The 144,179-nt window shown below is 44.3% G+C and overlaps 2 protein-coding genes across 4 annotated transcripts in view; one reads left to right on the forward strand and one right to left on the reverse strand.

Moving 5' to 3' along the window:
- The first annotated feature begins 32,260 nt into the window (after positions 1-32,260).
- On the forward strand, positions 32,261-116,716 carry PKD2 (polycystin 2, transient receptor potential cation channel). Of its 2 annotated transcripts, none has more exons than XM_077476482.1 (15): positions 32,261-33,037; positions 39,636-39,749; positions 50,244-50,377; positions 72,377-72,627; positions 81,305-81,529; positions 83,086-83,314; positions 84,423-84,593; positions 87,058-87,239; positions 94,819-94,939; positions 96,320-96,418; positions 101,053-101,174; positions 102,976-103,093; positions 106,420-106,583; positions 108,673-108,820; positions 116,153-116,716. In XM_077476482.1, exons 1-15 carry the CDS (start codon positions 32,485-32,487, stop codon positions 116,390-116,392), a joined length of 2,871 nt encoding a protein of 956 aa, XP_077332608.1. In that variant the 5' UTR covers positions 32,261-32,484; the 3' UTR covers positions 116,393-116,716. The 2 variants fall into 2 exon arrangements, with proteins under 2 accessions (XP_077332608.1, XP_077332609.1); XM_077476483.1 differs by having other exon boundaries at positions 106,423-106,583.
- Positions 116,717-143,469: 26,753 nt separating this feature from the next.
- Positions 143,470-144,179, reverse strand: part of ABCG2 (ATP binding cassette subfamily G member 2 (JR blood group)) — a 201,048-nt gene continuing 200,338 nt past the window's right edge. For both annotated transcript variants that reach the window (XM_077476485.1, XM_077476484.1), the window contains exon 17: positions 143,470-144,179. This exon is cut by the window's right edge and continues 77 nt beyond it. In XM_077476485.1, the coding sequence (XP_077332611.1) occupies positions 144,109-144,179 (71 nt within the window). In that variant the 3' untranslated portion in view covers positions 143,470-144,108.

Consider the following 144,179-nt stretch of genomic DNA (forward strand, 5'->3'; position numbering starts at 1 on the left):
TTACATAGTAAGGGCGTCTAATGGACAATCTCACAACAACAGAGAACCTTGAACCACATTAGTAGTACTGGGTAGAAGAATACACCTGGAGTACCAAGAGAACACACCCGGGGGGGGGGGGGGCACCAAACTAAGTGCAGCATTAATAGTACAGAGAATATTGTTCTTTCTCATGCTGCTTTTGAGGGGCAGCACCTGTAAAATTGTCATCATGCTGCTTTTAAGTAGCAGCACCTGGAAAAGCTGTTATCACCTTACTATTTTAAAGAAGGGATTCTGTCTAATTGGAGATTAGCAAATTGATTTGCACAAAACAGAACCTGAATGAGAGAATAAATCCAGTTTTCTCCAAGCTAGTATTAGATGGGCAGCATCAATGAGCTAGCAAACCCAATGCACTCCTGTTTAACTTTGCTAGAAAAATTGATTAATGCACATAAACCGTTAAAGTATTTAATTCCTGACAAATCAAATTGTACAATGGGCCCCCAAAGCTGGGTCCCTAATCCCTGGGTAACCTGTTAACTGGTAGGTTCCATTGAAGAGGTCACATTTTAGCAAATTCTGTTAGCCCTAAACTGACCTGAATTGGCTAATAGGCAAGTTATGGCATTGAAAACTGGTTACTGCTCTTGGGAACATGTACCAATAATATTACAAAACAGTACTACAGTGTAATTTGAGAGTGTATATTTGAGTTATGCCCCATACACACGATCCGCAAAATCGGACGACAGGTAAATTCGACTTTTTCCACTTACTAATCGCAAGTAGAAGTTGAATTGAAGGTTAAGTCATGAAAATTCTCATATGACAGAAAATAAAATCGGAAGTGATGTCATGTGTTGTAGTGTATTTGTATTGTATTTTTGGACAACAACTGTAATAACTAAATGAAAATCGTACGATCTGGAATGGTACGAGGAAAAATTTCGTGCTTGTCAAAAGCAGTATTTTTCGTCTGATTTTCAGATTGTGTGTACAGGTCATTATGAATTGATTCTTTTTCTTCAACAATTGGTTTGGTTTATGTATTAGGTCTGCTTTGAACGGCTGATAGCAATTGACCAACAGTTCAATGAAGCCATTCTTTTTCCTGCTGGTGCAAAACTTTCCTGCTGCTGCACAGTTTTTATCAAATACTCTTTAAAAATTAAGTGAATGCAGATGATTCAGCAGTGTAAAAATCTCCAGCACAGGTAGGTGTGAAGAACGCGGTTTCAGACCTTGGCCACATTCACCAATACGTGACCAATGGCTCGTCAAATCACACGGACAATCCGACAGATTTTGCAGCTGAGGTCTGTCGGACTTTCAAACGAACGGACTTGGCCACACACGATCACTCCAAAAGTCAGACGGATTCGAATGTGATGACGTAGAATAAGGAAGTTCATAGCCAGTAGCCAATAGCTGCCCTAGCGTTGGTTTTAGTCCGTCGGACTAGCACACAGACGACCGGATTTTTCAACTGGACTCGAGTCCATCGAAAAGATTTGAAGAAAGTTTTATTTCTAGGTCCGCCGGACTTTTGGGAAGAAAAAGTCCACTGGAGCCCACACACGATCGAATTGTCAGACGGATTCCAGGCCGCCAGACCAAGTCCGTCGAAAAGTCCGGTCATGTGTAGCTAGCATTAGCCTCACCCTGCACAATTTAAATACCAGAAGACTGAGAGCGATCATCACTGGGTTCCATTAACTCTTCAGCAAAATTTTTATACCCCAATTCACTGCCACCAGATAACTATCGACCTAACAACCAATCACAATAACAATTATGGTTTTTAATAAATGTCTGTAGTACACATTGTCACCACAGGCAGGAATATTCCTGAGATTTTCAGTATAGTAGCGTTCTTCTACTAAAGGACAGGGAATCCATTATGTTCTAGATTAGTGCATTAGAGACAATATTAATGATTTTAAAATATTGTTTAATAAAAAACAAGTAAAATGGGGGTGCAAACAAAATACTTACAAAAAAAATGTATTACAAAGAAAAAAAGACAATAATGTAACAGAAAACAAAAAGAGATTACAGCGGAGTTCCACCCAAAAATTGAACTTCCGCTTTAAGCACTCCTCGTCCCCTTACATGCCACATTTGGCATGTCATTTTTTGGGGGGGGGGAGTGGAGGCTTTGTTAGGAGGGGGACTTCCTGTTCCACTTCCTCCTTCCACCCAGGGACCACCAAAGCGACTCCTCCATTTCCCTTAGGTGGCCCCTCCCTCTAGGCGATCTCCTAGGACATGTGACAAGTCCCGGGAGATCGCATGTCCACTCCAGTAGCGCAGCTCGACTTGAACATGCGCTGTGAGTGCAGGGCCCCCTTTGCCTCCAACTTTCTTCCTTCTTCTCCCCCCCCCAAGCTCCCGGCAGAGCCGCTGATAGGGGACCCGGAGAGCAAGGAGTTCAGTGCGGTGGGTGGTAGCCTTGCTGTGTGGCGTGCAGCTTCTCTCCTCTCCCTCCCAGGTATTCACAATGATGGAGGGAGAGGGACATCTGTGTAACAAGGCAGGCAGCCAATAGCGCTGCTCTTCTGAGTGGGAGGGCATGACTGCTAAGTTGCTATGCCTCCCACTAACTCCTTAGCCAATCATATTGTCCAGCCCGCCACATTTGACCAGAAGATGTTGGCCAGAGCAGGGCGGGATGGAGAGGACCCGACATACCTGAGCATGGTGAAGGTATGAAATAAAACCTGTCACAATGCTGGCTGCAGAAACATATCAGTGTTCTCCTCTGGTGCTGTGTGTAGAGTATGCAGTGATCACACTGATTGGGATGACTTCCCCTCCTCTTCTCACACTGCTTCTTATCTGTGTTTTTATTTACACTGAACACAGGACAGGAGAATGCTGATTAGACTTCTGCAAGATCTGCAACTACTGCTGTTTCTATAGTTAAATGTGCCTGAGTCCATCCATGATTTGTTTGACCTTTTATTTATCTTTGAAGGAATTAGGTAGGTCAGGCTGGGAGCGTCTCAGATCTGTTAACCATTTACTGTTCTCCTTTGCTTGAGAAATGACTGTTAGTAAAGTTTTTTTTTGCACATTGTTATATCTTGTAAACTCCTGTTTACACATTGATCAATGTTTTTCCACACTGGTTACTTCTAGCCTAGGAAACACTTGTACTATGTCTGCAGTCTCTGACCATCTCCTGTGCTATGTCTGCAGTCTCTGATCATCTCCTGTACTATTTCTGCAGCCTCTCACCATCTCCTGTGCTATGTCTGCAGTCTCTGACCATCTCCTGTACTATGTCTGCAGTCTCTGACCATCTCCTGTACTATGTCTGCAGTCTCTGACCATCTCCTGTACTATGTCTGCAGTCTCTGACCATCTCCTGTACTATGTCTGCAGTCTCTGACCATCTCCTGTACTATGTCTGCAGTCTCTGACCATCTCCTGTACTATGTCTGCAGTCTCTTACCATCTCCTGTACTATGTCTGCAGTCTCTGACCATCTGCTGTACTATGTCTGCAGTCTATGATCATCTCCTGTACTATGTCTGCAGTCTATGATCATCTCCTGTACTATGTCTGCAGTCTCTGACCATCTCCTGTACTATGTCTGCAGTCTCAGACCCTCTACTGTACTATGTCTGCAGTCTCTGACCCTCTCCTGTACCCTGTCTGCAGTCTTTGACCATCTCCTGTACTATGTCTGCAGTCTATGATCCTCTCCTGTACTATGTCTGCAGTCCCTGACCATCTCCTGTACTATGTCTGTAGACTCTGACCATCTCCTGTACTATGTCTGCAGTCTCTGACCCTCTCCTGTACCCTGTCTGCAGTCTCTGACCCTCTCCTGTATCCTGTCGGCAGTCTGTGACCCTCTCCTGTAGTACGTTTTGCAGTCTGTGACCCTCTCCTGTAGTATTTCTGCAATAAAGGGGGGGGCTACAAGTATGTTGGGTGGTGAGGGAAGAGGGCTGTGGGTGCAGTGTGTGGTAAAGCAAGGGAGGCTGCAGGCACAGTAGATGATGAGGAAAGGGGTCCCGGATGCAGTGGATGGTGATGGAAGGTATGCCTAGGCACAAGTGATGGTTAAAGCGGAAGTCCATCGGGACTCCGCGTTTTTTTTTTTTTTTTTAAAAGCCAGCAGCTACAAATACTGCAGCTGCTGACTTTTAAAATAGTGACACTTACCTGTCCAGCGCGCCCGCGATGTCGGCACCCGAAGCCGATCTCTAGATCGTCTCTCGAGTGCTGCCGCCGCCATCTTGGGTATGGGAATCAGGAAATGGAGCCTTTCGGCTTCATTTCCCGGTTCCCTACTGCGCATGCGCGAGTCGCGCTGTGCAATAAGGACGGTCCCCGCTGCCTCTGGGATCTGTGTGTTTCCCAGCAGGCAGCGGGGCACTTGCGGAAAGGGGCGTAATCTACGCCCCTTTCCGCAGAGAGCTATCCCGGAAGTGGGTGCAGATACCTGTACTGTACAGGTATCTGCACCCCCCCCCCCCTGAAAGGTGCCAATTGTGGCACCGGAGGGGGGGAGGGTTCCGATGAGCGGAAGGTCCACTTTAGGGTGGACCTCCGCTTTAAGGTGGGCCTGTAAAGAAAATGTTAATGTATCATACAGGGCAAGGGGCTTCATAATCCAGAGCCCAGAAAAAATCTTCAGCACCAGGCCCATGATGCTCGTAATCCAGGCTGAACGGTCACACTTGCAATTGGCCCTGGTGTTCACAGTGAAATAATTAAAAAGTGCACTGACAGATTGTCACACAATACACACTGGGATCTGTGATCAAAGAGTGTGTTGTGCTATTATTTAATGACACTTCACAAAGCCATGCAGTGTATGTATTATTTTTTTGGGGGGGGGGGCCGCAAGTAGTTGGTCTTGCATAGGGTGCAAAATAGTCTAGCACCGGCAATGCGTGAGTGCCCGGCTGTGAATCCGAAGGCTGTCATGGCTGGGTGGCAGTGGAGGCGCTGGCGGGGAGGAGGGGGAGAGGAGCGACGCTCCGTTTGGTCGCATCGCTGGACCGTGGAACAGGTGGGAAAGGTGTCCAAGTCTGACCTTGCCCCTAGGTATTCCTGCACCATGTAAATCAGACGCTGGTGATGGTTGCTGGAACCGATCATACCTTGGGGCTGCGGACTAAAAAATTGTCTGAACGCATCGGTCAGACAGCCATCTTTTCCACAAGTGTTTGTTTATTAAAAGTCAGCAACTACACTTTTTGTAGCTGCTGACTTTTAATAAACATAAAAGCCTGGAACTCCGCTTTAAGCATGAAAAATACTAACAAAGTCTTGGTTCAGTGAGTCTAACAAAGCCCAGTCAATGAGCAAGCTGGATCAGTGTTCTCTTGGCTGATGTTCCTTGCTTGATGCTAAAGGAGAGCTCTAGAATGCTGATGCAGTCTCTCTTTTCTGACCTCTGAGGAGGGTGTGGACAGGCCAGATCAATGAGAAGGTCTGAGGAGGGAGGCTCAGGAGGCAGAGTCTAGCTCAATGGACATGTCCCACTAGAGCTCTGCTCTGTGAAGAAGGAGAACCGCTAAATAAAGAAATAAAGACAGCCTGCCAAATTATTTCTTACAGAAACTCTGAACATTCCTGTGAGGTGGGAGGATCATTTGGACTAAAAATGGTATTGGGGGGGGGGGAGCCCGAAATAAGTTTAAAAATACCCCCCCCCCCCCCCAGGAAAGACTGCAGTGAAAATGGCGCCAATCTCCTCAGCTACAGGCACAACCACCTGAGCACACAGGATAAAAACACAGCGGTCTCATCAAGTCTCCTCAGTAGAATCTGACACTGAATTATTTCTGTCACAGAAATCTTCACATGAATTAAAGAGGAAGTAAACCCTGATGAGTTTACTTCCTCTTTCATTCCCTGCAAAGGCAAAGCATAATAGACTACTATGCATCGTATAGTAGTCTATTATGTGTCACTTACCTGACACAGGAGCCACCGAAGTCACCGCTGTCCCCTGTAGTCCAGCGCATCCATCTTTTCAGTGGGGTCTCGCAGCTCCGCCGCTGTCATTCGACGAAGCTGCAATGACGTTACTCCCGCGCATGCGCACGGAGCCAACACGCGCGGCAGCTCCGTTGTTGGAAATGCCGTGCTCAGTGCGCCTGCGCGCCGCTGTCTACGGCACATGCGCCGTAGACAGCGGTGCCTGTCTTCGGGGCAAATATCTCCTAAACCGTATAGGTTTAGGAGATATTTCTTGGACCTACAGGTAAGCCTTAATCTAGGCTTACCTGTAGGTCAAAGTGGTTTGTAAGGGTATACAACCACTTTAACTGCATCCCAAAGCCTTAGGCAACAATTTGAGAAGATGCTGAACAAAGCATTAAAGATTACCTCAGAACAAATAGTAACCTGACTAAAGAAATTAGAGAATTGGGAAATCGCACAGCTGCGCTGGAAATTAAAGTTGAAGAAATAGAAAACTCAACACTTGAATGAAATAGATCTTCTTAAAGAAGAAAACATAAACTGGAAGATTATGAGAACCGTGCAAGAAGGTCCAATTTGCGATTCAGAGGTATACTTGAATCGATCACTGACTTAACAGCATTATGCTGAGAATTGCAACCAGGAATACTGATTGAAAGGCTGGAAATGGACAGGGTGCACAGAGCTCTCATGCCTAAAGAAGCAGATGGACCTCCACTTGACATCATAGCAAAGTTAAATTTTTATCACACAAAGGAACAACTCTTAATTGCAGCCAGAGAGAAAGACAACCTAACCTTCCAGGGTCAGACGTGCCATGAAACCACATTTAATGGAATTACATCACATACCAGTGGGGTTTTCCATTCTCCATATGCTTCAGCTACAAAGGTACCAAACACATCTGTAGATCACCGAATGAACTTCAACAAGCCTTACTTGACCTTAAATTGATCGATGGAACATCTGCAGCTACAACCTCACATAGAAGAACAGCATCTACCTCTTCCCTACCTAACTCATCCCATGGAACCAGTAAAAATGGGGTTCATCACACACATAAAAGGGGTCGCTAAATAGAATGGTTAAAATAGCTCTCTTTATTTACTACTTGCCACCTAGAGTTGCATAATATTATCATTAAACAAATAAGGAGACTCATTCATGACTGAAAAGATATCATTTATTTCTAGGGTTGATGCATTTATATAGGCTTTAGAAACAAAGTTTTAGAGAAGTCTAAGTTTTTGATAAAAGACATATCCCATTTACCTTTTTTAGATTAGAGAGACTACTCTTTCAAGTATTGCAGAAATTTAACCACCTCAATACAGTGCACTTACACCCCCTTCCTGACCAGACCAATTTTCAGCTTTCAGCGCTCTCACAGTTTGAATGACAATTACTCAGTCATCCAACACTGTACCCATATGAAACTTGCCTCCTTTTTCCACACAAATAGAGCTTTCTTTTAGTGGTATTTAATCCCTAGTGGGTTTTTTATTTTTTGTGCTATAAATAAAATAAAATGTAAATTTTGTGCAAAAAAATGCCTTTTTCTTTGTTTCTGTCATAAATTTTTGCTAATTAGTAATTTTTCTTCATACATTTTGGCCAAAATTTATACTGCTACATATCTTTGGTAAAAATAACCCACATTAGTGTATATTATTTGGTCTTTGTGAAAGTTATAGAGTCTACAAACTATGGTGCCAATCACTGAAAATTGATCACATCTGATCAGGCCTTCAGTACATCAGGTATATCTCATTTCTTGAGACACTAACAAGTCAGGAAAGTACAAATACCCACCAAATTACCCCTTTTTACAAAGTAGACATTCCAAGGTATTAAGTAAGTAGCATCGTGAGTTTTTTTAAGTTGTAACTTTTTTTCCCCACAATTCTTTGCAAAATGAAGATTTTTTTTATTATTATTTTTTTTTTTTACAAAATTGTCATATTATCAGGTTATTTCTCACACACAGCATATGCATACAACAAATTACACCCCAAAATACAAAAATGCTACTCTTCCCGAGTACGGCGATACCACATGTGTGAGACTTTTACACAGCCTGGCCACATACAGAACACCAACATTGATGTAGTACCTTCAGGCGTTCTACGAGCAAAAATGACGCATCTCATTTCTCAACCACCTATTACACTTTTGAAGGCCCTGGAGTACCAGGACAATGGAATTTGTCAGGGAAAAAGCCGCAATCTCGCGAGGCACGTTCGTGTTAGCGCGCGTCGGCGCCCACGTAAACGCATAGTAGTTTCTAAACGAACGACCGACGCTACGCCTAACCGGGCGGGCATGCGCAGGGATGTTACGAGTACTCTACGTAGCCGTACGATCGCTCCGACGCGCCCACGACGTGACCCGGTCATCTCGTCTATTTAAACGTTCACCTGACAGAGCCGCATCGCTGGATTATCGTCAGCTCTCCTGTGTACCTGTGCCTGTGATCCTTGTTGACTTGACCTCCTGTGTACCGACCCGGCTTGTTTAACCTGTTCCTGTTGTTCTCCTGGCTTCGACCCTTGGCTTGTACCCGACGTTCCTTGTCTGCTTCCTGCACCCGATCTCGGCTTGGCTCAGACTCCTGCTTCCGGTCTCATCTAAATCTCCGAGGACTGACCTCCCGTGTTTGAACCTCAGCTTGGTTTGACCTCTCTACTGAACTTCCTAGCACGGTTGCCCCGGACTCCTATTCACCAGGCCCTTGTCCTCTGCTGCTGCTACCTGGCAACCTGTGCTACTGTGGGCATTGCATCCCTGTATCACCTTCAGGGTTGTGCTGCACTCGGCCGCAAGGGGAGCCCTCTCAGCATCTCGGCCTCATCTCCCGGACGTGACAGTATAATCCAGCCATGTCAGAGGCCGACAGAGGCAACTCCCCAGAAGAAGCCATTCTACAAGAAGTTATGGCTCTTACGCCAGCTATTCAGGAACTCCAGGAAAGTTATCTTTGGCTGAAGGAACGTCTACAGCACTGTCTCGAATTGCCCACCTCTCCTGGTCAAGTACCTGCTCCAGTAGTCTCAACCGCTCCAGAACCACGAGTTCCAGCCCCAGAGCGTTTTTACGGAGACCGAAAGAAATTCCGATCCTTCAGAAACTCATGTTTCCTATACTTCACCCTGCAACCTCAGACCTTTTCCTCTGAAGTAACCAAGGTGGGGTTCACCATTTCACTGTTAAGAGACGATCCCCAGACATGGGCCCATGGCCTGCTGGAACACCGCAGCCCTTCGGTAGAAACTCTGGATCTGTTCTTCGAAGCCATGGCACGCCTATACGACGATCCCTTTCGGACGGCAACAGCTGAGGCAAACTTGTACGCCCTTCGCCAGGGCGAGCGACCCGCAGAGGACTATACAGCAGAATTCCGCATATGGAGTACTGACTCCGGTTGGAATGAAGCAGCACTCAGATATCAATATCGGATGGGGTTGTCCGAAGCTCTTAAAGACGAGCTAGCCAGATTAGAGGTTCCCTCTACCCTCGAGGATCTTATCCAACTCACCATCCAGCTAGACAGGCGTCTTCGGGAACGTCAGTCCGAACGTGCTCGGATTCCCTGTTCTTCCCAGGCTCCACCTTCGGTTCACCCAGCAATGACTGCTGTCCCGTATAACATGCCCCGTCCCGCCTTAACCTCTGAAGAAAGACTGTATCGCCGACAGGCACGCCTTTGTTTCTATTGTGGGGAATCAGGACATTTTATAGACAATTGCCCTACAAGACCAAGTAGACCTGTCCTCTGTACCCCATTTCACCTACAGGTGACAAGGTTGGCCTCCACCCACGTCACCCTTCCGGTCACTTTGATGGTAGCAGGCAAGAGGGTCCCGCTACAGGCAATACTTGACTCTGGCGCCTGTAGCTGCTTTCTGGATCTAGCCCTGGCTAAAAGTCTGGCCCTTCCACTCAACCTCAAGAAGCAGAGATTGACCGTGCACCTGGCCGATGGCTCCTTACCTAGCTCTGGCCCTGTTACCAAAGAAACCATACCCATCCTAACGGTCACTGATTCAGGTCATCGGGAGTTCCTAAAGTTCGATGTCCTGAGTTCTCCAATGTTTCCCGTTATCCTGGGGACCCCCTGGCTGCAGGCACACAACCCCAGGATTGATTGGATCAAGAAGGAGGTGTCCTTCACGTCTGCCTATTGCCAACAACACTGCCTGGATCCCGAATCAGGTGACTTGTCCCGTTGTCTGACCATCCAACCCGTACCCAGTCCACATCCTGACATTCCAGCAGCGTACCAGGAATTCAAAGATGTCTTCGACAAGAAGAAAGCCGATATTCTACCGCCACACCGTCCCTACGATTGCCCCATCGAGTTACTTCCGGGGGCCCCCATTCCATTTGGCCGGATATTTCCCCTTTCAGAAACTGAACTTGAGGCCCTGAGACAATATATTGATGAGAACTTGGCCAAGGGATTCATTCATCCCTCTTCATCCCCCGCCGGTGCAGGCATCTTTTTCGTGGAAAAAAAAGACAAGACCTTAAGACCGTGTGTGGACTATAGGGAATTGAACAATATCACCCTAAAAAACCGTTATCCACTCCCGCTCATCCCTGAACTCTTCCAAAGATTCCACACCTCACGTATTTTCACCAAGCTTGACCTACGTGGGGCTTACAACCTTGTCCGTATCCGGGAGGGGGACGAGTGGAAGACGGCGTTCAGAACGAGATTCGGGCATTTCGAGTACCTAGTCATGCCATTCGGACTATGTAATGCTCCAGCAACATTCCAGCATTTCATCAATGATATCCTCCGGGAACATCTAGACCACTTTGTGGTCGCTTATCTTGATGACATCCTTATCTTCTCAACCTCTCTGGAACTTCACAGAGTGCATGATAAAAAGGTACTATACATCCTTAGAACGCATGGGTTATATGTCAAGGCCGAGAAGTGCGATTTCGAGAAAGAATCTATTCAATTTCTGGGACTTATTATTACCACAGGTGGAATTGCCATGGATCCCCAAAAGGTGAAATCTATCCTGGACTGGCCCGCTCCCTCCGACAAGAAGGGGGTTCAGAGATTCATTGGGTTTGCCAACTTCTACCGAAGATTCATAAGGAACTTCTCCACTATTGTGGCACCCATCACTCAAACTACTCGTCTACACACCAAATTCCATTGGTCCCCAGCAGCGCAGTCCGCCTTTGACCAGCTCAAGACCCTCTTCACTACCGCACCAATCCTGCAGCATCCAGACCCCGCCTTGCCCTACGTGCTAGAAGTGGACGCCTCGGAGGTGGCCACAGGGGCGATTCTATCTCAGCGTCAGGGTTCCAAGGCTTTACTTCACCCCGTAGCCTTCTTCTCTCGGAAGATGAGTTCCCCAGAGAGGAACTACGATGTAGGGGATCGGGAACTTCTGGCGATTAAAACCGCTTTAGAAGAATGGAGATATCTCTTGGAGGGTGCTGCTCACCCCGTCCTCATTTTCACGGATCATAAGAACCTAGAATACCTCCGTACGGCCAAACGCCTGAGACCCCGACAGGCCCGATGGGCTTTATTCTTTTCTAGGTTTAATTTTCACCTAACCTATCGCCCAGGATCTAAGAATGGCAAAGCAGACGCTTTGTCCCGGATGTTTCCTGATACTCCGGAGGATGCTCCACCCAGTACAATCTTGTCTCCCCAAAATTTTCTACTAATACAACCGGATCTGAGGTCTTCAATAGAGCAGGCCTCTAGCCAGTGTACGGAGTCTGAAGTTTCTTCTCTAAGAAGCCAAGGAGGGCTTTTATGGCATCGAGACAAGATCTTTGTTCCCCGGCAAGCCAGGTTACTGGTATTAAAAACTTTCCACGACCACCAACTAGCAGGCCACTTTGGAGTTCGAAAAACAATTGACCTTGTACAGCGGTCCCTATGGTGGCCTACCCTAAAGACGGATTGTAAAGACTACGTTAACTCCTGTACCACCTGTCAACGTAACAAGGGATGCAACGCCAGACCCTGGGGTCTGTTAAGACCACTGCCAGTCCCGGAGAAACCATGGAAAGAAATTTCCATGGATTTCATCGTAGAGTTACCTCCCTCTGAAGGGTTTACGACTATCTTGGTAGTGGTAGACCGCCTGTCCAAGATGGCGCACTTTGTGCCATTGAAAGGAACTCCCTCTGCCTTGGATACAGCGAAGACCTTTATAAAGGAAATTGTTCGATTACACGGGGTACCTGATAGCATCGTATCAGATAGAGGGGTACAATTCACCTCTAAGTTTTGGAAGGAACTTTGTAAACTGCTCTCGATTGGAATATGCCTGTCCTCAGCCTATCACCCACAGAGCAACGGTCAAACTGAGAGGACCAACCAGACATTAGAGCAATATCTACGATGCTTCTGTTCCTTTTCCCAGGATAATTGGGCTTCCTTGTTACCTTGTGCAGAATTTGCCTACAACAACTCAGTACACGCTTCTACCAATCAATCGCCTTTCTGGGCGAATTACGGATTCCATCCCTCATTTCTGCCTAATGTCATTCCTGAATCCTCTGTCCCGGCAGTTCAAGATAGGGTAAACCTTATTCAGGCAAACTACCAAATGCTCCGAGACACCATGAAGAAGGCTCAGGAACAGTACAAGAGACAGTACGACAAGGGGAAAAGGGTTAATCCCGCCTTCAAGACAGGGGACAAGGTGTGGCTCTCAGCGATAAATCTTAAGCTGCCATGTCCATCCCGGAAATTGGGACCTAAATTTCTGGGTCCTTTTGAGATTAAACGGGAGATCAATCCTGTAGCATTTGAGCTCGTTTTACCTGAATCTTTTAAAATCCACCCTGTATTCCATGTTTCTCTGCTTAAACGTGTTACCTTCAGCCCTTTTTCAGGAAGAGAAGAAGTGCCCCCGCCTCCAGTTCAAGTTGGTGAAGAAACTGAGTACGAAGTTGAATCTATCCTTGACTGCCGCCGGAGAGGTAGGACTGTTCAGTTTTTGATCAAGTGGAGGGGGTATTCTGCTGAGGAGAACTCTTGGGAGCCTGCTAATCACGTACATGCTCCTAAACTTATACACAGTTTCCGCAGCCGGTACCCTGAAAAATGGGCTCGGTTGGGCATCCGGAGGCTGCCCCTTGGGGGGGGGCACTGTCAGGGAAAAAGCCGCAATCTCGTGAGGCACGTTCGTGTTAGCGCGCGTCGGCGCCCACGTAAACGCATAGTAGTTTCTAAACGAACGACCGACGCTACGCCTAACCGGGCGGGCATGCGCAGGGATGTTACGAGTACTCTACGTAGCCGTACGATCGCTCCGACGCGCCCACGAAGTGACCCGGTCATCTCGTCTATTTAAACGTTCACCTGACAGAGCCGCATCGCTGGATTATCGTCAGCTCTCCTGTGTACCTGTGCCTGTGATCCTTGTTGACTTGACCTCCTGTGTACCGACCCGGCTTGTTTAACCTGTTCCTGTTGTTCTCCTGGCTTCGACCCTTGGCTTGTACCCGACGTTCCTTGTCTGCTTCCTGCACCCGATCTCGGCTTGGCTCAGACTCCTGCTTCCGGTCTCATCTAAATCTCCGAGGACTGACCTCCCGTGTTTGAACCTCAGCTTGGTTTGACCTCTCTACTGAACTTCCTAGCACGGTTGCCCCGGACTCCTATTCACCAGGCCCTTGTCCTCTGCTGCTGCTACCTGGCAACCTGTGCTACTGTGGGCATTGCATCCCTGTATCACCTTCAGGGTTGTGCTGCACTCGGCCGCAAGGGGAGCCCTCTCAGCATCTCGGCCTCATCTCCCGGACGTGACAGAATTTGCCATAAAATGACCCCATTTTGGAAAGCAAACACTCCAACGTATAATCTGTGAGGCATAATGAGTCTTTTGAACGGTTCATTTTTCCAGAAGTTTTTGGAATATGTGTACAAAAAATGAAAGCGCATTTTTTTTTTACACAAAGTTGTAAATTTATAAGATATTTCTAACACATAGCATGTATATAGCAAAAATTACACCCCAAAACACATTCTGCTACTCCTCCTGAGTATGGCGATACCACATGTGTAGGACTTTTACACAGCCTGGTCACATAGAGAAGCCGAACATTGAAGTAGTACCTTCAGGCGTTCTAGGAGCATAAATGACACATCTCATTTCATTCCTGCCCATCATACTTTTGAAGGTCCTGGAGCACCAGGACAGTGAAATTACCCACAAAATGACCCCATTTTGGAAAGCAAACACCCCAATGTATATTCTATGAGGCATGGGCTGCAAATAGGTACTTAAGTACTTAAGTACTCTGATGGCCTGGTGACAGGTTCCCTGATGGCCTGGTGACTGGTATTCGGGTACTCTGAAGGGCGGTGATAGGTACTCAGGTACTCATATGGACTGTGACAGATACTTAGGTACTCAGATGAACTCTGACAGGTACTCGGGTACTCATATGGACTGTGACAGGTACTCAGATGAACTGTGACAGGTATTCAGGTACTCATATGGACTTTGACAGGTATTCAGATGAACTTTGACAGGTACTCGGGTACTCAGATGGACTGGGATATGTACTCGTGTACTCAGATGGACTGTGACAGGTACTCGGGTACTCAGATGGACTGTGACAGGTACTCGGGTACTTTGATGGGCTGTGACAGTTAATCAGGTACTCTGCTGGACTGGGACAGGTACTCGGGTACTCTGATGGACTGGGACAGGTACTCGGGTACTCAGATGGACTGTGACAGATAATCGGGTACACAGATGGACTGTGACAGGTACTCGGGTACTCTGATGGGCTGTGACAGGTACTCGGGTACTCTGATGGACTGTGACAGGTACTCGGGTACTCTGATGAGCTGTGACAGGTACTCGGGTACTCTGATGGACTGTGACAGGTACTCGGGTACTCTGATGGGCTGTGACAGGCACTCGGGTACTCTGATGGGCTGTGACAGGTACTCGGATACTCGGATGGACTGTGACAGGTACTCGGGTACTCGGATGGACTATGACAGGTACTCTGATAGACTGTGAGTGACAGGTACTATGATGGGTGGTGACAGGTCCTCTTTATTGGGGGGGGCAATCAGTGTGATTGGTGTACACTGTAAGCAGTAATGAGATGTTACCGCAATCTCCTCCTTACACACAATCGGTGTGTGAGGAGGAGAACCCGGTAACATCTTGTTACCGTGGTTTGTTTATATTTAGTGATCGGCTGTGAAATGATCACAGCCAATCACGTGGGTAAACAGCCGGCCAATGGCTGTTTACCAGCATCAGTGACGAGCAGTGTTCCTGGGAACACCCCGCCACCGACATGCACGCGCAGCGCGCTCCCGCGCACGTGCCGTGCACAGTGGGGGTTTAACCATGTGTGATCGGCCATGACTTCATCAGGGCCGATCACGTGGTAAATAGCCATACCCAATGACTGTTCACCCCCCTCGGTGGCGAGCGGTGTCTCCGTGACACGCCGCCACCGAAGGAACAGGGATGTGCACGCATGATCGTGCGCATTCCCTGTTTAAATGGGAGGCCGTCATGAGCTGCGCCGCCTGGTCATCATTTGAAAGCCGGTGGTCGGTAAGCAGTTAAGATAAGCAGGTCACCCAGGAGGTAGAAGAAGTCTATTCTGCTTAGGATAGCTTAGCCATGTGTGACCTTCCTTGAACCGTTCAGTATTTTATTCCACATTGAAACATACAATCAGTAGTAACATAGCTTTATCTTGATCATATCTAATTTTATGGATTAGATGTAGATTTTGAGACTGAATTGAATAAGGGATCTGTAAAGAAAGATCCTACAAAAATTGAATACAAAAAATAAACTGCGCTTGTGATATCTAATATCAAAATACAGCTGCAACAATCAAGTGAGATATTATCACAAAATAAAATAAATGGAATAATATGCTGCGCAAAATTTACAAAATAAGCATCAAGTGAGTCCAAGACATATCTAGTTGTAAATTCTTGACTGTTGTATCACCAACTTTCTCCACCCTGTGAAACCACCACCAATAATCAAGATGTGCTCTTACCAGAGAGTGTTGACCCCCTATTACAGGAAGTCAACAGGGGCTTGTATGTCTGGGAAACTTCAACTCCGTTATGTGATCCATATAAGGTATGTAAGAGATAAAGCTCCAAATGGCCAACGGGGGAAGTGGCGAATCCTCTCAATCCAGTTGCGGCATCAGACAGTGTACCCCACGATAAGAGATAGACTACAGGATCCAACAGGATTTAATGAAGGTAACCCAACCGGTTTGGTCACTAAAAAGACTTGCCCCAGAAGAAGTCCTTGTAGTGACGAAACCTGTTGGGCGAGGACAAAGGTTTTACACTATTTTGGGGTTTATCTCTTATTTGGGGTACAGTGTCTAATGCCACAGCTGGATTGAGAGGATTCACCATTTCCCCGTTGACCATTTGGAGCTATATCTCTTACATACCTTATCTGGAACTCATAATGGAGTTGGAGTTTCCCAGACATACAAGCCCCTGTTGACCTCCCATAATAGGAGGTCAACACTCTCTGGTAAGAGCACATCTTGATTATTGGTGGTGGTTTCACAAGGTGGAGGAAGTTGGCGATACAACAATCAAGAACTCACACGCTAGATGTCATGTTTGTGACACTTGGATTCACTTGATATTTATTTTGTATATTTTCATTTAGCGCAACATATTTTTTAATTTATCTGTAAGGAAAGGCCTTTTGTGCACAGGCTAAAACAGGTTCCTTTTCACGCTCACAAGAATTTGGCATGCATTGGCTAATACATATGCGCATGTGCAAACTTGCACGCACACGACCCAATACGTATTCTCATGCGGGACAGCGCACACGTGCTGCACCTGTGACAGATGTTGGTGCCAACCAGGCTATTTAAACCCAGTCAGTGCTCAGGTTCAGCGCTGCTTTGTCTGTCAGCCTCCTGTGTATCCTGTATTCCTGTTATCCTGATTCCAGTTACTGACCCGACTTGTCTTCCCACTCTTTGAACATCTACACCGACCCCAGCTTGTCCTTGATCTACGCTTCTGTCTGCTCCATTGGCTTCTATTGCACTGATTGGCTCCTGATCTGGCTTGTACCCAGACTATGCTATTGCCTGCTCCTCTGTACCTGATCTGTCCTGCCAGTATATGACCGGGCTTGCCTGACTCTGCTTCCTGACAAATCCTGCTGAGCCTGCTGTTCTTCAGTCTGTTACCAGTGCATGCCTCACCTGCCCGCTGTCACCAGTACCAGCTTTCTTCAGTCTGCCATCCTCCAGCTGTCCGCCTGCTTCTTGGAGCCATCTGATGACTTCTCCTACCCTCCTGCTAGCAAGACTTACAGGCACTAGTGGCACTCTGCACTTCTGTGCCTCCTGTGCACACTATCAGGGGCCTCGAGTCAGAGGTGTAAGAGAGGCCTTACTCATCGTATCAGGCTCTACTACCAGGTACGTGATAGGGTCTTTTGCAGGTCAAGTAAGACAGCTATAAGTATAGGTGTAAATAGCTTTTACAATATCAATTAGCCCTGGGTGAATTTTTTTTGACACAACATGTACTCCTGATGATTTTAATTACCCTAAGGTCTCCAACATGGTAAAACTGAAATGTTTTACAGCTTAAGGCCTCATGCACACTGCTGCTCCTACAATGGAGCTTTTGCCATTTTTTCCCAAAGCCCCTGATTTCAGCTCAATAAAAGACTATGTGTTCATGCGCACATAGGCTTTTAGAGGAGTTTAGAAGCAGCAGAGTTTAAAGGCAGTAACTGCTCCTCACCTGAAGAAATCGTGTACAGGAAAGGAGAGTTTTGGCAGAGAAATGCTAGACGCTACATCCTGTGTAAATGTGTGTGTAGCGCACTACTCCCTTGGGAGCTGCAAAGTTGTTAATTTTCCCACTGACCATACCAGACATTCGGGGCTACCCTCACCTCTGACACTTCGAGTTCCATGCTTACAATAAGACAACCCACTGTTTTGTAAGTAAATATTAGAATAAGTTTACTGAAGGAGATTAACCACTTCAATACCAGGCACTTAAACACCTTCCTGCCCAGACCAATTTTGAGCTTTCAGCGCTGTCGCACTTTGAATGACAATTGCGCAGTCATGCTACACTGTACCCAAATGAAATTTTTATCATTTTTTTCCCACAAATAGAGCTTTCTTTTGGTGGTATTTGATCACCTCTACGGTTTTTATTTTTTGCTAAACAAATAAAAAAATACCAAAAATTTTGAAGAAAAATATGTTTTTTTTGTTTCAGTTTCAAAACTTTGTAAATAAGTAAGTTTTCTCCTTCACTGATGGGCACTAATGGGGTTACACTGATGGGCAATGATAAGGCGGCACTGATGGGCACCGATGAGGTGGCACCAATGAAGTGGCACTGATGAGGTGGCATTGATGGACACTGATAGGTGGCACTGATAGGTGGCACTGATGGACACTGATAGGCGGCACTGATGGGTGGCACTTATGGGCAATACGGATGGGCACTGATAGGTGGCACAAATTGGCACTGATAGCTGGCACGGATTGGCATGGATGGGCGGCATGGATGGGTATGGATAGGCGGTACAGGTGGGCATGGATAGGTGGCACAGATGGGCATGGATAGGCGGCACATATAGGCATGGATGGGCACTGATAGGTGGCACGGATGGGCACTGATAGGCGGCACAGATGGGAACTGATAGGCGGCATTGTATTATAATATACTGTACTAATGGATGCCAATCAGTGCCAAACAATAATGCATGCCAATCAGTGATGCCCATTGTGGTCACTGATTGGCATCCATTATGGGCACTGATTGGCATCCATTGTGGCACTGACTGGAATCCCTGGTGGTCTAGGGTGGCATACCTTGTCCTGGGCATCCCTGGTGGTCTGGTGGCGTCCCTGGCTGTCCAGTGTGGCCATCCTCGGGGGGGCTGCACTGATAATCGATCAGCACAGACCCCCCCTGTCAGAGGAGCAGCCGATCGGCTCTCCTCTACTCGCGTCTGACAGATAACCGATGACCGGCTCTTCCTATTTACACTGTGATCAGCCGTGGACACGGCTGATCACGCGGTAAAGAGTCTCCGTCAGAGACTCATTACCGAGATCGTAGTTGCAGGGTTTCAGACTGATATCCCGCAACAATGATCGCCACGATGCGCGCCCCCGGCTTAAAATCCTGATCACGTCATATGACGTCCGATCCGGATTTTGAAACCACTTTGCCGCCGTGTATCTGTTATAGAGCGGGCGGCAAGTGGTTAAGCACAAGCACAAAAATTTTACTAGAACAGGAATAAACAGTGGTTACAATAACTACACTGCCAAACAAACGTAATGCAGCAATGCAATGAATATTCACAACTTCTTCAGTATAAAAGGTTTGTTTGACTCCAAGTGGGACCAATGCTCAGAGTGGCAATGCCTTGACACTGGGCACCTTCCCACTTCCAGCACACCATAATGGACACAGAAATGTAAAGTTATCAACACCACACAATACAATGGCTGAGGAGCTCCCCCTGCTTTATAATGTAGTCTTTCTTATTGTTCGAACATAAGGCCTTACAATAAAAGATGTAGTCTTTGGTCTTCTGTCTTCTGCTAGCTATTGTATTGAAGTGATTGTAATCCAAAGGGTTTTACAAATCAAGAATAGTGTAGAATGAGTATTGAAACTGTTATTTTGATGTAGCCCACTTATAACTGCCTCCTGTGTAGTTCAAATCACACAGTATCAGTTCTCAGTGGAGTATAGGCTTGAGGCCTGCTTGAACTCAGTCTAATAGTGTGAGACCTCCTCTGCAGGACTACAGGTCCCAGCGACACTGTGGCCTGAGTGTATAAAAGTGTGTTAAGAATTATGGGTGGCAGCCCTCTCACCAAACCAGGCCTGGAAGAATAGGAAACCTCCGCTCCGGTTGTCTCAGTCCTGCTTTAAGCCAGCACCGTCACACTGCTTCTGTTCCGCAAGATGACCGGGACCCTCCGAATGGTAAGCAGCCTTATTTAGTGTGGGACGCGGACTTAGCCCCCAAACCATCATTGGCCAAAAGCACCCTGCCTTTGGCCAATCATGGCTCTCGCAGCAGATTGTGCTGTGATTGGCCAGAGCATGCAGCCACTGTGCCCCATCAAATGCAGCCACTGTGTCCATCATATCTAGTCACTGTGGCCCATCAAATGCAGCCACTGTGCCCATCATATGCAGCCACTGCGCCCATCAAATTCAACCTCTGTGCCCATCATATGCAGCCACTGTGCCCATCATATGCAGCCACTATGCCCATCAAATGCAGCCACTGTGCCCCATCAAATGCAACCACTGTGCCCCTCAAATGCAGCCACTGTTCCCATCATATGCAGCCACTGTGCCCTTCAAATGCAGCCACTGTGCCCATCAAATGCAACCACTGTGCCCCATCAAATGCAGTCACTGTGCCCATTAAATGCAGCCACTGTGCCCATCAAATGCAGCCACTGGGGATATCATATACAGCCACTGTGCCCCATCAAATGCAGCCACTGTGCCCATCAAAAGCAGCTACTGTGCCCCATCAAATGCAGCCACTGTGCCCCATCAAATGATAGCATCACTGTGACCCCCCTGCTTGCTGTCTGAACGGCACTTACACCATCTTGATGGTGGGTCACAACGGGGAGCTGTGGGACGGGCAAGGCTCCTGTGTCCTCTGTGCTTCGCGTGCGTCTCTTCTTCCCTTGTGCTAGGCATCCAATAGGATCGTCTGTGCCTTCAGCCAATCAGGTGACGGATATTAGACCCAGGCTTCCTGATTGGCGGAGAAGCGATTCAGTGTTAGAAAAACAAATATTAATTTGCTTTTCTAACACAACTTAGAGTACACCTTTTTTAAGCCGATTAGAGCCCATGGCTCTAATCAGGTGCTTAAAAAACAACAACGCTGTAATTCGGGTGCCTGGCGTTCCGAAAAGGGGCTGGACGCCTGAATAGGGGGTGGCCACAGATAGATGCAATGCATGAATCTTTCCATTATGCATATAGGGGGGTGGCGTGATAGAGGGGGCTGCCCCTGAATATATGGTAATATAGGAAAGATTGGAAGAAAGTGGTTATTTTGACTGGTTCATAGAAAGAAGAAAATGTATCTTTTGAATAACAGTAAAAGAAACAGTAAAACAAATGATAAGCCCTCACTAAAACATAATATAATGCAGGGGTCTCCAAACTTTTCAAACAAAGGGCCGGTTTAATGTCCTTTAGATTTTAGCGGGGGCAGATTGTGGCCATTGGGGGTAGAAAATGTCCCAAGTCCAGCATCAGTGAATATCAACATGTCCTCCGGATTGATGGTCAGTAGGGGGAAGGGTAGTGCCCCATCATTGGTATAAGTGGGAAGAAATAGTGCACCATTGTTGTTATCAGTGGAATAAATAATGCTTCATATCATTGGGAGGAATAGTGCCCCAAGGGCTGGATAAAGGCCAGCAAAGGGCTAGCCCTCAGACCGCAGATTGGAGACCCCTGATATAGAGCATCATGTCATTTTTGTGACTACCTTTTCTGCTGCGTTTTGTGACATCACTAATTTTGTTCATAAACATCTACTGACTCTTCATAATGACAAATAACTTTTTATTATCTTGAAAAATGGCTGTTGTTTTTCCAGCAGGAGGGCTCCCACTATACGGATACTATTATTCCCCAGTTACTACAGATTAAAGAGTTCATATTGTTGTGGCTGTACCACTTAGAAAATGAAAAGTACATAATAAAAGCAAAATGACTACTGGGAAAAAAATCCCTATTAAGCAATACAATAATACAATAAATGCAACACCAACAATGTATTCTATTTTACAGCGTTGGATGTGCTCTTTGTTATATGTCCACTGTACCACCCAACCCTTATGGGTGAAAGTGGGAAAATATTTTTGTTATTGAATGAAACCGAAGGCCTCATTCCCACGTTTTTTGAATGTTTTTTTTTTCCGTTCGACATGCATAGGGCTGCCTATTGATTTCAATGGGCTGCCTGACATACAACAAATAGCAAAGTAGCACATGGAGTTTTTTTTACCACATGTTTTGCTGCATATGTTGTGGATTTGCGCATTGGCAAATGTGTGAGTTTGGGATGCCATGAACAAGTCATGTTTTTCACTCATTTCACTCATTCTGGGAACATGCACTGAAACATGAACTTTTGCGCACACTCCTGGAATGCGCAAATGCCAATAAATCCTAGAGCTTAAAGCGGGAGTCCGCGTTTTTTTTTTTTTTTAAAAGCCAGCAGCTACAAATACTGCAGCTGCTGACTTTTAAAATAGTGACACTTACCTGTCCAGCGCGCCCGCGATGTCGTCACCCGAAGCCGATCTCTAGATCGTCTCTCGGGTGCTGCCGCCGCCATCTTGGGTATGGGAATCAGGAAGTGGAGTCTTTCGGCTTCATTTCCCGGTTCCCTACTGCGCATGCGCGAGTCGCGCTGCGCAATAAGGATGGACCCGCTGCCTCTGGGATCTGTGTGTTTCCCAGCAGGCAGCGGGGGACTTTCGGAAAGGGGTGTAATCTACGCCCCTTTCTGCAGAGAGCTATCCCGGAAGTGGGTGCAGATACCTGTACTGTACAGGTACCTGCACCCCCCTCCCCCCTGAAAGGTGCCAATTGTGGCGCCGGAGGGGGGGAGGATTCCAATGAGCGGAAGGTCTTCCACTTTAGGGTGGACCTCCGCTTTAACGACTGTCTAATCTCTTCAAACACTTTAAAGGATATGTTTCACTTTTCATAATAAATATGTAGCACCCTAAAGTTTAGGCAGGGTTGCTCCTAAATTTACCTTCCAGATGTAGTTACCTTGACTCATTGTTAGGGATCAATTGAGTTCACCCTAAGTCTGGAACTGCTTTACTTCTCTCTTCTCCCGCTAGGTGGCCGGGTACCTGGTAACATTAGATAAGACAAGGGCAAAGCAAGGACAGATTGGAAGTATATGGGGTATCTCAGGAAATGGGCAGGGGTTTTCTTAAACCCCTTGGCCTGCTGGGAGAACCTATACATTTGGGTGGAGTCAGGTGATCAGGGTTCTGTGCCACCTGGACGGCTGTCTGGGTGGATGTGTGTTGGACTGCCCAGGGCTGCTAGGCCCGAGTTTGGGTCTATCCTGGGCACATCTGGCTGCTAGGCTGTCTGAGGGCCTATCTAGAAACAGGAGAGCAGCGTAGGGTTGGGACTGTGTCTTGCAGTCCAAACAGAAGTCACGGTTCTTTCAGCCAGAGAAGCTGTTGTGGTCAGGGGTAGAGGAGAAGCTGTTGCCACTAAGAGACCAACCACCCTATTACCAGGGATCACAGTGAGTAGCTGAAGCAAGTACCGGAGCAGTATTTTCACCAACTGGGAACAGTGAAGAATTGGGAAACTTCATCAGGTATCAAGCCAGGGATCCAGCCAGCAGAGGTGATGCTTGCAGAGAAGTCTTGTGTGCCAAGCCAAGAACCGAGCAGGCCAATGGGATGAAGCTTGAGAAGTATCTGGAATGCCAAGCTAGGGACCCAGCAGAGAAGCGGGGGTGACGCTTGAGGAAGATACTAAAGTGAAGATTGGAAAAGCTCACGGGATTCAGTGGCAGTGAATCAGCAAGCCTAGTGAGAGAGACTGGGAGCTCAGTGGGTTGAGAACCTGCAAGCAGTGATTATAGAAAAACTAAAGGAATGTGTTACAAATTGTGTTAGGAACTGTGCTAAGACTGTTGCCATAGGAGACAGCATTCCTACATATGCAGGTGTGGTGTCTTGCTGCATACCTTTCCCTGCATGGCTGTCTACATGTAGAAGTCTCGGAGTCTGCCAATTAACATTGCAACTACCTAAGGGGGTCCTGGCCCTAAACCCTTTCTCCCACAGTTCTGTTCAAGAGAAATTAAATTTCTTTGCATTCAAGAAGTATGTGGTGCCCATGAATCTACCTTGCATTACACCCACAATGCCTTACAACCCACTCTGGCCCTGGAGGTTCTCATTAGACAAAAGGAGGCCTGGGATCTTGCTACAAATAGTAGCGTTTTCCAATGCCATTTCTGGCCCGGTCACCCCAATGTGCTTTTCCCTCACTTACCTTATCCAGGGGAGGTTTAAAATCTTGTCAGTTTATTTAAATTTTTAAAATGATTTTTAGATTCCATCACTTCCTGCAGATCATCTCTCAGCATTTACTTCCTGAAGGCCATCTCCCAAAAGCCTTCACTTCCTTGTTGCATCGCCGAAGAGGATGTGATAGAGCATGTTCACCACTCTGGACTACACCTCCCTCATTACAATACTACATTCCACCTACTTCCTAAACAATCTGATTGTACAATCTCCTTTAGATCTTCCATTAGCTACGGTATGTAGTACAAGTGCCTGTCTGATTTGATATGAATTGAATGGATTGTTCAGGTATGTCCTCCATAGTACAGTTAAATCTAAAGGATTTTTTTCACAGATTGTTCAATCAGCTATCTTTATACAAGTACTTAGGAGGGAGTGGACAGAGACCCTCTGTTGCCAGGCCCGTTCACATCTCCACATAGTGAAAGCTTCCGTTCCTTCAGGCATGCATTTCTTTTGGGTGTTTTGGAGCAATTTCACTCGTCACACATAGGGCAGCCCATTCACTTGAATAGGCTGCCCTACATCCAACAATTGCCGCAGAGAAGCTCCAGAAGTTTTTTTGGAGCCAAGCATGGTGCTTTACCACAGTTTTGTACCACGGCACTTGGGGTGTCTTTGACATGTAATGACAACACAAGCACATGGCACAATTGCAGGGTTTACGAAACACATGGAAAAGCATGCATTTTCTGTGTGGTTTGCCATGCGTTTGGAAACACACAGATGTGAATGGAGATTCAATGTTGTTGTGTGAACACACCAGTTTCACATTCAGGCCCCATTCAAACCTAGAGTAGTGGAAGCGTATGTTTTTTGGCTAGTTTTTTGTAGTAACACACACCCTTTCCTTTCCCCTCCTCCTCTCAATCTCCCTCTGAGAAATGCAGTTCAAAATCCCTTTATTACAGTACTGTAGAGTCTCTCTCATCTGGACTACAGTTCCCACAGTGCAGTGCTGACTGACTCACTCTATTGAACTCTTCCTGCTCAGCAGCTCCCTCTTGCTGATGTAGCTGTTACCCAGTTCAGCACCGCAGGGCAACAGCTACAGAGAGCAGCTGCAGCCAGTGTTTCTTCACTCTTCATTCTTAGCCAAGCACCTGGCTATTCACTTCCCCCCACCAAATAACCTTTGGTCCCCAAAGAAGGGGCAGAGTCCATAACTTTAACAATGCGTAGCATGGCTTGCACAGTGGGCACCTGGCTGTGAAGCCGCAAGGTGCCCACCATTGAGATACTGGCGCTGTGGACAGAAGATCGAGGGAAGGAATGGCTCAGGTGATCCTGGGATAGGTGAGTGTCTATTAAAAGTCAGCAGCTACAGTTTTTGTAGCTGCTGACTTTAAATAAACACAAAAATGACCGTAGCTCCTCTTTAAGTTAAAATGTACACAAAACCAGATGATTCACATTAGCAGAACCTCCCATCTGTCATAAGGGACAAGGCTGTCTTGCCCACCAGCCCCCGATATTGGGATGGCTCACCTAAAGCTTCTGTAGCCAGTGTTTGTCTTCCTCTCCATTCTTAGCGAAGCACCTGGCTATATTAACAAATACTTTATAATGGTGGGCAGGATTCAGTATACTGAATAAATACACTTAGGTTGATTTTCTAAAGCAAATGGTCTTAGTGAAGGTGGTGAAATACCCAATCATTTTGCTTGCACATGACTTGGTAATGAAAGTCAGCAGAGTTTCACCTCATTTACTAAACTAGGGGAAAATTCCCACGCAAAATGAACAGTCTATTTACCTTTTATAAACTAACCCCATTGACTTAAAGTGTAACTATGTCAAAATTTGGAGAGTGGAGAGGGATTAGAACATCTAGTTTTTATTGTTGTCTGTGCCCCGGTTAGATAAATTCTCCCTCTCTATTTGACCTGTTTACCATTATCATTGAAAGTAAAAAAGAAAAGAAAATCCCATCAGAACAGGAATAGAAACATAGGCGTGCGCATGGGGTGTACCAAGTGTGCCTGGGCATTTGCTAATAACCCTGTGCAACGCAGATTCCCCCTGCTGAAGGCAGAAAAAAGAAAATTGGAAAAAAGAATAACAAAATAAAATAATAAAAATAAAAAAATTACTGACATCAATCTCTGCCCTACTGACACCATCCACTGATCTACTGACACTGTTCTCTGCCCTACTGACACCAATCTCTGCCCTACTGACAAAGTCCACTGCCTTACTGACACTGTTCACTGCTCTACTGATTGACACATCCACTGTCCTACTGACACCAGCCACTGTCCTGCTGACATCAGCCTCTTTCCTACTGACACATCCACTGCCCTACTGACACCAATCTCTGCCCTACTGACACTGTCCACTGCTCTATTGACTGACACCATCCACTGTCCTACGGACACCAGCTTCTGTCCTACTGACATGTCCACTGCTCTACTGACACCATCCATGGGGGACACTAGTTGGCTAACCGTAAACAATCGGATCACATTCAAGACCCTCTGCCTCACCCACAAATGCACACATGGAGACACTCCTCAATACCTACTCAAGAAAATAAAACACTATATACCCAATCGCAGCCTTCGATCATCTAACCAAAACCTCCTCCACATTCCCAAATCCCGTTACAAATCAAAGGGAGAACGGAGATTCACAGTCCAAGGACCACGGCTATAGAACACTCTATCGACTTACATCCACATGGAAGAAAACCATCTGGCCTTCAGGAAAAAACTCAAGACCTACCACTTCTAAGCCCTTGTACACACGGTCAGAGAATCCGTCGGAATGTGTCCTATCCGACCGTGTTGTCGGATAATCCGACTGTGTGGTATGCATCGGACTGATTCCGTCGGAATATCCGTCTGACCCAATTTTCCAACTTGTTGGAAATATTTTCCGACCAACTGGGCCGATCGGACATACTCCGATCATGTGTAGCGAATTTTGATCGGACCAAGTGCCACGCATGCTCAGATCAAATTCCTACATCAAAGCTATTGGCTACTAGCCTGAATGTAGTCCCATCGTAACGAAATTACGTGTTCACGTTCTGAAAGATCGGATTTTTCGACAACTTTGTCCGACCGTGTGTATGCAACAGTTTCGGACAAGATCCGACAGACAAAATCCGACGGACAAAATCCGACGGATATGGTTGTCGAAATCTCCGACCGTGTGTACAGGGGCTAAGAAGCTTGACAACACAGGATGAATCCAGCGCCTTGAGGCAATTTAGTTCGCATTGTAGCGCTAGACAAGTTATTCATTCATTCATTCACTAGTTCTGGTGACCCTGGTGCCATCTAGGGATTTCCTCACTTTGGAAGGATTTCCTCTCACTTCTTGTTTTGGCAGTGGGGCAGGAAGTGAAAAGAAATCTCCCCTATGGGTCACCTATAGTTCTACTTTAATATTCTTATGGGAAATATTACTACATTTCAGCTTTAAGGGCCATAATATTGGTTTGTGCCTGTAAAGTTAAGGCAACACATGTATGTTGTTAACCAGTTTCACTTCACACATAGGCTACAAATGGTCATTTATTTGCCTTTACCTTCACCCCCTCCCCTCTTTTTTCCAGCTTCTTTAAATGAATGGAAGTTATTTGCCCTGTTGCCTAGCAACCATCCAAACAAACAATCTCTGCCTCCCCCATAAAGAGTCACGCAAGCAATAAAGTGATAGTAGAGGATGTAGTCACACTCAATATGTACTATAGACAAAATTGGGAACTGAAAAAAAGACAAATAGAAAAAGAGTCCAGAGGTTAATTCAATTTACTATTACAGTCAACTTTAGATTCCATATCATTTTTACTGCTAACTCCAGTTTAGCTCCAAATGTTGTTAACAAAAATCCCCGCCCAATCGAATTCAGAAAATGAGCAATACATTCATGTTGTGTGCCTGTGATTACTGGGGCTTATTTCCTAAAGCAGATGAACAAGAGTAGGCATACACCGTTATGATACGGCTGCAGCACAGGTGTTCTGGCAGATAGTGTCGTGCCATCAGATAGTGTCCACCCCGTACTACGCATGCGCAGTACGGAGCAGAAGAAGCTTCGGAAAATCTCTGAAGATGAACCCGCGCCTGCGCCGTGAGTGGAGGTGGTAGCCCCACCATCCAAGCGGACATAGGGTTGGAAAAATTAGAGGGCCCCTCGTGTGCTCGCTTCGCTCGCCGCGCTTCGCTCGCCACGCTACGAGCTCGGCCTCGATGCGCTCGGCTCTTTTATATTCCAACTCTATGTCCACTTGGATGGTGGGGATAGAACCTGGACTCACTGCGCAGGCGCCGATCATCTTCGGGTATTTTCGGAATCTGTGTGTGCTGTGTACTGCGCATGCGCAGTACACAGCGGACACTATCCGATGGGGGACAGTATATGATAGGACACCGGCTCACATGTATGTTCAGATGTACAATGATTGCACCCGCAAACTCTATCCAGCTGATATCATTGTTCTTCAAAAATAATCCATACTTATCTACTACCTAATGACCCTGTAATCTATTTTTCAAGAAATTGTTCCTTATGCTACCCATAAATACACATACAGAATTTAGCCCGTTTGCAGTCACTCGATAGTGAATTGTCCCCTAACTGACAAAATAAATTTCCATGATTAACAGTGATCAGTCAATAACAATAGCCACATACACTATATTTTCAAAAGTATTGGGACACCTGCCTTTACACACATATGAACTTTAATGGCATCCCAGTCTAATGGTCCCTGTACATGATCCAAAAATCGGATGAAAAATACCGCTTTCGCGAGATAATCGGATCATTGGTATGCAGCTTTCGAGAGCAAATCACCACAGTTCATCCGATATTATTCGATCAGACAAGCGCGAACATTTTCCAGATCGTACGATTTTAATTTAGTCAGTGTAGTTGTTGTCTGAAACTACAATACAAATACATTACAATACATGACATCACTTCTGATTGTTTTATTTTTTTTCTGTGGTACGAAAATTGTAGTGACTTTAGTAGCCTATTCAATTTCTACTTGCGACTAGTAAGCAAAAAAATTCGGATGATCTGTCGTACAATTATTGGATCATGTGTATGGGGCATTAGTCCTTAGGGTTCAATATTGAGTTGACCCACCCTTTGCAGCTATAGCAGCTTCAACTTTTCTGGGAAGACTGTCCACAAGGTTTAGGAGTGTGTCTATGGGAATGTTTGACCATTCTTCCAGAAGAGCATTTTTGAGGTCAGCCACTGATGTGGACGAGAAGGCCTGGCTCGCAGTCTCCACTCTAATTCATTCCAAAGGTGTTCTATCGGGTTGAGGTCAGGACAGGTCAAGTTCCTTCACTCCAAACTCGCTTATCCATGTCTTGATGGACCTTGCTTTGTGCACTGGTCCAAATCTTTTATTGGAGGGGGGATTATGGTGTGGGGTTGTTTTTCAGCAGTTGGGCTTGGCCTTTTAGTTCCAGTGAAGGGAACTCTTAAAGCGGATTACCAGTCATTTATTTATTTATTAAAAGTCACAAGCTACAAAAAGTGTAGCTGCTGATTTTTAATAAACAGTCACTCACCTATCCCACGGTCCAGCGGTGCACTCACAAACGCTGTGTTCTCCCTGTGTCCTCCCTCTGTGGCGCCGGCATCTCTACTATGGGAACTCGGCTGTGACAGCTAGCCTGTCATGTGTCCCAGAATACTTCAGTAAGGAACTTCCATTTCCGACCGCCTAAGGTGACCAGAACGCAAGTGGGAGCAGGGACCTGGCAAAATTTTCTGTTTCACAAACAGGAGCTGGGGAGGAGGCCTTAAAGCGGAAGTTCCACTTTTGGGTGGAACTCTGCTTTAAGGCGTCGGCATACCAAGACATTTTGGACAATTTCATGCCCCCAACTTGTGGCAACAGTTTGGGGATGGTCCCTTTCTCTCCCAACATGACTACACCAGTGCACAAAGCATGGTCCATGAACACATGGATGAGAGAGTTTAGGGTGGAGGAACTTGACTGGCCTGCAGAGTCTTGATCTCAACCCGATAGAATTAGAGCGGTGACTGCAAGCCAGACCTTCTCGTCCACATCAGTGCCTGACCTCACAAATGTGCTTCTGGAAGAATGGTCAAACATTCCCATAGACACACTCCTAAACCTTGTGGACAGCCTCCCCAGAAGAGTTAAAGCCGTTATAGCTGCAATGGGTGGGCCAACTCAACATTGAATCCTACGGACTAAGACTGTGATGATATCACAGTCGTCTCAATACTTTTGGTAATATAGTGCATCTCTTTTTCCACACTGTGCACACAGTTGTGTTGTATTAGTGTGGAGATCAGGAGGTTAAAGCAGGGGGTGAGGTGGCATACTATGCAACTTCAGAGACCTCTTCAGAGACCAAAAGCTAGTGTGAAGGAGCCCTTAGCCCTTGTACACACGGTCGGACATTCCGACAACAAAATCCGTCTGATTTTGTCCGAAACTGGTGTTGCATACACACGGTTCCGACAAAGTTGTCGGAAAATCCGATCGTTCAGAACGTGGTGACGTTATTTCATTTCAAGCTAGTAGCCAATAGCTTTGGTCTAGGAATTTGATCTGAGCATGTGTGGCACTTTGTCCAATCGGAATTCTCTACAAACGATCGGACAAAGTCCGATCGGATCAGGTTGTCGGAAAATTTTATAGCCCAGCTCTAAAACTTTGTCTGTCGGATATTTCGACGGAAACAGTCCGATGGAGCCCACACACAGTCGGATTATCCGACAACACGGTCCGATTGGACATTTTCCGTCGGAATGTCCGAACGTGTGTACAAGGGCTTAGAGGAAGGAAAAGATTGTTAGATAGGGTGACACTCCTGAGAGAAGAGGCTATGGAGACACCTCTAAAAGTATTTGTAAACAAGTCCAGGAGGGAGGTGCAGTGCCAATGTTAGAGGGGATGACGCCCCTAAGAGTTGAGGCTATGCAGACAGTTATGGAAGGAGTAAGTCCAGGAGGGAGGTGCAATGGCATTGTTAGAGGGGGTGACGCCCCTAAGAGTTGAGGCTATGCAGACAGTTATGGAAGGAGTAAGTCCAGGAGGGAGGTGCAATGGCATTGTTAGAGAGGGTGACACCCCTGAGAGATGAGGCTATGGAGACACCCCTGGAAGGAGTAAGTCCAGGAGGGAGGTGCAGTGGCATTGTTAGAGGGGGTGACGCCCCTAAGAGTTGAGGCTATGCAGACACTTATGGAAGGAGTAAGTCCAGGAGGGAGGTGCAGTGCCATTGTTAGAAAGGGTGACACCCCTGAGAGATGAGGCTATGGAGACACCCCTGGAAGGAGTAAGTCCAGGAGGGAGGTGCAGTGGCATTGTTAGAGGGGGTGACGCCCCTAAGAGTTGAGGCTATGCAGACACTTATGGAAGGAGTAAGTCCAGGAGGGAGGTGCAGTGCCATTGTTAGAGAGGGTGACACCCCTGAGAGATGAGGCTATGGAGACAACCCTGGAAGGAGTAAGTCCAGGAGGGAGGTGCAGTGGCATTGTTAGAGGGGGTGACACATCTGAGAGATGAAGCTGTGGAGACACCTCTAAAAGCAGCTGTACAAAAGTCCAGGAGGGAGGTACAGTGCCATTGTTAGAGGGGTGACACCCCTGAGAGATGAGGCTATGGGGACACCTCTGGAAAGAGCTGTACACAAGTCCAGGAGGGAGGTGCAGTGCCATTGTTAGAGGGCATGACACCATTCAGAGTTGAGGCTATGGAGACACTTCTGGAAGGAGTAAGTCCACGAGTGAGGTGCAGTGGCATTGTTAGAGGGGGTGACACCCCTGAGAGATGAGGCTATGGAGACACCTTTGGAAGGAGTAAGTCCACGAGTGAGGTGCAGTGGCATTGTTAGACGGGGTGACACCCCTGAGAGATGAGGCTATGGAGACACCTTTGGAAGGAGTAAGTCCACGAGTGAGGTGCAGTGGCATTGTTGGAGGGGATGGCACCCCTGAGATGAGGCTGTGGAGACATCTCTGGAAGGAGCTAAGAAGCTGTACACAAGTCCAGGAGGGAGGTGCAGTGGCATTGTTAGAGGGGGTGACACCCCTGAGAGATGAGGCTATGGAGACACCTCTGGAAGGAGTAATTCCAGGAGGGAGGTGCAGTAGCATTGTTGCCAATCACAGGGCTCAGCCTTTTCCTGCATAAGGGGTCTGTGTGAGAGGAAGGAAGTGATTGTTAGAGGGGGTGACACCCCTGAGAGATGGCTATGGAGACACCTCTGTGGTCTTCTAGAAGGAGTTGCAGACCAAGTCCAGGTGGGAGGTGCAGTGGCATTGTTGCCAAGCACAGTGCTCAGCCTTTTCCTGGATAACGGGTCTGTGTGAGAGGAAGGAGGGCGGGATCATAGAGGGAAAGTCCCAGAAAAGTCCATGGATAAAAGTTGGAGTTAAGATGGCTGCTGGGGAGAGAAGAGGATGGTGAACCCCAGCCGTGTGAAGCCCCAGCCGCCCCCCGATCTGGACGGAGAGGAGAAGAAGAAGAGAAGGAAAGGCGATCTTGAGATGAAGACGGCGCCGTCCTCCTCCTCCTCGCCCAGCCTCCCGGCCCGGGTCATGTTAGAGATGGACGCTCTCCCCAGACAAGAGGCGCCCCCCGGAGGGTCCACCCCGTCCCCGCTCTCCTCCTGTTCTCGCCAGGCATGGAGCCGAGACAACCCGGGCTTCGAGGCGGAGGAGGACGGCATGGAGGAAGAGGAGGAGGACGGGGAGGAGGGCACGGTGGTGGAGATGGATGTGGAATGGCATCCCTCTGCTGGACATGCCCGGAGGTCTTCTTCTCTGGTCTCCTCTAGTAGTGGGGGCAGTACTGGCCTAGTGGGGTATCACCCCAATAATATGGGGGGACAGGGGCAGAGAGTGGGGAGGAGGAGGAGAGGGGAGCCTGGCACTACAGCGGGCACTGCCACCCATGGAGCTGAGCGCACTCAGGAGCTGGAAGGCTGGGGGAAGATCCTGCACACCCTCCGAGGTAACTACCTACAGTACACTCAGCTGACCCATAGCAAATATATACTGTACTATACTATATACTATACTTCACCTCTTCTTGCACTCATTGTTTACATGTAACAATCGGCATTGTTTTCGAGAAAATTACTTCGAACCCCCAAACATTATATATTTTTTTGAAGCAGGGAGAGAATTAAAGAGTGGGTATTGACATTTTTATATCACACAATATTTGTGCAACAGTTTTTCAAACGTGTTTTGTTTGGGAGAAAATACACTTTTTTTGAAATGTAATTCAAAAAAACACAATACATAACCCAATTATTATTTTTTATTTTTTTGGTAAAATCTAAAAGATGCTGTCACACCGAGTGATTAGATACCAAACACGTCACGCTTTCAAATTGCAGACCCCATGCAGCAGCGATTAAATGGTGTAAAGTTTACTATCCATAGGCAATGTTTTAAAACCCTGTACGGGTTACCACTTTAAATTTACAGAGGAGGTCTGGTGCTAGAATTACTGCCCATGATCTCATATTTGTGGTGATACCTCACATGTGTGGGGCGATCGCTGTTTGCACGCGTGCGGGACCAACACGTGTGTTCAGCTTTGCGTGGGAGCACTTAAATTTTTTCTTCTTCTTCGCCCTTCTACACACGGTCGGACATTCCGACAACCAAATCCGTCGGATTTTGTCAGAAACTGTTGCATACACACGGTCGGACAAAGTTGTCGGAAAATCCGATCGTTCAGAACGTTATGACGGTATTTCGTTACGACGGGACTACGGTCAGGCTAGTAGCCAATAGCTTTGGTGTAGGAATTTGATCTGAGCATGCGTGACACTTTGTCCGATCGGAATTCTCTACAAACGATCATGTTGTCGGAAAATTTTATAGCCAAGCTGGAAAACTCGGTCCGTCGGATATTCCAACGGAAACAGTTCGATGGAGCCCACACACTGTCGGATTATCCGACAACACGATCCGATCGGACATTTTACGTCGGAATATCCGACTGTGTGTACAAGGGCTAATTCATTTGTTTTATTTTTACGCTATCGCTTAAAACTATTTTTTTTTTGATCACTATTATTGCTGTTAGAAGGAATGTAAATATCCCTTGTGACAGCAATAGGCATGTGACAGGTCCTCGTTATGGAGAGATCTGGGGTCTAGAAGACCCCAGATCCCTCCTCTGCCCTTAATAGCATTCAAAACACCAAGATCAGTGAGATCAAATGCTTCTCACTTTTGAAAATGGCAGCGTCTATTTCCAAGGAAACCAGAAGTGAAATAAGTTCATCTTGTCCAAGCTCCTATATCATAGAGATGATCAAAGCTGTTCCGGCCTTTGATTGCCTCTGATCAGCTGGTGAAAGCGCCGGCTGATCAAATGAGACTCCTGGTAATATGGGAGATCCCGGTAAAGCCACAGGAGGAGGGGGGCGTCCCCTACCGCTGCTTGTAAAAGCAATCCAGCAGCTAGTTAGCCAGTAGGATTGCTTTTACAAGAGACCCAACTGTTGGCTCTAAAGAAACGGTACCAGGGTGATGCCTGCAGCTGTAGGCATCATCCCTGTGTAACCACTTGAAGTCCAGCAACGTGCAGTACCTTGCTGATTGGCAAGTGGATACTCTATATTAGGGATGAGCCCGATGTTCAAGTCGAATATAAGTTTGTCTCAAAAATCGGGGGTGTTCACTTGTTCGCTGAATAGTGAACAATTTGGGGTGTTCGCAGGAAATTCGAAAGCCACGAAACACCCTTTAAAAGTCTATGGTAGAAATCAAAAGTGCCAATTTTAAAGGCTTATATGCATAGTATTGTCATAAAAAGTGTTTGGGGGCCTGGGTCCTGCCCCAGGGGACATGTATCAATGCAAAAAAAAGTTTTAAAAACTGAAGTTTTTTCGTGAGCGGTGATTTTAATAATGCTTAAAGTGAAACAATAAAAGTGAAATATTCCTTGAAATTTTTGGGGGTGTCTATAGTATGCCTGTAAAGTGGCACGTTTTCCCCATATTTAGAACAGTCCCCGCACAAAATGGTGTTTCTAAAGGAAAAAAGGTAATTTAAAACTACTAGCGGCTATAATGAATTGTCGGGTCTCGGCAATACAGATAAAAGTCATTGAAAAAAATGACATGGGGGTCCCCACAAAAACCCATAACATGCCCTTTGGGTCTGGTATGAATATTAAGGGGAACCCCAAACCAAAATTTAAAAATAAAAATTGCGTGCGGGTCCCCCCAAATTCCATACTAGGCCCTTCAGGTCTGGTATGGATATTAATGGGAAACCTCCGCCAATTATTTTTAAAAAAAGGGCGTAGAGCAGTGATGGCGAACCTTGGCACCCCTGATGTTTTGGAACTACATTTCCCATGATGCTCCACTACACTCCAGAGTGCATGAGCATCATGGGAAATGTAGTTCCAAAACATCTGGGGTGCCAAGGTTCGCCATCACTGGCGTAAAATCCATACCAGACCCTTTAAAAGGGTAGCATGTGAAGCAGATCCACAGGAGATTGTTGGCAACGGGGACACTCCGCATTGTCTGTTCTGCCCCATTTAAACAGCTTATCTGGACTTCTTTACGTTCTGTGTATGATGAACAATTGAGTCAGACGCTGCCCAGATGACAAGGATACAGAAGGCACTCCCTCTAGAATGGTTTACCAATCATCATCTGATATGGCCTAGGTCTTTCTCCTACCCTCGTCTGTCTGAGCATTTGGAGGTATCTTGGGCCTTTGCCATCAATTGGCCATACATAAATGAGACCTTTCTTCTCAGAAACTTTGGCCAAAGAGGTTAGAAGTGACGTAGGACTGACATCTAATTTGACACTTCTACCCTGAGTCTGCAATGCATGACGTATTTTTGTAGATATTTAAAGAAATCATGGCGGAGGAGTTGGCACGCCTCCTTAAGATCCAGAAAGAATCTCAGTATATTATGTTTGTAAAGTTGTGCTACATATTGAATCCCCTGGGAGCTCCGTCGTTCAAACCCCTCCAACTTACAAATATCTGTATATTGCCTGTTCCCCCACAGTGGTGTATATTCAGAGGCCCCTTCATATCTCATTATAGGTTTCATTTCTTGCCAAACTTTATCCATAAGTGTTAGGGTGGGGCCATTATGACAATGAGCAAAAGCTCACGATTCTAGTTGCGCCAATAGATGATAACGGGAGTCCTGGCTTAGCAGCAAGGACTGTATAGGATCCCCCCGATTCATTTCTCCCCAACCATCGAAATGCTGTAGTTGTGCAACCATAAAGTACAGCCTCGGGTAAGGCACCGCCAATCCTCCCCCTGCCTTGGTTAGCTGGAGAGTAGAAAGTTTGATCCTAGGATTTCAACCTTTCCATAGTAGTATTGCAGAATAGCACTTCTATTTGCTTAAACCATTTTAGAGGAATCCATATGGGTGAATTGTGAAGGACATATAGTATTTGAGGGGCCCAAATAATTTTTATGAGGTATGTGGGACCAACTTCGGATAAGGGCAGATTCGTCCACACAGTACTTTTAAGCTTGAATTTATGCAGAATGGGAGAGAGATTGTGGCGCAAATAGTCCTCTACCTTGGGATGTATCCAAATGCCCAGATATTTAAAGGAGGACACAACTTTAATTTTCTGAGCCTCCTGTGGTACAGACAACTGGATGTTATCGAGGGCAAACAGAACAGACTTATCCCAACTGATAACGAAGCCCGAAAACGAGCCGAATGTTAAAGCCACAGATGACATCGGATTGCCTTATAGCCTCATCTAGGGGTTCAGTTGCCAAGGCAAATAGCAATGGGGAGAGAGGGCACCCCTGCCGAGTTCCCCTGAATAGTGGGAAGAAATTTGAGATTGAGACATTTATTTGCATACATGCCCTTGAGGCTGAGTAAAGTAACTTAACCCAACGTATAAATTTTTTACCTACGGTAATCCAAATGACCCCAGTGCTTCCCAGAGATATGTTCACTTGATGCTATCAAATCCTTTCACAGCGTCGGGTGATGGGTACGGCTCGCCTACCGGGGCTATCCGATGGAATATCTGCATGTTTAACCGCTTCAGCCCCTGGAAGATTTTACCCCCTTCCTGACCAGAGCACTTTTTGCTATTCGGCACTGCGTCGCTTTAACTGACAGTTGCGCGGTCGTATGATGTTGTACCCAAACAAAATTTACGTCCTTTTTTTTTTCCACAAATAGAGCTTTCTTTTGGTGGTATTTGATCACCTCTGCGGTTTTCATTTTTTGCGCTATAAACAAAAAAACGGTGACAATTTTGAAAGAAAAGCAAATTTTTAACTTTTTGCTATAATAAATATCTCCAAAATATATATAAAAAAACTATTTTTTTCCCTCAGTTTAGGCCGATATGTATTCTTCTACATATTTTTGGTGAAAAAAAATCGCAATAAGCGTATATTGATTGGTTTGCGCAAAAGTTATAACATCTACAAAATAGGGGATAGTTTTATGGCATTTTTATTATTCATTTTTTTTGTTATTAGCAATGGCGGCGATCTGCGATTTTTATCAGGGCTGCAACATTATGGCGGACACGTCGTAAATTTTGACACATTTTTGGGACCTTTGACATGTATACAGCGATCAGTGCCATAAAAATTTATTGATTACTGTAAAAATTTCACTGGTAGGGAAGGGGTTAACACTAGGGGGCGATCAGGGGGTTAACTGTGTTCCCTAGTGTGTGTTCTAACTAAGGGGGGGAGGGCTGTGTAGGGGAAGAGATAGATCGCTGTTCATACTGTGTATGAACAAACGACCTGTCACTTCTCCCCTCAGAGAACCGGAAACAGTGTGTTTACACACATAGATCCCGGTTCTCCGTGTGCCCCAAACGATCGCGGGAGCTCGGTGGTGATCGTGACTGACGGGCACTCGCATCAGCTCTGTGGGCGAGTCTGTGATTTGTCAGCTTCGAAGTTAGGGCCCATGCTTGATCAGACCTTGCTGCCACTCTGAAAAAGTAAAAAAATGTGTCTATTCTGTGTTTATGAGCATTTTTGAGCCATAAGCTTTTGTGAGAGTATAGTTTTGTTAAAAAAAAAAAAAGCTAAAAACGCTGCAAAACAAATTTTTAACAAAAAAAAAAGTGTCTCCTAACTTTTTTCATCTGCAGAGCCTCCTCCTTACATCAGAGTCCGCAGAACCCCCCCCACATCAGAGTCCACAGAGCCCCCCTTAATCAGAGTCCGCAGAGCGCCCCCCTTAATCAGAGTCCGCAGAGCGCCCCCCTTAATCAGAGTCCGCAGAGCGCCCCCCTTAATCAGAGTCCACAGAGCCCCCCTTACATCAGAGTCCGCAGAGCCCCCTTACATCAGAGTCCGCAGATCCCCATCCCCCCTTACATCAGAGTCTGAAGATCCCCCCTTACATCAGGTCCTGGTCGCAAGTGAATGGACTTACAAAAGCCCAGGCACCAGGATGCAATTTCTAGTCACCATGGTAAGCTGGTGCCTGGAATTTATTGAATCCTGCATTATGGCACCATTGCGTTAAGCCAACCCCTTCAAAAATTCCAGAATGCATGAAAAAAGGTGCATGCACTATTTTTAGCAACAGATTGCACCATACTGTATGGCATTTGTTGTGCACTGCAACTCTGGTGCGTTGGGGTGCTGTTAAAAATGAATTGACCTGCAAAGCAGCAAAGTGCTGAACATGCTTTTTGCCACACGTTTTAGTACTTGAATCCAGCCTTAGAACAGTCCTTAGACCCCTTTCACACTGAGGGTGTTTTGCAGGCTCTATAGCGTTAGAAATAGTGCCTGCAATCCGCCCTCAAACTGCTGCTCCATTGTCTCCAGTGTGAAAGCCCAAGGGCTTTCACACTGTAGCGGTGCGCTGGCAGGACATGAGGAAAAGTCCTGCCAGCAGCTTTTTTGGAGCAGTGTGTTTACCGCTGCTCCCTATTGAAATCAACGGGGCAGCGCTGCAATACCGCCGGCAAAACGCAGCTATTGCGGCATATTGCGGGCGGTTTTAACCCTTTCTCGGGTAAAAGCGCCCAGCTAGCGGCCAAAATGCGCAACAAATCCAACGGTAAAACGCCGCTAGAAATAGCGGCGTTTTACCGCCGACGCTATGGACAGCCCTCTTAGATGTTGTGGCTTTTTTTTTTCTTTTTGTATTTATTCTTTCTTTCCACCTGGTGATTATGCTAGTAACACCCTTCCTGTCTTAGGGTGACAATGCTAACCTGTGAAAGAGCAGCGATGTCCTCCTAGGCTGCTCATTACTTATTTGCATTACACCTTCTCCTCTCCTCTTTCTATAACATAGTAGGGAAACGTTCTGTAGTGTCACATAGGCAAACTAAGCAGATCTAATAACCCTGCATGGGATTTCAGTGCAGAAGAGGAACCGCGTTGTCAGCCCACTACAGAAAGTCATGAGCTCTCTGGATTTCTGGCAGGGTGAACATGTATTTTTCTCAAAAAGATCTGACAAAATGTTTTCCAAAGTAGATTTAACTGGCCAAAAAGGAGCAAATATGAGAAGTTCTTTAGGGTTAGGGTTCACATATACTTTAAGTATTAATTATTTCATATATTTCCTTTGCATTCCTGCATAGGTCTTTGGGGTACAAGATACACAGAAGACCGTATAACTACCAGAGAGAAATACCTGAAGAGTGTGCTCCGCGAGCTTGTCACCTACGCGGGGTTTCTGATTATCTTATGTATTCGTAAGTATAAACTTCCTGTGATCAAATTACTAAAAACATTGTTACTAAACCTAAAAAAGTTTTTTACCTTAATACATTGCTTGCATTAAGGTAAAAAACATTTTCAGTGTCCCTATGCCCCCCCCCCCCCCCCTCCCTTCCCTGTGTGAAGGGGAAGAGAGGGCAGAAGAGATCAGTGCTGTGCAGGGCTGAATCTTTTCTCCCCTTACACTGCATTTGAGCAGCAGCCATTGGCTCTTTCTGCTGTCAATCAGAGGAAGTGGGGGATGGGCCTAAGTCCCACTGTGTAAGTCTGTGGAGCGCAGCTCCGTAGACCACAGCTCGGGATCATGGAGACTACCTCTCCCCATAGCCAGCGGCTGGCTATGGTAGTCCCACAGAAGATGTACTTTTTAGTCCTGTAGCGCACTGCTAAAATTCAGCATGTTTAGGCATACAAACTTTTTTTAATTGTCTAAATGTAGCCCATTGTTTTCAGTGTGCCTGTACACACACACACACACACACACACGTAAACATGCATTTTGTATAAAAGGTCCAATATTCATTTAACTTGGATGTGCTCAACCCATGGCCTGCGGAGCCCTTTGATGTGGCCCGAGACCATAAACCAGGCAAGTGCATGCCCATGGTCTGGGATGGCAGATCGGCAATCCTAGATCATGATCAATGGGTTGCCGACCCGCCATCCCAGAGCATTAGAGAGTGCATGGAGCTGGTGCCAGCAGCGGAGGTAGAGGGGGCAGCTGCAGAGGGCCCAGGAGCCTCATAAGCCGATTCTTCCTCTAGCATTGGCTTCTGTCCCAGGGGGAGTGATACCAAGGGCACTTCGCCTGGGACCTTTCAACAGCCTAGAGAGCCAGCAGAAGCTGGAAGAGGAAAAGGTCAGTATATTAAACATCACATATACTGCACTTTTGCAATGGGCATATTGGCACTTCTAAAAAAATTTTACTGATCCCCAGGTGCTGAACAGTGCACCTGTGGTTTTCATGCGGTTTAGCTGCACTGAGACATTGACTTCTATTATATCTTGTGGGTAACTCCTGAATACACAAACAGAAGAGAAGAGTACACAGGCTCTGGTGCAATACCCTTTATTTTTGTAATAAAAACTAGATAAAAATGCACTCACAAGCAAAGATAAATTGGAGCTTATCAAATCTAAACACATCTCCCCACCACATGCCCTTAAGGCTCCATTCACACTTGTAGGACTGGACTTAGAAGTGCAACTTTGATGCAACTTTGGATGGGATGCGATCTGGATGGGATTTGTTGTCCCTCTGCAAAGTTGGATCCACTGATGCACCATTGTTGTATGTAAAACATTCAGGTACCCCTTTCATGCAACTTTTGAGGGTTAATATTGAAGTCTATGGCCCTGAAGTTGCATGAAAGTCGGACCAAGTAGTGCATGAACTACTCTGAGGTTGCTGTGACTTTAAATCGCACATATATGAGTGGTTATCATTGTAAAACATGGCTTACAACTTGTAATGCGGCTTTGATGTCCAAAGTCGCACAAGTTTAAATGGGGTGTCATAAGAGCTCCAGCCGACAGTGTGGATATGGCAGCAGGCTGCCGATATGTTTGCTCACATATGCGCTGACAGTTTACATACACAGGAAGCCTCCCCGGCCCCAGACAAGCCAGCGCTGTGCTTGGGGTCACATGATGTGAGCATCTTTCTGCTGTTGGGGTATGTGAGCTCCACCTTTGCCAAAACTCCTGAATGCAAGCTATGGCTCAGTGCAGGTAAACCTCCGCGCATTAGTGTGAAAGCAGCCTTATAGTGGGCTCCGGACAGTAAGGGCTCGTTTACCTTTGCAGTTTGGGAGACAGTAAGACCCCATAGTTTATTTTGGCCCATAACGGTTACTAAATCACTTAATCATGGTTACCAAATTGGCCCTCGCTCTTCATAAGGTTTAGCACCCCTGATTTAACCTATTATTGTATTATGATTGTATACATTGGTACGAGTTCTACTGGGCACTTTACTATTTTGTGTAAATCACAATACTCAGCTAGTATGTTATCCATGGAAACTCTGCAAGAGATGCATTCACTGCTGTTTATGGAGTTTTTTTTGTACAATCAATGTCATTACAAGAGTGCCATAAAAGAAAGCTTTCTCCACAGAACAGCAGTAGTCAGCATCTCTATCTTGTATAAATAGTGCTCATAAATCGGGAGTAAAGATTTTCAGGAAAGGATTCCTAATATACTGTATCTGAGTTTCAATGAACCTGATAGAAAAGAAATCTGAAATAACTGATGTGCATAAATGCATCGTACAAACCAGCCTTATGTCATCTTTTGGAAACTGGAAAATAAATCGCAAAGCTGTTCTGTGTGACTTTAGACATGCGTTAAAAATTAAACTACACAACTCCTCCTTGTATTTTTAGACATACATAAATATACATTTGATATCAGGCATGACTTCTTTTATAGCAGCATGTTTTTAACCACTTCCCACCCGTAGGACGCCATATGATGTCCTTGGGTTGAAGTGGTTATACTGGGATGAGGCTTGCACATGCAGGCATCATCCCGGTCTCAAAATTTTCAGCTGGCAATTTCCTCTTCAGCAGAAGTGATTTAAAGCGGTAGTAAGTCGCTGAAAAAAACAAAAAAAAACCCCTGCAAGACAATAGCATAATGTGCTGGTCTGCATTGCAGACTAGTACATTATGAATTACCTTAGAACGCGTCCCCCGCAGCATGCCCAGTCACCGCTGAGGGAGCTGACATGTTCCCTGTGCGTTTCTTCCGGGTTCGCTTGCTCCGGCACTGTGAGTGGCCGGAGCTGCGATGACGTCACTCCCGCTCATGTCTGCGGGAGTCCTCCGTTCCGGCAAAGAGCTCTGAATTTCCTTCACGATTCGCTGGACCTTCAAAGCTCATGCTCCTGCAGGTTTACCAGATATTCATTTTACCTACAGGTAAGCTTTATTATAGACTTACCTGTAGGTAAAAATGGCCAAGTGGGGGATACAATTACTTTAAGCGGCTGAACAGCCAGTCGATCACTTCTGTGAGCAGTGGAAGAAGGCCCCCGCTGTCGTCCCCATCCCGAGCTCTGCCTTCCAATCGTGGAGCAAGGGGAGAGATGCAACTGGTGGTGACAGCCGCAATACAGAGAGAGAGAGAGAGGAACTGATGTTGTTTTGGGGATCCTCTGCCATTCCTCCTTGCAGATCCTCTCCAGCTCTGTCAGGTTGGATGGTAAGCGTTGGTGGACAGCCATTTTTAGGTCTCTGCAGAGATGCTCAATTGGGTTTAAGTTAGGGCTCTGGCTGGGCCATTCAAGAACAGTCACAGAGTTGTTGTGAAGCCACACCTTCATTATTTTAGCTTTGTGCTCAGGGTCATTGTCTTTTTGAAAGGTAAACCTTCGGCCCAGTCTGAGGTCCTGAGCACTCTGGAGAAGGTTTTCATCCAGGATATTCCTTTACTTGGCCGCATTCATCTTTCCCTTGATTGCAACCAGTCGTCCTGTCCCTGCAGCTGAAAAACACCCCCACAGCATGATGCTGCCACCACCATGCTTCACTGTTGGGACTGTATTGGGCAGGTGATGAGCAGTGCCTGGTTTTCTCCACATATACTGCTTAGAATTAAGGCCAAAAAGTTCTATCTTGGTCTCATCAGACCAGAGAATCTTATTTCTCACCATCTTGGAGACTTTCAGGTGTTTTTTAACAAACTCCATGCGGGCTTTCATGTGTCTTGCACTTGCCATAAAGCCCCGACTAGTGGAGGGCTGCAGTGATGGTTGACTTTTTACAACTTTCTCCCATCTCCCGACTGCATCTCTGGAGCTCAGCCACAGTGATCTTTGGGTTCTTCTTTACCTCTTTCTCCCCCGATAGCTCTGTTTGGCCGGACGGCCAGCTCTAGGAAGGGTTCTGGTCGTCCCAAACATCTTCCATTTAAGGATTATGGAGGCCACTGTGCTCTTAGGAACCTTAAGTACAGCAGAAATGTTTTTGTATCCTTGGCCAGATCTGTGCCTTGCCACAATTCTGTCTCTGAGTATTTCAGGCAGTTCCATTGACCTCATGATTCTCATTTGCTCTGACATGCACTGTGAGCTGTAAGGTCTTATATAGACAGGTGTGTGGCTTTCCTAATCAAGTCCAATCAGTATAATCAAACATAGCTGGACTCAAATTAAGGTGTAGAACCAGCTCAAGGATGATCAGAAGAAATGGACAGCACCTGAGCTAAATATATGAGTGTCACAGCAAAGAGTCTGAATACTTAGGACTAAGGATTTTTAGGAATAAATCAGCAAAAATTTCAACAATTATGTGTTTTTCTGTCAATATGGGGTGCTGTGAGTACATTAATGAGGAAAAACTGAACTTAAATGAATTGCAAATGGCTGCAATATAACAGAGTGAAAAACTTAAGGGGGTCTGAATACTTTCCGTCCCCACTGTGTGTGTGTGTGTGTGTGTATATATGTGTGTATATATATATATATATATATATATATATATATACTTTTTTATTTTTTTTATTTAAAATGTAGTGAACATCATCATTACTGTGGTTTTGATCCCCAGCAATGGTGATTGAGAGTCAGATTGTGACCTCCATAGCTGTAAAATGAGGATCTGCATATTTAGGGCTCTTTCACATGGGCTTTTCTCTCATCAGACTCTGCTTAGCTCCATGGGGGATCAATCCGTTGCTCCCCGCTGAGCAGGAGGATGAGAGGGCCGTCACTGCTCACTGTGCAGGGATGGACGTGTCAGAGCCTGGTTCTCCTCTATGGGTAGATCAGATGAAAACGGACCAACTGTCCGTTTTTATCCGATCTGCCAGATGGATGTAAAATAGGGTCTCTGTCAATCTGGATTTCACAGACAGGAGCGGATCGAATATCGGCAGATGTCAGCAGACATGTAACCACTGAAATTCCTCCGCTCAATAGAGGTGCATGGAATGTCTGATCAGGTCTACCTGAGAAACTGGAAAGCCCATGTGAAAGGGGCCTTACCATGGAGTGACACAGGTCATCTGAAAGACACAGTTCTTCCCTTCTTCTTTTTTTCCTATTACTAGTATGTTAAATATCTTTTATCTTTGATTTATTTTCTGGTTAGCTGATTGTTTAGTTTAAAAAGTCTTATCGAAGGAAGACAATCAGCTGCTTCATGTTCTTCACCGACAACGCTATCTTCCTTTGTCTGAATTTGCTAAGGTGTCTTTCACTTCTTGAAAAGGTTGTCAGTTGTTCTTAGACAGGCATGGCTAGACCTGCCCAGCTCCACCCTCATCCCTCCTATCCTTCACAGAACATGATCCCTCCTGTCTTCATTGCCTCCTTTTGGCCAGCAGTTTCCCCTGAGGGGGGGGGGGGGGGGCAAGCTTAGGAAGTATGTTATGGTTGTTAGTAATTGTAAGATAGTTTGCAATGCAACATGCTGCAGATTTTCTAAAGTGTACAACCACGTGGTTGTTTCTGCATGGCACTGTGATGGGCGCTAAGATGTCACAGATGGGCACTGTGATGGCACTGAGGGCACTGTGTGCATGGTGTGACACCATGATGGGCACTGTGTGTATGGTGTGTGTGACAGACTCACCTCGGACAGAGGCTTTTGGAGGGGACTGAATGCTAGCCTCTTGCCTATCAAATATGGGCCCTGGCATTTGAAGGAGCTACAAGCATTTAGGAAGATATTCTGTTATGTAATGCAAAAGGACATTATTAAGGAGGCCATGATGGTCTCTGCCAGTTTGGGGTGGTTGGTATATTGTCTCATTTTGATGTGTACTCTTTGCTGGGTCGTTTGGGGTTTGGCTGTATTCCATTGTTCTATTGTGTCTGTCTGCCTTGGATATTATGGAATGTGTATGTAGATTAGCTGTGAGATTGGTGGAGGCGAATTCCTCCAACAGCTCTTAATGCTGATTGGACAGTCTACCCCGCCCAGCATGCAAAGGTGGGGGGATTGTCCAGAGTATTACCTGTATACCTGTGTTTTCAATAAACAGTCCATGTTCAGCAACCAAACGAGTATTGTCTTGTTTGTTGTGATCAGCGGTTGGAATATCTGATATCTATATTCAGTCTGGGAGGAATCGGTATATGACGAAAGCACTCAAGCAGAGTGTAGGACGTTTCGTTACAGTGTGGCATTATTATGGGCACTGTGTGCATGTCGTGGCACTGTGATGGGCAAGAAATATGAAATAAATAAGGTACAAAAGAAAATTTTTGAAAGTTTGGAAGGCTACAGATTGATTTATATTACTCGGTACATGTGAGTAATGAGTTTAATGTTGCATTTCCACTAGTGCAACTTTGGACACAAAGTCACATCACAAGTCACAGCCCATTGATTTCAATGGCAAACGTTCCCATCTCTGCGACTTTGAAAAGGTGCCTGCACTACTTTGATGCTACTTTGAGTGTTAATTTGGATCAAAGCTACACTCAAAGTCGCACTCTAAATCTTTGGAGTCCCATTAGTGGAAACATAGCCTAAGGGTGCAGTGCGACTTTGGCGTGTGACTTTGATGCGACTTTAAGGCGACTTTTCATGCAGCTTTGATCCAGCACTCTGGATCAAAGTTGCATCAAAAGTTGCATTGGAGCATTGCAGGTACCTTTTCAAAGTCGCATAGTTTCCACTATTGCGATCCCAAAGTTGCACGATTTAGAGTGCAACTTTGATGCCCCCCATGTCCTGCGTCGATGGGTCCCTCCTGTGTCAGTGGGCCCCCCCCCCCGTGTCCTGTGTCAGTGGGCCCCCCCCCCGTGTCCTGTGTCGATGGGTCCCCCCATGTCCTGTGTAGATGGGCCCCCCCCCATGTCCTATGTTGATGGGTCCAGCCCCCCCCCCCCCCCCAGGTCCTGTGTTGATGAGTCTCTCCTGTGACCTGTCTGGATGGGTGCCCCTGTGTTCTGTGTGGATGGATCTTTTTTTATTTCTTAAGCACATTTAGGAGTAGTTGGGCGTTATTTTCAGCTGCCCCTGAACTCTCCTCAATGTTATCTTATCAGTACATGTACACAGGGTCATTTATAATTGTTTCTAAGCAGTTAAGTTTAGAAGCATTTTTTGGAACGCAAAAAAATGCAATCAGGATGTTCAGGAGCATTTGAAATGCCAAATTCCTTTAACATCTTGGAAACGCGGTAACTCGCATTTAGCCGCGTTTTGTTTATAGGCGTTTTTCACTTTTGACTATTTAAAAAAAAAAAAAACACACACACATATATATATATATATATATATATATATATATATATATACCGTATATACTCGAGTATAGGCCGACCCGAATATAAGCCGAGGCCCCCAATTTACCACAAAAAAACTGGGAAACTTATTGACTCGTGTATAAGCCGAGGGTGAGACATGCCTGTCCATCCCTGTGTGTCCATCCATCCCTGTGTGTGTGTGTCCGTCCATCCCTGTGTGTGTGTGTCCGTCCATCCCTGTGTGTGTGTCCGTCCATCCCTGTGTGTGTGTCCGTCCATCCCTGTGTGTGTGTCCGTCCATCCCTGTGTGTGTGTCCGTCCATCCCTGTGTGTGTGTCCGTCCATCCCTGTGTGTGTGTCCGTCCATCCCTGTGTGTGTGTCCGTCCATCCCTGTGTGTGTGTCCGTCCATCCCTGTGTGTCCGTCCATCCCTGTGTGTGCAGCCTTGTGTGTCCAGCCTACCTGTGTCCCGAGCCTGCGTCCCGCCTGCGTCCCGAGCCTGTGTGCTTCTGCCATGCCAGGATCGCCACTCTTCTCGTCTGACAGACGGCGACGGCGCCTCGGCGGCCATTCCACTGTTCAAAAGCTGCGCCTCCGTCTGTGATAGGCGGAACACTCAATTTCCCAGCAGTCTGTGTTCCGCCTATCACGGACATCCTCTCATCCTCGTCCGTAGTATGAGGATGAGCGGATGTCCGTGATAGGCTGACCACTGACTGCTGGGAAATTGAGTGTTCCGCCTATCACAGACAGGGAGGCGCGGCTTTTGAATAGTAGAATGGCCGCCGTCTGTCTGCTCGACGCGCTGATCGGGCAGGCAGACGGCGATGACTCGAGTATAAGCCGAGGGGGGCACTTTCAGCCTCAAAAAAGAGGCTGAAAATCTCGGCTTATACTCGAGTATATACGGTATATATATATATATATATATATATATATATATATATATATATATATATATATATATATATATATATATATATTCTTTGCTTCTAAATGCAAATGCGGCAAAGAGCAAGTTTTTAAACGTTGGTTACTGTCTGTCAAGTCAAATCGTTCAGGAGAGGTTGTAAAACGTCTCGTGTACATGAAGCCTTAGGATGTACAGGGCATCCTTACTGATGAGAGAACACTGGTCGGAAACCTATGATCAGCTCCTCCCATCCTGTATGTGCCCACTGGCTACACAGGAATAGTGTCCCTCCCTGGAAGTGATGTCATTAGCCTTCAGTAACCACACCCACTGGCTGCTTTTAGACTCAGAAGGAAGTAGAATTAAAGTCATGTGACGGCACTGGATACTGTAAAATAAAGGTAGAAAAACTGGGATTTTTTTCATTTTGAGGCATAAGGCTGAACTTAGCTCACATTAATGATTACACTGGAGAGTTTAAGTGTAAGGCCGCGTACACACGGGCGGACTGTTCGCCCAACTTTGTCCGCTGAACAGTGTTTGGGCGGACAGTCCGCTCGTGTGTGGGCTTTCAGCGGACAGTTTCAGCGGACAGTTTGACGAACAAGGTTTTTCGGAAATTCCGTAAAACTGTCCGCTGAAACCTAATGGAGTAATGGGAGGCATGTTCTGAACTGGTATCTAAATAAACAGTTCTCCTGCAGAGCCCCCCCCACGATTTCACTTAATCTGTGCTCTCCTACTGAGCTGGTTAGTGTTTTACCACATAACAATATTAATAAGTCACTCAGGTGAAGCCCTGGAGACTCGGCATTGTAGGTCTGCCTACAAAGACTTCTCTAATCAGGGATAGTGAGCTAAAGCATTTTTGTGGCTTTTTAGAGCAATGAACTGTATGTGAGAATGTGTTGTGTTTACTATAGATAAAAGATCAGAAGGGACAATTACAGCACTAGTCTACCTAAGTGGGATTTCAGTTTCGGGCAGATGGTGGTGTGGTGAACCACCCACCAGCTTTTTTTTATGTCTCCATTGTATGACAGCAAGGTTTCTCCCTGTGAGTTTCTGTGTCCTCCAACCTGTCACAGCCATTACAATGAGGTTTTATGAGATTGTAGGCCATGCCAACACTCACTCCAGGTAAAACCAAATAAACAAACCTAACCAAAGTTTGGCAAATAATGGCTGCGGCACTTTATTGGTTTAAACAGAAACAAAATAACCATTCTTTATTTATCATCAAAACATCATAACTTAAAGATAACAAAACTTGTAACTACTTAGTTTTCAGAACTCAAGCAGCATTACCTCATTTTAATCATGTAAATAAAACGTCCCCTCTAGAATCCAGGGAAAAGGGAAAATTCCCAGCCCAGCAGATCACTATAAAGGCTTCCCAGTATCCAGAACATTCCGCAGCATCCTATTGGCTAGCCGCTGCTCCTGTGCAGTGCAGCCTCAGCAGTGCCCTTCAGTGCTACCTCATCAGTGCCCTTCAGTGCAGCCGCATTGGTGCCCTTCAGTGCAGCCTCAGCAGTGCCCTTCAGGGCTACCTCATCAGTGCCCTTCAGTGCAGCTGCATCGGTGCCCTTCAGTGCAGCCTCAGCAGTGCCCTTCAGGCCTACCTCATCAGTGCCCTTCAGTGCAGCCGCATCGGTGCCCTTCAGTGCAGCCGCATCGGTGCCCTTCAGTGCTGCCTCATCAGTGCCCTTCAGTGCTGCCTCATCAGTGCCCTTCAGTGCTGCCTCATCAGTGCCCTTCAGTGCAGCCGCATCAGTGCAGCCTCGTCAGTGCCCTTCAGTGCTGCCTCATCAGTGCCCTTCAGTGCTGCCTCATCAGTGCCCTACAGTGCAGCCTCATCAGCGCACATTAATGCAATAAAAATGACCCATTTGCAAAATGTTATAACAGAAACTAAGAAACTTTTTTTTCCCCAAAAATGTTGGTCTTTTAAAAAAATTTTTGCAATAAATAAAAACCCCAGTGGTGATTAAATACCACCAACAGAAAAGCTCTATTTATGTGAAAAAACAATAACTTTTCATATGGGTACAGTGTTGCATGACCGCAAATTGTCAGTCAAAATGTGAGAGCGCTGGAAGCTGAAAATTGGCCTGGGCAGGAAGGAGGTGAAAGTGCCTAGTATTGAAGTGCTTAAGCTTTGACAAAAAAACCTGTTTATTGGTTTCTATGCAGAACTGCACCAGATTTAGCATTCTCCAGTTTTAGTAAATCAACTCCATTTTGTTTGTCTGTTGTTGTGACAAAGATGAGGATCCGATCACATTTTATGGCAAATTACTGCAGAAAAAACTTTTTATTTATTCTTACTTATGTATTTCTTCGTAGTATCATATGGGATGGTATCTTCCAGCATGTTTTACTATACAAAGGCAATGACCCAGCAATTTCTGGACACACCTGTTTCAAAGTCTGAGAGGACAAATTTCAAAACCTTGATGACAAAGGAGGACTTTTGGAAGGTAAGGTACTGAATGGTATATGAAAGTCAAGTTTATACTATAGGCATATAATTGCATGTGGTTAAAGAGGTACAGTCATTTCGGTCAATAATGAAAATCGGGAGAGTGCTGACTCTGTTTTTACACTTTTTAACACTTTTCTTCTCATGCTGCTCTCAGACACCATCCCTCCTAGTTATAAATATCCGCAGGAGGAATTTTAGGACAGCGAAGTCAGTGAGGGCTGAGCTGGAACATACATACAAACCTTAACCCGGGTAATGAAAACCTCAGTGTTTTTCAAATATAAAAATATTTAAAAAATGTGAGAATTCTTTTTTTTTTTTTGCTGAAAGGGTCATACTTTGGGAACTGCATGTGAATCGCACAAGAATGCTGTGTGATTCGCATGCAATTCTGTGCAATGTGATTTCAACCCATTCATTTTGAATGGGCTGAAATCATACCACATACAATGTGTGCTACACAAGTATATCAAAAATTACTGTACCTTTGTTCTATAACTTTACATATAGCAAAAGAGATCAATTGAGGCACTGAAAACGTTCATGGTATGTTATGAACATCTGACACAATGGTTTGTTTAAAAAAATATACAAATATTTATTAAATACATAGTGTTAAAACTTCACCCAATTAGGGTAGAGAAAGACACAAAAAGTTTTAGTCCATTCAAGGACCACACAACAATACAAATACACTATAAAATCCTCTAGTGTAAGGGTCCTTTCACACGGGGCGGATCAGTTCTGATCCGCCCCGTGGATGTCCGTTTGCTCAGCGGGGATCACTCCGCCGATCCCCGCTGAGCAGGGAGATGACAGCTCCGTCTCTGCACACTGCGCAGGGACGGACCTGTCACAGCGCCGCTCTCCCCTATGGGAGATCGGATGACGACGGACCGCAGTGCCCGTCGTCACCCGATCCGATCCGCAGACGGATGGAAAAATAGCTTTTTCCTCCGTCACACTTTTTCGGATCGGAGCGGGTCGGATGTCAGCGGACATGTCACCGCTGACATCCGACGCTCCATAGACCTCTATGGAGCACCCGTTCAGGTCCGCCTGAAAAACTGACAGGCGGGCCTGAACGGGACGTCAGTGTGAAAGAGGCCTAAATTGGACATTAATCTCAAGCTCTACATTTTTCCCGGGATACCCGCTTCTTCAGGAGTTTTGCTCAAGAGAAATGAAAATCTGAAATAAGGAATACAAACCAATAATAATTTACAGGATAGAAAATATATCTTTAACCAAAAAATAGGATACATATATAAGTGCAATGAGGCACACATACACATAATATTGACAAACCATTGCAATATACAGACCCTGAACCAATCAATACACCAGTCAGAGAAAGATACAGGTATGACAACCTATCACACCATAGGACACCAAACCGCAACCCACAAAACCTGCAACACCTGAAGAAGCAGTCTACCGGGCGAAAGTGGTAATCGGGTGAGAGATAAAGATAGGTGGAAGTTGATAAACAAATACAGGTTTGTATAGGGGGACTCTATCCAGGCCCACAGCATCTGGGGTACATAGGATGAAAAAACCCCTACAGGCATATATCTATAGGATATGGTTAAACCATACACACCCAAAAAGGTTTTTTTTAACAGGATAACAGGGGCGGCTGCTCAACCATGAGGCTATAAACAGAGATTGGTCTTACATTTGGATATTTACCCAATTGAGCCTACAGATATTTAAATGAGGATAATCAGAAAACCATTTGGATAACTAAATGTATAAAGAAAAACATTAATGATGAATTATGGAGCCTCACCTGCGCAGATGTGATATAGCTCATCAGAGAATGCTTATAATAGAAGGGTCCAAAACCACTGAGATTGCCAATAAAGTGGTAACCCATATGGTATTGAAGTGTTTCAAAAAGAGACAACCCAGGGTCTACCTATAAATATATAAGGAAAGGATCAAAGGGAGTAATAACTCTGATAAGCATATGTTAGAATTAAACTTTCAAGCACAGAGAGGTCTCACCTTGTGCAAACCCAACAGCCAACAGCCTGTCAAATTGTTTGCAGAGGCTCACATCAGCCAGACCAGACATCCAGAAAGGGATCCAATCACCGATATATCAACAGCAGTGGTTTAAAGAGGGTAAGAGGTGATAGAGCTAATGAGGAAAACACAAACACTTAGGCTCTAAGAACGTACATCAAAAGAACCAGAATCCCTATTAGGGCATGGATCGATGTATGGCGCTCACCTCCACCGTGTCATAAATGACATCACCGGCCATTCACAAGAATTGGGAAGTAATGGCCTCCCATTAAATACACCTGGGTCCTGTTCGGCTGTCAGTGTCATCAAAGCATGACCACAGGCAGCGGGTGACGTCACTGGACCCGATTTACAGACAACCGTCAATCAGCGTCCAACAGGCAGTAGATATCGCTCCCCACGGAGGCCCCTTGTCCATCTTGGTATACCAAGATGTCCCCCTCGCCATCTCGAGGATGGACAGGGGAGGACAACCGAGATATAATCAGTGATATCTACAACAGTCAATGGCATAGCCACAGATGGATCTCAAATTGACATATGGTCGATCCCAATTGATGGGGTAATGAAAAAAACAGAACCAGTTCTCGTCCCAACCAGCGCAAGGTTGAGTAGGAGCAAGGTCGAGATCCGAGTCCCAACAGCTCAGAGAAATGGCTTATAAGAATCGTTCTTGTTAATCCCTGGGGGAGTAGGGGCAGATCATTTTTCAATCTATAAGGTTTCTGACCTCAAAATCCAATTTATCCCAGTCCCCACCACTTGGATCAGGAGGGACCACTTCTAAAACAAAAAAAGATATTAATGACTTGTCAAATCTATAGTGAAAGCCTAATTGCCTGGCAACGGGGGGTAATCACCTTCCCATTGCTAGAGTAATAAGCATGATCCCTGATTCTTCCGACTTGTCGTGATTGATGCCATTGGCCATTGGGTAGGTGAATTATTCTTCCCTCAGTTACCCAGGGACAGCGAGTACAGTGGCCACAACGAGACATACCTCTGATAGGGTAGGGTTTTGCAAGGTATCAGGTAGGGAAATAGCATGCCTGAAAACGAATTTGGGGTTTGGATGCACGTATTTAGAGTGTGTAGTCCTCTGACAATAAATGCTAGTGTAGAGACAATAATGACCGCAGAGATTGTTCATGTGTTGGATAATGGGTAATAAACATAACCGTGCTTACATTCGTTTTAGAATTGCTCCCAAATAATAATTCAGGTCTTGCCTGTGCCTTGGCCCAATTAAATGCTTTCCTCAAAAGGGATTTAGAATAACCCCAGGCAAGTAATCTTAGTTGCAGTAGATTTGATCGGTTTGTGAAATCCTCCTCCGATGAACAGTTCCTACAAATACGCAGACACTGCGCATACGGTATACAGGCGTCGCGGTTCTGTGGGTTGCAGTTGGGTGTCCTATGGTAAGGTAGGTTGTCATATGTGTATCTTTCTCTGACTGGTGTATTGATTGGTTCAGGGCCTGTATATTACAATGGCTTGTCAATATTATGTGTGCCTTATTGCACTTATATATGTATACAAATTTTTGATTAAAGTTATGTTCTCTATCCTGTACGGTATATTATTGGTTTGTATTCTTCATTTCAGATTTTCATTCCTCTTGAGCAAAACTCCTGAAGAAGCGTGTATCCTGCGAAACATGTAGCATGTGAGATTTGAACTGTGTAGAGAGAGGTCCAATTTACAGTAGAGGATTTTACAGTGTATTTTTATTGCTGTGTGGTCCTTGAATGAACTAAAACATTTTATGTCTTTCTCTACCCTAATTGGGTGAAGTTTTAACAAATTTTTTGCTATATTTGAAATTGTACCGCACTAAAAGTAGTGCATGCACTACTTTTGGAAATGCACTGCAACCAGATTGCATGGTACACCTGTACCATGTGATCCAGTGCAGGCAAACGCACTGCATTTGCGACCTGCTTTTGAGGTGTCGTTAACTTTGCACTGACACCCACTGCAGATCGCAAGCAGGGCAGCGCAATTGGAATGCGGTGACACTGGAAATGGCACAGAACGATTGTTTCCCGCACGGCATTCTAGTGGGAACAGGCCCAAAAACTCTGCAAGTACCTTTTGATCCTCCAGAAATGTACTCAGCTCCTAATTTCTCTTGATATCTTAACAGATGTAGAAGTGGTATAAAACGGTCCTCTTTTTTTATTGTCACGCAGTACTTTTTTTAAATATGTGTGTCAAATATTTACTTATATCTGCTCACAGTTGCAGACTCCACATCCTCAACACTGCTTCCCCTGAACTTCCAGGTAGTGGAGTGCATTCCCTGTGCCCTTCACATACATAGTAAAGTAGGGACAACACAGGCTTTAGCCATGGTCAAGCATCAGCTCGAGGAAGGAGGAGGGAAGTGGCTTGCCATGGGGTCTGTGAGATTCAGTGAATGCTAGAAGACTCATCCATATAGCCAGGCAGCAATGTGCACATAAGTGTTACTCCATGAGTCCCTGTAGGGAGACAGTCACCCTAAGACAGGAACCAGAGAGGAGAATTTGAAAGCACGCACAGTTTTCATAGAAGAATGGACATATAAACAAGACAAGTGAGGCTCTCAGCAGCTCGCTGAGAGGCTCAGCCAGGTGCCGGTCCAGGCAAATGGGTGCATCCCAACCATATGGTTAGGAACTTTTCAGAACCTGCGCTGGCTCTGTGATGTCAACCGACAGCGGGCTTTAGCCTCGGCTGAAAATGGGTTACAGGAGTGCAGAACAAACTGCACTTCTGTGGTCCATAAGAAAAGTATAGCCAAAAGAGCTTTGGCTTTGCTTCTCTTTTAATCTTCCTCTAATATTGTTACATTCCTCACTGAAATGCTCCATCAGTCAAGCAGTTTTCTCTTACGTTCATTGACGGACACTACTGCTTCTTCTTTATCCATTACCAGACGGGGTTTTTTAGCCCCACCTACAGAGGTAGGAGACTACTACTAAAGAAAAAGCAGCTGTGTCCATCAATGAACATAGTAAAAGGGATTCTACAGTGAGTAGAAAAAAAAAATCATTTTTTTTCTAGCTCTTGTAAAGTGTCCCACAGGAATGGACTTTTTAGTGTGATTTGGATGGCAACTACTTGCCAACAATATAACATTACCAATAATTCAGGATCTGCCCAGATGCCTGAGCAGCAGCTGGCTCTGCCTCACCGTGCACCGCTGAGAGCCGTAGCCAGCCGCTCCCGCACCGTTCACAGCCTGGCACTGCAGCAAGTGAAGGAGCAGAACAGAGAGCTGGGGACTGACGGTCACTGACAGACTGAATACTGAGAACTGAGCGATCGGTTTTAGAGGCAATGGGGGACAAATGCAGTATCCATCTAGGCGAGTATGATTGTTTTTAGGAAATCTTGCACTTTTTTAAGCGAGGAGTTTGCACATGGTTAGATCATAGACAGAGGTCCCGCTAATGATTAAAGCATGTCTAACCTTGAAAATAAAAAGGTAATATATTGGAGCCTATCAGTCTTTATATGTGGTGTCCGCATTAGTTTTCCTTTTAAAATGAAATCTCCCTACTATATCAGGACAACAGGAACTGCGCCATTATCCTACTGTATATATAGCATGAGATAGTTTATATATTTATATATATATATATATATATATATATATATATATATAATCTCACAAAAGTGAGTACACCCCTCACGGTTTTGTAAATATTTTCTTCTATCTTTTCATGTGACAACACTAAAGAAATTACACGTAGTGAGTGTACAGCTTGTATAACAGTGTAGCAATTTGCTGTCCCCTTAAAATAACTCAACACACAGCCATTAATATCTAAACCGCTGGCAACAAAAGTAAGTACACCCCTAAGTGAAAATGTCCAAATTGGGCCCAAAGTATCAATATTTTGTGTGGCCACCATTATTTTCCAGCACTGCCTTTAACCGTCTTGGGCATGGAGATCCCCAGAGCTTCACAGGTTGCCACTGGAGTCCTCTTCCACTCCTCCATGACAACATCACGGAGCTGGTGGATGTTAGAGACCTTGCGCTCCTCCACCTTCCGTTTGAGGATGCCCCACAGATGCTCAACAGGGTTTAGATCTGGAGAAATGCTTGGTCAGTCCATCGCCTTTACCCTCATCTTCTTTAGAAAGGCAGTGGTCATCATCAAGGTGTGTTTGGAGTTGTTATCATGTTCAAATACTGCCCTGCGGCCCAGGCTCCGAAGGGAGGAGATCATGCTCTGCTTCAGTATGTCCCAGTACATGTTGGTATTCATGGTTCCCTCAATGAACTGTAGCTCCCCAGTGCTGGCAGCACTCATGCAGCCCCAGAATATCACACTCCCACCACCATGCTTGACTGTAGGCAATACACACTTGTCTTTGTACTCCTCACCTGGTTGCCACCACACACGCTTGACACCATCTGAACCAATTAAATTTATCTTGGTCTCATCAGACCACAGGACATGGTTCCAGTAATCCATGTCCTTAGTCTGTTTGTCTTCAGCAAACTTTTTGCGGGCTTTCTTGTGCATCATCTTTAGAAGAGGCTTCCTTCTGGGACAACAGCCATATAGGCCAATTTGATGCAGTGTGTGGCGTATGGTCTGAGCACTGACAGGCTGACCCCCCCACCCATTCAACCTCTGCAGCAATGCTGGTAGCACTCATACATCCTTTTCTCAAAGTCAACCTCTGGATATGACGCTTAGCACGTGCACTCAACTTCTTTGGTCGCCCATGGCGAGGCCTGTTCTGAGTGTAACCTGTTCTGTTAAACCTCTGTATGGTCTTGGCCGCCGTGCTGCAGCTCAGTTTCAGGGTCTTGGCAATCTTCTTATAGCCTGGGCCATGTTTATGTAGAGCAACAATTCTTTTTTTCAGATCCTCAGAGAGTTCTTTGCCATGAGGTGCCATGTTTAACTTCCAGTGACCAGTATGAGAGAGTAAAAGCAATAATACCAAATTTAACACACCTGCTCCCCAGTCACACCTGAGACCTTGTAACACTAACGAGTCACATGACACCGGGGAGGGAAAATGGCTAATTGGGCCCAATTTGGACATTTTCACTTAGGGGTGTACTCCCTTTTGTTGCCAGCAGTTTAGACATTAATGGCTTTGTGTTGAGTTATTTTGAGGGGACAACATATGTACACTGTCACACAAGCTGTACACTCACTTTTGTGATATACTGTGTGTGTATATATATATATGTATATGTATGTAGTCATGTACAAAATGAAAATGATTTAAAGATACATGCTGGAATAATTATTAAAAATATGTGCTCATTACATTATTACATGATATATTCCCATTGCATGAGTTGTGGTGGGATCCCAGATATCTGTCTGTTATCATGTTGTGCTCCAGGTTATCTGGCGAAGTATGCTTTATATGTTTTAGATTAGGTTTGTTGAAACCTTGCACACCTTACTAATTTACAAATAACTTTGCTTTCATTAGTAAGTATGCAGGGGTATGATTTTCATCTTGTGTGTTTACATGAAAAATCTGGCTAAAATATAACCTTTTTATCAGTATGAGACATTTGGGGTACATAAAAAACAAACATAAATACTCATGCTAATTAAAGAATGTATCTCACACAGAGTGGTGCTGTGGATACATAGGGGTAAATAAGTGCCACGTCCCAATTAATATTCTACAAAAAAGACCAAAGGTGGGGCTTCTGGACTTTTTAGGCATCATATATAAAATAACAATCATGGAATAGGGATAAAAATCAACATTTTATTAAGAACATATTATTTTTTCCATTATACTAAACAATGGAGATTGCTAAAAAAAAAAAACATCTAATCACAGCAGGACTCATATACTCCATAATATACAGACTATACCGCCATTCCACATTTTCACTTTTGAAAATAGATAGTAAACATTTAATACATAATCTTCAAAATATGATTATTCTACTCGCGGTATTGGGTGTACTGCTTGAGAAGGAGAAAGCTCTACATGTTTCACGTGTTTTAACACGCTTCTTCTGGAGCGAGAGATTTGTGTGACTAGTAAACTAACAAAGAGACAAAAATATTATTATTAATTAAACATACAAATATATTATACAGCATCACATCCCTAATACAATAAGTACTAAACGACATGGGTCAACACGTGATATATTGCAGATTCAATAACAGAGATAGGGATAACATTGTCAAAGCCAGGGGGAGGCCAACAGCGTATATAGGTCACCATGGGGACATGTAAAACATAATAGCCAAAATGTAAATAATAAAAAAAGAACAAAGAGAAAAGAAAACTCACTCAAAAAAGTAGGTTAAAAAAAGGGACCACAAAAGGCTGACTCCCAATCATATAGAGGACTGCTGCAGTATCAATGTTCAAATAGTTGATAGCAACAAAGAGCAGGCATCAATACCTCCAGTTCAGGAGAGGGATTTTTTTATTATTATTATTTTATCTTGTTATATTTTTTGGCCACGGTACCCTAAGAATAAGAGAGCCACCAATTATTTAGTAAATCACAGAGGCAATCATAATACAATAAAATAAAATATATTTGGAGCACTCACCACACTGTAAAGTATGGCCTCTCCTGCAAACATCTAGTGTTTGTAAGCCTGAAATCCGGAGACCATATAGATCATATAGTTGTCTCAAACCGTGTGGAACATCCAATTCAGATAAGAGTGTTTCTCTATGTAGTTGCACCAGAGCCACTAATCTGTAACAATGGTGTGATACAGTTAAAAGTTTGGAGGCTCTCTCAATTTACTAAAAGAAAAAATAGAAATGTGGCCAGACGCTTACCTTTGCAGTCCTCTAAAAGGTTTCAGCCTAGTGTTTGTTTCCCAGATCAGCTGTGCAAGGTAAATGCAGAGCATGCTGGTTAATAAACAGTTTTAATTGTCTCATCATTCGACAGCTGTGCAGAGCTTGCGCAGAGCATGCTGATAGGAATACATGCCCCACCTTGTAGTCACCAATCGAATCTCATTCTACGTGACGTCATTCAAGTCGGCCGAATGGACACTGTGCAGATTCGCCGATCGTGTTGCGCGCTAAGCGACAACACGCTAGGATGAAAACACTACAGAGTGTCCTATGATTAGCCGGCGGAGTGACACAGGAGACCGCTCCCCCTCACCGCAGGCCAGCGGAAGCCTAGGCAACGCACCTTCCCCAGTGTGTAATACACGCCGGGGAGCCAGGCAACCATGGCCAAACAGGGCGAACGAGGGACCGGAGTCCAACGCAACCCCCCAGACAATCAAAGCGCTGTGGCTGGCATGGGAAGGAATTTACCCAGTCGGTCACGGCGCGAGCGGCCGCATGGTGCCAGAACGCTGTTTCCCCACCCCGAGTCAGACAGCGACCCCCAACCCGACCCTCTACAATCACCGTAAATAACAATCAAAATAAAAAAATGATAACATAACAACATCATAAATGTAAGATCTAATCAATCATCAAATCAATACTCCTAATTGGAATATTAATACTGACCCTAGGCTCTCTAGGGTATTCCGGTCGGATTCAAGTAATGTTTTTTATTTGTTTTTATTTTTACTGAATTGACATTTAAACAGGTGGTAATGTTAATGTGTGGACAGTTGGAAAACGGGTAATGTCAGAAGACTTTATATCTTTATGGTTATTATTCCAATGGCAAGAATAGGTTAGCTAATTCCAAAACTACACCTAGCTGTCTATTTTTGTATTTACATAGAAAAAACAAGGAGGCCACTATAGAAAGGGTTTATAAGACTGGGTCTCGTTAATACCTGGGGGCTGTGTTGCATTTAAATGCTCTATCCATATAGTCTCCTTATGCAAAATTTGTCTATCCCAATCCCCTTCCCGGGGATTTTGAGGGATTACAGCCAGAGCTATAAACGATACCACTGAAGTGTCAAATTTGTGATATAGGTCTAGGTGCCTACTTACTGAGGTAACCATCTTGTCTTCTGAGGAGTAGTAAACATGGTCCTTTATCCGTGAACTGAAGCATCTGATGGTCTTGCCAACGTAGAATACACCACATTGGCAGAGCATCAGATACACTACCCCTTGTGTGTTGCAGTCAGCATGAAATTTGGGGATAAACAGTTCCCCATTAGGAAGATAGAATCGAGTGCCCACATTAATCCAGGGACAAAATGCACAATTGCCACATGTCGTTATCCCCCACGGTTTGTGATCCATTCCCAGATTGACAGAATAGTGGCTGGAAGTTAATTTATCTCGTAACGAGTACGAACGTCTAAACGTAATATTCGGTCATGGATTCAAATATTTGGCCAATATGGGGTCTCTATAAAGTAATGACCAGTGATCAGTAAGGATGTTACGTATTTCCTGATATTGTTTTGAATATCTTGTAATATATCTAACAGTTACCTTATCATTAGCAGTTTTGGTTTTGTACAGTACAGCATTACGGGGGTTGGCGAAGCGCTTTATTAAAAGCACTCCGCAGCACAGTCTTACTATAGCCTCTGGCTTTTAATCGATCACGGAGAAGGTTAGCCTGTAATTTAAAGTCGGTGGTAAATGTACAGTTTCGTCTAAGTCTTAAATATTGTGCATACAGAATACTTCGTATTAAGGAAGTTGGATGGGCACTAGCAGCGTGAAGGAGCGTATGGCCCGCTGTATCTTTTCTAAACAATGTAGACGAAATATGGCCAGTATCATCCTTATTGATCACAAGGTCCAAAAAGGTGACACTAGATAAGTCACTAGAAACTGTAAATTTCAAATTAAATTCATTATTATTAAGGTTATCAATAAATGTATTGAGGGAGGTTAAGGTCCCCGACCATATGATGAAAATATCATCAATAAAGCGTAACCAGCATAGCACCTGGTCCATAAATATAGTTAGTGCATCATCGGAAAAAATTGCTCGTTCCCACCCCCCCAGGTACAGGTTTGCGTAGGCCGGCGCACAACAAGTGCCCATGGCCACCCCCTGTACCTGGAGGAAGTGGGATTCTTTAAAAACAAAACAATTTCGAGTCAATACAAATTTAAGGAGGTCAAGAATAAACTCACAGTATTCCCATTTGTGATAGTCCTGTTCACGAAAGAAGGTCCGTACAGTCCCGATGCCCTGCTCGTGAGGGATGCTGGAATACAAAGCTTCCACATCCAAAGTCACGAGCAGAGCATCGGGAGGCACGACCATACCCTCGATATGTTTTAAAAGGTCTGCTGTATCTTTTATAAAAGATGGTAGAGCCATAACATGTGGCATCAGAATGGAGTCGATTAAACGACTCGCCTTCTCAGTGAGAGAGCCTATACCTGACACTATCGGTCTTCCCAATTACAATCTTGTACACGTCAGAGCACTCTAGATGCACATATTGCTCCCTGCATATCTACTTCTACCCAAAATTTTCACACACCCTCCAACACTCCCCTCCCAACATAAGATCTGATCTAGACGTTATTAACCTCACACCATACACTTTAAACAAGGATGAGATCGATGTCCTTCGGCTAGGCCTCAGCTTCTGCCCTTCAATGGAAATGGACAAATATGAAGTTATAAAAGATCTCTACCTGTTTTCCCGTAATTTGACCTATAAATTTCTATTTGATGAGGATCGACAACGATCTTTGCAAGACAAGAATATTTCTGAGCAAGTAAAAAACGACACCATGGAGGACTTTTCGAGCCCTTAGAGACTTAATGCTACTTCTTGAAGAAAGCGAGCCAAACACTGAGTCTACTGGTCAATTGATTGATTGCGGTGGTACGACAGCTTCTAGGTGCCACACATCAAAACAGTTCAAACCACAGCGTTTCCCAGATCTAATGACGAATCCAAATATCTGGGCTTTTCTAATGGGTAACATTAGTGAAATCAAAAGCCTCAATGTTGATCCGAAACCCAATAATCTATCATCCTCTCAGTTGGCAGCTATTCAAACCCTCAAGAGAAACTCAGATTTGGAAATCAAGGCCTCCGATAAGGGTGGCAATGTTGTTTTAATGACCAAACAGTCCTATGAGACAATGGTAATGAATATCTTACGCAACCGTGACTGGTATGAACGTATTAATGTCAGTAAGATTGAAAACTACAGGAAGGAATATTTGGCCATTATTGGAGGGGCCTATCAACAAGGCCTCATTAATCAGGATCTTTATAACTACTTGAATGTAAAAAATCCACGCCTGGTGACGTTTTATGCACTACCTAAGATACACAAACATCCGACTAAACCTCAGAGTAGACCGATAGTGTCAGGTATAGGCTCTCTCACTGAGAAGGCGAGTAGTTTAATCGACTCCATTCTGATGCCACATGTTATGGCTCTATCATCTTTTATAAAAGATACAGCAGACCTTTTAAAACATATCGAGGGTATGGTCGTGCCTCCCGATGCTCTGCTCGTGACTTTGGATGTGGAAGCTTTGTATTCTAGCATCCCTCACGAGCAGGGCATCGGGACTGTACGGACCTTCCTTCGTGAACAGGACTATCGCAAATGGGAATACTTTGAGTTTATTCTTGACCTCCTTAAATTTGTATTGACTCGAAACTGTTTTGTTTTTAAGGAATCTCACTTCCTCCAGGTACAGGGGGTGGCCATGGGCACTTGTTGTGCGCCGGCCTACGCAAACCTGTACCTGGGGGGGTGGGAACGAGCAATTTAACTATATTTATGGACCAGGTGCTATGCTGGTTTCGCTTTATTGATGATATTTTCATCATATGGTCGGGGACCTTAACCTCCCTCAATACATTTATTGCTAACCTTAATAATAATGCATTTAATTTGAAATTTACAGTTTCTAGTGACTTATCTAGTGTCACCTTTTTGGACCTTGTGATCAATAAGGATGATACTGGCCATATTTCGTCTACATGGTTTAGAAAAGATACAGTGGGCAATACGCTCCTTCACGCTGCTAGTGCCCATCCAACTTCCCTAATACGAAGTATTCGTATGCACAATATTTAAGACTGATGCCGCGTACACACGGGCGGACTGTGTGGCCTACTTAGTCCGCCGAAACACATTTCAGCGGACAGTCCGCTCGTGTGTGGGCTTCAGCGGACTTTTTCAGCGTGCAGTACGGCGGACTAAGTATTTCGGAATGTTCGAAATACTGTCCGTCGTACTCGCATTTTGGCGGACAATCCGCCCGTGTGTATGCCAGTCCGCCGTACTTTTGAAATGAGCGGACTTTTCCCGCCCGGAGAAAAGTCCGCTCATTTCGAGCAGGTATCCAGGTAGGCGGGGCCCGCGAAGGAGACGTCGCTGGCCCCGCCGCCTGGTATGGACTTAAAGGGGAACCCCAACGCCGAAAAAAATCGGCGTGGGGGTCCCCCCCAAGTCCACAACAGACCCTTGTCCGAGCACGCTACCCGGCCGGCCAGGAAAGGGGGGCGAGCGAGTGCCCCCCCCCTCCTGAGCCGTACCAGGCCGCGTGCCCTCAACATGGGGGGTGCCTTGGGGAAGGGGGGCCGCGCGGCCCCCCCCCACCCCAAAGCACCTTGTCCCCATGTTGATGAGGACAAGGGCCTCTTCCCGACAACCCTGGCCGTTGGTTGTCGGGGTCTGCGGGCAGGGGGGCTTATCGGAATCCGGGAGCCCCCTTTAATAAGGGGGCCCCCGGATACCGGCCCCCCACCCTATGTGAATGAGTATGGGGTACAATGTACCCCTACCCATTCACCTGTAAAATAAAAGTACCAAAAAAAACACAACACACGAGATAAAATACTTTATTGCACAGCTCCGGGGGTCTTCCGTCTTCGGGGGTCTTCTCGCTGGACTCCTCCGCTATCTTCTTGTAGCTCTTTTGCTAGTGGAGGAGTCCGGCTTTCTTCCTTGCCGCCGGCCTCTTCTCCCGACTTCGGGGGTCTTGTCCCCCTCTTTGGTTCTTCTGCCAGGCCACCGCGCCTTCTTATAGCTCTTTTACAGGCGGTGGCCCGGTCTTCTGTCGTCGCCGCCACCGCCTTCCGTTCTTCTTCTTCTTCTTCTTCTCCAGGAGATGTTGCCTCGACGATCTCTCCGGCCGGAATGCCAGGGACGCACTGCGCGGCCACTTATATAGGGACAAGGGGCGGTGTCACATGGGTTGATGTCACATGGGTTGATGTCACATGGGGACTATGACATCGTAAGGGGGCGGGGTCACCATGTGACACCAACCCATGTGACATAAAGCCATGTGACACCGCCCCTTGTCCCTATATAAGTGGCCGCGCAGTGCGTCCCTGGCATTCCGGCCGGAGAGATCGTCAAGGCAACATCTCCTGGAGAAGAAGAAGAAGAAGAACGGAAGGCGGCGGCGGCGGCGACAGAAGACCGGTGGCCCGGCAGAAGAACCGAAGATGGGGACAAGACCCCCGAAGTCGGGAGAAGAGGCCGGCGGCGAGGAAGAAAGCCGGACTCCCCCCGCCCGCAGACCCCGACAACCAACGGCCAGGGTTGTCGGGAAGAGCCCCTTGTCCTCATCAACATGGGAACAAGGTGCTTTGGGGTGGGGGGGCCGCACCCCCCCATGTTGAGGGCACGCGGCCTGGTACGGTTTAGGAGGGGGGGCGCTCGCTCGCCCCCCTTTCCTGGCCGGCCGGGTAGCGTGCTCGGACAAGGGTCTGTTGTGGACTTGGGGGGGACCCCCACGCCGATTTTTTCCGGCATTGGGGTTCCCCTTTAAGTCCATACCAGGCGGCGGGGTCAGCGACGTCTCCTTCGCGGCCCCCCGCCTACCTGGAGACGCGCTCGAAATGAGCGGACTTTCCTCCGCGTGTGTGGGCCTGTCCGTTCATTTCGAAAGTAGGGCGGATAGTATGGCGGACTTAGTACGCCGTATTAGTCCGCTCAAAAAGTGGTGTGTGTGGTCAAGTCCGTTCATTCGAAAGTATGACGGACTGTCCGTCGGATTGTCTGACGGACTAAGTTGGCCAGACAGTCCGCCCGTGTGTACGCGGCTTTAGACGAAACTGTACATTTACCACCGACTTTAAATTACAGGCTAACCTTCTCCGTGATCGATTAAAAGCCAGAGGCTATAGTAAGACTGTGCTGCGAAGTGCTTTTAATAAAGCGCTTCGCCAACCCCGTAATGCTGTACTGTACAAAACCAAAACTGCTAATGATAAGGTAACTGTTAGATATATTACAAGATATTCAAAACAACATCAGGAAATACGTAACATCCTTACTGATCACTGGTCATTACATTATAGAGACCTCATATTGGCCAGATATTTGAATCCACAACCGGATATTATGTTTAGACGTTCGTACTCGTTACGAGATAAATTAACTTCCAGCCACTATTCTGTCAATCTGGGAATGGATCACAAGCCGTGGGGGATAACGACATGTGGCAATTGTGCATTTTGTCCCTGGATTAATGTGGGCACTCGATTCTATCTTCCTAATGGGGAACTGTTTATCCCCAAATTTCATGCTGACTGCAACACACAAGGGGTAGTTTATCTGATGCTCTGCCAAATTGGTGTATTCTACGTTGGCAAGACCATCAGATGCTTCCGTTCGCGGATAAAGTACCATGTTTACTACTCCTCAGAAGGCAAGATGGTTACCTCAGTAAGTAGGCACCTAGACCTATATCACAAATTTGACACTTCAGTGGTATCGTTTATAGCTCTGGCTGTAATCCCTCTAAATCCCCGGGAAGGGGATTGGGATAGACAAATTTTGCGTAAGGAGACTATATGGATAGAGCATTTAAATGCAACACAGCCCCCAGGTATTAAAGAGACCCAGTCTTATAAACCCTTTCTATAGTGGCCTCCTTGTTTTTCTAGGTAAATACAAAAATAGACAGCTAGGTGTAGTTTTGGAATTAGCTAACCTATTCTTGCCATTGGAATAATAACCATAAAGATATAAAGTCTTCTGACATTACCCGTTTTCCAACTGTCCACACATTAACATTACCACCTGTTTAAATGTCAATTCAGTAAAAATAAAAACAAATAAAAAACATTACTTGAATCCGACCGGAATACCCTAGAGAGCCTAGGGTCAGTATTAATATTCCAATTAGGAGTATTGATTTGATGATTGATTAGATCTTACATTTATGATGTTGTTATGTTATCATTTTTTTATTTTGATTGTTATTTACGGTGATTGTAGAGGGTCGGGGTTGGGGGTCGCTGTCTGACTCGGGGTGGGGAAACAGCGTTCTGGCACCATGCGGCCGCTCGCGCCGTGACCGACTGGGTAAATTCCTTCCCATGCCAGCTACGGCGCTTTGATTGTCTGGTGGGTTGCGTTGGACTCCGGTTCCTCGTTCGCCCTGTTTGGTCATGGTTGCCTGGCTCCCCGGCTTGTATTACACGCTGGGGAAGGTGCGTTGCCTAGGCTTCCGCTGGCCTGCGGTGAGGGGGAGCGGTCTTCTGTGTCTCTCCGCCGGCCAATCATAGGACGCTCTGCGGCGTTTTCGTCCTAGCGTGTTGTCGCTTAGCGCGCGACAGTAGCGGCAAATCTGCACAGTGTCCATTCGGCCGACTTGAATGACGTCACGTAGAATGAGATTCGATTGGTGACTACAAGGTGGGGCATGTATTCCTATCAGCATGCTCTGCGCAAGCTCTGCACAGCTGTCGAATGATGAGACAATTAAAACTGTTTATTAACCAGCATGCTCTGCATTTACCTTGCACAGCTGATCTGGGAAACAAACACTAGGCTGAAACCTTTTAGAGGACTGCAAAGGTAAGCGTCTGGCCACATTTCTATTTTTTCTTTTAGTAAATTGAGAGAGCCTCCAAACTTTTAACTGTATCACACCATTGTTACAGATTAGTGGCTCTGGTGCAACTACATAGAGAAACACTCTTATCTGAATTGGATGTTCCACACGGTTTGAGACAACTATATGATCTATATGGTCTCCAGATTTCAGGCTTACAAACACTAGATGTTTGCAGGAGAGGCCATACTTTACAGTGTGGTGAGTGCTCCAAATATATTTTATTTTATTGTATTATGATTGCCTCTGTGATTTACTAAATAATTGGTGGCTCTCTTATTCTTAGGGTACCGTGGCCAAAAAATATAACAAGATAAAATAATAATAATAAAAAAATCCCTCTCCTGAACTGGAGGTATTGATGCCTGCTCTTTGTTGCTATCAACTATTTGAACATTGATACTGCAGCAGTCCTCTATATGATTGGGAGTCAGCCTTTTGTGGTCCCTTTTTTGAACCTACTTTTTTGAGGGAGTTTTCTTTTCTCTTTGTTCTTTTTTTATTATTTACATTTTGTTTCTATTATGTTTTACATGTCCCTATGGTGACCTATATACGCTGTTGGCCTCCCCCCTGGCTTTGACAATGTTATCCCTATCTCTGTTATTGAATCTGCAATATATCACGTGTTGACCCATGTCGTTTAGTACTTATTGTATTAGGGATGTGATGCTGTATAATATATTTGTATGTTTAAAGAGGAAGTAAACCCTGATGGGTTTACTTCCTCTTTTTTTCCCTGCAAAGGTAAAGCATAATGGACTACTATGCATCGCATAGTAGCTCATTATGTGTCACTTACCTGACACAGGAGCCAGCGAAGTCGCCGCTGATCCCTGTAGTCCGCCGCGTCCATCTTGCTGGTGGCGTCTCGCAGCTCCGACCAATGACAGCGGCGAAGCCGCGATGACGTCACTCCCGCGCATGCGCACGGGAGTTGCGTCTCGCAGCTCCGACGCTGCCATTCGGCGAAGCCGCGATGACGTCACTCCCGCGCATGCGCACGGGAGTCGACAAATTAGGCAAATCCATTCTTGGACTTGCCGCATTTACTGCGCCTGCGCGCTGCTGTCTACGGCGCATGCGCCGTAGACAGCGGTGCCCATTTTCGGGCAAATATCTCCTAAACCATATAGGTTTAGGAGATATTGCTTGGACCTACAGGTAAGCCTTAATCTAGGCTTACCTGTAGGTCAAAGTGGTTTGAAGGGGTTTACTTCCTCTTTAATTAACCACTACAGCCCCGGACCAATAAACACCTTAAGGACCAGAGGTCTTTTTCCAATTTCGCACTGCGCTGCTTTAACTGGTAATTGCGCGGTCATGCAATATTGCACCGAAACTAAATTTGCGTCCTTTTCTTCCCACAAATAGAGCTTTCTTTTGATGGTATTTGATTGCCTCTGCGATTTTTTTTTTTTTTGCAATATAAATGGAAAAAGAGCGAAATTTTTTAAAAAAAATATATATTTTCTTCTTTTTGTTATAAGAAAAATCGAATAAACTAAATTTTAGTCATACATTGAGGGCAAAATTTATTCAGCCACATGTCTTTAGTAAAAAAAATGTCAATAAGCGTATATTTTTTGGTTTGCGCAAAAGTTATAGCGTCTACAAACTAGAGTACATTTTCTGGAATTTACACAGCTTTTAATTTATGACTGCCTATCTCATTTCTTGAGGTGCTAAAATGGCAGGGCAGTACAAACCCCCCCCAAATGACCCCATTTTGGAAAGTAGACACCCCAAGGAAATTGCTGATGGGTATGTTGAGCCCATTGAATATTTATTTTTTTTGTCCTAAGGGATTGAATAATGACAAAAAAAAAAAATTTTTTACAAAAAGTTGTCACTATATGATATAATGCTCACACATGCCATGGTTATATGTGGAATTTCACCCCAAAATATATTCCGCTACTTCTCCCGAGTATGGGGATACCACATGTGTGGGACTCTTTGGGAGCCTAGCCGCGTACGGGACCCCGAAATCCAAGCACCGCCTTCAGGATTTCTAAGGGCATACATTTTTTATTTTACTCCTCACTCCCTATCACTACCTATCACAGTTTTGAAGGCCATAAAATGCCAAGAGGGACACCCCAAGCTATTTGCTGAGGGCCATGTTGAGACCATTGAATATTTTTTTTTTTTTTGTCCCAAGGGATTGAATAATGACAAAAAATAAAAAACATTTTTTTTTTACAAAAAGTTGTCACTAAATGATATATTGCTCACACATGCCATGGTTATATGTGGAATTGCACCCCAAAATATATTCCGCTACTTCTCCCGAGTATGGGGATACCACGTGTGTGGGACTTTTTGGGAGTCTAGTCGCGCACGGCACCCTGAAAACCAATCACCACCTTCAGGATTTCTAAGGGTGCAAATTTTTGATTTCACTCCTCACTACCTATCACAGTTTCGAAGGCCATAAAATGCCAAAATAGCACAAAATCCCCCAAAATGACCCCATTTTGGAAAGTAGACACCCCAAGCTATTTACTAAGAGGCATGTTGAGTCCATGGAATATTTTATATTTTGCCACAAGTTGCGGGAATATTACAAACTTTTTTTTTTTTTGCACAAAGTTGTCACTAAATGATATATTGCTCACACATGCTATGGGCATAAGTCAAATTACACCCCAAAATAAATTCTGCTGCTTCTCCCGAGTACGGGGATACCACATGTGGGGGACTTTTTGGGAGCCTAGCCACGTACGGGACCCTGAAAACCAAGCACTGCCTTCCGGATTTAAATATAAAATGCTACCAAAAAAACTGTTAGCGATGGCAGGGATCAGGCCTGACTCTGCGATCGCTGCAGTTATGTGTTTAGTGTTTTGTAAGTGACAGTGATCGATCGATACTGCACTTGGGTGGGCTGGGCAGAGGGGCAAAACGCAGGTGCTAGCAGGTATCTGGGCTGATACCGCTAACAATGCGTTTTTTTGGAACCCTGAACTTCTGGGGACGCTAGTATAGATCTGATCAGATCAGATATTGATCTGTTCAGATTCTATACCACTACGGGAGGTTTATGCTTTGCATGTGGGTGTTAGCGGTACTGGCACTAACCTAGCGCTGCCTGGGGCGATGCAGACCCTGACCCTAAAACCTAATTGATATCACCCGCCGGGTGATCAGGGGGTTAAACATTTATTGGGTAATAAATGGTGGGTGCCCCGATGCTATAAAAAGCAAACTAACCAGAGTCACCCGTAACACTTATACGGTGATCAGTGGTGAAAGGGTTAACTAGGGGCAATCAGGGGGTTCAAATATTTATTAGGTAGTATATGGGGGTCCCTGGCGCTATATAAAAACCTGACGGGGAACCTAAATAACTAACTGGCTAACCAGCGTCACCAGTGACACTTATACTGTGATCGCTGGTGAAAGGGTTAACTAGGGGCAATCAGGGGGTTAAAACCATTATTGGGTAGTATATGGGGGTACCTAACGCTATAAAAACCTGGCGGTGAACCTAAAAAAATAACTAGCTACCTAACGACACTAGTGACACTAATGCAGCGATCAGAAAAATGATCGCTTAGTGACACTGGCAAAAGGGGGTGAAAGGGTTAACTAGGGGCAATCAGGGGGTTAAAACCATTATTGGGTAGTATATCGGGGTACCTAGCGCTATAAAAACCTGGCGGTGAACCTAAAAAAATAACTAGCTACCTAGCGACACTGATGCAACGATCAGAAAAATGATCGCTTAGTGACACTGGCAAAAGGGGGTTAAAGGGTTAACTAGGGGCAATCAGGGGGTTAAAACCATTATTGGGTTGTATATCGGTGTACCTAGTGATATAAAAACCTGGCGGTGAACCTAAAAAAATAATCGGGGGGGGGGGGGGGGGGTTGTGTACCTATGTGTCAGTGTAGTGTTTTGGTGCACTTACTTTTAGTCTTCTCCTCGTAGTCCGGTCAAAAAGACCGCCCGAGGAGAATGACATCACTTCCTCCTTCCTGTGTAAACAATAGACAGTGGGAGGAAGCTTGTCATTGGCCAGGAGCGATCCAGAGGGGGTGGCCAGAAACCAACGGCCATCCCCTCATCACGGATCGCTCCTGGAGCGAACCGGACCGCCGTATCCAGTGGGAGGGGGTCCGATCAGACCCCCCACCCGCTGGAAGGCAGGCACGTACATCTACGTGCTTGTGCCTGCCTGTGCCATTGTGATGACGTACAATGGCAATACGGCGGTCCTTAAGTGGTTAATAATAATATTTTTGTCTCTTTGTTAGTTTACTAGTCACACAAATCTCTCGCTCCAGAAGAAGCGTGTTAAAACACGCGAAACATGTAGAGCTTTCTCCTTGTCAAGCAGTACACCTAATACCGCGAGTAGAATAATCATATTTTGAAGATTATGTATTAAATGTTTACTATCTATTTTCAAAAGTGAAAATGTGGAATGGCGGTATAGTCTGTATATTATGGAGTATATTAGTCCTGCTGTGATTAGATGTTTTTTTAGCAATCTCCGTTGTTTAGTAGAATGGAAAAAATAATATGTTCTTAATAAAATGTTGATTTTTATCCCTATTCCATGATTGTTATTTTATATATGATGCCTAAAAAGTCCAGAAGCCCCACCTTTGGTCTTTTTTTTAGAAACATAAATACTCACCTTCATGCTGCAGCATCCATGTAATGCTGCAGCTGTCCCACGCTGGCTCTAAAACCAGCAACTGAGCAATCACATGACCGTAGATCAGTCCGCAAGGTAACTGTCAATCACTGCACACCTCTCCGCTCCTCAAGCACTCATAAGAGCGTCAGGCTGGGGACGGGGCAGGGATGCTGGGTCCAGTGCTTGGCAGCACCCTGAAAGTCAGAGCCAGTTGTCAATCAGGCAGCTAGGTGAATCCCGACAATATTGTCAGGATCCTTCCTGTTCCCGGCACAGCTCTGCCCCATCAGCTGATAACAGGTACTAGCCCACTATGATTTGACTCTTGGTCACATGAGAACAAAAGTAAATGTATTCCTGTCACCCAAAAGAGAAGTACAGCCAAAAAAATTGTTTGGTCATACTTTTCTTTGCAGCTGCATATTGTCACATTATTTTGTAACCTATATCAGTTACACGCATTTTATACATTTTTACTCTACTTCATTTAGGTGTACTTTGTGTGTGTGTAGTATGATTTTGTCCTCACTATATGTTTTTGATTCAGAAATGTCCTCTAATTACAGTTTGCAGAGGGCCCACTATTGGATGGCCTATATTGGGACATTTGGTTCAACAACCGTACAATGACAGAAAACCAAAGCTTTATTTATTTTGAGAACATGCTACTTGGGGTTCCTCGTCTCCGTCAACTTAAAGTGAGGAATGGGTCCTGCACAGTGCCAGAAGATTTAAAAGATGACATCAAAGACTGCTATGATATGTATTCTGTGAGGAGTGAAGATACTGCCCCCTTTGGGCTACGAAATGGAACAGCGTATGTATCTCTGACAGTGACTTGTTTTTCAGTAAAACTGCTTCCTATTTATGGTTAATGGTTCCTTAAAATAAAACGCATATATGTGTCCGTTACTCATTAGTAGTTTCACATCATTGTTTTATAATGTATATAGAGGAAAAAAGCTACAGGACTTTAAAGTAAAAGGATGTGTTTTTATTTATATGGTTAGAAGTAGGGAAGGTATTATTTTCAATACCTCTAATATGAATAAAAACACGTGATTTTACGTACCCATTTTATGACTTGGTACCTTTTTAAAGTCCTGTAGCTTTTTTCTGTTCGGGTATATATATATATATATATATATATATATATATATATATATATATATGTGTGTGTGTGTGTGTATGTATGTGTTAAGAAATGAGAAATTAAATGAAATGAAGTGAAATGAGTACTCTTGTGAGGAGTATGAATACTTTGAGAAATGCCCTAAAAAGGGGATGGGAGGGTGGGTATCGCACACAGGAACCGACAAGGAACACAGCCGAATGGGCTGATTAAATACCCCTCCGGGCTCCTCCCATAAATTCAGGCCACCATACTGGCCTTCTTATTTATGGTTTAGAGCCCTACGGCCGATACGGATAAGGATGACATACAGGGTTAACATAAACTTACCACTTGAAATGGACCTGAAAGTGTGCCTTGGTCTAACGTACAGTATACCAAAATAAGGGGGCAAAAACATTTAGGTAGGGATAGCTCTTTATTGGCTCAAGTTTAGTCACCGTGTAAGTTTGGCAAAGGCCTGGGCCATCTCCACTTGCGTATTAGGCAGGGCTTGACAAATTTGCTTGGAATCTAGGAGTCAGCTAAAAAAGTTAGGAGCCAGGTCGGTAACGGCAATCCGGACCTGTCTCTGGCCTGACATGGAGACGAGTGAGGGGAAGATAGCCCCAAGCCCCTCACCTGTCTCCAAGTCATTGCCCATAGCTCTTAGAGGGACATTTTTATTTTATTTTTTTTCAAATGACAATTTTTTTTGTAAATATGAGATGTGAGGTCTCTCTGACCCCAGATCTCATATTTAAGAGGACCTGTCATGCTTTTTTCTTTTACAAGGGATTTTTACATTCCTTGTAATAGGAATAAAAGTGAAAAACATTTTTTTTTAACCACTTGGGACCCGCGCTATAGCCGAATGACGGCTACAGCGCGGATCTCCTTTTCCAGGACTACGTCTATTGAAGTAGTCCCGTGCATGAGCGGCCTGCGCGCCCCCTGAGGGGCGCGCGTGGCGCACTCTGTGATCGGCGAGTCTATGAGACTCGCCTGATCACCGATCAGAGCAACGGGTCGATCCCGACCCCTTATCACGTGATCAGCTGTCAGCCAATGACAGCTGATCATGTGATATAACGGAGCCGGTAATCGGCTATTATTCCTCCTCGCGCTGACAGCGCGAGGAGAAAAAAAAAAGCCGATCACCGGCGGCCGTGATCGGGACATCAGTCCCGATCACGGCCAGCCCTGCCAGTGCCCACCTGCCCCCTGCCAGTGCCCACCTGCCCCCTCATCAATAAAGATGATACAAAAATAAGTGCCCCCGTCAGTGCCACCCAGCAGTGCCCACAGTGCCACCCAGCAGTGCCCACAGTGCCATCCAGCAGTGCCACCCAGCAGTGCCCACAGTGCCACCCAGCAGTGCCCACAATCTGCCTCAACAAAGGTGCTGCACCCCAGTGCCACATATCCATGCCCATCAGTGTCATCTACCAGTGCCCAGCAGTGCCACCTATCAGAGCCACCTATCAGTGCCCATCAGTCCCATCTATCAGTGGTACCTATCAGTGCCCCTTAGTGCCACCCATCCGTGCCATCTTATCTGTGCCCATCGGTGCCGCCTTATCTGTGCCTATTAGTGCCACCTTAACTATGCCTATCAGTGCCCACCAATGCAGCCTATCAGTGCCCACCAGTGCAGCCTATCAGTGCCACCTCATCAGTGCACTTCAATGAAGGAGAAAAATGACCTGTTTGCAAAATTTTATAACAAACTATTAAACATGATTTTTTTTTTGTTTTTGCATTTTTATTTTGTTTGTTTAGCAAAAAATAAAACTCCCAGCTGTAATTAAATACCACCAAAAGAAAGCTCTATTTGTGGGAAAAAATGATAAAAATTTCATTTAGGTACAGTGTTGTATGCCCGCGCAATTGTCATTCAAAGTGCATCAGCGCTGAAAGCTGAAAATTGGTCTGGGACTGAGGGGGGTTTAAGTGCCCAGTAAGCAAGTGGTTAAAAGAACCGTGAAAAAATAAAAAGTTAAAATAAGAATAACATTTTTTTTTTTAAATGCGCCCTGTCCCGCCAAGCTTGCGTGTAGATGCGAACGTGAATAGCGCCCGCATAGGAAAGCGGTGTTCAAACCACACATGTGAAGTATCGCTGCGTTCGGTAGAGCGAGAGCAATAATTCTAGCCCTAGACCTCCTCTGTAACCCTAAACGTGCAACCTGTAGAATTTTTTTAACGTCGCCTATGGAGATTTTAAAGGCTAAAAGTTTGTCGCCATTCCATTAACGGATGCAATTTTGAAACGTGACATGTTGGGTATCAATTTACTCGGCGTAACATTATTTTTCACGATATAAAAAAATGGGCTAACTTTACTGTTGTCTTATTATTTTAATTACGGTAAATAAATATTTTTTTCCCAAAAAATGCGCTTGTAAGTCCGCTGCACAAATACGGTGTGACAGACAGTATTGCAATGACCACCATTTTATTCTCTAGGTTGTTAGAACTCCTAAACATTATATATATTTTTTATTCTAAGCAAAGGTGAGGAGATGGGCGGGCAGTGAAAGCTCCATTAACATTGCTGGCTGTCATACCAACAGCCACCACTAGATGGCACCAGATTACAGCAGGAAACATAGGACCGCAGAAGGCCTCAAAGCCGTGGCCTCAATTACCGGCCGGCGGCGGCGCGGCACGACGCAATCACGCCAGGGGGGGAGGAGACAGGATACCCCCCTGCTGTGCTGCCGCAGGCACCAGGTCGCTAACGCTAGTCGCAAATGCGACCTGGCGCCCGGGGTTTGTCGAGCCCTGGTATTGGAAATGTAGCGGGCGAAACAGGCGGACTTCCACCTGCCTAGTTTTTTGATAACGTGGTCCGGGACCCCTTGGCGGGAAGCTGTCGAGGCTACCCCGATACGGAATGAATGTCCGGAGTACTGAGCAGGGTTGAGATGAAGGTTACGAAGAAGTATTCTCATGTGTTCCATGAAGCGAGCGGTGTTTAGGGGCTTGATACGAAACGGTAGAAGTGGACTAGAGTCTGGTTGCTCAGGCAGCAACGACAACAGCCGACTGAGTGTAGTGACTGGATACCAGTTGTTATGGGTTTTATAGAAATGGACGTCCGTACCTGAGCCTACTTGCTGGGTTTTGGAGACCGCTAAATGTAGAATAAAATGGTCTTTGCAGCGGACCAGGTGGCATCTGCGTAGCATGCGGCCTGCGGGGCTGTTACAGGTGAACTCCCCAGGTCGTAAGAACCCGTAGAAAGCTAGATACATAGCCGCTTGCAAGACCATACTAGGGAGAAGGCCGAACGGTGATGCGGTCAGGATATCTGATATACCCCTAAAAATATCTCCCGACTACTGGTTGGAGCTTCTGAACACCACGTAGGATGGCCCGTACAGCATGGAACGTAAACAATGAGGGTTTCATAGGGTCCTGGAGTGACGAGAAATGTTGTACACTGGCTAGGTACAGCCCAATGGTATTGTGGGATAGAGCCAGCTCAGTATGGCAGTAAGAGATAAAGGCCAGGACTTGTTTGACACAGGATGTCTCTCTGCTGTGATGTGACAGGAATCTGTTGAAGGCCTTCCAGGCCGTCTGGTAGGCCTTGAGGGTGTTGCACGAGAGAGAGGAATTGATGAGCTGGGTTGCTGATTGAAGATGTGGAGCTAGTCCAGGGTCAGCTGAGACCAGGCCGGAATAGCGGCTGACATCGACTCGGCTCCAGACATCTGTTCAAAAAAGGAAATGAAATTGAAACGTGAGAGGGCATCTGCTGCAAGATTGCGCTTGCCCGGGACAAAAGAACAATAGATGTTGAATTGGAACTGTAACGACAGCTGAACCAGCCTACGTAGGAAGGATATCACTGCAAGGGACTTGGACCTGCCTTTGTTTATGATCTCTGCTGTGGCAAGGTTATTTGTGGTGAAGGCCACGGTTTGACCAGTCCAGCTGTGGCCCCAGAGGTGTGCTGCTGCCACTATAGGCTATAGCTCAAAAAGGGAAGATGTATTGGTGAAGCCGGGTATAGGCAGTATCTGAGGTGGCCAGGGAGCTGTGAACCAAAGATGGCCAAAAATTGCCATGAAGCCTGTGGAGGCAGCCGCGTCAGTCACTACCTGGGGTGAAAGGGAAGACACTGTGGGAATGAACAATGATATGCCATTCCAGGATGAAAGGAACTCCTCTCACATAGAGAGGTCCGCTATCGCTGCGGAATCGAGGCTGAGGACCTGCTCGGGATCCTGCGTATGGGATAGGAACACCAGTAGGCGGGACACGAAGGAGTGACCCTGGGGGATGAGGCGCATAGCAAAGTTGAGCATCCCGAGAAGGGATTGCAGCTGTTTTTTGGTGCATCCTCTGGAGTGGGTGAAGTCTCGCAAAACCGCCCTGATGCGGGCCAGTTTATCTGGATGAGGCTGGCTTGCATGGCGCAGGTATCCAGGTTCCACCCGAGGAAGGTGATGGACTGAGCTGGACCGTCAACTTTGTGTTCCGCAATAGGGACATTAAGATTCCTGAACACCACCCTCACCTCAGCGGTTCTATCAAAAGGAAGTCATCCAGGTAATGGATGACCTCTTGACACTGGGCCTTGTGTAGGAGGATCCATGTAAGAGATTGCGTAAAAGTGTCAAAAAGCCTGGGGCTGCTTTTAGACCCGAAGGTCAGCTTGGTGGCGAAATAATATGCCTCCCTCCATTTGATGCCATGCCAGCACCAAAGAGACGGGTGGATGGGAAGGAGCTTAAATGCATCTGAGATATCGGCCTTGGAGAGCCAGGTGCCAGTGCCCGTTTTGAGTATCGCCTGGATGGCTATGTCCACGGAGGCATACTTGAGGGAAAACTCTTCGGAGGGGATAAGTGAATTCAGACTGGGGAGGGTAGATGAATGAGGTGCTGACAAATCGTACACCAGACATAATTTATTAGAGAACTTGCCCTTGACAAGCCCAATAGGGCTGACTCTCCATTTGTTGAAGGGGGGCTGGGTGAACGGGCCTATCATGAAGTCCCGATCTAACTCCACTTGCAGGAGCTGGTCTATGGCCTGTTCGTCGGTGGCTGCCCGACCGAAGGTTCCGGCACTCATGGGTCACGTGAGGTAGCGAAATGAGACCGGTGCGGAAGCCCTCCGTAAAACCTTGAATGAGGTAGATAGCCAGGGAGGGAGTGGGGTGTGAGGAAAGGTAGAAGCCGAGCCATGTGATGTTGACCCGGCTTAGTCATGATCTCTTCAGCTGCTTAACCTCACACAGGAGCCTGGGGTGAGCCCATTGGCAAAGGGTACAGATGTGGAGCAGTCGGCATTGACTAAAGTTGCAGGAACCATAATTGAAATTATTGCAGATCGCTGCTCCTCCTACGGTCCAGACTGGGCACCCAAATTTGTCCAACTGAGGCAGGCGTGCAGGGGCCTGCTGACCCTGAACTGCACCGGAGGTAGAGGGATTTTCAGAGAGATGAGCAGATGTCATGTTGGCGCACCAAGTAGCAGTGTGGGTGGCCGACTGGCAGATTGCGCAGAGGGGTGAACGAAGGCCCGCAAAGTGGCGGCAAAACAGTTCAGTATCCATGACACTCCAGTCAGTGGGCGTCTGGAACTGTAGGAACCTGGCAGCCGCTTTGGCAGAGAAGGAGCGGTGGTAATCGTAGAAGCCAAAACCCCCATATTTATAGCCCGGGTCTACCACGGTATGTAGATACCGATCCAGCTCCTCTCTCCTGTTGGGGAAGGCTGAGCATAACACATCCCTCAACATGCCAAAGGCCAATGTGAACTCCGACACTGACAGCTTCCTATCCAACCTGGGATCTTTGGCTTTAAGGACTACCGACACGTCCCCCCACGTGTATGACTTGTTCTCCACCAGGTCGTGGACGGAGATGAGCAGGGAGGCGAGGCTGACGTCCTTGCCCTCCAGGATGTAATTCCTGACATTGGCTGGGACCAGGTGGGAAGGGTATACCACGGAACTCCACCCTGTGGTACTTTCAGAAGGAGTAGCCACTGCCTGGGCTACCGCGGGGTCGGGGGAATTGACAGCAGCGGAAGCCAATGGCTCCCATTGCTATCAATCTGTCCAATGATAATAGAGACAGCGGCTGAAGCCGCAGGCCTCTTGCCCATCGCTGCAACAGATCGGGCTCACGTAAGTAAAATGGGGGGTCTTTATGGGCAGCTGCAGCAAAAAAAGTTTTTGTGCATAAAATGCTTTAAGGTGAAAATCCCTGAGACTTTACAACCCCTTTAATCCTTAGAATTCATAAAGAGCATCTTAGCCCTTGTACACACGGTCGGAGATTCTGACAACCGAATCCGTCGGATTTTGTTGGACGGATTTTGTCCAAAACAGTTGCATACACACGGTCGGACAAAGTTGTCGGAAAATCCGACGTGATTACGTTATTTCGTTACGACGGGACTACGTTCACGCTAGTAGCCAATAGCTTTGGTGTAGGAATTTGATCTGAGCATGCGTGGCACTTTGTCTGATCAGAATTCTCTACACATGATCGGAGTATGTCCGATCGGAGCATTTTGTCAGAAATTTTTATCGGCAAGTTGGAAAAGTTGGTCCGTCAGATACTCCGACAGGAAAAAGTCTGATGCAGACCACACACAGTCGGAATATCCGACAAAACGGTCCGATCGGACACATTCCGTCGGAATCTCCGACCGTGTGTACAAGGGCTTAGACACTCATTGGAAATCTGTCTCTTAGGCCGCATACACACGGGCGGACTATCCGTCCAACTAAGTCCGTCAGACAGTCCGTCCTACTTTTGAATGAACGGACTTGACCACACACGACGAACAGACAGTCCGCTGAAAGCTTGCGTGATGACGTGTACGGCACGTACGACGGGACTAGAAATTCGACGTCCAATACACTGCAATGCAACCTTCGGCCGTGTAAATCCTTTCTGAGCATGCGCCATACTTAGTCAGTCGAACTAGCCTACTCACGAGCAGACTGTCCGCTGAAACCAAGTTTGGACGGACAATATTACGGAAATTCCGAAAGACTTAGTCCGCCAGACTGTCCGCTGAAAAAGTCAGCTGAAGCCCACACACGAGCGGATTGTCCGCTGAAACACGTTTCAGCGGACCAAGTCCGTCAGACAGTCCGCCCGTGTGTACGCGGCCTTACCCGTGCAACAATTGGCGCAACATGCAGTCGATTCATGTACTCTTGTTAAGGTATAAATGAATCAGTTGCATATTTGCCTCAGAATTTTGTCTCACATGTAACACAGTTTACTCCAACATGGAAGAGGTCTTATTTACCTCCACTTTTCTTATTACCAATAAGACAGTATTAATGAATTTGTAAGACTGTACAAGTGTTGCATGTGAGAACTACCTCAATTCTTCACATGCTTTGGAATTAGCAAGAACACTGTCACTTGGCTTTTATGAATTTGGCACACGATTTTCTACTTCCGTCATAACACCAGAAAATCGCCCCCTTACTGTTTGACCCAAGGTTCCACAGAATGTGATGCGTAATTACAGAAATGACTAAAACTAAAAAATTGAGGAGGATATGCGTTAGTTTCATTTGTAAGTGAAGGCCAGTTTTACCAGCTTCATCCTTCCTTGACAGTAGTCCAGGTTTCTTCTACTACTAGGAAAACTGTAACCTGTTACATGAGTAGAATAAGGCAACTGTTCTATCATTGATTTCTAGAGTGGCCATGCACTGGTTTGCTTTGTAGCAGTGTGTCCAGTTTTGAAACAGTATCTTCTTTGTGTTGGTATTCATTGATAAAAGATGAGGTAACGGGGTTAGGAGATAATAAGAGTTGGCTCTGAATGGGAAAGGGTCACAAGTTCATTTTTTTTCTTCTTCCAAACCTCTATTTAGCTAACTTACATTCTTTTTTTTTTTTTGGAAAACTGGGAAATGTTTTGGCTAGAGCTCTATCTTAGCTTTGGGACGTTTGGTAGACCAATTTTTGTAGAGCAACCAGATAGGTGTTTGCATAAAATAAGAAATTGCATAAAATATGACACCCTGAAAGTGCCCCCTTGCATACCCATAGACATAAGTAGAATGTCATCTGACACACAGCTGATAACTGTTGGATTGGGAAATGATCTAATGTCTGTGCACTTGCTGCTATTCTCTGTCTTTGACTGATTTGAAAAGAAAAGACCAGTGTTTTAACTATTTTTTCATGATTGTTGTCAAAAGACCGTGTAAAGTGGATCAGTGGGGTTTCCAGTATATTTTACTGTAGAGCTGTGCATCTTTCTAGGATCCTTGCACATTATGGATCATATAGAATCCTAGCAATATTTTATACCATGAGAATATTGTTCTGAAGATATTATGGATGATAATACAACTGTTTTCTGTATTTCTGATTCCTTTTAGCTGGACATACACCAAAGAAAAGGACTTGAATGGCAGTAGCCAGTGGGGCCTCATTGCCATATATAGTGGAGCTGGTTATTACTTGGACCTATCCAGGGAGAGAGAAGAGGCAGCTGCGCAAGTTGCAACTTTAAAGAAAAACATGTGGTTGGACAGAGGCACCCGAGCAGTGTTTATTGATTTCTCTGTTTACAATGCAAATATTAACCTATTCTGTATTGTGAGGTATGTTTCTTAATGCAAATGTTAAATGGGGTGTCAGGCAAAATACATAGATGTGAACTTGTGGAAATGTATCTGAAATTGAATGTGAGCCTGGATGAAAAAGAAACTCGTAAAAACGTATTCCTGGCTTTTATTTGCAGTATTATACAGGCATACCTCACTTTTAAGTACACAATGGGATTTATTTTCTAAAGCTAGAAAGTGCAAAATCAGGCTCACTTCTGCATGGAAACCAATGAGCTTTAACCCCAGCTTGTTCAATTAAGCTTTGGTAATAAAACCTGGAAGCTCATTGGTTTCTATGCAGAAGTGAGCCTGATTTTGCACTTTCCAGCTTTAATAAATAAACCCCATTGTGTACTTAAAAGTGGGGTATGCCTGTACTAAATATTGCAAAAGTGGCAAACTGAAAATGAGCTGGCTGCATGAAATCCCCTTGCAAAACGGTTCTCCTACATCAGGGGTCTCCAAACTACAACCTGTTACAGTTTACTCGGTCTGCAGCACTTGTCCTGTCTTTAAGTCTTAAGTTTCCATAGTACAGCCGGGCCGGCCACCAGCACCTAACCAATCAATGATGCTGCTGATCCAGGTTGGCAACATCCAGGACTGCTCCAGCATTTAGAAGAGGACCTCCTCCTGTCATCTGTTGAAAACAAACCTGCTCAGCCTCCCACCCTGTGCCGTGCTGCTGCTGTGGTGCAGGTTGTAATGTAGAGCAGGACTCTGTGTGAAAGGAGGACTCTAATGTGAAAAAGGGGCTCTGATGTGAAAGAGGGGTGGGGAGTCTGTGGCATGAAACAAGGCTTCTGGTGTGGTGAGGGACTTTTTTTCTTTTGAGCATGTTTGTTCATTCATTTATAACTTTTTTTTTTTTTTACACCCAGAGTATTTCTAAAATATATGACGTGGCCCTCGTATTATAACGTTTGGAGGCCCCTGCTTTACACTGTCTGGATTGTCTTTTTGCAGTCTGTCTTTTACAGTCAAAAAACGTTACCCTGTGACACTGCGCTATCCAAATAGAAAAACCAAAAAAAAAAGCGCTAGCGCTACACTATGATTTAATATTTGTCTTTTACAGTATTTTCCTGCTGATTGTATTCTATAAGTCCAGTGACTGACAGACATGGAGAGCTGTCACAATGCAGTACAGACACACACCAATAAAAGATTCACTATGCTTTGGCTGTAATGTTAACCCTCAACAAGCTTCTGGGATTCATTTTATATTTAGATTACACAACTCAAATGATTTGTAATGTTGCATATGGATTTTAATGGCTTGACAGAGAACACCTATTTCTGTCTGTCCCTCTTCCTGTCCATAGTCTAAACACCCAGTGCATTTCTCTTTCTAAATAACATATAATACCAGAAATGTATCTTGTATAATTAGCTGTGCCTTTTTTCCAAAGTATCTTATTTTGGTTAAATTCTTGAAAAGCAAATGGCATTTTTATTCTTTCTGTTGTAAGAAATATCGTCACAGAACTGTTTCATAATATTTATTGAATACAGCTAATATGACACAAATAACCTTTTTTGTCATATAGGCTCTTGGTGGAATTCCCAGCTACCGGTGGCCTGGTCACATCTTGGCATTTTCAGACCGTGAAGTTAATCCACTACATTTCCACATTTGACTATTTCCTGGCTGCCTGTGAGATTGCTTTCTGTCTCTTTATACTTTATTACATGGTGGAGGAGTTCCTAGAGATCCGCATTCACCGCCTGCACTACTTCCGAAGCCTGTGGAACTGCCTTGATGTTTTGATCATTGTGGTAGGTACAACAGCTGACAGGCTAGAGAGTTCTTGAGACTTTTCTTTACACATGTGTAAATAAATTGGTTGCAGAGATGTAATGTAGCCATAGATGCATTGATTGTCACCTGACATTTTATGATTTTTGTCCTGTAACCTAACTGCAGTACTTCTTGGCTGCTATGAAATAAACATACACATGTGCACTGTATTTAAAGTGGAGTTCCACCCTAAAGTGGAACTTCCGCTCATCGGAACCTTCCCCCCTCCAGTGTCAAATTTGGCACCTTTCAGGGGGGAGGGGGGTGCAGATACTTGTCTAAGACAGGTATTTGCACCCACTTCCGGGCATAGACTCCCACGGGAGTCTATGCCTCTTCCTGTCCCGGCGTGCTGTCTGCTGGGACACACAGGGTCCCAGAGACAGCGCGGACCATTCCTAGTGCGCTGCGTGACTTGCGCATGAGCAGTAGGGAAGTGAAGCCACAACACTTCACTTCCTGATTCCCTCACCGAGAATGGCACCGGGAGCAGCAGCTGAGAGCCGAGCGATCGATCGGCCTCGGCTGCCAACATCGCTGGACCCCAGGAAAGGTGAGTGTCCATTTATTAAAAGTCAGCAGCTGTAGTATTTATAGCTGCTGGCTTTTAATATTTTTTTTTTTCGGGTGGACTTCCTCTTTAAAGACCAGGTTACCAGATCTGACACTTTAACACAAGCTTTCTCAACCAGCGTTTCATAGAACCCTTGGGTTCCTCCACAGGTTGCTATGGGTTCCCTTAGCAATGAGCTATTTCTGCCTCCCAGATAAGTTCCCATTGATCGCTTTAGCTATCTGTAAGGGGGTAATTCTTTGCAACGATGACAAGTGTAAGGAGCATTCTTCCCAATGACCATCACACCAATGTATCATGAGTTGTAAATTTAGTAACTTTTAGCAGGGGTTTCCTGAGACCAGAAAGTTATTTTAGGAATTTCTCTGTGTTGACAAGGTTGAGAAAGGCTGCTTTTAATACATTAGGCCATCATATATTGAACAGAAACAAGATCTTAAATTTCTGTCTAATCATATGACTCTCTAAGAGCTAAGCATGACCTATTCTTATCATTTGTGTCTCACCTGCAGTTCTCCTTGGTGGCAGTGGCAATCCGCTTATACAGAATGACATCTGTGGAAGGACCGCTCAATAAACTCCTGGCAGACATGAATTCATTTCCGAATTTTGAATCTCTGGCTTACTGGCAAAATCAGTTCAACAGTATTGTTGCTGTGACTGTGTTCTTTGCTTGGGTTAAGGTAAATCTAAATATATGCTTTACTTGTGGTCTAAATTCTATAAACAAGGCTTATCGCTGAAACTAGTCTGCTGCTGACTGTACTCACTGTGAAGGCTTGAAAATGAATACGCTTGATGTTATGGAGCCGGTGGCTGCTTCTTTTACTCAATGTGGTCTAAATTCATTAAATACAAAAATAAAACCTCTCTGTGTATATAAATGATATATTAAAAAAAATGTAAATGTATTTTTAAATGCAGCTGTGTCTGTAGCATCCTGTAATGCATTGTGCAATGCTGTCACTCAAATACTATGAGCTGGCTTCAAGAAGTGTGATATCCTGCTGCTATTCCTTTATTGCAGTGTTTCTCAACTCCAGTCCTCAAGGCGTCCCAACAGGTCATGTTTTCAGGCTCTCCATTATTTTGCACAGGTGATTTGATCAGTTTCACAGCCTTATGCCCCGTACACACGTTCCGATTATCGGACCACAAAAGTTGCTTTCGGACAGATCATTCGATAATCTGATCGTTAGTACGCAGCTTTCGACAGCCGATCACGACAGTCCATCGAACCAAAACCGAAGGGACAAACAGGAAAACTTCGGTCGGGTGACAGCCCATCGTACAACAATAGTGTAGTCAGTACAGTATGCGTCCGATAAAAGTCGTTGACAAACACCACGCATGATCGGAAATACAAAAATAAACCAGAAGGACACCCGGGCCACACGTATTTGACAGCATTTAAAATATGTAGCTACGCACAACGGAAGATTTTTCCAGAATCATACGACAAAAATCTTACACACATTTTGCACTGTTGTATTCGATCTTAGTTGTATGCAACAAAATGTGAACGATCTGTTTTACGATAATCGGAACGTGTGTACGGGGCATTAGTAGTAAACCAACAATGAAAAAAGGGGAGACTAATGAGCAGCTGCCAACATATAAGGTGTTCCCACACTACAATAAATAGAAAAGAAGAAGAATGTGGCGCTTACTCAGTGCTAATAAACAATACTAACTATAATAGGCAAGTCTAATATAAAGTGCAATATTCAAGGAAGAAAATCTCCATAAAAAAGTGTGCAAATATGTAATAACATCAAAGTAAATGTAAATAACTTTCATGGAAAATGTGCAAATATTCTTCAAAAATTATTCTCCAAAATGCGCCAAAGTGATAATAGTGCAAAAAAAAAATCGTGTCCAATCATAAAATTCGGATAAACAGTTCATGAAGTAAAGTGCATGTGTAAAAAAAAAAACCCCAAAAAGATCCATTTCACTCAAGTGTTTCCACCACCTGCTGTGCGCTAATAGTTTGTCCCAGCCTATCACACGGAGACCCCTACAGGTCAATTCAAGCCTCTATGTGGATGGAGTACTGTTTCCACAGCGATCGATTAAAATCCATTGATATCCAAGACAAGATAACACCAGTATAAGGATCAGTTTCCAGGCTCATCAAATGCAGATTACATGCAATAACAGAGGGGGAGCTCCATGGTGTAGTAACCCAGTGCAATTTATTAAAAAGACAAGTAGTAACTTACAGTTAAAATACCTCAATACAGCTTCACAAACGAAGGGACTTATGATCTCAACCGTGACTGGAAGTAACGATACCCGGCTCCTCTCTGATGCGTTGCTTCACTGAACATGTGACTTCATCAAAGTAATTACCACAGATGTTTTATCTGAGGGAAGTCTTTCAAACATGACCGGTTGGGGGGCCATGAGGACTGGAGTTGAGAAACACTGGTTTATTGTGTAGTCAGCAAGCTTTGCGGGTATGTCATGAATGGACCTTACTGATTACCCGTTGCGGGGGAAAAAGTGCTATGCGCTGTAGCAGGAGTGCTTGCATGCATGTAATCCCCGAAATACAGCTTTGAGAAGACCAATTTAAAACAATCCCTTAAGCACAGGAAGAAGATTCAACTAAGGCCTGCCTGTAAAAAAGAAGGTTTTTACATTTTTGTAATAAAATTTTGCCATGATGTTGATCTCCGGGTTGCTGCAGGTGTCTGACATTTCCCAGTGCATCCGGCAGGTAAATGCTTGCTTGCCTACCGGATAATCTATCCTTTGGTGATGTTCCGCGCATTCAATCTCCCCATCAAGTAGCTTTAAAAATAAAGCCTTGTTAGGAGGACAACAAATGTTCCTGGCTATGTTTCTTCAACATAATGAATTGAGATAAAGCACTGTTGGGTTACATGCTTGTTTCAGGCACTTAGGGGTTCGTTATTAAGAGTGTAAAATATGTTGCAGTTGTGCATAGAAACCAACAAGTTCCCAGGTTTTATTGTCAAAGCTTAATTGAACAAGCTGAAGTTAGAAGCTGATTGGCTACCATCCACAGCTGCGCTAGTTTTCTGAGTGCTCCAGTTTTAGTAATCCCCCCTAATGTTTATTGATGTGTGTTTTTAGAATGTAACAGCATGCCTATAACGGATTCTTCTATTCTGACAGCTCTTCAAGTTTGTGAACTTCAACAGAACCATGACCCAATTGTCTACCACTATGTCTCGCTGTGCCAAGGATATCTTGGGCTTTTCCATTATGTTTTTCATCATATTCTTGGCATATGCCCAATTTGCCTACCTTGTATTCGGTACTCAGGTTGATGACTTCAGTACTTTCCAGGACTGTATGTAAGTAATTTACAGGACAATGTGTAATGTCTATACGCAATCATAATTCGCTGCAAATTGTGAAAAGTGAAAAAATGCCACTCATGAATGTCTACGGTTTCTTATGCTGACTATATGCATTTACAGTCTGATTGTACAATCTCCAACAACTATATAGAGCAAGGGTCTGCCTACTTGAATTTAAAGCGTAGCTCCACTTTTGTTGAGAAAAAAACATTCCCCTCTGGGTGATCTCTGTACATTGCAAGGATTATAACAATCTTTGTTGCAGATTCCTACTTTTTTTTTAGTCTGAAGAAAACCCTGTTTGTTCCTCTGTATCCATGTGAAAATTAGTCTAATGGTTATGGTTTCATAATGATCAATCAGCTGTGCACCTGCAGAGCACTAATGAGGAAAGCTGCTGGGTCTGCATCCCTTTAGACATGTTCCTATTGAGAATATCTTACCAAAAATGAAATTTCTGTTGCAGGGGATGCCTGAAATCTGACTTGTATAAAGGCTGAGAGCGCTAACTGGAGTGTTCTGGCGGGGCCTTTCCTCTATCAGAACACAACAGCACAGCAGGAGCAATCCCTGTACCAACGTCAGATTGTTACAGCGGCTCCTCCTGAGCTGTCAGATTTTTTTTTCATTCAGCCTGCTGGATTGAAAGAAAAAACTACTATTGTGTACCAGGCTTAAGAATGAGTAGCAGTGTTGGTAGTCTGCTAAACCATGTCTGTATCTATGACATCATTCACCCTTTAGATCTCATTGCTGTTTCAGTCTTGGACAATGGGGGTTATTTACTAAAGGCAACTCCACTTTGCACTACTGAAGGTGCACTTGGAAGTAAAGTCACTGTAGATCCGAGGGGGACATGCGAGATAAATAAAAAACTGAATTTTATCTTGCACATGATTGGATAATAAAATCAGCAGAGCTTCCTCTCATCTCAGATCTACCCCTTAGATTTACAGCGACTGCACTTCCAAGTGCAATTTCAAGTGCCCTTTGCACTTGCAGTGCAAAGTGTATTTGCCTTTCGTAAACCCCCAGTATCTACTAAATTCACCTCTAACCAGGTGTTTAAATATGACAATAGGATGCCAACTCACCCTATAATATGGTGTGGGGGATACAATCCAAATACCTGTACAAAATGATTATGAGTCCTAGGAAATGAGAACCCAGGAACACAAAAGTGATCCATCGCTCCCCACGTAGCTTTTAACAGTGATATGCTGAATGCCACGTGAGAAGTGATAGATCGTTTTTTGTGTTCCTGGGTTCTCTTTTCCTAGGACTCTTGTATTATTTTTGCAGGACCGTATTTCTAAACCGCTGCCAGCTAAGAAAAACTCCAAGCATTTGGAAATGATTCCAGCATTCATAGATAAAGCAGTAAATTGTGACTTATTAATATACTGTACAGGTTATTTAAAAAAAAACAAATTCTTAGTATAGAGAACAAAACGACTTTGACAATTTTTACCACTGCTACAAATCATAGTCGGGGTAAACAAAATGTGCAGCCAAATGTGTTTCGTGGAAGCATTTATGGAAGTAAACAAGTGATTAGCTTGGGTTTGTGCTGTGCACATATGCTGCAATATTGTTCATCACTATTAGTCTGTGTGTGGGATCACATTCACAGCACAAATTGGAAGTGTTGTGTGACAGAAGAAAGCCGTAACTCATCCAGTTTAGTTATTTTCATTGCCTAAAAATGGATGCTGATAAGTGTTTGAATCATCTTTCAATAACAACCTGCATGTTTTTTTGTATGATGTTTTTTTCTCTGTTCTTTAATTCCCATTCAAGTCAAGTTTACATCATTTTCTAAGTTACCAAATAATTTCCAAGTATGATATTGTAAATGGTATGTGCAGTTTTAAAATATATTGTGTCCATTCAATCCTATCGATCTGTGTTGCTGCGAATGTGGCCAATGCAAACTCGTTAGTGTGACCTGGTACATAGTTTTAGTTTCTGACGTGAATAAATGTACCAGCCATGTAGAAAATAATTGGATTTCCACTTGAAATGCACAAGTTTCTACAGGAAAATGAACAAAGGTGAATAGTCCCAATTGGTCCTATAATGAATCGAGGAATGTTTAAAATGTTTTTTTTTTTTTTTTTACTGTCCTTTTAAGAGTGGTCTTCAAGGACCAGTTCAACTTTTTTTCCTGTTTATTTAATGTATAACTGAAGGCAAACTTTTTCTGTTTTAGATATAGTGGAAATGGTTTAGAATCCCTGTGAGTTTTTTATTGCTGTCTATGCCCCCACTAAAGACATTCACCCTCCCAAATTTTTATGGTCATCAGAACAGGAATATGGGGGAAATCTTCGTTCTAGTGAGTCTTTTAGGGATCCTCCCACTTTCTGCTGAATCTTTGGGTCAGGAAGTGTAGGGGAATCTTCCCAATAGGACGTAGATGGCATCAAAACTGACATTGGTTATAACCTCCCCTACCATACCGAGAATGAAAAAAAAGTTTTGCCTTCAGCTCCACCAGAGTCTCTACTACATGAGCGCTCCTGTTTAGAACAAGAAAGGTATGTGCAAGAAAATTACTGTGCTACCAGTGCTAAAAAAATAAAAGCCACCAGCACTAAACAATAAGACCAATTGTAAACAAAAGTGTGAGAAAATAAGTGCAGCACTATACCTGTGTACAATATCCAGAACTTAAGCCGGATAAACCATAAATATGAGTGGTAAACAATATCGTGAACAGCGTGAATCGAATACTAATGAAGTGCTCTAAAAACAATATAGATCATATACTAAGTGCCCTAAAAATTTGTGCAGTAATGAGATGCCAAAAAAAGTTGGTGTTTTGAACATCAGATGGTTGTAAAACAATTCAAACATATATATATATATATATATATATATATATATATATATATATATATATAATATATATTGCAAAACAAAAAAAAATATAATCACAAAAATTACTTAGTGAATAAAATGTCGCTCAAATGCATTTAAAGCATAATAAAAGTCCATCCGACACTGAATAGCAAGGTGTGCTCTTCCTCATGTTTGTCAACAAGACCTTGAGAACAATAGTATTGCCGTGTAATTTAACCACCAGGGTGCTTCCACCACCAAGGGAGAGGGGCAGGTACTTTTACCAGAAAGCACAGAAGTAGAATCCCATAGGACGAAACGCCTATGGTACTTCTACGGTCGTTGTCTGCTGAGCCATACACACTACGCGAACTGTCATAGAATTTTACATACTTTTTACGATAATTTTTATCTGCATACATCCCCTATGATGTCTATATTTTATCAATAAATTTACTTGCCAGTTTTGATCTACACCATGTGGAAGCCTTCTTTTTGTTTTTCATGAATACTCTGATCCATTGTTGGAAAACTTTTTACATAGATACCACACTTGGAGATTGTGTTCATCTTCTGTTCAGTCCATTCATCCTTCTACCGAGCAGGTGTGCCTGAACCTCTCTTCCATTGTAGACCGCCATCTAGGATTTTGGATATCAGTATCCGCTTGTTTGACTCACCACCACTGGCGTGTGTGTCCTTGCTTTCTGGTAAGAGTACCTGACCTTCTCTCTTGTTGGTGGAAGCACTTATCCCCGGTGGTTGAATTACACAGCAATACTATTGTCGTGGTTGAATTACACGGCAATACTATTGTCCACAAGGCCTTGTTGATACACATGTGGAAGAGCACACCTTGCTATTCAGTGTGGAATGGACTTTCATTATGCTTTAAATGCATTTGAGCGACATTTTATTTACCAAGTAATTTTTCTGATTATATTTTGTTTGTTTTGAACTATATATATGTTTGAATGTATCACAACCATCTAAAGTTCAAGACACTGACTTTTTTTGGCATCTCATTATTGCACAAATTTTTAGGGCGCTTCGTATTTGATCTATATTGTTTTTAGGGCACTTCATTAGTATTTGATTCATACTGTTCACGATATTGTTTACCACTCATATTTTGTTTATCACTGAGATTTGGTTTATCCGGTTTAAGTTCTGGATATTGTACACAGGTATAGCGCTGCACTTATTTTCTCACAATTTTGTTTAGAACTACAACCTTACGCGAAGCACTGCTCCTGAGAGGGTAACAGAGCCACAGCCATGGTGACTTAGGCGCCACGCCACTGTCAGTCACCGCTGTCACCGCTGTGGTGGGGGATAGAGAGGCGTGGGTTTGGCTCTGTGTCCCTCTCGCTCTGCCAGCATGTGCGGTGCTGGGAACAACGGTTGCATGTAAGGTTGTAGTTTTAAAAGGGAGTGTGCACATATTGGAGACTTTGGTTAGGAATCCATATGTCCTGACAGGTAGAGGGGGCACCCACATATCTTTATTCTGGCAGCACGGCCTGGGGGCAGTATGAGAAAGAAGCTCAGAGGAGAAACATTATAAAAACAACAAGAGCATGTAAGTTCTGCTATTAGCAGCTCATTTAGCAAAAATTCCTTAAAGCAGTCATTTTTGTGTTTATTAAGTCAGCAGCTACAAAAAGTGTAGCAGTTGAGTTTTAATAAACAGACACTCACCTGTTCCACAATCCAGTGATGCACTGTCTGAACCCTCAGTACTCTCCTTCGCTGGTGCCGGCATCACAAGTGTGGGCACCCAGCTGTGACAGCTTGTGGCTTCACAGCCGGGTGAGCACTGCACAAGCAGCGCTAAACCTCCTCAATGGCCGGGCAATCTTCTGGGACCTGTGACATGTCCCAGAAGATTGCAGGGAGGGAGGGGGAGAGGAGAACGTCCGCTCAAGTCACCTAGGTGGTCCAACCGGAAGTGTAAGTTGGGTACCTGTCAAAACTAGGTACCTGCTCCCCCCATAAAATGACGTGCCAAATGTGGGGGTGAGGAGTCCTTAATACGGAATTTCCACTTTTGGGTGGAACACCGATTTGCCTTTAATATCACTTAAAGCTGTGTGCCTTCTTCCAACAATGCCTGGGTTCTCTGGCCTTGGATCAACCATTCTCTGCCTATTTACCTTAGCATAAAAAATACATTGTAGAAAGGGTAAAATAAGTTTAAATACATTTGGAGTACATGGTGTATTTGACACCTTTGGCACATCGTTTAATACCCATTGGTCTAAACAACAACATTATTTTCAGTATTAATCTTAACATTAAATGAATTATAACAGAAAGGAAGCACAGACAAGCAACCCCCTATGCTGATGATTAGGTAAAAATTGCCCATTTGCATTGGTAGTCAGTGAATTTGGGAGATTAATTTGCTCACTTCTCAAGAAATACCTAATAAACACACAAGGAAATCCCAAGGTTCCATGGAACCCTGGTTAAGAGAGGCTTCCTCAGGGCTTGTTTACACATGTGTAAAATAATTGATTTCTATGTACCCTGTTCACACTTTAACTGCAGCATGTCTTCCCGCACTACAGCTCAGACATAGCCAGGACTGAAATTAATGTAGGGCTATTGGAGCTGCAGCTCCAGGCCCCTACCTTGATATAGGCCCAGCAGCCCAAAAAGAACAGGCCACTCACGGAATGCACCGAGAGATCTACTCCGACCAGCCCTGCATTCCCCACGCACCACCTGTGGCGGAATTAATAATGGGCACTTGCCTCGGGCACTGTGTTGGGGGGGGTGGCGCTGCTGAGTTAGCTGATAGCTGCTGCTGGAGGGAGGATTCGGCTTCCTCCTCCTTACAGCCTGCAGGAGAAGGAAAAGAGCCTGAGCTTCCAGCACAGGCTCCTGGAAACTCAGGAGGATGACCAGTAAGAGGAGAGCTAGGATATGACATTACTTACGTCATATCATCATATTCCTGCCACCCCTAATCTACCCCACTGCCGCCAGGCACTAGCAGGTAAATGCAAACTAAATATCTGTCCCCTCTCTGAAAAGCAATACTAATAAATAGTAAAAACATTTAAGGTATAGTCCAGACTCCCAGCAAAGCAAAAATAATTGTATTAAAACTATTATTTGTTAATTAAACAGAGGGTCATCACTAAAAATAAAGTTTATGCCAGTAGATTTATTACAATATTGTAACTGTATTGTAATTGTACTGTCCCCCTTTATATTTTAAAGCACTGCGTAAACAGTTTGGCGCTATATAAACTCTGTAAAATAATAACTATAAAATAAAATTTGCCGCAAAAGGGTACACAATTCAGAACAACATATGTTGCCGTAAAGGTGGAACTCGGCGTATATAATTAAACAGTACCAGCAATGGCGTAACACAGTCTGAGTTACATACAAAGCAGAACTCAAAGTCACACTCAGCCATACACACACACACACACTCTCTCTCTCTTCCCCCAAGCGCATTCCAAAATCCAAGAAATACCTGGAAACTGTATTTGAGGAAGTTACAGCCAAAGAGGGCACCTCTGAGTAAAGCCCATTTCACATGGATGTTCTGCTCAGGCCTTCCTGAAAAACAGATTGGAACCTCCGTTCTTCTTTATGAAGTGGCCATTTACACCTGCCTACATCCAATCCCATCTGCCAAAAAGTTCCCCTTCTGTCCAGTGGATTAGATTGGATGGCAGTTGGGTGTAAATGGACATGCAGTCCGTTTACATCTGGCTACCCATAGAGCAGAGTGGTCTGTGTCCGCTCTGCATAAGCGGAGCAGACACGGATCTGTCATCCGCCTGCCCAGCGGAGATCCGTGGACAGATCCCCCACTTAGCAAGCAGATCTCGGCTGCAGTCTGCCCCGCATGAAAGGGGCCTCAGAGGCCATAGAGGATTCCAGCCATGGATTACAGATTTTCTGACATTTTTGGGTATGCACCTTCTAACTGAGCCTTTGCATGGATCCCTGGGAATTACATACTGACACACAAACCTAGAGCTTTGAACCACAAGGAGAGATGTATTCCCACTGTTTTTTACATATGATTTAGAGGTCTAGATGTGAGGTAAGCATGATAAAGAGAGCACAGATTGATGGTGACCCGATATTAAGAGAAGGGTTTTTCTGCACAGAATGTGGTTTGTGAATAAGAGTGTCCACTGGGCTGATTCATAATTATGTTGGTTTACAGCCCCATAAAAGATTGAACATGTATGCCTCGTACACATGGTTAGACATTCTGACAACAAAACCGTGGATTTTTTTCCGAAGGATGTTGGCTTAAACTTGTCTTGCATACACACGGTCACACAAATGTTGCTGTAAATTCCGAACGTCAAGTACGCGGTGACATACAACACGTACGTCAAGCCGAGAAAAATGAGGTTCAATAGCCTGAGCATGAATGAGATTTTGTGCCTCGGAATTGTGTACATATACTCGGAATTTCCAATTTGAGAACCTGCTCTCAAACATTTGTTGTCGGAAATTCCGACAGCAAATGTCCAATGGAGCATACACACGGTCAGATTTTCCGACAACAAGCTCACATCAAACATTTCCCGTTGGAAAATCCAACCGTGTGTACGAGGCATTAGACTTATTATTTCACTATTTACACGCATGTTTAATTACTTGTTTTCAGTTTTTTTCACGACAGAATATATTTATATGATATTTGAAGTAGAACTGGTAATATTTTTTTATTTTTTTTTATTTTTAGCTTTACCCAGTTCCGTCTTATTCTGGGAGATTTCGACTTTACCAAGGTTGAGGAAGCAGATCGAATATTGGGGCCCATCTATTTTTCATCATTTGTCTTTTTTATCTTCTTCATACTTTTGGTATGTGTAATAATCTCTAGGTTCGATCTGTTGTTCAACTACTTCATGTTCGGAGCAATTTTTTTCATTTTTGCATACACGTGGTCAAATGCTAGAAAATGACCTAAAACCCCCAAAACAATTATATAATTTCTGAAAACGGAGGCCTTGTAGAATAAAAAAAAAGTGGTTGTTGCAATTTTTTATGTCGCACAATATGTGTGATAAAATATGGGATTGCAGCAAGTAAACGGATGGCATATAACTTTTAAGACTTAAACTTGTGTGGACCTGTTGTCCATAGGTGATGCTTTAAAAGCCTTTACAGCTCACTCAATTTAGAGTTTACTGGGAATAATGGTCCTAAAATGATTGATCTCACTATAAAAGTTCATGTTGATATGTGGCACAATCACTGTGTGGCATAGTCAAACCCTATTCACATGTATGTGTGTTCAAGGCAAAAGTGTTGCTTTTAAATATTTCATTTTTTTTCATTAAACTTTATTGCTATCACAAGGGGGCTGATAAGTATCATATGTGATAGCAAGGGCAGGTGACAGGGTGTCTTCATGGAGACATGAGAGAGCTATTAGACCCCTATTGTCTCCCCTGCCCTCTGCCACAGCCAATCATAAAAGAGGGGAAAAAGCTACCCAGGACATGTGTGAATCGGCTCCATTGAAAGTCGGTCACACTCATGTTATGCAAATTGGATACGGTTAAAAAGGCATCCAGTTGACATACTGTATATGTGAACCCAGCCTTTTTGTACACACACAGGCTCTCGGTAGGCAGGGCAGCAGCAATTTGGGGAAATAAATCAATGTAGATAGAGAGAGAGGGTGGGGATAGATGGCGTTCTATAGTCACGGAGACAGGAGTGACAACCATTGATGAGATTTCAGTGAAGGAAGGCCCTGTGTTGTCAGCCAAAACAGGAAGCTCAGAATCCACTGGATTTCTAGCAGATCACTGGATATTTTGCTGCATTTGTAGCATTTTTAAAGGGATAAAACAAGAGGAAATGTACACGTCACTTTTATTTTACTGCAATGGTACTGCTCAAAATGTCAAAATCAATCAAAACCTATTGAACAAAAAAAAAACACTGGGAAATGTGCATGTATTGGAGGGATTTACTGAGTATACTTGTGTTGTTTTTTCTTATCAATTTAGCCTGACAAACATTTTGGGGGTTTAGATTAGGGATTGGGCCCACAATAGGCATTAGGTTCTGGGGTGGGTTTGAGTTAAGGATTATGTTTTGGGAGTTGCGTTTTGTTATAAGTTTAGATTTGTTTAAGTGTTTGGTTTATATTATAGTTCAGGTTTAGGACTGGTTTCATTTGTTATAGTAATTTTATTCTCAATCACCTGATTTTTTTTTTTTTCAAACAGAACATGTTTTTAGCCATCATCAGCGACACATATTCAGAAGTGAAAACAGATATGGCTCAGCAAAAAACTGAAATGGAATTGGCTGATCTTATAAAAAAGGTAAGTTGTTGAATTATTTTTTTTTAGTACATATTTGTACCCTGCATATATCTGAGTTTACTTCTTTGCGGCAGCAATATGCATATATGCGGCCTTTCGGCGGGTGGGCCTTAATCCAGAGAGATCACATGTATGCGTATCAGAATGTAAACAGAGCTGCGATGAGAGCGTGCGCCCTGGGCGCTCCCTTCACAGTTACCGACGGCTAACGAAAAGCACCCGATCTCTACTTCGGAAGCTTTCCGATCATGTGACCCCTGTGACATCCAATAACGATGGTCACATGATCAGAAATCCTGCCATACCTCCAGACATCCAGAAACCTCCTAAAGGGCCATGAGGCACCGGCGTTAAGAGGTTAACATACATCTCCTTGATGATGTATACACATAGATTTATATACAGTGTGTATATATTTATTTCTCTCTTTCACCTTCACTTAACTCTGGTTAAGAGGAATTGAAGACTTTCTGATCCTAGGACAAGCAGAAAAAATGAGCATCATCAAAAAAGGCCACCTATTGTTTGTCATTTATGTGTATCACAACCTTTATATATATATATATATATATATATATATATATATATATATATATATATATATATATATATATAAAAAATGTAACCAAAATAATAGTTGATGCTTGGAACAGAATTCTAGCAAAGGTAGTGAGTTGGTCAACAGTAAGGCCGCGTACACACGGGCGGACTGTTCGCCCAACCTTGTCCGCTGAACAGTGTTTGGGCGGACAGTCTGCTCGTGTGTGGGCTTTCAGCGGACAGTTTCAGCGGACAGTTGGACGGACAAAGTCTTTCGGAAATTCCGAAAAACTGTCCGCTGAAACTGTGTTTGAGCGAACAGTCCGCCCGTGTGTGGGCCTGTCCGCTGTACTTTCGAAATGAGCGGACTGTTCCCGCTCGGAAAGTCCGCCCATTTCGAGCGCGTGTACAGGTAGGCGGGGCCCGCGAAGGAGACGTCGCGGGCTCCGCCGCCTGGAATGGGCTTAAAGGGGAACCCCAACGCCGAAAAAAATCGGCGTGGGGGTTCCCCCAAAGTCCACACCAGACCCTTGTCCGAGCACGCTACCCGGCCGGCCAGGAAAGGGGGGCGAGCGAGCGCGCCCCCCCTCCTGAGCCGTACCAGGCCGCGTGCCCTCAACATGGGGGGTGCCTTGGGGAAGGGGGGGCCGCGCGGCCCCCCCACCCCAAAGCACCTTGTCCCCATGTTGATGAGGACAAGGGCCTCTTCCCGACAACCCTGGCCGTTGGTTGTCGGGGTCTGCGGGCGGGGGGCTTATCGGAATCCGGGAGCCCCCTTTAAGAAGGGGGCCCCCGGATACCGGCCCCCCACCCTATGTGAATGAGTATGGGGTACAATGTACCCCTACCCATTCACCTGTGAAATAAAGTACAAAAAAAACACAACACAGGGAAAAAATATTTTATTGCACAGCTCCGGGGGTCTTCCGTCTTCGGGGGTCTTCTCGCCGGACTCCTCCGCTATCTGTGTGTAGCTCTTTTACTAGCGGAGGAGTCCGGCTTTCTTCCTCCCCGCCGCCGGCCTCTTCTCCCGACTTCGGGGGTCTTGTCCCCCTCTTCGGTTCTTCTGCCGGGCCACCGCGCCTTCTTGTAGCTCTTTTGCAGGCGGTGGCCCGGTCTTCTGTCGCCGCTGCCTTCCGTTCTTCTGTCGCCGCCTTCGGTTCTTCTGCCGGGCCACCGCGCCTTCTTGTAGCTCTTTTACAGGCGGTGGCCGGTCTTCTGTCGCCGCTGTCGTCGCCGCCGCCTTCCGTTCTTGTTCTTCTTCTTGTTCTTCTTCTTCTTCTCCAGGAGATGTTGACTCGACGAGCTCTCCGGCCGGAATGCCAGGGACACGCTCCGCTGCCACTTATATAGTGACAATGGGGCGGTGTCACATGGTATATGTCACATGGGTTGGTCACATGGTGACCCCGCCCCCTTACGATGTCATAGTCCCCATGTGACATCAACCCATGTGACCAACCCATGTGACATATACCATGTGACACCGCCCCATTGTCACTATATAAGTGGCAGCGGAGCGTGTCCCTGGCATTCCGGCCGGAGAGCTCGTCGAGTCAACATCTCCTGGAGAAGAAGAAGAAGAACAAGAACGGAAGGCGGCGGCGACGACAGCGGCGACAGAAGACCGGCAGAAGAACCGAAGAGGGGGACAAGACCCCCGAAGTCGGGAGAAGAGGCCGGCGGCGGGGAGGAAGAAAGCCGGACTCCTCCGCTAGTAAAAGAGCTACACACAGATAGCGGAGGAGTCCGGCGAGAAGACCCCCGAAGACGGAAGACCCCCGGAGCTGTGCAATAAAATATTTTTTCCCTGTGTTGTGTTTTTTTTGTACTTTATTTCACAGGTGAATGGGTAGGGGTACATTGTACCCCATACTCATTCACATAGGGTGGGGGGCCGGTATCCGGGGGCCCCCTTCTTAAAGGGGGCTCCCGGATTCCGATAAGCCCCCCGCCCGCAGACCCCGACAACCAACGGCCAGGGTTGTCGGGAAGAGGCCCTTGTCCTCATCAACATGGGGACAAGGTGCTTTGGGGTGGGGGGGCCGCGCGGCCCCCCCTTCCCCAAGGCACCCCCCATGTTGAGGGCACGCAGCCTGGTACGGCTCAGGAGGGGGGGCGCGCTCGCTCGCCCCCCTTTCCTGGCCGGCCGGGTAGCGTGCTCGGACAAGGGTCTGGTGTGGACTTTGGGGGAACCCCCACGCCGATTTTTTTCGGCGTTGGGGTTCCCCTTTAAGCCCATTCCAGGCGGCGGAGCCCGCGACGTCTCCTTCGCGGGCCCCGCCTACCTGTACACGCGCTCGAAATGGGCGGATTTGCCTCCTCCTTACGTGGGCGAGTCCGTTCATTTCAAAAGTTGAGCGAACTGTTTGGCAAACAGTTCGCTGAAACAGTCCGCTCGTGTGTGGGCAAGTCCGCTCATGCAAATTTTGAGCGGACTGTTTGCCGAAACTGTTTGACGAACAAGGTTGGGCAAACAGTCCGCGCGTGTGTACGCGGCCTAAGTCAATTTAAGTATGCCAAACCTAAATCTCTACTAGGTTAAAAAATAAGGGGCAGACTTGATAAACCACTGGGTCCTTTTAAGCCATCATACTACTACTGTGTGTTGTAATTTTGTGCTTGTTCATTGATTGCAAATAAATGTTCTTATACATGATATATTTTATTTTTTGCCAACACTAGCTAACGGAAGCCATATCTAGTTTTGGTCCAGGTATGGGTGTTGGTTAATTGTGGTCACACAGTCTTGCATAGTGAGGCTATGGGGTTGATTTACTAAAGGCAAATAGACTGTACACTTTGCAAGTGCAGTTACACTCTAGAAAGGGCATTTGCACCAGAACTTAGTAAAGTTCTTTACTGACTTCCATCATCCAGTCACATGCAAGCAAAAATGCATTTTTTTTTTCCTTGATTGGGTATTCTTTGCCATATGAAGCTTCACCTCATTTACGAAGCTCTAGGGCAAATGCCCTTAAAGAGTGTAACTGCACTTGCAAAGTGCACAATGTGTCTGTTTGCCTTTAGTAAATCAATCCCTATATGTTCCTCTGCCAAATATTATAAGATATAAATTAAGGACCTCTTCACCCCATAACGCTTCATGTCTGAATATCTTCTTCAATATTTGTAGGGGAATACTTTAAATGTGCTAGCAGAACTTTGCAATTTGACTTTACCCATTGGGTGTTTTAAAAAGACTGTGTCACCACAAAAAGCATGGAAACAGGCGCACCTACACAAACCCTCACCACTCTGCCCTCATCACCAACCTTCAAACCGATGTTCCCAGCCCTGATCTTACCACTGCAGATAAAAAAAATAAAAATGGACACTCCCCACCCTGCTCTCACCGCCACACTTACAAACTTCCACAAGATCTGCATGATTAAGCTCATAACGAGCAGGGCCCTCTAGTCCCTCCTGTATTGATTTGTATTGTAAGTGTACTGTCTGCCCTCATGTTGTAAAGCGCTGCGCAAACTGTTGGCACTATATAAATCCTATATAATAATAATAATAATTACCTATGCTCCACTGGACTGAAGAATACTTGTTCCCACGCTATCATTGCACTAATGTGCACTTTGCACTTATTCACTTGCCATTACTGCACCAACGTACACTTATTCACAGCACTGATGTGTACCTATTCACTTGCTGGCATTGTACTGATATGCTCTTATTTACTCACCAGCACTAAACTGACTGGCACTTACTTGCTGCCATAGCATCAGTGTGAACTTACTGACTTGCCACCACTGCACTGATGTACATTTACTCACTTGCCGCCACTGCACTGATGTACATTTAATCACTTGCCGCCACTGCACTGATGTATATTTACTTACTTGCCGACCACTGCACTGATGTATATTTAATCACTTGCCACCACTGCACTGATGTATATTTACTTACTTCCCGACCACTGCACTGATGCACACTTACTCACTTGCCGCCACTGCACCAACATGCACTTCTGTTTTTAGCCTGTTCAATGAACAGGCACTCTTTTGCTAGCCTGGAATTTGAAAGAGTAACCTAAAATGCAAATGAAGCAAAAATTAAAATAAAGTTTTATATTTCTCTAGGGCTGTAGCAAAGCATTGGTGAAGCTTAAACTGAGGAAGACTACGGTGGATGACATTTCAGAGAGTCTCCGGCAAGGAGGAGGAAAGCTGAACTTTGATGAGCTAAGACAAGACCTAAAAGGGTAAAATCATGGTTCACATAGGGGGTAGGGTAGCAATACTTGAGTGATATTCACACATTATTATATCTCTAAGTTGTACAGTAAATGTATAACAGAAATCACAGCATGTATATTTAGAGTGTATGTCAAGCCAAAAGCTTTTTCTAATTCTTTAGAGTGGTAAAGGATTAGAACTCCTCCTGGATTTTCACTGCTGTCTAGGATTCTATTAGAGAAAGTTATGCCGCATACACACGATCCGAATTTTGGTCAGAAAAAGCTCTGATGATTTTCCAGACGGAATTCCGACGGGATTTGGCTCAAGCTGTATTACATACACACGGTCACACCAAATTCCGTACGATGGGACTAGAAAAAGGAAGTTCAATAGCTAGTAGCCAATAGCTTCTATCTCATAGTTGAATCTGAGCATGCGTGAGTTTTTGCACATGGGAATTGCATACACACGAACAGATTTTCGGATAGGAACTTTTTCCGACCGAAAAATTGAGAGCATGCTCTCAATCTTTTGCTGGCCGAAATTCGGCCAGCAAAAGTCTGATGGAGCATAGACACGATTGCATTTTCTGAGCAAAAGCTCTCATCGGTCTTTTGCTGGCCGAATTTCCGATCATAGCTTTAGCCTATAGTCTTTTCTTTTGACAACCATTTCACCATACAAGAAGCAAGGGAGAATCTGCAACAGGGAGAGAAATAAAAACCTGGCAGGGATCCTAGCCTTACCCTTCTGTGTTAAAGAATGTTTTTTTTATTTTTTCTGCATTTCTGCTGATTGCATCACTTCCTGTCTGGTAAAAGCGTGTGTCAGCAGGATGGGAAGAGAGGGAAAATCTCTAACAGAGCCCTGGATAGCTGTACAGACCTGATAGAGGTTCTAAACCTTTCCCTTCCCAAAACTAAGAAACTGTTTTGGCTGTACATTTTAATGAAATTAACCGTAATTTGCAAATATGGATACTGCTATGTACAAAAAGTAACAGCGGGCGGGCAACTTCTCCCGCTGTCACTGTTTGAAAATAACGTGGCCATGTAGGGCTCTGCCACCACGGCCATGTCATTAATTCACAGTTCTCTATGAATGGGAAACTACAAGTCCAAATAGCCTTTGAGGCTGTCAGCTTGTAGTTTCAGTGGACTACTATGGTGCTGTTGAGCGCTCTGGTAGGTCATTCATTCTTCCGGTCAGTGTGTATCTGTCTGCCTGTACAAGGTAAGAGCAGACAGATACAATGACAAGTCTGCAGGACTCCTGCAGAGATTAAAGCATGCAATGCTTTCCAGGCACCAAGTAAAAAGAATAATAACTGCATATTTTTTTACCTACAAAACTGTTTTTATTTCCAAAGGTGAACTTATCATTTAAAGTGAAACTAGGCAAAACATTTATTTTTATTTTTGAATGAGTACGGGAGGGTTATAACCCCTGTCAGTTTATTTTTTGCCATCTGTGTCCTATTGGGAAGCTTTTTCCTTTCACTTCCTGTCCCATAGCCAAAACGGGAAGTAAGAGGAAATCCCTGCAAATTAAGGGAACCCCCATGTCACCAGAACTAATGTCCCCATTGGAAGATTTCCCATCTAATACTTTTCTGGGCACACCCCAAAAATTGGGATCTTTTTATTTTCACTTTCAATAATAATAGTAAACAGGACAGATAGAAAGTGAACCTCCCTACCGGAGGGGTTCTAATCCCTCTCCCCTCTATCCAAAACTAAATAAATAGTTTTACCTAGTTGTACTTTAACATATTTGAATACAATTATTTGCAATAAACCTATTTTTGCATTTTTTTTTCTATAGGAAAGGCCACACAGATGCAGAAATTGAGGCCATTTTTGCTAAGTATGACCAAGATGGAGACCAGGAACTTACTGAACATGAACATCAGCAGATGAGGGATGATCTGGAGAAAGAGAGGGTGAGTAACCTAAAAGTCGGCTTTACACCTCTGCGTTGTAGTAATCACCATGTGGTAATGCACATCTTAGATATGGTTTACATTAATTTTGCAGCTACATGGCAGCAAGGAAAAATTATCATTGGGTACAGTGGATAATTTAATGTGGACCTATCATTAAAGTATAATAATTGTGCTACGCTTAAAGGGTTGTAAACCCTTCTTTTTTGTTTTTTCTTAAATAACAAGCATGCCTATACTTACCTGCTCTGTGCAATTATTTTGCATAGAGCAGCCCCGATCCTCTTCTTCCAGGGTACCCTGTTGGCGCTGCAAGCCCCTCCTCTTCATCGGGTGCCCCCATGGAGAGTCGCTTTCCATGGCGGCACACATGCAGGCTCGCTCTCGAGTGCCACTGCTGCGTCCATTGACACAGACAGCGGGACTCGGCCCTGTCCCCTGCTCCAGTGTCACTGGATTTGATTGACAGCAGCAAGAGCCAATGGCTCCTGCTGCTATCAATCTGTCCAATGAGGAGGGAGACAGCGGCTGGAGCCACTGTGCTTGTGTACAGCGCTGGATCAAATCTGGCTCAGGTAAGAAAAAGGGGGAGGGGGGGGACTGAAGGGGGTTGCAGCACAGAAGGTTTTTCACCTTACTGCATTAAAATCTAGAGGGTTTACAACCACTTTAATACCTAAGTGGTATATGATCAAATTCAAAACATTACAGTGATAAGTTGAATAAGCATGATATTACATACATCAAAGTGATATTTCGATGCATCAGATAGTGAATAATGTTCGATTTGTGCCACTTTTGAAAAAAAAAAAACAACATCAATGTGTGCACTACCCTGTGGTGATACCTCTGTAACTGTATACCATGGTTTGTTGATCAGCTGCCGTTATTCAGCATACCTTTTTGACTTTGCACTTTGCAAAGGCTCATGGAAACACTTGCAGGGCACTTCTCGGTCACTGAGGTGAATACACAGTCGGGAGTTTGTTTATTATATTTCACATTTATAGGGTACATTTGACCCACTGGTCATTACGATTTAATTGCTTTAGGTTTAGTGTCCTTCTTTGGGACCATAGTCTTCCTTTTTTTTTTTTTTTTTTTTGTGGTAATGAAATTCCAAGCACTAATTATGTCAATTGCTGTACTTACACTCATAAAACAAGCTAATGACTAATTCAAAATATGTGGAAGAACACGCCTAAACATTATCTTATCTTCTTATCGTTCCCTTTCTTCGTGGAAGGATGAATTTTATCTGCATGGTTTTTTCTCCACAATTGCAAAATGTATTCAGATAGATGTTACCTCTACTGTGCTTGTTCATATGTTTTTTTTTTTAAAAGGTTTTTATTTGCCAAATGTACATACATGTCAAGTTCAAAACATAACATTTTAAATACAGTATTTTCCACGGATTCCAACCAGATAAGTAATATGTAGGTAGTCATTAATAAAAGCTTGTTCATATGTTAGATACTGTACATACCCTTAGAATGGTATGAGTTCTACACATAATATAGAAAAAAAAGTACAAAAACGTATTTATTTATTTTTTAATGGAGAAGAGTTTTATTAAAAAAGAAGGAAGAAAAAACAGCAATTCCAGAACAGATCAGTATCCATAGCGAAAGCCAACCGTTTCATGTACAGAGTCATAATCAGTTAATGATACAAACTTGGCAAATCATAGCAAAGGCCACCAAGTTAACCTATCAGGTTGACTAATCAAGACTAGGTCAAGCAGGCTCATGCCCTGGATGTCCAACCATGGTCCCCAAAGGTTATCATATTTACAGGGGCATCCCCAATGTTGGTACAGTATATGTACTTCTCCAGCCTTTTCTCCCATACACTGTAACCATTCTTTATGGGAAGGGGGATCAGGTGATTTCCAATGCCGTAAAATAACTGTCCATGTTTGAAAAAGGGCTCTAGCCACTGCTTCTCTAATAAGGGCACAAAAAGTTCTTTAGCTGCATTCCTACCTCACTGTTAGGGTGTTGTCCACAGTAGGTGCCTAGGTTCTGCTGTTTGAATAGAATAGCGAGTTATAACTGTACAGCATGTGAACCACAGTAGAAAACTCTCTGCAAATGATGCCAAACTAGAAAAGCAGAGCGTATGTTGTCTACCTAACACTGAATTATCAGTGTTAAATTAAATGTTCGACTTTTTAAAAAAAATATTTAAAACAATATAGAGACAGGTAGATTGCTGGAAAACAAGTCATTTGCTAATAAACCCAGTTGACAGTGTTCTCACCAGACCTCCAATCAGGCATCTTTAATTCTTTTTCTTATAGATCAATACATAAACATGTCTCTTGCTAACGTAAACTCTTGAAGACTTAGTAGGCAGTGACATGTTGTACCAGATATTCTTTGAGAATCAAGTGCTTTCTATCACAGATGCTTATAATTAACATATTTGCATACTTTAATCCTAACACTATCATAAAATTCATCGATTTTCTTTTAAAGCAAACAACAATCCTAATGCCAGCCATAGACGGTCCGACTCTTGGCCAATTCAGCAGCGACTGGCCAAGATTCAAACCATGTATAAACAGGCTGAATGTACCCAAGTTGATCAATCAACTTGGGTACAATCAGCCTGTCGGATTTTACATGCGATTATTGCTAGTGGTTATTATGGCCGCTAATCTCTGTGTTCTCCAGGCGGGAACTGGAGAACACAGTGGCTCCATGGGATGGATTCCCCTATCAACACTGACTGTGTTGATGGGAGAAGCGAGTGATTTCATTTTCTGCAGCCTGTGGATGCAAGGAAGAAAATCGCTCCCTCTATGGCCATCTTTGGTCCATACAAAAGCGACTGCACACTAATGACATCAAAGCTCCAAAAGTTTATTCAGGATGTGCAAACTACATTAGCCACAACCCTTTTGGAGGATGGATGTCATTAGTGTGTGGGCACTTTTGCTTGGACTTGTGACATGTTGGAGCGAGGACAGACTCCCGCAGCCAGCACCTTTTTATCCTTCAGGCTGAGGGGCTAAGGGGAGGTTGGAGCGGCTTCCCACACAAAGTATCTCGTAAAAGTAACAGTTCTTATTATATTTCACTTTCCTCGTATCTCATTTAATCCAGGTCACTTTTGTTTATTGTTTTTTGCTGATTTCTGCTGCAGAAAGGATATAATAATAGGTAGCGATGATGGCACGTTATAGACAACCCAATATGCTAAACAAATAAGCTAAGAGAAATGCATTACTTACTGTGACTGTCAATGTCATGGGACTCTGAGATTGTCTTTATCTCTCATGATCAGCAATCAGTAGCTGCATGTTTGTTTCCCACAAGGAGGACCTGGAGCTGGATCGTGGCTCTCTACCTCGTCCCATGAGCGGTCGCAGCTTTCCACGTAGCTTGGATGACTCAGAAGAGGATGATGACGAGGACAGTGGTCACAGCTCTCGCCGCAGGGGCAGCAGCTCCAGTGGTGTTTCTTATGAAGAGTTCCAAGTGTAAGTACTCAAGCTATGGGGTGGAAAGCTTTTGCCCTTTAGAATTAGTTAAAAGATACCACATTCAGATGCAACCATTCAGTGGTACAAAAAACTAAAGTGGTTGAATAGCAGGGCTTTGAGTGGAGCAAGCCCTGTCCTTCCTGGATGGTCTGCAAGTGAAGGTGAAAAACCTTACAGTTTACATTTATGAATTACAGTGAACACATACTTCATTTTACACTTTTAAAAGTAAATGTCCCGTCTAACAGCACAGACAACAAAATGTATGCTATTACTGTGCACCTTTCTGATTTTAGTTTTACCTTATTTTTTAGTGGAGCTTGGAATACAGACTCACTTCACAGTAGAATTATAGGCACAACTTTTATTTCCCATTTCGGATAGAGCAAGGAAGAGTTATAACCCATCAGTTTTTTCACCGTGTCCCATTGGGGAGATTTGCCCTCACTTCCTGTCCCATTTCCAAAACAGGAAGTGAGAGGAAAACCCTGCAAATTAAAAGAGAAGTATAGGATTATTATTTTTTATCCCAGATTTATACTTGCTTAGGAGGATGTAGCATCGGTCCGATGCTACATCTGTCCCCCGCCGCCTCTTCATTGTTCCATGGCTCGGTTCTCTCATTCCCCAGGCGGAGAGCTGCTGCCTGTCAGTTAGCATCTCTCCTACTCTGCTCCTCCACGCTCAATGGAGCGCTGACCTGTGGAGGGGCGGGGAGCGGCCGTCTCAGCAGCTCGCTAAGAGGCTGAGACTCCTATCAGTCCAGGCACCTGGCCAATACAGACTCTGAGTCGGGATAACGTGGTGCCTGGACTGATCCTGGTGAAGTCGCCAGAGAGCGGACTTCAGATTACTCTCCGCTAAAAACGGGTCACAGGAATACAAAATTAATTGCAATCCTGTGAACCTTAGGAGAAGCCCAGCCGATTGGGCTCAGGCTGGACTTCTCCTTTAAGGAAATGCATTGGGGCCTACCTGGACAGCAGAACTAGTGTCCCTGTTGGAAGATTTCCTTTCTATTACTTTTCTGGGACAACCCAAAATTTGGGATTTTCTGTTACTTTCACTTTCAATGATAACAATAAACAGGACAAATAGAGAGGAAGAAGCTGGCAATAAAAACTCAACAGGGGTTTCAAATCCTCTCCACTCCATAACGAAACAAAAAATGTTGCCTTTAGTTATACTTTAAATTTACGTAAAATGCTTTGGATATGTCACTCAAGAATGCCAGCTATACATCAGGCCAGGTATATTGAGAAGGTTAGGTTAAAGGGGTTGTAAAGAGAATTTTTTTTTTTTTTTTTTAAATAACAAACATGTTATACTTACTTTCACTGTGCAGCTCGTTTTGCACAGAGTGGCCCCAAACCTGGTCTTCTGGGGTCCCACGGCAGCTGTCTCGGCCTCCCCCCTGCAAGTACTTCTCACGTTCATGCGAGCTCCCTCGCATGGTGAGAAGCACTTGCGAGCACGCTCCCGTGATACAGCCGGCGGCTATAGCTGCTCACTGTATCACTCGGCCCCGCGTGCCGCGTCATTTGATGTGATTGACAGCAGCGCGAGCCAATGCTTTCAATCCATCCACTCCAGCCAATCAATGGCCAGGCTGAGCAGCGAAGAGGACGTCGGGGGCAAGCGCGGGACTTTCAGGGGGTCAGGTAAGTAAAACAGGGAGGCTGGGGGGGGGGGCACTGTCAGATGTTTTTTCACCTTAATGCATAGAATGCATTAAGGTGAAAAAATGTTTACCTTTACAACCCCTTTAAGATACAGACAAAAAAGCTGTACTAGGACCATATGAATTGTGTCCACCATAATAAATCCTGAATTCAAATTCTTGTATAATTGGCACTATACAGAAAAGGATGGTGGTAAGTTATGACAGCATCTGAAAGCTCCATTAATATTCTCCTTTTCAAGTGGTTTTAACTTTGACTTGTTCCAAAATGTATAATACATTGCTACTATTCTCATGTTTTGTTAAATTACACAAACTTCTTGGATTTAATATTCCAAAATATGTTTCTACTCTACAAATCCAGAATTTTTAAGCCATTGCACTGGGAAACTGTTTCTTTTATAGGCTTGTGAGAAGAGTGGATCGGATGGAGCATTCTATTGGGAGTATTGTGTCCAAAATAGATGCTGTGATTGTTAAATTGGAAGCCATGGAGAGAGCCAAAGTGAAACGCAGAGAGGTCCTGGCAAGACTTTTGGATGGAGTCACTGAGGTACATATTCAACTGGCGGGGGGGGGGCTCAGAATAGAATACGAACATTAAATGTTCTTGTTTCTTATAGCAAATAATAGGGTTTTTAATTGGTTTCTATGTGGTACAATATTTTTTCTAGCATCATTTTATTTATCCAATTAATGCTAAATTTGACAGGCCAGATCATGATGGCCCCTGATTGGCATTGATATAAGCAACCTGGATGATCCTGCTGTGTAAAAACAAAAAGGAGAGGAAAGCGCTACTACCCAAGTGTAGCATTTATTAAAACATATTTCTGAAATGAAAAACAATAAATACAGTATGCACTCACATTTACAAGATATTAAAAGGCGTATCAATAAGTCTCCAGCAAGTGGCATCCTTCCAGATGGTCAGTGGTGAGAAAGCCCCTCCAGGTAAATGTGATTTAATGTACTTGGAACCATGAAATGAACCAGGGAAACACCAGGAAGAGCCAACAGAAGCAGCAGACTGTGTGTTTCACATGTACTGTATATATGGATGGAGCACCAGACTGAAAAATAAGAGTCCAAATTCATTTATTGATGTTGTGTTAAAAGACAGCCAACGCATATGGGGGGTCAAGGCGTTGGCTTTCTTTTTTTATTTTTATTTTTTTATTCTTCATTTATTGGTATTGTCAAAATAATACAATGGATTTTAATCAACATCAATAAATTAATTTGAACTTATTTTTTAGCCTGGCGCTCCTTCCATATAGTCACATCTTTTAGTAGGGTAGCCTTGTCTGTTGTGGGCAACCTAACTTGAGCCAGTGGGCTTTTCAGATGTTTCTTGCACTCTCACTACCTTGGTTAAACTCATATCAAAGTCCCATCGCCTCTTAGATGCCCCTTTTTGTATAACATTGATGAGAACCACTGTGGACAGCAAGGAAGTGTTGTAGGTTCACAAGTTGAATGTGAAGATTATGTGTTTATGGCTGTGGCTACCTTTGTAGTGGCAGGTCCAACTACTTACATGTATCTCATGTATTGCTATACTGTTTAAAAAGAAATAACTAGCAGTAATGTGTTCACTTGCAGCATAATACCTTAATACTTATTAAGACTGTATTTCCTTTATTGAGATTATTAATATATACTATATTGCCAAAAGTATTGGGGTATTGGAACGCCTGCCTTCACACACACATGAACTTTAAAGGCATCCCAGTTTTAGTCCGTAGGGTTCAATATTGAGTTGGCCCACCGTTTGCAGCTATAACAGCTTCTATTTTTCTCGGAAGACTGTCCACAAAATTTTAGGGTTGTCTATGGCAATGTTTGACCATTCTTCCACAAGAGCATTTGTGAAGTCAGGCACTAATGTGGACGAGAAGGCAAGGCTCACAGTCTCCGCTCTAATTCATCCCAAAGGTGTTCTATCGGGTTGAGGTGCAGGTCAGTCAAGTTCCTCCACCCCAAACTCACTCATCTATGTTTTTATGAACCTTGCTTTGTGCACTGGTCCAAATCATTCGGTGGAGGGGAGATTATGGTGTGGGCTTTATTTTTCAGGGGTTGGGCTTGGCCCCTTAGTTCCAGTGAAGGGAACTCTTAAGGCGTCAGCATACTAAGCCATTGTACATTCCTTTTTAATCACCTAAATATACATCCAGTATGTACATACAAAATCAACCTTCTAAATCCTATTCACAAATTAGATTTTCAGTTTTCTCTGTAATGTGGTAAAGATACCGTGAATTCTATCTAGCTTCACTAGAAAACTGCAATTTTCTTCATCAAAGCCCATGTCTTTTTAATGTATACCTCCCTCTCCACCCCTTTTCTCAAAAGTTCAAATTTTTAATGAAAACTTAGGTTCTTGCAGAACTAACATTTATTTAAACAGTCAGCACACTCAAAACATATATCTCTAGCACTCATGAGTGCAACTTTAACTGGCTTTTGGAGGATTTTTCCAGCATGCTTTCTTTCCTTTTTTTGTCAAATCGATTTTTATTGAGTTTTACATTTCAACAATAATGCAGATTACATTACTAGTGAATCTAGGTACATTATATCATGACATAGTCAACTGAGGACAGTAGTGCAGATATATCCTTTAAGAAAAAAAAGAAAAAAACAGGTAATTAAACTTGTATAACAGTAGCGTGTACCTCTAAGTATTAATGAGGAAGATGGAGGGTATGGGTAGATGCGGAAGAGGGAGATGGAGGGGGGAGGGGAACCCAAGAACAAATGCTAATTGCGGTTGTGTTATGATATCAGGACAGGTAACGACATATTTCAGAAGGAAAATGATACAATCTTATTTTTGTACCAGTTATGCCATTGAGACCACCTAGACTGGATAGTGGATTGTGAAGCTAAGCCTCTGGATCCTATGAGTTCGTAGGTGTAGTGCGAATGAACTAGAGTGATAACATCTAATACAGTTGGAATGTTTGGTGTTTTCCAGTTTCTTATTATAAGTAATCTGGTTGCTAGGAGGACATGGGTGAGGATTGTTTTAAAAGTGTGTGGGACGGTGTCTGGAATTATATTGAGAACAGCTAGCTGTGGAGTAAGGGTTATAGTGATGTTGCCAATTTCCTGCAGTAGGTGTGTTACTGCAGTCCATTAGGTAGTTACCTTTGGGCAATGCCATAGAATGGGAATTCAAGTACCCGTGTGATTACAATTTCTCCAGCATAGTGAAGTGGTATTTGGATGGAATTTAGCTAGTCAGTGTGGAGTTGGGTACCACCTAAGTGTAATTTTATTTGTGAGCTCCCATAAGGAGGTGCAACGCGTGGCTTTATATATCGTTTTTAGAGCTTGCTGCCATTGTTCATCTGAGTATTGTAGCTGTGTGTCTATTTCCCAATCTTTAAAATGTTTGGATTTGTAGAAGATATTTTTACCCTGTAGTGTGGCGTATATAAGTGAAATACCCTTCGAGGTGGATTCCTGGTGGAAATAGAAGTTCCACAGTTTGGTAAGTAGCGAACCTTCTAACTTTGTATGTGTAGATAGGCATGTTTGAATCCTGTAATAAATGAGGAAATCTGATGTAGGTGTTTCATATGTGGGCTGGATCAATAGGAAAGGCTTGTGTTTGATTAGGGTTCTGAGTTCTGCAGTGGATGATGCATGTGGAGTAAGCCAGTTAGGAATGATTAGGTCAGGCGTTAGGAGTTGGAGCGTTTGTAAGTGTACCTCTAGGTGTTTCATGGTGCATAATGGCCACTTACTGTTGTGTAAAGTTTTCCAGGCTTTAATTGAGGCTTGTATGGTCGTAGAGTATAAATGAATGTTTGGGACTGAGATAGAGGTGCTGAATGGCCAGCACCTGAGATCAGGACCCGGTGTGGCGACGTTCTCAATGTCGCCCCACAGTGTGGATTGGTGTGGTTTGGTCCATTCTTGCAGTTGGGAGAGGATGGTGGCAAGGTAGTAGGCTTTGATGTCAGTGTGTCCCATTCCGCCTGCCAATCTGTGTCTAATGAGTTTAGAGTGATTGCTCCTTGTTTTTTTTTCCCCTGCCATATATAGTGATTGAGAATAGTTTATAACAATTTGAGGTAAGAATTGGATAATGGTATGGGAAGTGTGTGAAAAGTGTAGAGCAGTCTAGGTAGTATGAGCATTTTGAAAGCTGCTAGCCTTCCTGACCAGGATAGTTCGAACTTGGCCAACTTAGTAGTTTCTTTAATTAGCATTTGCTTAGAGTCTGTGTACACTTGGGCTGAAGGGGGTGAGTACAAGGCCATAATTGCCAAGAATATATGTCCTCTGAATCCAAATTTTTGGAGTGCAGCTTTTAGGTAGGCTCAGTGGACTTTGTCGAACGCCTTCTCTGCATCTAAAGATAGAAGCAGAGAAGGCATTCTATTGGTCTCAGCATGATGAATTATGTTTACAAGTCTCCTGGTCATAGGTCTGTCTTCCTTTTGTGAAACCAGATTGATCTGGGTGTATCAGATTAGTTATTATTTGGACTAGTCTAGTTGCAATGAGCTTGGCAAAAATTTGTGTGTCTATGTTGAGCAGTGAGATCGGTCTAATATTTTCAGGAGTAGTGGGCTCCTTCCCCGGCTTCGGCAAGGTGATTATCAAAGCATTAAGCATTTCATTAGGAAGAGAAGAGGAGGAGGCAGTGTCATTGCACACTTGGGAAAGATAAGGCGCTGGTGTGGTGTGGAATTGTTTGTAGTATTCACTGATTAGACCATACGGTCCTGGGGATTTATTTGTTGGCATGGTAGAGATGATATTTTGGATCTCTAGAGGGGTAAAGATGCGTTCAGTTCAGTTAGGTGCTGTTCTGATGGTGTTGGCAGGTTAACCTCTTGGAGGAATGAGTTGATATTTGTGATGGACGGTTGTGTGGTGTTAGTGTCATCTTTTAAATTGTACAATGTTTGATAGTAATGGCTGAAGGCGTCAGCGATAGCTTGAGGATCAATGATTTTCTTTTGTGTAGTTGGATGGAAAAGGTGAGTGATTTTGGATTTAGCGCGGTAACCTTTGATTCTGAGTGCGAGTGCTTTCCCTGCTTTGTTGCCTGTGGAGTAGTAATGTGCCTTGAATTTCGTTTGGGTTTTGGAGTGTGATTCTAAGAGTATGTTTCTGAGTTCTTGTCTGAGGAGGACTAATTTATCTTTTAGGTCAGGGTCCAGATTGGATTGGTTTTTAGTGTCTAATGCCGCGTACACACGAGCGGACTGTATGGCGTACTTAGTCCGTTGATACACATTTCAACGGACAATCCGCTCGTGTGTGGGCTTCAGCGGACTTTTTCAGCGTGCAGTCCGGCGTACTAAGAATTTCGGTTTTTTTGAAATTCTGTCCGTCGTACTCACATTTCGGCGGACAATCCGGCCGTGTGTATGCCAGTCCGCCGTACTTTTGAAATGAGCGGACTTTTCCCGCTCGGAGAAAAGTCCGCTCATTTCGAGCGGGTCTCCAGGTAGGCGGGGCCCGCGAAGGAGACATCGCTGGCCCCGCCGCCTGGTATGGACTTAAAGGGGAACCCCAACGCCGAAAAAAATCGGCGTGGGGGTCCCCCCCCCAAGTCCACAACAGACCCTTGTCCTTGCACGCTACCCGGCGGGCCAGGAAAGGGGGGCGAGCGAGCGCCCCCCCTCCTGAGCCGTACCAGGCCGCGTGCCCTCAACATGGGGGGGTGCCTTGGGGAAGGGGGGGGCCGCGCGGCCCCCCCCCTACCCCAAAGCACCTTGTCCCCATGTTGATGAGGACAAGGGCCTCTTCCCGACAACCCTGGCCGTTGGTTGTCGGGGTCTGCGGGCGGGGGGCTTATCGGAATCCGGGAGCCCCCTTTAATAAGGGGGCCCCCAGATACCGGCCCCCCACCCTATGTGAATGAGTATGGGGTACAATGTACCCCTACCCATTCACCTGTAAAAAAAAAAGTACAAAAAAAACACAACACACGAGATAAAATACTTTATTGCACAGCTCCGGGGGTCTTCCGTCTTCGGGGGTCTTCTCGCCGGACTCCTCTGCTATCTTCTTGTAGCTCTTTTGCTAGCGGAGGAGTCCGGCTTTCTTCCTCGCCGCCGGCCTCTTCTCCCGACTTCGGGGGTCTTGTCCCCCTCTTCGGTTCTTCTGCCGGGCCACCGCGCCTTCTTATAGCTCTTTTACAGGCGGTGGCCCGGTCTTCTGTCGCCGCCGCCTTCCGTTCTTCTTCTTCTTCTCCAGGAGATGTTGACTCGACGTTCTCTCCGGCCACAATGCCAGGGATGCGCTGCGCGGCCACTTATATAGGGACAAGGGGCGGTGTCACATGGCTTTATGTCACATGGGTTGGTCACATGGGTTGATGTCACATGGGGACTGTGACATCGTAAGGGGGCAGGGTTACCTACGGATAGTACGGCGGACTTAGTACGCCGTATTAGTCCGCTCAAAAAGTGCCGTGTGTGGACAAGTAGCCCGTTCGGAAAGTCCGACGGACAGTCTGGCGGAAAGTACGCCAGACTAAGTACGCCATACAGTCCGCTCGTGTGTACGCGGCATTAGTCTTGTATAGTGACTACTATGGTGATCTCCATAGTGAGCTATTATATGTGATCTCCTCCTCCTTCACCCTAGCGCTAAGCTGAATTATGATTCCTCTAACAAACGCTTTATGCGCATTCCAAAGGACTGTGTTGTTGGAGGCTGACCCTTTGTTCAATTCGAAGAATTCCTCAAGGTGGTTGCGAATGTACTTAGAGTGCTCAGGAGAGTGGATGATGGCTGCATTGGCCCTCCACACCCTGTGGGTGGATGGATGTGGGAAGTCAGTAACTTCAAGGGAGAATGGGGCGTGATCAGACCAAGTTATTGTGCCTATGTCAGAGTTTGTGGATTTTGTTAGTGCCCATTTGTCAACCAGAAAATAATCAATCCTTGTGTACGTATTATGCCTGTGAGAAAAGGAGTAGTCGCGTTCTGTGGTGTGGTGACATTTTCAGATGTTATAGAGGTTGTTGTTCCTGATGGAGGTCATAGGAGATGTGAGTCTAGAAGTGCGGGAGGAAGTGTCCATCTCGTTATCAGGTACTATGTTGAAGTCTCCGCAGATAATAAGACATCCTTGGCGAAACTTTGCAATCTTTTTCATTCGTTTGGATAGAAATTTGATTTGGCCAGTATTGGAGGCGTATATGTTCACAATAGTATATCTGGTTTTATCCAGGGTGCAATCCAGTGCGATGTATCTTCCTTCATCATCAGTGAGGCTATTGTATAGTGTGAAGGTGATGCTATTTCTAATTGCTATCATGACCCCGTTTTTCTTAGTGGGGCCTGAAGATTTAAGGATGCATACCAAGACATTTTTGACAATTTCATGCTCCCAACTTTGTGGGATGGCTTGAGGATGGCCTGTTCCTGTTCCAAAATGACTGCACACCAGTGCACCAAGCAAGGTCCATAAAGACATGTATAAGCGAGTTTCAAGTAGAAGAACTTGACTGGCCTGCACAGAATCCTGACCTCAACCCGATAGAACACCTTTATTATGAATTAGAGCGGAGACTGAGAGCCAGGCCTTCTCGTCCACATCAGTACCCGACCTCACAAATGCGTTTCTGGAAGAATGGTCAAACATTCCCATAGATACACCCCTAAACCTTGTGGACATCATTACCAGAAGAGTTGAAGCTGTTATAACTGCAAAGGGTAGGCCAACTCAATATTGAACCCTACGGACAAGGGGGTGCTATTAAAGTTCATGTGCTTGTAAAGGCAGGTGTCCCAATACTGTTGACGATATGGTGTATATCTACTGTATGTAGCCAGCATATATCTAAACCATTACAGAATATTATCAAAGTTTAACTTTAATTTAATCTGTATATTTCCTCCTTAGGATGAACGGCTTGGCCGGGACAATGAGATGCACAAAGAACAAATGGAGTGGCTAGTGAGGGAGGAGTTGGAACGATGGGAATCTGATGACACAACTTCCCAAATGAGCCACAGACTGGGGACTCCTAGCGGAACTAATTGCCAACCTCGCTCCAAGACATCACGGCCTCCCTCTTCCCAGTCTACAGAGGGGCTGGATGGGGGAGGAGTGGCTACCAGTGTCTCCAATAGCCAGGTGTAATTATCAACAGTGTAATAAAAGTTGAAAGTGCACTAGAGTCTTGTGTAGGTAGCCTATGGCGCTCTAGCAGAAGGAACTGGAGATTTCGTAAGGCCATGCCAGGAATCCTCCACCTGAGAGCCACATGTAGCCTAACAGGGACCTGGTTATTGCCTGTTTAAAGCATACAATGAACATGAGGTCAAGTGTTCTCCAACAGAAGATCAACAAACCTTAATTTTAAATATTTCATTTTGTCATCTTTTATGCTGGATATTTTTTGTGACCTAAAATTTAGCCAAAAACTATTAAGGGGCTAGCCTCAAAATATAGAATTTTGCAAGACCTGACATCGTAGTCATTGTCAAAGTAAAACCTTTTATGAGAAAATTGTGGGCTGCCATTGCAGACATTCTCCTGACAAGAGCAGTTCACTGTCTGTTATGATAACTACTAGCTTTAATGCTTTCAGTGACTTTCCCAGAACAAGAATGCAGATTAGGATAACCAGCCTATATTTAAGGACAAGTCACTCAAAGGGGTTGATCTACTAAAGGTACATTTTCAAGTGAATCTTTACAAGAGAATTTTGCCTCAGCATAGTAAATGCTGTGAAAACTCACTTTGCAAGAATACCCAATCACTTGCAAGACATATATTTAAAAAAACGATTTTTGCTTGCTCACATTTAGATGATGGAAGTGAGCAGAGCTTTTACATCATTCACTGAGCTAAGGGAAATTTTCTTTTCAAAGTGAACAGCCTATTTGCCTTTAATAATGCAACCTCAAAGTGCTGAAGCAAAAGGGTCGGCGTGACAGCCAGGCAACTCGCATTTTCAGGAGGAGAGGCAAGCAAGGCAGATTTAACTTAAAGAAAACATTTTCAGAGGTCTGCTAATGCAATTTAAAATGATTTAAACCAGGCAACTAAAATTTGTTAATATCGGTACTAAGGAGCAGGGCCCTCTGATTCCTACTGTATTAAAGTGTATTGTATTTGTACTGTCTACCCTCAAGTTGTAAAGCGATACGTAAACTGTTGGCACTATATAAATCCTGTATAATAATAATTAGGGCTGTTACTGATAAAAATTTTTGTGTTCGATTAATCGATTATTTTTTTAATCGATTAATCGACTAATTTTGATTAATTATAACACACATAAAGATCCAACTACTTTTAGCTGATCTCCTTGCATTGCAACTCTGCATTAGTCAGTGGTAAGTGTGGTATACACTATATACAATCACCTGACACTAGTTAGTTTCCACAATCTATGACTTAACTTCACAGTTCACACAAGTACGTTTTAAATTCAAACTGTAGCACTGACATAAGAATTTTTTTTTTCCCACAGTAGCGTGACATTCCTTCCACCTCCAGTCTAACTAATCACTCTCACCTTATGGCATGGACCCCTGTGCAAACAGGTGGTCATGCAAGCAGGTATCAAAAAGGTTAACACAAACCATAAACTTCTCTCACGTCTTCTTAGATCTCAGGAAGGACGCCAGGTCATGGGTAGAAAGAAAAGATCTAAGTGCTCACCGCTTAAGTATAAGATTTCATTTTTGTGTTCAAACACAAACTACTCACATAAAGATGATAAAAACACAGCATGTAAAGCCGACAATTGTGTTAGTTCCGTAGGGCAGCAGTGGGTGACGTCATGCGTAGCTCCTCCCCCGTACACGTTACATTCAATCAGAACTTCGACATCACTGGACTCCTCCCCCCTTCCCTTCGTTAGCAGACTGAGGCACTTTAGGAAGGGGGAGGAGTCCGGTGACGTCACGGACATCGACATCTCTGACGGAACTCCCTGAAGACCCGGAGGCCAGCGGGGAGGTGAGTACCGATCAAAAGAATTTTGATTGATCAAAAAATTTTTACGATTAATTGAGGAATTAATCGTTAATTTCCGCAGCCCTAATAATAATACTTAGTCTGCCTTTAAGTGTTAGCGGAAGCAGTATTGTGCTGTATAATCATAACTGTACTATTGACAGCTGTGACACAATGCTACAGAGGAGGAGTGAACACACTGTTCCTGTTTTGTTGGCTTTTATTCTTCCACATTTGTTGTGACTGGTGGTCGCATGAGAATCTTATAAATAGTAATTGCTATAATAAGGCCTTTTTCACACTGCCAGGTAGCTGTGGCCACTGGATTCCAAGAATTGGCAGACTCTTGTTGCCGGAATGACCGGGTTATGGAATCAGCAGCAGCCACTCAGCCCATTTAAACTAATGGTGGTCTGACAGCAGTCACTGCTAATTGCATAACCTGGTCATTCCAGCAACAAGAGTCTGCCAATTCATGCAAGTGTCCAGGAGCCGCAGCTACCCATCCTTGTGAAAGGGGCCTAACTTTCAAGATATGCTATATTGTCAGTTTATATGCAGAGAATGCTTAATTGAGTTGTTCTTTAATCATCCGAATTACATGTCAATAATAACCATGCTGTTCAGGGAGGAAATTCAAAACTTGGCTTACATTTGTAGACCTGAATTTTGCACTCAGGCCTTACATGCCATGTCCTAATGAGCCCAGAGCCCCACGTCATGAGGCATGCCACAGAGAACAGGGACTTTGTGCTCCCAAATGACTCCACTGATCATTGTTCGGTCACCAAGTTAACATTTAACCAGCCCTTAAAACTCATCTGTGCTCCAGGTTAACTGAATCAACCTGTTTTACTATAATCTAGTAGATCTAATACCAACCAGTTTGCCAACAGCGTTTTCTTGTTTTTTGACATTAATATAAGGTTAGACTAATACTAGACATACATCGCTTTCATAAACACCACCAACTGACATTATATATAAAATATATCTTCATATTTAAATTTGTGCACTTATACAAACAGAACATTTGATAGTATTAGATCTTTGATTGCTTATTTTAGAAAGTATTAAAGTGGTTGTAAAGGCAGAAGTTTTTTTTTTTATCTTAATGCATTCTTTCCATGTGCATCAGCTCCCCTAATACTTAGGGGTGCTTAATCACTGGATTGAGCCCATCTCCATCCAGCGATGTTACACGAGAGACTCGGCTGTGTGGGACTCTCCATCCTCATTGCGACAGCAGTGAATCGCCATTGGCTCCTGCTGCTGTCAGTCAGTGAGCCAATAAGAAGAGAGAGGGGGCCTGCGTCTCAACTCAGGTGCCCCTATAGCAAGCTGCTTGTTGTGGGGGCATGCAACAGGAGGAGGGGCCAGGAGCTCCGAAGAGGGACCCAAGCTGCTCTGTGCAAAACCACTGCACAGAGCAGATAAGTATAACATGTTTGTTTTTGTTTTTACCCCAAAAAAAATAGACTTTAGTATCACTTTAAAGATAATTTAAAGTGGTTGTACACCCTGTACAACCACTTTTACCTACAGGTAAGCCTATATTAAGGCTTACCTGTAGGTGCTGGAAATATCTCTTAAACCTCAGCGGTTTAGGAGATATTTACAAAAGCCCCGAGCGCCGATGGCTACGTGGCATGCGCCAATGTCATCGGCACATGCACACTAGAAAGGGCATATCATGCCATTTCTAATAGGGGTCATGCCGTAACTGGTGGCTCCCCCGTGCATGCACGGGAGTGATGTCACGTGACCCCGGCCAGTCACAGAACCGGAGTTCACTGCCCCGGAAGGAAGAGTGGTGAAGATGGACGATCATTGCTAGTGCGGACAGCGGTGACATCGCGGGCTTCGGTTTCAGGTAGGTGGCACATAATGGGCTACTATGTGTTTCATAGTAGCCCATTATGCTTTACCTTTGCAGGGATATAAAGAGGAAGTAAAACCCACCAGTGTTTACTTCCTCTTTAATGTACAGATTGTATATCCATCTGCAGTGATAGTTTTTTTACCAACCCAAAAAAATGAAAAGTAATACGGTAATCTATTTGTAGAGTTGGATATGATGTGTAGCCTTTCTAGCCAGCCGTAATATCGATGGTGGTTGGCTGTTGCATGTACTGTATATGCATAATTGAACGTTTTGCTCTGCAAGAATCCATTCTGAGCATTGTGAATGGGAAATCCTGATGTTACATCTGCTGGAGCCCAATAGTTGCCAAGCAAATGACAGGAAGTAAAGTCAGTAAACGTTTGCGGATTATTTATTTGGTCATCATTACGGCTATTGTGATTAGAAAACTTTCAGTGTACATAGAGAAATAAGGCACCAGAAAAAACATCTTAGTGCATTGGTGCCCAGTAAGTGCTTCAGCCCATACTAACTGTTACACTGAATATTTCCATTGCAGTAATGATTGTATAGACAAATACATATTACTGAAATGCAGATTTTCTCAGTATACCAAGTGGTGGCATAGAATTACAAATCCGTATCACATTCCAAAGATGATACAAAAACTAGAGAAAGAAACACAGTAAAGATTTTCTCTTTTTATATTGTGCACTGTGGTATTTTAGCTGTTTAGATAAGTTACAATTAATGGTACACTTAATACATAACACATTTTTTAGTCGGTTTTCAGTAATATTCACCATTTATAAGCCACATCATTTTTGGCTGTCTTTACAGCAGGTACATTTTTTTCAGAGTATATTGGCAGAAGCAGACTCGTCATTTCGAGTTCTTTGGGCGACACCATCATAATGTAGATTTTGGCACATTCAATAGTTAATACAATTAGTATATTGGCAATTTAGGGACAAAGGAGGTGAGTGTTGTAACTGATGTTAAGCTGGCCATTCACAATACAGTGTGGATGGACAAATCTGCAGTGCCAACTATGGTATTTTGATAGCCTACACCTGTGGCTTTCAGAATGCCCAAACAGTGCTTGCATCTGATTGGATGCAGGCCCTGTTTAGTCAAGAATTTTCCTTCTGGCTCCTTTGACAAAAGTCAGTTGAAGAATTTACTTTTATTAAGCTAGGTGAAGCTAGGTGATGCAGACACAGCCACCCACAAAATAAATTTTGGCTGACTCAGCTAAAATGGAATCTGTGTGTGGCCTGCTTTAGTAACATCAGGTTTTATTTGGACTTTTATCCAGAGAATAGTACAGTGGAAGCTTTGGAATTCTATTAAAGCTATGCTTTAGAAGACATACCAGTATCTACTTGGTAGAATACATGTTTGGCTGCAGCAGGTAAAAAGAAACTTTGACTTGAGGATGAAATGTCCCCAGGGGTGATGTAGTCCCCGTCCCTAGGGGAGATGGGGTCCGTGTCCCCAGGGGCGATGGGGTCCCTCTGCCCCATAATGTCCTCTGCCTCCATAGTGTCATCTTTCCTCTGCCCCCATAGTGTCCTCTGCACCCTATGGACAAAAAAACACACACTGTGTAAGTAGAACTCTCCTATAGTAGTAAGAGGTTGGTATCAGAGGGTTGGATGGGGGCGGGAACTGCTGAAGTAAATGTTTTACATCAACAGGCTGGTGATTGGTTGGTAGGAATGCCTGGCGACTAGTCACTTGCTGTTTAATGTAAAACGTTAACTTCCGCAGTTCCCGCCCCCATCCAGTGCTGTGATACCAGCCGCTCACCGCTGTCCAATGAAGAGGACAGCAGCGAACATGTCTGTGGGACAGGTGCCCATGAATTAATCACGGGCACTGACGGGCTGGACAATTAGTGATGGCAGGCTGGGTCCGGCCTGCGGGTTGCCGATCCCTGGTTTAAAGCAACCCTGTCGCCAATTTGACTTTTCTGTGTATTTACCTACGATTTTGTAAGTTGGAGACATGGTCTCATTAAGTGTAATTCCATCCAAACTTTTTTTGTAGTATTGGGGAGGGGGTCAGATCTTCTTTTCAGTTTTTTGTTACTTTTGTTTGGCCTTGGGAATATTTACCACCATGTTCTGTCCCAGTGACAATGTTGTGAAGGAAATCTAAGGTGGCCTTCCCCCACTGTACCAGAAATGTTTTTTTCCTTCTGTTGGTTAAATTTCCCCCATTTTTTTGTTTTAGTGACAACTTGGCTCTGGAACAGGAAGTGTAGAGAAATCCCTACAATAAGGGCACACAGTATTAACTCATTTAAACAAAACCAAAAGTTTGTCTGGAACTCTACTTGAAAGAAGCAGCGCAAATTCTAAATAAGAACAATTTGTAATCCGTATAACACGCTTAAGATCACAAAGTAGATCAAATGTCAATCAACTTGTAAATAATGTAACACGTTGTTACGGTTTTATTTTGTTAACAAACTTCATCTTGAAGTGCTACAAGTTTCATGGATATTCGTGTAAGTTTTATGATTGTGTTCAAGCACAAGGACTATGGGTTACATATATATTTTAATGTCATAGTTTTAGCCAAACTTGTAATCTTTTTTTGTATCACACAATATGCCTTGTTTTATATAGCAGTATAATCTACTAAATTCACACTATGCATTTTGTTGATCTGACAAAACACAAATTAGCATTATTCCTAAAGAGTGGATTTTACTAAAAAGTGTTGCAGTTAGTAATGTGTTTTGCAACCAAAGTGAATGTCAATTTTTTTTTCTCCAACACAACAAATGAAATTGTAGATCAGAGGGACAGTCTAGAACCTAAAGGAACATTATGTTACACCAAGCACTTTAAAAAAAATAAAGAATTTGTATCTTTTTGAAAATAGCTGTGTCTTGCTTGTTATGTTATTGTCTAAATTAGACCTAAGCCAGTAATGGTCAACTTAGTAAATCTACGGGTCTCAAGTGTGGTACTTGACATGTCTGGAGGACCATACCATAGTCTAGTTTTCTTAAAAGTGCTGTAATTAGAATGCATGACAATGCACTCAGAAAAGATATTTGTTTTTGTAAAATGTTACTATATCATTTTATTCAATTCTGATAATCCTTCCTCTGTACGCATTGTGGAATCATTGGAATTATTTACTAAAACTGGAGTGCAAAATCTGGTGCAGCTCTTCATAGAAACCAGCTTCCAGCATATTTTTTTTTAAAGCTTAAAGAAGGGGTTCTAATCCTATGCAAGGTGAAAAAATTTCTGACACTAGCGCCCCACCCCCCCCTCCATTTTACACACCTGAGCCCGTTCCTTCCCTTGGCAGAGATGCGCTCTTCCTCTTACCTGTTGTCTCGGCTCTTGATTGGATAGATTGATAGCAGTGCGGCCATTGGCTCCCGCTGCTGTCAATCAATTCCAATGATGCGGGGGCGGGGCCAAGTCCTGCATTCTGTGTGAATATACACAGATGCAGGACTTGGGAGTGCGCCCGCATGAGTGTCCACCTTAGGAGAACCTTCTCCAACGTGGACACTCGATGCAGGGAGGAGCTACCAGCACCGCCAGGGGACCCCAGAGGTCAAGGTTTCTTATTTATTTTTTTAAGGATTGTTTACAACCCATTTAATTGAACAACCTGACGTTAGAAGCTGATTGGCTACCATGCACAATACCAAAACTTGTTCAGAAACCGCACTAATGCCAATAGTGTCTCAAATTGTTAGTATGCAGCAGCAACTTAACCATGAGATATATTCACAGTAATTCCAAATTTAAAAACAACAAAAAGCTGCGCTGAATGCAAAAAAAGGGGGTGAAATAAATATTCAATAAACCATAACTTCACATTATTAGATAAAGTACACATGAAAAAATTATAATTATTTAAGAAATCTTCTGAAAAAATTCATTAGGAAATCCGACACCAAGAATGACCGTTCTTCCTGTGAAAACCACTACCTCTGATAATAGGAGCGCTTACCAGATCTTATTGACTCTATCTCTAGAGAGGTCAAACAAGCTACGATCTTAACCATCTATGGTATGTTGTAGGTAGAAGTACGCCTCTATGGAACGTGTCTCACACTGCTTGTCTTCAGGCCAGCTATGTCATTTGCCATGGATCAAATTATGTAGTGTAAAAATGCTTACTCAATTTATTTAAAATTGCACTTACGTCTATATGCAGTAAATCCGCCAAATTGTACAATCTCTTTTGCCGGCAAACAGTAAACCCATGCTTCCAGGATCAGTGTAAACGCGATGACGTCAGCATGCAGCACCGCCCTACACGTTTCATCATAAATTTACGTCTTCCGTGGCACAGACGCCATCGCCATTTATACATGAGTGGAATGACCAGCCTTGTTTTGATACGCGACCATATTATTGCTTAGCCAAGCTTCATTTTGAATCCAGGCTCTAATATTCAACCTTAATTAAATCCAAACAAAATGAAAATCACATGTATGTGTACTACCTACATCCGGTAGCGTATAAAAGTTAGGAACTACAAAACAACCAGGAAAGAATTCCAGTTTCAGATGTGCATGTGGTTATCTCTTAAAGCATAACTCCACTTTTGTTGAGGAAAAAAAACATTCCCCTCTGGGTGATCTCTGTACATTGCAAGGATTATAACAACCTTTGTTGCAGATTCCTACCTCTGTTATTCTGAAGAAATCCATGTGTTTCTCTGTGCCTCTCTTCTGAGTAGGTCTAATTGGAGTGGTTTCATAATTAACTGTCAGGTGTGGAACTACAGGACACTAATGAGGAAATCTGCTTGGCCTGCATCCCTTTAGATGTGTTCCTATTAAGAGTATCTCTCATAAAAATTACATTTTTGTTGCAGGGGATGCCTGAAATCTGACTTGAATCTTAGGCAGACTTCTGGGAAAATTAGTGAGCCAATCACACAAGCAGGAAATTATGTTTGTGGGAAGTGGTCAGTACACACTCTGTGTACATAACAACCCCATGTAGCCATATTGCAAAGTATTTTAAGAAAATTATATTGGCTGGAGATTGAAAAGGAAAGGTAATTTTTAATAACATTCAGTTACAAAATGATTAGCGTCAATCATATGTGCTATATAATTTTTTTTCTTTATATGCTATTTTTTTTCCCCACGAAAGTGGAGTTTCCCTTTAACTGGTTGCCAACCGCCGGCTGTCAAATGACGGCCAGGCAGCGCGGCTCTTGTGGCGGGAGGGTGTCATATGACACCCTCCAATTTAAACAGGCAATGCGTGCGATCGTGCACACGCATCCCTGTTCCTTGGGTATGGCTGTTTACCACGTGATCGGCCATGATGAAGTCACGGGCGATCACAGATGGTTCCACCCCTACTGTGCACGGCGCGTGCATGGCGCTGGAACACTACTCGTCACCGACACTGGTAAACAGCCATTGGCTAGCTGTTTACCCACGTGATCCTTTCACAGCCGATCACTTAATGTAAACAAACCGTGGTAACAAGATGTTACCGGGTTCTCCTCACTCATCGATCGTGTGTGAGAAGGAGATTGTGGTAACATCCTGCATACCGTACACACCAATCACACTGATTCCCCCCCCCCCAATAAAGAGGACCTGTCACCACCCATCATAGTACCTGTCACTCACAGTCCATCAGAGTACCTGACACAATCCATCAGAGTACCTGTCACAATCCATCAGAGTACCCGAGTACCTGTCACAGTCCATATGAGTACCAGAGTACCCGTCACAGTCCATCTGTGTACCTGTCCCAGTCCATCAGAGTACCCGAGTACCTGTCCCAGTCCATCTGAGTACCTGTCGCAGTCCATCAGAGTACCTGTCCCAGTCCATTTGAGTACCCGAGTACCTGTCACAGTCCATCAGAGTACCCGAGTACCTGTCCCAGTCCATTTGAGTACCCGAGTACCTGTCACAGTTCATCTGAGTACCTGTTCTGTCCATCTGAGTACCTGTCACAATCCATATGAGTACCTATCACCGTACTTCAGAGTACCCAAATACCAGTCACTAGGCCATCAGAGTACCTGTCACCAGGCCATCCGAGTACCTGTCACCAGCCCAGCAGAGTACCCGTGTACCTGTCACCAGCCCATCAGAGTACCGGAGTACCTGTCACCAGGCCATCATAGTACCCGAGTATCTGTCACCAGGCCATCAGAGTACCCGAGTACCTATCACCAGCCCATCAGAGTACCCATGTACCTATCTGCAGCCTATCAGAGTATCCGAGTACCTATTTTCAGCCCATGCCTCAGAATATATGTTGGGGTTTGCTTTCCAAAATGGACTAATTTTGTGGCTAATTCCACTGTCCTGGTGCTCCTGGACCTTCAAAAGTTTGATAGGTAGGAATGAAATGAGATGTGTAATTTATGCTTGTAGAACGCCTGAAGGTACTATTTCAATGTCCGGCCTCTCCATGTGGCCAGGCTGTGTAAAAGTATCACGAATGTGGTATTGCCATACTCGGGAAGAGTAGCAGAATGTGTTTTGGGGTGTAATTTTTGCTATATACATGCTATGTGTTAGAAATATATTATAAATAGACAAGTTTGTGTAAAAAAAAAGAGTTTTAATTTTTGCCTCATAGATTATACTTTGGGGTGTTTGCTTTCCAAAATGGGGTAATTTTGTGGGCAATTTTATTGTCCTGGTGCTCCAGGGCCTTCAAAAGTGTAAAAGGTGGTTGTGAAATGAGATGTGTCATTTTTGCTCGTAGAACGTCTGAAGGTGCCATGTCAATGTTGGTGCTCTGTATGTGGCCAGGCTGTGTAAAAGTCTCACACATGTGGTATCGCCATAGTTAGGAAGAGTAGCAGAATGTGTGAGAAATAACATGATAATATGACAATTTTGTAAAAAAAAAAAAAATTAAAAAAATCTTAATATTGCAAAGAATTGTGGGAAAAAATTACAACTTAAAAAAACTCACCATGCTACTTACTTAATACCTTGGAATGTCTACTTTCTAAAAAGGGGTAATTTGGGGGGTATTTTTACTTTTCTGACTTGTAAGTGCCCGTTCACACTACCGCGACTTGTCAGGCGACTTAGCCGCCTGACAAGTCGCGCTCCGTTCTGTACTATGGAACCGTTCTAATAGGAGCGACTCAAGTCGCTCCGACTTAGAAAAAGGTTCCTGTATTATTTTCGGGGCGACTTCAGGCGACTTGCATTGACTTCTATACAGAAGTCATTTTGCAAGTCGCCGCTGAAGTCGTGTGCAGGTCGTGTCTGTGAGTCGCGCTGCAAGTCGCGTCGCCCCTGTGTGAACGGGCACTTAGTGTTTCAAGAAATGAGATACACCTGATGTACTGAAGGCCTGATCAGATGTGATCAATTTTCAGTGATTGGCACCATAGTTTGTAGACTCTCTAACTTTCACAAAGACCAAATAATATCCACTAATTTGGGTTATTTTTACCAAAGATATGTAGCAGTATAAATTTTGGACAAAATGTATGAAGAAAAATTACTAATTTGCTAAATTTTATGACAGAAACAAAGAAAATGGATTTTTTTTCACAAAATTTAAGTTTTTTTTTTATTTATAGCACAAAAAATAAAAAACCCACTAGTGATTAAATACCACTAAAAGAAAGCTCTATTTGTGTGGAAAAAAGGACGCAAGTTTCATATGGGTACAGTGTTGCATGACTGAGTAATTGTCATTCAAACTGCGAGAGCGCTGAAAGCTGAAAATTGGTCTGGACAGGAAGAGGGTGTAAGTGCACTGTATTGAGGTGGTTAAGAAATTGATTTATCCCAATGTCTGCCATCTTGTAGTTAAAAAGCAATATGGCATCCAAAAATCATTACAGTGGAAGTCCAGTCAAAAATATTTATTTTTCCTATTAATAGTATGTTAAATTTCTTTATCTTTGATATTATTCTTTTTCCGGCTAGCTGATTGTATCAGCTTTTTCCCGTCTTTTCAGTTCTTCACAGACAACGCTATCTCCCTTTATCTGGATTTGCTAAGCTGTCTTTCACTTCCTGTAAAGGTTGTCAGTGGTTCTTAGACAGGCATGCCTAGACCTGCCCAGCCCCATCCCCATCCCTCCTATCCTTCACAGAACACGAGCTCCTCCTGTCTTCATTGCCTCGTTTTGCCCAGCAGCTTCTCCCGAGAGAGAGAGAAGGGGAGGGCAGGCTTTGGTGGTATGTTATGAATGTTAGATTACAATGCAACATGCTGCAGATTTTCTACAGTGTAGAACCACGTGGTTGTTTCTGCATGGCACTGTAACGACACTGTGTGCATGGTGTGGCACACGCCCAGCTGAGGGAGCTACATGTGAGTAATGAGTTTAAAGCTCCATTTCCACTAGTGCAATTTTGTCATGCAACTTTGGAAACAAAGTTGCATCACAAGTCACAGCCCATTGATCTCAATGGCAAACATTCCATCTACGTGCCTTTAAAAATCAGCGATTTTGAAAAGGTGCCTGCACTACTTTGAGGCGACTTTGATCCAGAGTGTAAAGTTGGATCAAAATTGCTCTCAAAGTGGTACTAAATCGCAGAACTTTGGAGTCGCACTAGGGGAAACATAGCCTAAGACTAGAGTGTGACTTTGGAGTGCGACTTTGATGCAACTTTGAGTGCAGCTTTGATCCAACGTTATACTCTCTGGATCAAAGTCGCATCAAAGCATTGCAGGTACCTTTTGAAAGTCACTGATTTTCAAAGTTGCATAGATGGGAACAGGTACCATTAAAATCAAAGGGCTGTGACTTGTCATTCGACTTTGGACATATAGTCGCATGACAAGTCACGTTTCCACTATTGCAACCCCAAAGTTGCACGATTTAGAGTGCAGCTTTGATCCAACTTTACACTCTCTGGATCAAAGAGTGTTATAAAAGAATTGCAGGTACCCTTTCAAATCCGCTGATGTTCAAAGTTGCATAGATGGGAACGGGTATCATTAAAATAAATGGGCTGTGCAAATCAATTTATAACTTTTTTGAAATGCGTTTTTCTGGATATTTTTGTTGATACTCTGTCTCTCACTGTTAAAATAAACCTACCATTAAAATTATAGACTCACTTCTTTTCAGTGGGTGAACGTACAAAATCAGCAGGGGATCAAATACTTTTTTAGGGGCCATTGGAAAGTCTGCCAGCTATATGACTATGTCTGAGTACCATGTCCTCCTGGGCCGATTTGGTGCAATAGGGATAACTGGAATACCCTTCGAGAAAATGAGGTAGAGGTTTTAGGGGGGGGGGGGGGAGGCATAGATCAGGCTGAACTGATACCATGGAGTCAACAGAGCATCCACTGCAAAGGTCTGAGGATCCCTGGACCTGGCAACATTAGTCCAGTGTGTCGTTGAACTTCTCCTGCGAGAGCTTGAAACACTGGTTTTAGCAACCATTCACCTGGAACCACACCTAGGATGCACACTCTGGTAAAGTCTGTAACGTATTCACTGTGACCCACGGAAGGTTGGTGTACCGCTCAGGGGGAGTAATGTGGATAATTCTGAGTCCGCTGCTACGGGAGTGCTGGCGAGGGAGTGGAGCTCGTCCCAGCTCCTATAGTCACTATAGAAAGGAAGGAGGGAATCTCCGGTGCCGCACATCCACAGGGTAGTATAATCGTGTAAGAGACAACCTTAGCCTGCTCCAGCCAGTCTAAGGGGGCGGACCAATGTGTTTCGGTCCGCCCCCTGGAGCTTAATCATGGGGAACATCTGGAACATGGAGTCCTGCTGTGGCATTGTTCGACTGGATTCTAGTCTGGTGACCTCGCAGTTGAGAGGTCCAGCTTGAAGGAACAACCAAATGGCCCTAAGTTCCAGGATGTTGATGGGAGGCTGAGGCCAAATCCCCTGTACCAAGACGATATCCAGGACATTGTGAGTTTCTCCCAAGTCATTTGAAAAAAAAAGGATTTCCCTGACTCCAGCGCCTGATCAGAAATCCACCACATCAGGCAGAGTGTGGCATTGCTAGTCAGGCACATCCAGAGACTGAGTTTGTCTCATGCAACCAGAATGTTGAGTTGTAATGGTCTGAAGTGAAACTGGGCATATGGTACTGCCTTGAATTAAGCAACCATTCAAAACAAGAACCTTCATGCAATAGTGAATTACAGAGGAGGCTTTTACACAGAAGGGTCTGAACAATGTGGAGGAATAGGAGCTTGTTCTGAGGAAGAAATACCCTGGACTGGGCCATAACCAAGTCTAAGTTCAGATCCTCTGAAGTAATGAGTCAGATACAGCTCTGATTTCTAGAAATTTAGGATCCAGCTTAATCTCTGCAGAATCAGCACTTTCTGCTGGACATTGGCTGACAGAACCTGGATTGACTGTCCCTTTTAGCAAGAGATCATGCAGATGTCTCATTACGTGCATACAACGAGAGCAAAGCAGAGCTTGGACAGGTACTAACACCTTGGTGAAGACCCAAGGTGCTATGAACAGACCAAAAGGAAAGGCAACAAACTGGTAATGTGTACCCACAGCAAAATGAAAATTTCAGTGAGGTGGGAAAAACATTTTTTTTGGAACATGTTGAGAATCTTCAGATTCAGAATGGGACAATAACTTATTTTGCTTTGGAAACAATGAACTGGTTCAAATGGAACCCTGAAAACCTTTCTTTCCTGCTTTTCCGGGGAGAATGGTAAATTTGAAAGAATGAAGCAGGATGGAAGCAGAGACCAGAAATCTAGTTTGTAATGAATTACTGCCAGGCCCAAGGCAGTACCATGGACACCAAGTGTGCCCCAGCCTATGTTAACATTTACCATGGAGATTGGGAGCTTTGGTTTTTTGGTGGGGGGCATTGTCAATGTACCTGGCCAGGCTTGTATCCTAGTACAGGTGTATCAACGTTATCCTAATTTAATGTCTAATCCCTACAATTTAAAATTTAGAGTGCCATTCTATTAGAGGTCGACCGATATGGGTTTTTCTCTGGCCGATGCCGATATTTAGAAATCATGGCGGCCGATAGCCGATATACGATGCCGATTTTTTTGGGCCGATATGTTAGGCCGATTTTATTTTATTTATTTATTTTTTTCCTTTTTTATTTATTTATTTTTTTTTTATTTTTTTTATTTTATTTTTTTTTTTTTAATCCCCCTTGATCTAACACACCTTTCCCACTGGGGCGTTTTTCAGGCGCTTTTGGGCTAAAAATAGCGCCTGTAAAGTGCCTGCAAAATGGCTCCTCTGCAGTCTGTGTGAAAGACAGCGTGCTTTCACACTGAGGCGATGCGCTGGCAGGATCTTAAAAAAAAAAGTCCTGCAAGCAGCACGTTTGGAGTGGTGTATACCGCTCCTCCACCACTCCTGCCCATTGATATGAATGGCCACCACTGCCGAAGCGCATGCAATGCGATTTGGCAGCAGTGCTTCATGGGCGCATTTAACCTCTTCCTTGGCCGCTAGCTGGGTTATATGTGCCCCACTAGCAGCCAAATAGCACCGCTAAAATTATGGTAAAGAGCCGCTAAAACGTGCGTTTTACCATCAACGCCTCCCCGCTCCAGTGTGAAAGCAGTCTTCATAAGTGATACAGAAAATTTCTTAAATTTAAACATTTATAAAACAAACCTCCAATCAGTTTACTTGTATGTATGATTTAGATTTAAAAAAAAACTATATATTAAATAACAGGTAGTCAAAACTTTTGGACGAAAAAAAAAAAATGGGCTAACTTTACTGTTTTTATTTTATTTTTATTTTTTAAATAGTGTATTTTTTTCCCAAAAAAATGCATTTGAAAGACCTCTGCAAATGCCGTGTGACATAAAATATTGCAACAACCGCTATTTTATTCCCTAGGATCTCTGATATAAAAATATATATAATTTTTGGGGGGTCTAAGTGATTTTCTGGCAGAAAATACAGGATTTTTACTTGTAAGCAACAAGTGTCAGAAAAGATTTAGCCTTTAAATGGTTAAACTGAGAACTTCTACACACAGAGATGATTTCATTCATTCAAGTGTAAACATTGTATCTTTCTGTTCTTTTCTTGGCAGCCTGCCCAGAGAGGAGGAAGACGTTTCTATGGCAACTTTCACTGACTTCTATACAGAAGTCATTTCAAAGTCCCGCTGTAGTTCTAAATCAGCTTTTTATCAGCACAATCGGCTGATGCCGATTATTTAAAAAACGGCAAATATCGGCCGATATATCGGTCGACCTCTACATTCTATGAGGGTGACGTTCCTGGACCTGCCAATTGAGTTAAGTGAGGATTACACCATTAAAACTAAATTAAACAGGAAATCCACTGCAACAGTCACTTCATGCTACAAGCTTTCATCCGGAGGCCCTCATCCATGACATTCCAACAGGACAGTATCTGAGGGCCTAGAGGAATTGCACGGATCAGATGGACTTCGATTTGGAAGCTTGACAACAGAGATTTCTCAGATGAGGTTATAAAAACAAGTGGCCAAACATGGCATACAAGCATGCAAAAGAAGGTTAGTATGGGACTCTAATCTTTGGTCATGGTAATTAAAAGAAAAAGATTCCAATACCACTAGACTTTGTCTATGATACGCGGGGCTTACGAATAAAATAAGGGATATCTGTACCACATGTAAAATAATATGCGTTAAAATAACATCGTCAAATAAGTAAGAAAAATTCATTGAAAAAGTTCATTAAAAAAGTTCATAAGCAGTCATGAGAATATGCGAATCCCTTTTCCAATAAAGTGACAATGTGCATTCATGAAGATTAGAAATTCTGTGCCAAAAAGTGTGACCTCCACCATAAAGCACTCTGTGCTACTCACCTCCACACCAGGAACCCTGATTCAACAAAGGGTTATAAAATCTTTCCCCGAAGGGCAAAATCCTGGAGGATTATACCTCTTTTGAATGCAGATCACACGGATCACCACACAAGCTCATAGGTAAGGGATCGCAGCATCATATCATCAGTGTCCCGATATATGCAAATGAAACAGGAAACATCTAGTGCTCTCTGCTCGCATATGTTTAATAAAATAAAAGAGTCACACTTACATAAAAGGCACTTCCATTAAGTGCCATCCAACAAGCACTCTGTTACATAAAATCACATGTAATCAGCATAGGAGACGGCCGCGGGTGACATAGCTCCATCAGCGTATAGGAAAGCACGTCATACACCTATCTTAAATAGTAATGCATATTCAACAGAACAGTACTTCACATCCTGACCACAGGAGGGAAAGAGGGCGGGCAACATAGCACTGTTGATGATTAATTAAAAAAGCCGGCCACTTAAAGAGAATATCAGCCTCAGGTAGTCAATCGTGACCCCACATACTGAAAAACAACAAAATAAAATCTGGTAAAAAGTAGCTAATAATTTATACTACTTAAAAATACTATCATGATTAACTAAAATGTCAACCGTGGCCATCTTTCACAAATATTCAAACCAATTATTCTCATATATAATGAAAAATATACAGCAAATACTTGGTAAAATATATACAAATGAACGATCAGAAATGAAACCATTTACATCAAAATCAACATTTAAACCAGCAGAGATCCCCACCCTGGTCTCATATATCCAATGGGTTTCCCAGCGGCTCAACTGTCTAACAAAATTGCCACCCCTCCAATGCCCTTTAACCCTCTCTATACCCCAGAACTTCAAACCCCTGGGATTACAGTTATGGTGAAGTGGAGATGTTATGGGTTTTAAGTCCTTTTTTAATATTAACATGCTCCCTCTACCTAACCTGGAGCTTTCTAGAGGTAATGCCCACATACTGGAGGCCACAACTGCACTCCAGCACGTCTCTAGACACTTCAGACTTCGCCATAACCGTGATCTCAGGGGTTTGAATTTCTCGGGTAAAGAGAGGGTTAAAGGGCATTGGAGGAGTGGCAATTTAGTTAGACAGTTGAGCAGCAGGGAATCCTATTGAATATATGAGACCAACGTGGGGATCTCTGCTGGCTTAAATGTCGATTTTGATTTAAACTGTTTCATTTCTCATTACCCCTACCCATTCACTGGGGGGGGGCGGGATCTCGGGGCCCCATTATTAAAAGGGGCTTACAGATTCTGATAAGCCCCCCTGCCCACAGACCCATACAACCACAGCACGGGGTTGTCAGGAAGAAGCACTTGCCCCCCTGCCCCAAAGCACTCATCCCCCATGTTGAAAGCTTGTGGCCTGGTATGGTTCAGGAGGGGGGGCTGCTTGCTCGTCCCACCCCTTTCCTGGCCTGCCAGGCTGCATGCTTGTATATGGGTCTGGTATGGATTTTGGTGTGGGGTTTGCTTTAAAATTCATACCACACCTAAGGGTCTTGTATAGATATTGGGGGGGGGCCCCATGCTATTTTATTTGGCATGGGGTTCCTTTTGAAATCCTACCAGACCCAAAGGGCCTGGTATGGATTTGGGGGGGGGGGGGCCCTATGCTGTTTGTTTTTTTATTTATTTTGGCATGGAGTTCCTCTTACAATCTATACCAGATCCAAAAAGCCTGGTATGGATTTTGGAGGGGACCCCATGCCATTTGTATTTAAAACTGTCATTGGGTTCCCCTTAAAATCCATACCAGACCAAAAGGCCCCCCCCTGTTTTTTCCCTGATTTTTGTTTTAATTTACATTCTTTTATTTTTTATCATTTTTTTTTAAATTTAGCTCTCAGCAGGGAAGCCATAACAACCTATTGACTTTGCGCTCGGCGGGCGAACATCCCGCTAAGTGCCCATACATGTTGGCGTTAGACGAGTACCCGAATGGGGGATGTTCAGGCCAAACCTATGCTCGGCCCATACCGTTTGCCCATCCCTCGTGGTGCCTGAACCCGGTAACCCCTCATAGTTACTCTTGCTGGGCGCAGGGCCCTGCTGTTAAAAATGTGAAAAAAAAATGAAATTACATGCACCTGTCAAATAGGTGCAGAAAAATTAGGCCTTGGGTGTTGGTGGTGCCTGAACACTATAACCCCTCACAATTACTCTTGCTGGGTACAGGAACAGGCCCTGCTGTTAAAAATGTGAAAAAATAATTAAGATACATGCACCTGTTAAAAAGGTGCAGAAAAATTGGGCCTTGGGTGTTGGTGAGGCCTGAACACAGTAACCCCTCACAGTTACTCTTGCTAGGTGCAGGAATTGGCCCTGCTTTTAAAAATGTAAAAAAAATATTGAAATTACATGCACCTGTTAAATAGGTGCAGAAAAATTAGGCCTTGGGTGTTGGTGGTGCCCTAAACCAAAAACATTGTTGGAAGCTAGCATAATCAAGATTTGGGAATAGGATAGGCAATCAGTTACATCAGCATCAGGGGCTTTATAGCTGCAGTTTATCCAGGACTGATTCATTTTTATAAATGTCAGCCAGTCAACAGAGTCTGTGGACAGACACACTCTTTTATCCGTTATAAAATCTCCAGCAGCACTAAATGTCAAAAGCACACTGGATGCAGGACAGGCCAGTAGCTTGATTGCATATTTAGAAGTTCTGGCCAGTGGTCCATCCTCAAGACCCAGTAACCCAGTGGATGCTCAGTTGGAAATGTCTGCCCTTGCCCCTAGATAATCCTGCACCATATGATGCAGACGCTGCCAATGATTGCTTAAACCTAACAGCCATGGGCGCTGACTACTAAAGAATTGTTTAAAGGCATTGATCAGTAGGCCACCTTCTCCACCGCTCTTCCTTTGACCGAACAAAGCCTCAGAAACATATTGTCAAAATGGTAACCTCCCAGTGTCTGGAAAGGTGTTACACAAATTTTTCTTCAAGGCATCCTCAAGATGTTTCATCCTCTGCTCCCTCTGCAAAGGCAGGATGAGCTCTGCAACTTTACCCTTGTAACCTGGATCAAGAAGGGTTACCAACCAGTAATGATCCCTCTCCTTGATACCAGAAATCCTTGGGTCCTTTGGCAGGCTTTCCAGAATCAGGGAGCCCATGCAGCGTAAGTTTGAGGAGGCAAGAGATTTTGAGTCCTCTGGGTCACTAAGGATGACATTGTCAGGAACTACCTCCTCCCAGCTACATACAACTCCTGGGGTTTCTGGGGACTGAAAACTATCCTGTCAGGGCTGGCTTAGCCCTTCCTTCTCTGGGCTGGCTGCTCAGCTGTCGGCTAATTTCCAGCTCTCATCTCTCTCCACGGTTACCCAGCTGTACCTGATCCTGCTCTTCTGACCTGCCTACTTAAAGCTGTCCAGCTCACTTCATCTCTGTCTTCGCCTTGGTCACATCACAAGAAACCATCTCCTGCGTACCTGTTTAAAGACTGGCTTGCTGACATTCCTTCTGGTTCCTTATCCTGCTTGCTTTTCCTCTACTTGGATCCCTGACTTCTGGCCTGGCTGATTACCCGATTTGGTTTCTGAACTCTGGCCTGGCTGACTACTCGATCCGGTTACTGGACTCTGGCTATGCTTTGATTATGCTTACTCTATTTACCTTTTTATTAATAAACAAGTGTGATTTAATTGTACTTCTGTCTCGGTCTGGTTCATAGTTTCTGACACATCCCTTGAAGAATGCTGTATGTTATCTTCTACATCCATGCTGCCACAATCCTCCTCCTCCTCCTCTTCCTCCTCCTGTATGTTTTACGGCCCCGCAGGAATGGTATCTGCATAAAGGGGGCTTTGAGAGGAAAGGAAGTCCTCCTCTTCCTCCCGCTGTTTTGCCAGAAATGCCCTGTCCATGTTTACACGAAGTGTGTGCTCCAGCAGGAAGACTAGAGGGATAGTGTCACTGATGCATGCATTGTCGCGGCTCACCATCCTTGCGACCTACTCAAATGGCGACAGGACAGCTCATGCATCCTTTATCAGCAGGCACTGGTGTGGCGAAAAGAAGCCTAGAAGCCCAGCAGGAAGACTAAAGGGATAGTGTCACTGATGCATGCATTGTCGCGGCTCACCAATCTTACGGCCTGCTCAAATGGTGACAGGACAGTTCATGCATCCTTTATCAGCAGCCACTGGTGTGGCGAAAAGAAGCCAAGCTCCCCTGAGCCTGTCCTTGTGCCATACTCACACAGGTATTCATTAATCCTCTGCTGTGTGATCAGCCACTGCAGCATTACCAATGTTGAGTTCCACCTGGTGGATATGTCACAAATGAGGCAGTTGGTGGGCAGGTTGAATTTACGTTGAATGTCAGTCAGCCAAACACTGGCATTGTATGACCACCAGAAGTGGCCACAGACTTTTCTCACCTGCCTCAAAAGATTTTGTAAGCCTGGATACCTGTTCAAGAAACACTGCACCACCAAATTTAGGACATGTGGCAAGCATGGAACTTGCGCCAGGTGTCCCTGTCGGAGGACGGAGAGATGGTTGGTGCCATTGTCGCATACAACCATTCCTGGCTCAAGTTGCTGTGGCGTCAACCACCTCTGAGCCTGCCCCTGCAGAGCTGACAGAATCTCTGCCCCGGTGTGGCTCCTGTCCCCTAGACAGAACAACTGAAGCACCACATGGCATTTTTTAGCCTGTTTGTGTAGCTCCTTGAATGTTTAGGGAGCACTGCTGGTTCAGAGGGCAATTCAGTAGAAGAGGCCATAGAGAAAGAAGAGAAGGGGGTGGAGCAGACAGATGTGGCAGAATTACCACCAGCTTTTTGGAGGTGTGGTGGCAGAACAAGCTCCAGCACTGAACCCTGTCCTGCATCCTTCCCAGCTGCCTGCAGAGTTACCCAGTGCGCTGTGAAGGAAATGTCACATGCCTGACCATGCCTGCTGGACCACATCAGCAGTAAAGTGAACGTGGTTGCTGACTGCCCTGTCCAACAAGGCCAAAATATTGCCTTCCACATGATGGTACAGAGCTGGAATAGCCTTATGTGAAAAGAACACCAACACTTCAGTGGTACCACTGCACTGTGTTATTCACAATACTAAACTACATTGATTGCACTAAACTAACTAAACATACCATCCACTAACTACCCTGCCTAATCTCCAGTAACATGTTACACAAGGCTGCCGTGTAAGCAGCCTTATGTAGTGTGGGGCCCCTGAGCCATGACTGGCCAATCATGGCTCTTATAGTACATTTTGATTTGATTGTCCAAAGTATACAGTTCAGGTGCATGCTTTGGCCAATCAGCAACCAATGCATTGTGAGAGCGCAGTGCAGTATGGAGTGCTCGGCGGGCGAACAGCCCGTCGAACGCCCCGAATGGTTTGTGTGTTCAGTGCACAAACAAGCACCTGATGTTTAACTCAAACATCAGGATCATCCCTATCAAGGAGTGTAGGTTTGACTCAATGTGGTACATGTGATTTCTGTCACCTATATGATTAAGGGCAGTGGGTTGATCTTGCCCACGGGAAGGACCCTCAGATACAATCAGAGAGTCACCTGCGATACCACTGGTGTTGTTTATATCATCTTATGCTCCTGTGGGTGTTTCTTTGTCCACAAGACCGTCAGGTCAATCTGCAGGCGTTTTCAGAATCGCATTTAAGAGATCTCCATGTATCATTTGAAAGCCCCTCTTGCATGGCACAGTGGTTCCCAATCTCAGTCCTCAAGTACCCCCAACAGGCCATATTTGCAGGGTTTCTGTTTTCTTGCACAGGTGCTTTAAAAAAGTCAATGGCTTGGTATTTTGGACAGCTATTTTATCTAAGATAAATTCCCAAAACATGGCCTGTTGAGGGGTACTTGAGGACTAAGGTTGAGAACCACTGGTTTAGAACATCATAGGGACCCAAAGTGCTTAAAGTGTTTGTTACCCCAACGCTTCATATTCCTGATATGTGCCTGCTGGACCATGTACTTGTATGAGAAAGTATCCTGTTCTCTTTGTATTGCTTCCTAAGTGTGAAATCCCTGGTGTTCCAGTCAGTCCCTCTGCTTTCCTATTAAAAACTGACCACACTAAGCAGGAGAGCATGCCATAGTCATTTCTCTAGCTATGCTGGGAACTCACTATGCTCTCCTCCAATGATTAGACTTGTCCTCACACACCCCTGCTGCACAGCCATTCACTTGGAAGCTCAGCCTGCCTGCTGCCCCCCCCAGCTCCTATGCAGCTGAGAACAATGTGATCAATTATAAAAAAGGAAAATAAGATATTCATAATTTTTTTTTATATCTATACAAACATGTTTTGCATTTAATTTCTATTTTAAACTGAATAGGTTGTTTTACAAGGTGATAGTTTACAATCACTTTAAGCTGCTGGGTCATTGAGGTTGTCCCTCAAAACTCCAGAGGGAGTAACTTTGATCATATAATTTTACAACACGAGACCAGGTGGATCTGGGAGCTGGAAGAAACCAGATCCCCTTGTCTCAATGACCGTTGGAGTTTTGCTCCCTTTTTGGACACTTAAAATGCTTTCTTGATGTTGACACATGTTTTTGTCTCATCCTTCATGTTTGCATTCTGAGATAAGCCTATTTGTACTAAATAAGATCAGTGAAAGTATAATATATGGTGTTTATCCGACATACAATATTTGAGGATTGATGTGATCGAATCTAAAATTATACTTAAATGAAAGTAATATGAGATATATTATGTTATCAAACAAGTAGTTCCTGACAGATATTTATTTTTACATATATATACAGTATCTCATAAAAGTGAGTACACCTCTAACATTTTTGTAAATATTTTATTCTATCTTTTCATGTGACAACACTGAAGAAATTACACTTTGCTACAATGTAAAGTAGTGAGTGTACAGCTTGTATAACAGTGTACATTTGCTGTCCCCTCAAAATAACTCAACACACAGCCATTAATGTCTAAACCACTGGCAACAAAAGTGAGTACACCCCTAAGTTAAAATGTCCAAATTGGGCCCAGTTAGCCATTTCCCTCTCCCCAGTGTCATGTGACCCATTAGTGTTACAAGGTTTCAGGTGTGACTGGGGAGCAGGTGTGTTAAATTTGGTGTTATCGCCCTCACTCTCTCATACTGGTCACTGGAAGCTCAACATGGCACCTCATGGCAAAGCACTCTCTGAGGATCTGAAAAAAAGAATTGTTGCTCTACATAAAGATGGCCCAGGCTATAAGAGTGCCAAGACCCTGAAACTGAGCTGCAGCACGTACAGCATAAGACCATACAGCAGTTTAACAGGACGGGTTCCACTCAGAACAGGCCTCCTAATGGTTGACCAAAGAAGTTGAGTGCACGTGCTCAGCATCAAATCCAGAAGTTGTCTTTGGGAAATAGACATACGAGTGCTGCCAGCATTGCTGCAGAGGTTGAAGGGGTGGGGGGGTCAGCCTGTCAGCGGTCAGACCATACGCCGCACACTGCATCAAATTGGTATGCATGACTGTTGTCCCAGAAGGAAGCCTCTTCTAAAGATGATGCAAAAGAAAGCCCGCAAACAGTTTGCCGAAGACAAGCAGACCAAGGAAATGGATTACTGGAACCATGTCCTGTGGTCTGATGAGACCAAGATAAAGTTATTTGGTTCAGATGGTGTCAAGCATGTGTGGCAGCAACCAGGTGAGGAGTACAAAGACAAGTGTGTCTTACCTACAGTCAAGCATGGTGGTGGGAGTGTCATAGTCTGGGGCTGCATGGGTTCTGCCGACACTGGGGAGCTACGGTTCATTGAGGGAACCATGAATGCCAACATGTACTGTGACATACTGAGACAAAGCATGATCCCCTCTCTTCAGAGACTGGGCCGCAGGGCAGTATGCCAACATGATAACAACCCCCAAACACACCTCCAAGACGACCACTGCTTTGCTAAAGAAGCTGAGGGTAAAGGTGGTGGACTGGCCAAGCATGTCTCCAGACCTAAACCTATTGAGCATCTGTGGGGCATCCTCAAATGGAAGGCGGAGGAGTGCAAGGTCTCTAACATTCACCAGCTCCTTGATGTCGTCATGGAGGAGCGGGAGAGGTCTCCAGTGGCAACCTGTGAAGCTCTGGTGAACTCCATGCCCAAGAGGGTTAAGGCAATGCTGGAAAATAATGGGCACACAAAATATTGACACTTTGAACCCAAGTTGGACATTTTCACTTAGGGGTGTACTCACTTTTGTTGCCAGCGGTTTAGACATTAATGGTTGTGTGTTGAGTTATTTTGATCTGCACTGTTATACAAGCTGTACACTCACTACTTTACATTTTAGCAAAGAGTCATTTCAGCAGTGATGTAACATGAAAAGATATAATAAAATATTTACAAAAATGTGAGGGGTGTACTCACTTTTGGGAGATATTGTATATATATTGTACAATAATGTTGCTGTATATTTCATATATTTTAATATGGACGTTTGTGGTGAAAAAAAGGGAATATGAAGTGAACTAAAATACACATGAAGCCCTTGAGTTTAATATGAGATTAGGAAGCATGTCCTATGAAATTTATTTACAGTACCAATTATTATTATATTTGATATGGTGATTCTTTGATGAGCATTCTTTAAAAAAAAACTTTTTAATCATAGAAGAAAAAACATTTTGAACCCTTTGGTCTTAATTTATATTTTAATGCTCTGTTTCCTAAAAATGTCTCTTAGAATTCCTCTTGTGACTCTTGGTATATACAGTTAGGCATAGGCGATGCCTGGGGGTGGTTATTGAGGCTATAGCCCCGAATCTGAAGCCCATAGGCCCGAGTCTCTTGCCGCAGGGTCCCTGCCTAACACACGGGTCGTGGCTGCGGCGGGCAGGCTGCATTAGAGGTGAATGAGAGGAGAGAGATGAGCGGGTGGACGAGCAGAGATGACATCTCTCTCCACCCACTCTTCTGCCCTCACAGCTAGGCCACTTTAATGTGGGAGCGATGTGTGGCAGGGAGCAGAGATGTGACATCATCTCTCACTGCCCGCCACACATCAGCGCTCTTCCCCCCTCACAGCACAGGCCTCTTCAATGACGCATCTCCGCTCTCCTGCCCTCACTAAATGGACCAGTGCTGCCAGCCTGCCACCAATCCATTGACAATTCACATTTGGTGGCACTGGCTGGCATGGCAAGTGACAATTCACAACAGTTGGCAAGTGACAACACATCTAGTGGCAGGTGACATGGCAAGTGACAATCTGCTAATGGTGGTAGGTGACATGGCAAGTGACAGTCTGCAAATGGTGGCAGGTGATGTGGCAAGTGGCAATCCGCATCAGGTGGCAGGTGACGTGGCAAGTGACGTGGCAAGCCACAATCTGCAAATGGTAACAGGTGACATAACATGATAATCTCTCTGCAAACAACCAGACCAGGAACAGTTAGCATGTGTCTATGGTTATCTCATTACATTCTACACAAGCTTATCACACTTAAGCCAGGTCCCAACTCGTTTTTTCAACCCTCCGGTTGGGAGCCGTTGTACTAACCATGCAAGGTAAGTCCAGTGCCAATATCCCCCCCCCCCCCCCCCGTTGAGCTGTTGTGTTCTGGCAGGAAACTCTGATCAGTGCTCTCTGTAATTGGCAGTTGGTCAGCTGCTGGTTTTGCAAAGAAAATTTGCCAGCTTCTGGTGGACAAACTGACATACACAGGGCAGAATGCTGGCCAGTGTTTTTTTGTAATGGTAAATGTCTGCCAGTACTTTTGGTACAGGCAAATATCTCCTGAAATTCTGCCTGTGTGTACGGGGCTTAAGGCCCTTTTTACATGGGCTAGATTCAGTTTTGCTCAGCAGGAGATCTGCAAAGCTGAGTAGAGGGCTGTTGTGTTCTGACAGGGAATGTCCCCCTCGCCAGAACACTCTGATCAGTGGGCTCTGCCTTTGGCCAAGAGCACTGATCAGGAGTCGGTCGGCTGCTGGTTTGCCATGGGGCAGAATGTCGGCTAGTAATTTTTGTACCGGCAAATATCTTCTGACATTCTGCCCGTGTGTACTGGGCTTAAGGCCCCTTACACATGGGCCAGATCCAGTTTTTCTCAGCAGGAGATCCTTCCGCTGATCCCCTGCTGAGCAGAACGGCCAGATGACAGGTTCATGCCCATTCTAAAGGCAGACAGATCAGCTGTCCATTTAGACCCGACTGCCCTCCAATCCGGCCAGACAGAGGGGAATGGATCCCCTTCGGTTTTCTTTTCCCAGATTGGATCAGACCCGAAGGTAGCCAGGTGTAAACAGACACAAGTTTGTTTACATCCGGCACTCCATAGAGGAGAATGGAGGATCCAATCAGGTCCGGCTGAAAAACAGAAAGCCAGACCCAATCAGACCTCTCATGTGAAAGGGGTCTTGGTACCATTGGCGTCTCTTTCTACAGGTTGGACATACATACATAATATGCATAAATTCTAGGATTATCTGTAAAACCCTAAATGGTAGTTTCCACACTTTACAGGACTGTGAAAAAGGGCATGCATTTTCACTGAAACTGGAAAACCTCTTTAAATACAATAACTACATACAATGATAAAACAAACTGAAAAAATACTGTTTAAATAAAATACACATAGGTCTCTATATGGAAAAAGTTTTATTTCCATTTTTAGCAAAATTGTATCGAAAATGGCAATTTTTAGGCGAAATACCATTTGACAAAATAATGGCTGTCACAAAATATACTGGATCTACCATTGTTATAGTGGTTACCAAAAAGAGAAAATTTTAGTGGCCTGAACAAACATAAAAATATTAAAAATTAGAACATTAATACAGCATGTTATAAACAATTTTGCCATAAATAAATCTTAACATTTACACCATGTAAAAGAACACTTATTACACGAAACACAGTAAAGATAAGCATTTCTTTTATATACACAAAACAGCCAAGTATCTGGTATACCAAAATGGCATTGAGCAATACCTTATAATCAAATAATCGTATAACGAGAACGCAGATGCTTGTGCAGTCATTTGGCATATCAACTTCTAGTTGCCTCAAAAGAATAATAACATTCAAACCAAACTCCCATTACAAATCCAGTAGTGTATTGTCAGTAACATGGACATTAATATATAATGGCCTTTTGTTATCTTTACTGTGTTTCACACATTCAGATTAAGAGGTCACTTGGTGATTCAAACTATAGAACATATTTACATATACACATCTATAAGCAATGACAATGTAAAGTGCAGGTCTGCTCATGTTTAGGTTAGCTTCTTCATGAAATTCAACTTCAGGTAGGCGATTGTGAGAAATATAAGTGTCATTATAGCCA

Source organism: Lithobates pipiens, unplaced genomic scaffold (genome assembly GCF_037356315.1).
Source record: "Lithobates pipiens isolate NorthernLeopardFrog02 unplaced genomic scaffold, aLitPip1_a1.2 Scaffold_13, whole genome shotgun sequence".
NCBI lineage: Eukaryota > Metazoa > Chordata > Amphibia > Anura > Ranidae > Lithobates > Lithobates pipiens.

Excerpts from the sequence above, each read along its gene's own strand:
- PKD2 (XM_077476482.1), top strand. The coding sequence starts at position 32,485 with ATGGTGAACCCCAGCCGTGTGAAGCCCCAGCCGCCCCCCGATCTGGAC. Across the intron at positions 33,038-39,635 it reads GATCCTGCACACCCTCCGAG|GTCTTTGGGGTACAAGATAC; the intron begins GTAACTACCTAC and ends ATTCCTGCATAG. Across the intron at positions 87,240-94,818 it reads AGTACTTTCCAGGACTGTAT|CTTTACCCAGTTCCGTCTTA; the intron begins GTAAGTAATTTA and ends TTTTATTTTTAG.